Here is a 144,179-nt window from a genome sequence, read left to right on the forward strand (position 1 = left end):
CATTTCTAATCAATCAAAAAATTAAATACATAGGTATAAATCTAACAAAATAGGTACAGTATTTATGTACTAAAAATTACAAAACACTGATGAAAGGAAACAGAGGAGATCTAAATAAATGAAGCGACATAACCATTTCCATGATTTGGAAAACTCAGTGTAGTAAGGTTGTTGATTCTCTCCTAATCTATAGGCTTAATGCAATTCCTATCAAAATCCCATAGTGTGTTTTGTAGATATTAAAACTTTTATTCTCAAAATTATAAGGAAATGCAAGGGAACTAGAATGGCTAGAACAATTTTGAAAAATATGAATAAAATGGGATGGATTTCTTCCCCATTTTAAACCTTACTCTTTGGCTACAGCAATCAGACCGTGTGGTACTGACAGAAGAATAGATACATAGATCAAAGGGACTGAATAGAGGAGACAGAGATAGGCTCGAAAAAATACAGCCAACTGATTTTTAAACAAGACACAAAAGCTGTTCCATAGAGAAAGTATAGTCTTTTCAACAAATTGCTGGAGAAATTAGGTAAACATAGGCAAGGAAAAAAAAGTCAATCTAGACCTCACATCTAACACAAACGCTAACTCTAAATAGATCAAAGATTTAAATGCAGACTATAAAACTATAAAACTTATAGAAATATAGGAGAAAATTTCAGGACTTAGGGTTAGGTGAAGAATTCTTAAACATGAAAAGAAAAGCACGATAAAAGAAAAAATGATGTTTTACTTAATCAAAATTAAAAGACCCTGTTAAGCTGGTAAAAAGGCAATCTACAAGAGAGAAAATACTTTCAAACCACATATTTGAAAAAGAATTCATATTTAGTAAGTGTACAGGATTCTCAAAACGCAGCAGTAAACACATAAACACACACACCCTCATACACACAATCCAATTAGAAATTGAGCAAAAGACATTGAACAAAAGACATTCTTCTTCATTTCTCTGAAGAGAATATACAGATGGGAAATAAGTACACAAGCACATGAAAAGATATTCAATATCATTAACCTTTAGGGAAGCACAAATTAAAACCACAATGAGATATTACTACACCAATATCAGATGAGTTAAAAAAAATGACAATATCAAATCTAGTGAGGATGTGGGGAAATTGCCTCATTCAGAATTTGCTTCTAGGAATTTAAGTGTAAATGATACAGCCACTCTGGAAAATAGTTCGGGAATTTCTTATAAAAAAGTATTCTTTATTTTTTTTACAACCCAACTATCTCACTCCTGGTCATTTATCCCATGAAAATGAAAACTTATGTCCCACAAAAATGTACCATGGAGGTTCACAGCAGTTTTATTTGCAATAACCCAAAAATGTCCTTCAAAAAAACTGTGACCCATCCATGTGGAATGTAGTATGCCATGGAATACTACTCAGTAATAAAAACGAATGAACTATTGATAAACACAAAAACTTGGACAAATCTCAAGAGAATTATGTAGAGTGAAAAAAGCCAATCTCAAAAGGTTGCATACTGTATGATTCTACTTACACAATATTCTTGAAATCATAAAACTGTAGTGGTGCAAAACAGATTAGTGATTGCCTGGGGCTAAGAACATGGGAGAGGGAGCTGGGAAGGATGGCTGTCATTAATGAAGGGGTAGCTTGAGGGAAATTTTTGTGGTGATGGAATAGTTCTGAGACTTGATTATGGCAGCGATTATACAAATGCACATACGCGATAAATTTGTATAGAAGTATACACACAAAAAATGAGTGCATATAAAACTGGTGAAATTTGAATAAGATCTGGGATTGTACCAATGTCAGTTTCCTGGTTTTGATACTGTATTACAGCTATGTTTGATGTTACCATTGGGGGAAACTGGGTGAAGGGAACATGGGACCTTTCTACTATTTTGGTAACTTCCGGGGAATTTATAATTATTTTTAAATAAAAAGTTAAAAACAATAAGTAAGAATAAAAACAACAACAAACAAAATGAATAAATTTAAGATAGAAGAATATACATGCAAAATTCATGCCAGGGAATGTAGGCCAGCTAGATGTGCATAGGAAATGTGGCTGTAGGATATTTTGATACTAGTACAAAGAGAATAACGTAACAGATATAATGTTTACAGTACCATAAGGCTGAAGAAACTATGAATCAAAATAACAATTCTGAGGTTAGCAGAGGTTTGTTTCCCTTGGAAAAGAAATACCATGAGCACATCAGGTCTGCACTGTACATTTAAGAATCGATTTAGTATCGACAGTGAAGATAACAAACTTCAGATAATTATTTTATTTGAAGGAATATTATTGTTCCTAATAATGATATTTACAATATGAAAATCATATATATAGTCTCCTTTAGCTGCTTTTATAGTTCTCAGTGGGTTTACCAATAAATTGCGTCTTTTTAATCCTATCAAAATTTTGCAAGATGCCTTTAGTACACACACTGAAGTATAAATTCGAATTCACACATTTATTAAATGGAAAAATTAAAACCGAGATTTTCTGGCTGTAGTTTCAGGATTGCCTTATTGCTAAACAAGTGTGTCATCTGAAGGCAACATATAGATTGTTTTTATTTACAATAAACAAAATTTTATAATTTCATTACATTGAAATAAAGATAAAATTTTTTACAGTGAATTATTTGCAATTATTACAATGAGTATTTCTATATTTACACATTTTTGGGTTTGATTTGTAAAGTTTAGTTTTCAAAAATATAAGTGCATAAAAAAGCATAATCTTTAACGGAACTTGAGGTGAATGACTTTGTATCCAATGAACGCTCACATTTGAGAACAGCTAAAGCCTTGTACATCTGCAGTTGCTGTTTGGGATCCTAAAGTCAGGGAATACAGCATAACACTTTATTTTACACAATAAGTAATACAATTCATAAAGCATAAAAGTGGGCAACTTATGTTGTTCCACTTGAGTAAAATCATCGTGAAGGAGCCACAGGCATGATGATGGCCAGCCTCTCCAAAGAAAATAAAAGAAATAAGTGAATGATTTACAAAAAAATTGTCAATTCTAAAATTATTCTTATCGAGTGTTATACCAAATTGAAGATGGAGAACAGAATAGATTATTATATGAAGGCAATGACTCACTAAAAGATGGAATAAAATAAAGTGATGAGATGTATTTTTACAAAGAAAACAAACAAAAAAGTTACAACGACCAAGAAAATGCTCCTCCTCAGATGAGTCACTTCCCCTTGGCTGCTCCAATTCAGTTCCCACATAAGATTTGGCCTTTTTTTATCTTGACACATTACAGTCTTAAACCTATGACCTTCCAGAGAATTTAGCAGAGTCAGAATTTATTGCTACGAAGATAAGGGGATAATTCAGTTTTTCAAAAAAAGGTTTGGATAAATTTCAAGGCAACCTATCATGGACCTAAAACTCAAATGGAGAACATCTTCAAAAAGTTCCTCTTCCATGATATAAAAAGGAATACCAGCTGTGATCGATATGAAATGAGTAAAAGAATTTTTTTGTCTGAGGTTTTTTTTTTAATTTCTAAATTCCTCAATGTGAATTTAATTTGGATGTAAAGATCCAATGACTCTTAACATTTCAGAATTCATTAAGCCCAGAGAATTGTAAATTCATCACTGGGTGAATTTTTTATTTGTTTGTTTGCTCCCCAGTCTCTTCTACTGCTCTCCAAATGACAAATTAATGGAAGCCAGCAAAAGAAAGTGCATTTACATTTGTTTCTGTAATAACAAATAGCTAGCTAATGAACAACAGAACCAAGAACTAAATTTGGTTCTAAAATTTAAAATAAATAATGATGGAGGTTAGTAAGTAGAGCTAATAAATTAAGATTACTTGCTGAGGTTCAGGTCACAGGGGTTAAAGTCGCTCTTACATTCTTTCATTTAAGACGAGCAGGATTAGTTGCTTAAGAACAGGGGCTTCGGGAAAAGAAATATCTGGGTTTGAGCTGTTGTATCTCTGCCATTCACATGCCTTGAATATGGATAATTCATCTTATATCTCCAAGTCTGTTTCCTGAGCTGTAACAGTGCATAATAAATAAGATCCTTTCATAGAGATGTTGTCACATTTAAGTGGCTTAATCGATTACAGTGTTTTATAAAATACCTAGCATAAAATAAGTATTCAATAAGTCTTAGCTATTTTGAGTCCTGCATACTCCCCAGGAGGATGGAAAAATGTAAGATTCCCGAAAGACAATGAAGACTCTCTGGTTAGTCCTTTTCTATTGACTGAGACATAATCCAATGGCTTTTGGGAAAAAATAATTGAAGAGAAAAATTACGGATAATTTTATTAAGAAATTAATCTGTTCATACACAAACCTGGGTTCATTCTTTTCAAAAATGTTTGTTCACAGTTATAGCTATGACATTAATGGTTTTTCTGTAAGCAAGTTGTAGTGGAACAGAACATAGTATAAGGGGTTAATGTTGATAATAAAAATTATTATCAATAAAATGAAAACAAAAATTATTATAGGCCTAAACATATGAAAATTAGCACGTTTTTGTGCAAAACTTAAAGTGCAGAAGGAGAAAACTGGATTCATTTACTTTAGTCTATAGCCTGCCTGAGTTTTTTGAAAGTTTATTTTTTCATGAACGTTTTCCTGTGTCATTAAATTGTCAACCAAATCCTCTTTTTTAATGGCTGTGTAATGAATCCAATGAATTTTGAAAACTATCTCCAAGTTGCTTAGCCTCTTTGACTCTTAGTTTCCTTGTCTGCAGCATAGTGACAACAATAGCCACCCCAAAGGTTTATTATGAGGACTAACCAAGGCAACGCTTGTGAAAAAGCGCGAACAGTAAGCTAGAACACACTCCACAAATGTTCATGATTATTAGCTCTGTTAAGCCAATAAGAAGAAAGAGGGAAAAATGTGATGTGGTGGATATTGGCAGAAAAAAAAAGCTTTGACTGTTATTTTATAGAGCTTTCCTACTTCAAGAGGAGGAATGGGTTCCATAATAATTTTTTTAATTTAGGAGTTAACATTGCTACCGTATAATTAGGATAACCCTCCAAAAAAGATAGAAGGTAGAAGAAAAGTCAAAGTCTACAAATAGGCAGAGAATAAGGAGTACAATTTACATCAAATAGTAGCCCCTCATTTAAAGTTTAAATATTAAATCAAATTCATTCAAAAACTGAAAAATATTCATACTGATAATTTAATTTCTTGAGTTTTTTGAGACATATTTTGCTTTAGAGAGCATCAAAAAAGCAACGACCATCCTTCATCCAAACTTTACTCCTGCATTTCATTGTTTTTACTAAATTTAGTGTTCAAAAATATTCATTTGGGGGAAATATTTTAATTTTATAAATATGGGTGAATGTTCTAAAAAACAGTTTGTTACTCTCAAAAATCTCTTGATAGTGTTCCTATCATAGTAAAAGATAGAAAAACACCAGGATGGTTTTTGGCTTAGCACTTCTTGGGAGGTTATGCTTCAAAATGTTGAATTATGTCAGAGCGCCACACACCTAGTTTTATTGCTGTATACAACTACCTGCTTTACCCTACCTAGTAAAGTTCAATGTGACTAAAAACAATTCTTATCTACCAAAAGCAAACCATATGTGTGCATTTGGCTGAAGGATGGAAGATCTGAATTCAACCAACTCTGCTAGTTCTGCTACCAATTTGGGCAATGACCAAGAGCAAGCCATTTAATCTTCTGGGCCTCAGTTTCTATTTTTGTAAAATAAATTATATGATAGTTATTTAACCCTAAAATTTTTATCTAATTGTACAATCCTTATTGTACATCCTAATCACAAGTACGTGAATACTTATTTTACATCATTTAAGGATAGCAGGCATTTGCTTATAATGCAAGTCAAATTCTATCCCATGTGAATGAAGCTGTTTTGCAGTCCTCTGCCATTTAAAACAATTTATTGCAGCCTTCCTTTCTGTCTTTCTCCACCTCAAGCATACATCATAGTTTTTTCTGATTTATGTGGTCCCCATTGAACTTTTCTAAATCTTCCCCATGTTTCTTTCATCATAACCATCCTTTCTTCTTTCAAACCTTCTGTCTTCTTTCAAAAGGGATATAGAAAAGTGTTACAAGTGTAAGCTGAAATTGACTTCATTTCCTGAAACTACAACTTGGCTCTCATGAAGGCTACTTATCTTAACTCAACATATCTCTTCAACTTGTGTAGAAAAATCATGATGAAAGATAAAAAGGATGATTTTTTTCTCCTTTTCTAAATATTTTAGAAGAGAAAATTAAGGAATGACATATGAGCAGAGAAAACAGTGTTGCTCTGAACATCACATTGTTTACATTCCATCTGGGGAAATATGACTTATAGAGCGCAATTAGCAAACAGTAAAACCTCACACATAGTTGATGAGTCAACAAGTATTTATAGAGAAGATAATAAGCAGGTAATCAACTGCTCAGCTGTGTGGTCTGAGATGAAGACTCCAGGAGTTTAGAGCAGAGAGTACCTATGTGATCTACCATGCTTCCAAAGATTTTTGTTTTAAACGTTATGAGCTCCTATGAAGAATGTTTGGTATGTTGTCCAGGAATCAAATCTGTCAACAGCTTTGAAGAGAGTTAGGCTTCCAAAATGGACTCTGTAATAAAGGCAGAGAACCCAGGATGGAGCAAAAAGAGAGATAATTAATCTCATTAAATGAGACCTCAATCATTGTCTGAACGAGTACTTGCACCTGAAGAATGCTCCAAAGCAGAAAAAGATGAGCCTGCTTAATTTAGAAAAGCCTCTGAGAAAGAGTAGCATTTGAGCTCTGCTTCAACAACTTCATGCTCTTCAGAGCTACACACTGCTACACTAATTTGGTGGGCTTTACCACATTCTTTTTATCCTTTCCTAATGATATTTGAGTCATATGTTTATTTCATGAATTGAAATTAATTTTGTTGTGCTTATTTTTGGATCCTGACAGCCCTAAAATGTTCTGTGAGAGTGGAGAGTTGGTTCATTCACCACTTTATTTCCAACTCCTGACACTTTGTGAGCACTAAATAAACCAATTTTGGGGTAATATAGAATTAATTAATCTTGGGGTGCTTTAGAACCCGTTAGCAATAACTGATTTGTTAAGTTTTGTTGCGCAGGCAATCACTGATGTTCTCTTTCAAAAGAAGAATTGCTCCCACAGTTCTTCTTCCCTATTCTTCAAGGTCACATGTACTCTGTGAAAAGCAGTGGTAGCCACATTTATAGAGACCAAGAGAATCCTTAGGGTCCATTCTTTACCCTCTGGCTTAAAGCCCCCTTTTCCTACCTGGATTTTCTTGTTTCTATCCAAAGTCCTTATGCATGGATTTTTCTCTTTCTTTGCCTTGAAATTAATACATAACTTGGACATGCTACTCAAATTTTAGTTTGGTTTTAGTTTTACTTCAGAATAGTGCCCCCTTGGATCACCTATTTTGATGACCTGCACTGTGACACGCATCCATAGCCCACGGAAGGACAGCTCAGGACAAGACCTTGTCTGGAATTAGAAAATCTGACAGGTTTGTTCCAGGACTGTGATTCACCTGGGAATGCCCCAGGAAGCTTGAGGGGACAAAGAAAGAATTATTACTTCCTCCTGTTCCTAAGATCTAACAGTTGTCTGTAGTCCCTAAAGTTTTCCTAAGTAATCATGTGGCAGCATGTCCCAATGAGGATTTATATATGTGAAAAATAATCTCTGTAAAAGACTTGCAATTTTGATTAACTACAGTTTTATTTTCATCTCTGCATTACCTCACAGTAAAATATTTGTTGCTTGCTTGCTTGCTTGCTTTCTGTGTTGTTTCTGAACCATAGCTTTGCTTGCCTCTTGATTTCTGACAAAACACCTCCATAAAGCAGAATATCTATTAATACCCTGCTCCGGGTTTGTTTTCTTTATAAGAAAAATACAGATAGCATTAATTTGAATTTATAGGTTAGGTATTTTCTCTTAGCTCCAAAATTCACCAAATAAATGTTTTTCATTCCTTTTACAATAAAAAAATGAGGTTTTTAAAATAATCGTGGTTATATTTATTGATAGGTTTTTCATACTCATATTCTGGAATGTTGAAAACACACTTCATTTTCTGATATCCTTTTATTATAATTTTAGATTATTATCAGGGAAAGGAGAGAAATTCTAAATAATATTATTGCTATCTTAGAAAAGCTACATGGAATATTAGTTGAAAATCACTGACCCACACACTCTCTCCTGAGTTCCACAAAATATATTTCCAACAGCCTATTGAAATGTAAAACTTAATATATCCCAGATTGAACTCATTATCTTTTACCTCCAAGCATCCCTTTGCTCAAGTTAGTCCTCATTCTATAATCCTCATCTTGTTAATAGTGTACCCCATCTATGTGTACTCTAGCCCTGACTCACCGTCAACTCCCATCATATGTTTTTGTATTCTCCAACATCAAATCAATTACTAAAATCTATCAATTCATTCCCAGAATTGTTTCTTGAATCTGGCTTTTTCTATCAATCTGTACTAGTGCCACATTATTCAAAAATAACTACCTCTCATTTACGTTATTATAATCATGCTTTAGTCACCACAATTTCCTTCAACCTTCCATCTGCTATGAAGCTACTCAATTTATCTTCTTGTGAAGTAAATGTTCATTCCATTATTCAGTCAGTTGGTCACTCTTTTATTCAACAAATAGTTAAACAATACCATCTTTGAGCTTAAGTTTGATTTTCATTTCCTTTTTAGGTTGCCCATTAGTAAGTTTGAGCCAGATTTTTAGCTCACCCACTGCAAATGTGTAAATTCATTAGTGAATGCATTGATGCACTGGTTTAGTTGCTTATTCCATTTTATACAATCACCTCTCGTTTACTTTTTCTATTTGGTTTTATCATTGTCTTATATTATGTATAACTTCATAACCATGATTAAGTTATGCCACAAGAAGAAGCATATAGAAAGTTATCCATCTCATTTCCAAAATTAATCTTGCTGGCTTCAAAAATCAATCTGGGCTCCCCATCACTTGTAAAATAAAGTATAAACACCTTAGCATGGCTGCATTGTCTGGCCCCTACAATTCTTCAGCATCTAGTCCCACAGTCCTGTGTTCAGAAACACAGATCTTCCAAGGATTCATAGAATAAGTCCTTGCTTTTCAACTTGCCATGTCTTTATATTTCTGTTGTGCTCTGAAGAGCACAATTATCTCACAACATGCAAACAAGAAATCCTTTATAAAAGTTATACTAAGTGACTTTGAAAAGCAGTATATACCACATTCTTCTTATAAAGATCCTGACTGCATGATTGCTTAAATAGTAGCACTTTTTCAAAAGGGAGTATTTTGTTAAAAGTCATGGGTTCTGAAGCCTATTTAAAGGAAGATACTGAATCATATATTTGAAGGAGAAGAACATTTCTTAGTCATCAATATGTATTGAATTACTGATACACAGACATACTTTATATGATGAATGCATACAAATGAATAAATTCATGAATGATTCCATGAATGAATGGTAAAATATCTTCAAGCCTTCTAGAATAATTATGGATCAATCAGCACAATATAATCAGAATCAGTGTTAAAATCAAGTTCCAATTTTGTTCTTTATACCAGTCTAACCGATTACTAAGGCATATGTTACTGTAAATTAATCTTCACATGTAATCTTAGAAAAACCCTATTCCCAAGTTTGTGAACTACCACCATTCACCATCTTAAATTTCCCTTCTAAACTTTTCTTCTTTGATCATATCTTTCCTGGACTGCTTTATCACTGGAAGACAGCAGAGGACTCAATACTTTCTCCCATTTTCATCTTGAGCATTTACTGCATTCCTCTTGAGCTAAAAGCTTAAATATACTTTTAGGATTTATAACAGAGAAGGAACAATTCTACAAAATATTTGCTTAGGCAGATATCTTATATGAGGTACAGAAAAGCTGACTTCAATATAGGATTGCTCTAATAGTTTTTTTTTTTTTTTTTCAAGATTGGCACCTAAGCTAACAACTGTTGCCAATCTTTTTTTTTTGGCTTTTTCTCCCCAAATCCCCCAAGTACATAGTTGTATATTTTAGTTGTGGGTTATTTTAGTTGTGGCACGTGGGATGCTGCCTCAGCATGGCCTGACAAGCAGTGCCATGTCCGAGCCCAGGATCCGAACTAGTGAAACCCTGGGCTACCAAAGCGGAGTGCGCCAACTTAACCACTCAGCCACTGAGCTGGCCCCTCTAATATTTTCTTAAGGATTGCATTGTGGACTTAAAATATGCGCCCAGTACTTTAAAAAATTTTAATCTTTGGTTTGATTGTTTCAATATTTTTATATAAATATTTACTGAATACCTCTTAGCACAAATGAAGAAAAAGTCTATAAAGAACACTAATTGAAAGTTTGTGCAGATTCCTAGCAAGAGACAACTACAATGTGTATTGAAATCAAACGTTTATTCTTGTGGGGTCTATTTTGGTGTTATGATTTCCACATAATTACCCAAAACAATACGAAGTATGATTTTCTCTTTTCTAGTCTGCAGACATGCACTTTAACATCCTATTGTTAATTTCTCAACTTAAAAAATATTTTTAGAATAAAATGCATTTTGGTCAGTGAATGTAGCCAACTGTGCTGGTGTTCATAAAAATTCTATTTAAGTTTAGAGATTAAAAAAACATCCAGGATTTGTTTTGAGAAATCAATAATTAACTCTACCGCATGTATTTTTAAAAATGCCACTTTACCCTTTAAGGCAGTGTGCGCATATAATACATGAACTAATAACTTACTAAAGCAGATTACTGTTCTCTAAGTTACTAGATCATCTGCTTTTGAGTGAAAAGACAGACTTACCTGTTTTTCACCTGCAGAATTCCCACAACAGAGCTTTACATATAGAAAGCAGTAAACCTCTGTTGATTTAGTTATCTGTCAACTTCATTTAACTACTTACTAAGTCAATTATATGAAACACACGGAACTCAACAAAAGAGCTATCCTGATCTATGATGAAGAAAATAAATGGTGAGATGAAAGATTTAAAAGGTAAAAAAAAGAAAGGAAAGGAATTAAGAAGCTAAATGTAAAAGGTCCTTTGTGAATAACAGAGACCTGTGGATTATTTCCTAATCGCCAAAAGGATTCTTCTGACTAGCAATTTATTGCACTGATTCAGACAAAAATGTGACTTATTTGTATGTCTTTAATAGTACTGCATTTCTTATAAGCCACTTATGAACAGTGGTAGCCAACACATGCACAAAGAAGCCACAGACAAGGAGAGAGAAAAGCCACATTCTGTTATACAAATGCATGTCCCCTTGGCTTGGTTCCTAGAGTGATGTGGGTGTGCACTGAAAGAAGCGAGCAGAGGTTTTCCAGCCCTATTTTTACTGGTACTGGTAACCACCTGCAGATGGTTGTAGCATTATGGGAAGTCACTGGTGGTATTTCTATCAGCATGCTTTAGGTCGCTCAGTGTCTCGTTCCAGCTCCCATTCTTCTATTATCCATGACAGGTGTGGTCCGTTTCCTTTGGTCTTGATTCTTTGGTTTATATTCTTGGAAAACTCCCTGGTGTTTTCCCCAAGAAAGGACAGTAATTTGATTCAATTTTAGCCATTTAATTTGTTGTTAAATTAACTGGCATGCTATGTCACAGGGAATTATATTACTGGGTTCTGAAACTTCCTATTTCCCTTTCTTTTTTTCAGATTGCTTTATTTTAACCTTGCATTTTGTGGAATAAAATAGTTACGTCTTTTACAGTAATACTTGTACCTACTTGTACAAATACATTTTACATGGTCTATTAGGCACATTATAAATTGGCTCTTTAGAAATTCTAAGAAAAGTTTCTTGATGTTTACTATTTAAGAACACTTCTCATAAATTAAATCTGTTACTTTGAGTTTAATCTCACTTTTGAATGAGTTTTAAAACCAATACCTGGAGATTTACTAATTTCTGCAAAATTTGTATTAATGGTAGTTGGAAATTTAAGGTGTTTTTCTTTTCACTGACAATGATTTTGTGCTTCTAAGTCTTTATACTCTGCCTCCATGTTTTCCTATGGTCTTTGTTAATACTCTAAATGCGTCACCTAATTTGAAACAGACTTGCTGCTGTTTTCAACTATATTCAGTTTGTGGGTTAAATATATGAGATAGAAATAACTGTACAAAATGTGAATTTCTGAGGCTAGACATTCCAACTGGGCCTTTGCAGCCAAGAATGTGAGTTAGTCTGGGCAGGAATGATAAACTTGGGTTATTTAAAAGTAATAGGCAATGGGTGTGAATCTTGAATTTAGAAGTTTATTTAATTTCTATGAAAGGTTGTTTTTGAAGAAGACTGGAGTTGAAGGCTTTTGTATTCAATGCACCAAGCACAGATACATTCAGTGTGCGACATTAGAACAACACAGCAAAAGTAAGTGATGCAGAAGGAAATGTGCTTCAACGTCCTCCGTCCTTGTCCAGCTGTCAGTCTCTGGTATCAGCCTCTTTATTTTAGTTGGGAAGGAAATAGGAAATTAGAGCGAGTGAGCACACATGTTTGTTCAAATAAGACTCTGAAACAGGATGTACATGCTGTGGTTAATAACAGCAAAACACCCCTACGTTTACAATTCCTGCCTAGACTAACTCACATTCCTATCTGAACAGCCTAGTTGGAATGTCTCATACCAGTAACCCTGTAGGCAGAAGTGATGGGCATTGACAAGCATGGCTCCCACATGCTTTCAATATGGTGGAGGTTTCAGATGACAGACTGATTCGATTGGCCACCCTCATGATTTGGGTGGAGCACCAAAGGAGATATACTCTTACAGGTTTCCCTTTTAGAGAAAAAAGGTCAAATAACAAAACTGAAATGGTGTGGTAACAATAAATCAATGGAGCACATTTAAGAGCATACGTGAAAAACCAATCAGTAGTAAAGGCAAGGATACATGATTGAAACAAACAAATGAGCTACAGTGTAAAGTAGAAGTCGTTATCTAAAGAGGAGAGTTTGAAAATCCAGTGGGTATGTCACAGCAGTGTCTTAATATATATCCAGTTCCTTATGAAGTGATCCATATTATACTTTTAATTACATTATTCTTATTCTATGAAATAATGTCCACATGATTTGTATAACTGCGAAATTATATTTGGAATAATGCTCTGACCCTTACTCCATTTTAGCTGAATTATATGTTAGCAAATAAAGCAGTCAACTTATCAATATATTGTTTTAAAAATTATATATGTGTATATGTAAATATATAATCAAGACTATCTCTAAATACCTATCTGTATTTATTCTTAAATAGATCACTGTTAATGGATTCTAAAAATGAATTTTCAAGCATTTTTGTTCTATACTTCCAAGTTCTCCTTCTTAGTGTGGCAGAAACCTGAATATTGTGAATATTACTGGAATGTATACCCTGTAATATTACCTGGTATTCTCCTCAATTGTCTTTCCATTATTTGAAGTATTACATATTTGAGGATACATGTCAGCTCAAGAGTGTGGGCCAGTGGCTCTGCAATGAAAGAGGGAGGTAGTGGCGATTTGGATTCTATTCCCATCTCAGTCAATAACTTGCCCACAGTCTTGGGTAATGCTTGATTCTGGCCCACATTTATTCAATAAGTGAGAGCTGAAAGCAAAGCACTGTGCTAGGCACTATAAAAGTCTGAGAGCTGTGGCATTCTCATTTAAGCAGCTGGCAGTACAACAGGGGAGGTTAGCACAAAAATAACACAAACTATATATTAAGTGTAACAAAAGCTATACAAGTTAAATGCCATGAGATCCTTTTACAGGGGCTATGACTTTCAGCAGCGGATACCAGGAAAGGCATGTTAGAGTACGAAATAGGAAGACTTCTCTTCGTTGCTGAAACACATCAGTGAACCTTTTTTAAAAGGTGATAAAGGTTTAGGTGGTGCTACAGAAAGTAGAATACAATTGTTATTTTTAACTGCAATAACTATGAAATTGTAGGCATCTCCATACAAGGTATTCTTGTTCTTTGAGCTTTTAGGAAGTGCTGAACAATGAATGTCAGAAATCATTAGACAGTGTAGATTTCATATGCATTCAAATATGTTCTCTCCAATATACCTTAGTATTTCATATTTAACAGCCTATAATTTTTGACCTAAGTGTATATTTTCAAATTATAGCTTGTAAAATAACTCTTCAGTTATTTAAGGCCAAATTATGATACTCCAACTAGCTATATCCTAAACCAAAGTTTCGGCCATTTTTGCCACTTGAGAATAAGGCAGCTACCTTTTCAGTCCTGAAAGAATACTTTCTTTTAAAGTCATAAAGCTGTATTAATAGAATCCCAAACATTCCATAGTGGTGGCTCAACATGCTAAAATGCGAGTTCAGAAAGTCCATTTTGATCTGAACTGTTTACTCTGATTTTCAGCAGGGGACACTGAACAAGGGTCCACAGTTCAGCTCTTGAAAATGTGGTCTAGGTAGGGTACCGCTGGGAGGCTGACTGGCAACTCTCAGAAGGCCAGGGAGACAGGGCAAAGGGCTGTTCCTGACATTTTTCAAATGGCTTTCTGAACAGAACTCTTCTATTACAGTTTTTGAAAGGGGGTTTCAGTAGTTACAGAGCAAGATTCAGAGGTGGGAAAGTTGCTATTAAAATAATGAAGAACTGCATTTAGTGGGAGGGATCAAGAACAAAAAGGAAAGAGGGGAAAAGGAGATGGGGAGAAAAGAAAGGCATAGGGTAGTGGAAAAAATGACAAACGGCATTTTTAATGAAGTGTTTACTTGATAGTTATAGGAAAATCCCAAAACACATTAATACAGTGGGTTTTCTAAGATAGAAAAGGAAAAATACATCATTAACCCAAATATTGAATTTTACCTATGAAACTGGGACAAGGTAGCCACATTTGACAAAATGGTAGAGAGGAACATTTGGCTGGCATAACAACAGTCCCCGGAAAAGCCATCCTATTAATTATCCCTCAGTAGTACTTCCTTTCCACAGATTAGCAAGTGGTCTTGAGTTGCAAATTTTGTAAGAAACTAACTGTATTTTCAGGGGAAGTTTGGATTGAATGACTTTCTCACAGAAGTTACTGATTCTTTGAGAAGCAACAGGCGCTCATGCAGAAGTAAGTTCCACCTCCTTCACAGAAATGATCTCACCCACTATAAGGGACATTCCTTTAGAGAAGACCCTGTACTTTATCTACTCTTGATTCCCTGACATTTACCACAACATCCAGCATATAGTAAGAACTCATTAAGTTGGACAAGTGGAATGGAAATATCCAAACTGGAGCAGAAACTACTCCCATTCAACAGCCACCACCAATCACAGCCATGAGACACAACTCCTTGTCTGAAAGGCAGAAGAATTGTAGCTTATATATAGCCCTTTGGGGAGGCTTTCTGAACAATGTCTTTCTTCACAGTCATATTACAAGTCGTGAAGTTCAGCTGGAGAAAAATCACAAATGATGATTCAACCCTGCTAATTCGACCACGGAAATTCAAACATGGCAATTGAGTTTTGGAAAGCAGAGGTTCTTTCATCCACTTGACTGACACAGCATTGTCAGTGGACAGACTCATTACCACATGGTTATCAACTTACTCAAGCAAATGAAAATTTCCTGAATGCCCAGCAGTTGTGGCAGATGTTAACAGAGTTTGGCAGAGACATTTGACACATATTATGTACAGGTTTCCCATTTCTCATTACAAACTGTTTTCCCTTTACTGATATGAACTGCAAAATTGTCATGGTTTTTTCCCTTTGTTGTTTAGATCAATATTCACTGCAAAATAATTCATTGCTTTCAGTCCTTGCCAATTTTGATAAGGTGCAAATGTTTATTTGGCATAAGTGAAATGGAGCAGAATGACTATTTTATACTATTTCTGTCTAGAAATGTAATTACTAAAACAGGCCAAAAACGAATTTAGAATAATATCATAAAGGTGTTCTATACTGATAATAATAGAAAACTTATATTTGAGATCTCTACTATAAGGAAGAAGTGGATATTATTTTTGTCATTGTAAAGTATATGTTTAGTTAAATCTAATCAAAACAAGAAATTGTATTGTTTTATACATTATTTTTCCTTTTTTCTCTTGATTTTTCATATTTTGCACCATCTTTGTTTGAAACAGACAAGGGTGACGGGTTGAGGATGGAAAAAAAGAACCAGAGTTTGAATACATTTCAACATTGATGCAGAAAATACTTCTGAGCATCTAATGTGGGTCAGGCACGAGCGACATAGCTTTGAATAAAAATTGACCTCATTGTTTACAGTTTAAAATGAATAAGACAAATACCTTTCAAATTTCTTACCTTCAGATTCTCATATTATCTCTCATAGACCAGTGCAACTAAGATAATCTGTTTTCATATGGATATAACATTTCTACAATTGATAGTTTTTAGTGACTAGCAGTCCTATAAAATAGAAGGGCTTCACAAACTAAAACTCAGGCTGTAATATAGGGTCCTTGAATCTGATAGTAATTATATTTAAAAGAGAAGACATTATCTTTTACAAAAAACTGAGATTTAAGTTAAATTTCTAGGAGCATTTATTTCCATTCAATGAATGGAAACCAAACCAAAGAATTACATTATTGTTTTTACAAGAACTGGCAATCAAGTAGTCCTAAATGAAGCTCTGCTATAATTGCTATTTATGGAATTTTTATATGTTCACTTCTAATTTTATAGACATTTATTATGTAATTAGGGGCAAACGATAATAAGCTTTTTTATGTTTCCTAAATTAATGAGGTCTTTATATTTTCCCCCACTGTGGCAAGCAGAACAAATGATAAATGTCTCCCCCGACTACCCGCCATGATCTTTACCTTCTGGTGTTCACACCTTTGTGCCATGCTGTGTCCCCTTTAGTGTGGGCAGGACCTGTGACTGCTTCTAACCATTGAAACAGCAAAGTTGATGGAATGTCACTCCTGTGATTATATGACAATATATAAGCCTCTGTCTTGAAAGCAGACACTCTAGAGACTCTCCTTGCTTCCTTGGTGAGGTAAGGACTGTGCTGGGAATGCTCATATGGGAAAGAACTATAGGTGGCCTCCAGGAACTGCAAGAGGCCTCTAGTTGCTGAGGAGGCTAGCTGACAACCAGGAAAAAGCCAGAGTCAGTCCTATAACCAAGGGAAATGAATTATAAAAGCAACCTGGCTGAACTTGGAAGTGAGTTCTTCCCATGAAGCTTCCACATGAAACTTATGATCAGTCTTGTGAAATGCTAAGTGGAGGCCTCAGTGAAGCTGTACCCGGACTACTGACTCACAGAAATTTTGAGATAATCACTGTGTGTTGTTTTAGCAGCTAAGTGTGTGGCAATTTGATATGCAGCCATAGATAACTAATACACCAACTATTCTACAACTCTTGAAGTCTGAGTTAATGTAGTAATTTCTATAGATAAGGCAGTAATTCATTTTTGCATTCAACAAATATTTGTTTAGTGCCAGATGCTCTTCTAGTTACTAGGGGTATAGTAATAAACATAAAGACACAATTCATATGTTCTAATGGAGGACATTTTAATGACTTTTAAAAGTTATCATAGAGTAATTGCATAATGACAATTGTGTTAAGTGAATAACAAGTAATCACACATAGTCACAAGAATTAGGTAAAACTCCCTCAGTGGTGTGCTAATAGATTTTTAACAATAGGCTCTTGGTAGGAAGGGGAGTGAGTCCTGATTGTAGCATTTGCCTATTTCTGTGCTATAAATACCCGTACCACAGTCAATTTTAAGAAATCAGTGTCATGTCATCAAATATGGAGTTGAGAAGAAATTAACATAATCAATTTCTGCAACCTGGTACAGGCAAGCCCCCACACACCACTGGAGTTCCCTAAAAAAGTGACAGTTAAACTGAGTGCTGAAGAATGAGTCTGACTTAACCAACAAAGATGTGAATAAGGAACATTCTGGAAGGCCAGTCAGCTTATCAAAAGGCCTGAACCTAGAAGAGTTTCCTTGTTTGAAGTACTGAAAGAAGAATGACTGGAGCTTAAAGGCTAAGGGAACGAAAATTCAAAAGGGGAGAATGAAGAATCAGGAAGGGGTCAGACTGTTCAGAGTGCCAGATATTTTTCTAGGCTCTGGGGATACAAGAGTAAACAGGAGACACAAAGTCTCTATCTCAGGGTGCACAGGGCCCTTTATGCAATGTTAAGAATTTCAGAGTTTGGCCTAAAGCAAAAGGAAATCATGGAATTATTATTGGCAAGAAAATAGCAATTTGCATTTTTAAAAGCTAACTATTCTTTGGATAAGTTCATTTTAGAAAGCTTACGAGGGGCCAGCCCCATGGCTGAGTGGTTAAATAAATTTCTGTGTGCTTTGGCAGCCCAGGGTTCGTGGATTCGCTTCCCAGATGTGGACCTACTCTACTCATCAGCCATGCTGTGGAGGCATCCCATATACAAAGAAGAGGTAGATTGGCACAGATGTTAGCTCAGGGCCAACCCTCCTCAAGCTAAAAAAAAAGAGTAGGATTGGTAGTGAATGTTAGCTCAGGGTGAATCTTCCTCACACACACAAAAAAAAATTAAAAGAAAGTGAAGCTCAGCACTGCTTCTCAATTAAAAAACAGCATATGAATGTGTGGAGAAACCAGTTCAAACAGTATTACACACTGGTGTCTCAATTCCTTATTCTATGAAATAAAAATAATAACAGTACCTTCATCATGGTTGTTTTGAGATTAATTTTATACGTATAAATTGTATATAAAGTTGATCAGCACGTGGTAAGCACTCAAAATATTTTAAGAACTTTTTTCTCCTGTTTTTCTTCTTTTTCTTTTATTTTTTCTTATTGTATAAAATACAGGAAGAGGTCTGTGAAGGAGATGCAGATTTGGAAGTGGTCATCATAGAAATAGTGTTTGAAGTCACAGGAGAAGACAATATTGCAAGAAAGACAATTGTGAATGCAAAGAGAAAGAGGGCCTAAGTCAAAGCCAGGTAGAGCTCCAAAATTAAAGATTGACTACAAGCAAAAAGAACCTTCTTCCATTGGCAGAAAACATGTCATAAAGTATGGAAATGACAGGTGCTGTCTGCAGAACTATTTTGAACTCACACCTGGATTACGGGACTCATTTCTAAGGTCATCATTATTAGAAGTATGTAGAAAAACTAGATGAAGTTCAGAGAAGGGAATGAAAATGATTAAAGACTTGAGGTTGATGGATTTATGATGAAAGTTTAAAAAACAGAATGTGCTTCAATAAAGACTATGGGGGGATGAGTATAATTAATAACCTAGAGCTTTTTTTTTTCCTTTTTTTTGGTGAGCAAGATTGGCCCTGAGCTAACATCTGTGCCAAGCCTCCTCACTTTGTATGTGGGACGCTGCCACAGCATGCCTTGATGAGCAGTGTATTAGTCCGTGCCGGGGATCTGAACCTGCAAACTCATGGTCACTCTGCCACAGGGCCAGCCCATCCTAGAGTATAAAAGAGGAAGAAGTACATGGAGGAAAAAATAATTATTTTCCTCAGATTGAGAAAGGAACAAGAAAACAATTAGTCCACTAGCCCAAATATTAGAAGAGGAAAACCTGACATTGAGAACATCCATTTTGTGGAAATATTTTTCAAGGAAACTGATGAGAATTACATTCTGAAACATTAAAAAACAAAATTGGAAAAATAAAATTTTAAATTGAGCTCTGTAGAACATTTCTGTGTAGGTAAAACGAACACATATATAATGAAAAAAACCTCTGTTGTCTTTACTTCCAGATAAAATAGAATCTCCATGAGGGCAGAGATTTCGGTCTTTTCAACTCATGTGTCGCCAGTATCTGGACCAGTGCTTGACATTGAGAAGCTTAATTCGTGCTTAATGTATAGGTGCATTTTTTTTAAAATATCGGCACCTGAGCTAACAACTGTTGCCAATCATCTTTCTTTTTTTTTTTTCTGCTTTATCTCCCCAAATCTCCCCTGGTACATAGTTGTATATCTTAGTTGCAGGTCCTTCTAGTTGTGGCATGTGGGACGCTGCCTCAATGTGGCCTGACGAGCAGTGCCATATCCGAAGCCAGGATCTGAACCAGTGAAACCCTGGGCCGCTGCAGTGGAGTTCGCGAACTTAACCACTCGGCCACAGGGCCGGCCCCTGTAGGTGCATTTTTTTTTTAAAAGAAGTATCCTCAAGGTTTAAACCTCAAAGTTGTATAATAGAGTTAGGAATGAATCAATGCTTGATCTATGGATAATAAATACAACCAAATTGAGACGGAATTCAACTGTGGGTCATAATGCTCCCAAACTTCAACCCATTTATTTTTAGCAGGTTTGCTGTAAAGAACAAATTAGATTATATTTTGAACAGTTTTAAATTCATATCTTAATAGGAATCTACTGTTTTCTAATATTAATTTCCCCATTAATAAAATATTATCAAAATATCTCACAGAAATTTAGTCATAATAAAGAGAAAAGTGCAATAAATATTACAAAGCAATTTGTAATTTTAATATATCAACCACACAAAATAGTATGATTTTAGGATGTATTGTAACTCTTCATTATCCCAAGATATGATTACACAGAAATGTCAAGAAGATTAAAATGCACAATCAAATGTTTTCTGTTTATTTTGATGGTTCTAAAATCAATAACCATTATTTGCCAAAATGAACCTAGATCCAGACTTTCCAAGCTCTCAAAATTTGATGTGACTGATAGGTCTATGATTGCAACTTAACCGGGACACGGCAACGATTGGACTAGATGGTTGTTTTTGATGACAGAAACTATTAATAAAAAACAAGAACATTTTTTAAATGTCATTTCCATGAAATAAAATGCCTGTAAAATTAACAAAGTTTTCAAAGCTATTATAGGATAAATATACTTAAAACCAATTTTAGGGAATGGATTTCATTGGATTGCAGTTTATCTTATAATAATGAAAATTATACAGAAAGTAAAGATCTTCTGACAATTTTAGTAACAAAAGCAGTAAATAAAATACTAAACTCATACTCATAGTAATGATATTAGTGAAGATTCTGTAGGAACAGACAGATTATTCTGTGCCAAGTTTCTTCCTGATAACCAGAAATAACTAAGATCGCATCTTTTGTGAATTCCTTACTAAAAATGCCTTATATATTTGAAAGTATGAATCATCTTCTATATATGCACTGAATTATGTACTAATCTCAAAGATGCCAGAAGCAGAATTAGTAAGGCAATGGTAAAGTAGAAGGACCAGTAACTCCGACTTGAGGAAAATTCTGTCACTAATTGTATGTGCCACTTTGCACTAACTTGCAGAGCAAAGCATCAGAGAAGAAAGGAATCAGCAGAACAATGGCCCCAGAAGTCTGCATTGAGATTCACCATGGATGTATGATCCAGGGCAGGATTGCCCACGCACAGGGCGAGGGTATTTGCTTAACAGAGATCTGATACAGGGCTAAGAATTAAGTGGTGTTGCGAGAGATCCTGCAGTGCTGCGAGATGTTGAAGATCTTGTCCTGCCAGAATACAGACATGTTGCTGAGCACTATGGGCATTCAGTCAAGAGCTTAGAAATACTTTTTATCGTTAGGACTAAGCACACACCCTAGAGTAAGGTCTCCATTCTAAAACTAAAGTTCAAGATCGAAATAACAGCGGCCTAATAAAGACTAAAATAAAGTTTGAGACAGCCAGAATAATCCACAGCAATTTAACTGTCAACCAGGATAAAAATCAATACCCATTAGAAAAAGCAACATGATCCTGATGTCCTTCAATGTATCATCTACAATGGTCAGCCTACAACAAAAAAATGAGTATATATGCAAAGAAGCATGAAAATATAAATCATAACAAGGTAAAAGAAAAAAGCAAAAAAAAGCAGACAGAAATATGCTAGATGTTAGAAATAGCAGGCAATAAATATGTATTCCATATATAAATATGTAGATGAACAAAATAAAATTGATAGAATTGGAAAGTACAATATTTAAAGTAAAATTAAAAAATACTGGAAGAGCTCAAAAACAGATTGGAAACTATAGAATGAAGAGTTAGTGGTACAGTTGAAAACAATGATCAAAGGTAGGTAATATGGAGAAAACAAAATATTGAAAAAAGAAAAGAGACTCAGTGACCTCTGGGACAATGTCAAGCGATCTAATATACGTGCTATTAAAGTCTCAGAAGGAAAGATAAGAGAGAATGGGGTATTTTTTAAATTTCTCTCAGTGGTGTTTTGTAGTTGTTGTTATGAGTTTGTAGATTTTCTTGTTACTGATTTTATTCTTAAGTACAATAAGCTAAGGTAAATGGATTTTTTTAATTTCTTTTTTCAATTGTTTGCTCCTATTATATAAAATAAAATTAATTTTTCTATTGTTCTTTTTTCCTATTGATGAAATCAATTATTAGTTCAATTAATCAATTGATATTTTTATAGATACCATTTGCTTTCTACATAAACAGTCATGTCATCCATAAAAGAGAAATCTCTCTTTCTTTCCAATCTTTATGCTTTTTATTCCTTTTCTTTTCTTTACTGCATTCACTAAGTGTTCTATTAAAATGGTGAGAAGTTGTAAGTACAGAAACCATTGACTTTTACCCATTTTTAAAGGAAAAGAGTTAAATATTTCACAATGAAGTATGATGTTTCTGTAGATTTTTCATAGATGAACATTATTTGAATGATAAAATTCTCTATGTTGTGTTTTCTGATATTTTAAGTTTTAAATCAGTGTTCAATTTTGTTAAATACATTTACTGCGATTATTGAGGTGCTCATATAATTTTGTTTCCCTTTATGCTGTTACAAGGAGAAATTAAATTGGTGAAGTTTGAAATGTTAAATGAATTTTGTATTTGTAGAATAATGCTCACTTGATCAAAATGCATTGTTTTTATGTATTACTGAATTTAATTTGCCAATAATTTGTAGAAGATTTTTTGTGTTTATAAGCAATATTTATCTTTAATTTTCTCTCCTTATTATTTTTTCAGATTTTGTTACCAGAATTATCCTGGCCTCATAAAATCACTTGGAAAGCATTCTCACTTCTTTTATTTTCTGAAAAAGTGTAAGAATGGTATAATTTATTCCTTAAGTATTTGATAGAATTCACAAGAGAAACTATGTGGTCCTAAAATTTTATAAATGGGAATACTTTTGATTATAAATTTAATTTAATAAATAGAGTTTTCAGACTTTCAATTTCTAACTATGCAGTTTTGTAAGCTGTGTTTTTCCAAAAAAATATATGCATTTCATCTATTTTTAGAAATATACACATACATTTTTTTTGCAGATTTTAATGACTGAATTGATATCACTTTTTAAATTTCTGATATTTTTGCTTTAAATACCTGGTTATCTTAAAAGGAAACTAAGAAAAAAAGAAAGTGTTGCCTTTTTTTTATTTACCTAAACATTTACAATTTCTAGTGCTTGCCATTCTTTTGTGTAGACCCAAATTTATATGAAGGGCATCATTTTCCTTCATCACGAAGAATTTCTTTAGTATTTCTTACATTTAGATCTGTGAAGACAAATTCTCTGAGATTTTCTTTACCAGAAAATGGGATACCAATACACACACAGCAGTTTGGCTAAAATTGAAGAAAAATAAAGAAACAACTGAGAAGACTAAATGCTGGTGATAATGTAAGTCTGAAACTCTTACATATTGCTGCAAGACTACAAGTTTTACACCTCGAAAACCCGTTGACAGTTTCTTATGAACTTAAACGTGCACACATATTGTAAAACCTAGCAACTCTATACTTAGGTATTTATCAAAGAGTAATGGAAACATAAATCTACAAAAGACTTGCACAAGGGTCAGGTAGCAATGTAATTCCTAATGGTAAAAAATCAGAAACAACTCACACCCTCACCAATAAGAAAATGTATAAACAGATTGTTATATGTTCACACAATAAAATACTACTCAACAATAAAATGAAATAGCCTAAGATAACACACAGCAAAGTGAATGTGCCTTAGAAACATATTACGTGAAAGAGAATAGACGCAAAGGAGTATTTACTCTATGATTCTATTTTATGAAATTTAAAAAACAGACAAAACTAAACTTGTTATAAAAATCACCAAAGTGTTTTTTTGTTTCTTTTGTTTTTTTAATAGAGGTTGGGAATTGACTGAAAGGGGACATGAGAGAACTTTTTATGGTGATGGAAATATTCTCAATCTTGTCTGGGGTATTGAGAAAAATGTCACAGTGGCATGCTGGGATTTTCTCATGTTGGCTTGTGAGAACTGATTATTAAATATTAAGAAATTTAGTGGACTGTTTGTTAAATCATTGGTAACAAAATCAGACCTGGTGGCAATTCGCACCTGAAAACTGGTAAACACTGCAAGTCAAAGTTTTGTTTGTTTTGTTTCTTTTCTTCCAGAGAACAGATTTACCAGAACACCACTGCATGAGTTTATACATTTATAAAAACCTCATTGTGCACTTAAGATCTGTGTGTTTCTTTCTATGTAGATTTTACAGTTGAGAGTTTGAGGTGCATACTCTACTTTTATATGAAAAAATATATATACACACAAATATTTTGGTTCAGTTTATGTTTTGTTGTTTTTTGTAAGTGTTGTTTTAACAAAAATAGATTCTATTATCTGGTGGTATTTTAAACATGTGCTCTGAAATCACACTATCTGGTTTTGAATTTCAGCATCATACCTTCCCACCCTTAGTATCTGCTTTAGACTGACTGTTTATGTCCCCCAAATTCATGTGTTAAATCCTAATGCCCAGTGTGATGGTTAGTTAGGAGGTGGGGCTCTTTGGGAGGCGACTAGGTCATAAGGGTGGAGCCTTCATGAGTGGAATTAGTGCCCTTGTAAAAGAGACTCTAGAGAGTTCCCTCGCCTCTTCTGCCACGTGAGGCCCAGTAAGAAGACAGCCATCCACAAGCCAGACACCAAAACTGCTGGTGCCTTGACCTTGGATTTCCCAGCCTCCAAAAATGTGAGAAATAAATGTCTGTTGTTTATAATTCCCACAGTCTAGGGTAGTCTGTTAGAGCCACCCAAACAGACTAGACACTAGGTTAAATCATTTGCTTTACCTCTCTAAGTCTCAGTGCTCTATTCTATAACATATAGATTAAAATACCATCTGCTTCATAAGTTTGCTATGGAAACTAAACAGCATAATACATGTAAAGTGGTTAAATTATGTTCCATAACATGTTTATCGTCCCAAAAATGTTAGTCGAAGTTAATGTATCATCTGAAATCTTGCTTTCTACAATTATTAATATATTGTAGACATTAGTCATATTGTTACATACATTCTGTGTGTCCAGAACAAAGCCTAAAATTAGATTTCAATAAGTATTTATGAAATAAATTAATAAATTATTAGTAAAAATAATAGCTACTTAGAATTCCACCAAAGCCTGTGTTTTAATTATATAGACTCATTTATCCATAGGTCCTTAGTTTGATTCTCCCTATTATACCTAAGTTTGCAGTGATCCTATTAAACATTAAAAATAATTCACACCCTACGTTATATATGTACACTATAAATGCTAAGCAGAAAAGAGTAATTATTTATGTTTTTCTGTAGGTTTCTAAAAAATATCAGGACAATAATCCCCATATGCATGTGGCACATAATGCAGTTAAAATAGCCTAACCCCAAGTGATATAGCTTGTCTCACAAGACAATAGTTTCTTTATTAATAAAAAAAGAGACCAGAGAGTTCTAAATTAGAAAATTGTTCATTTATTTCCAAAAATCAAATGTTTTATAAAATCTCTTTCACCCTTACACTACAAAAAAGGTACAGGTCTATCTGCAGATAACAAAGTTGGTAGAACCTAAGTCAAAGGAAAGCTGCGCCATAATTATTTTCTCCCTGTGGATTGTTTCTTTACCTACAGATCACGTGTTATAGCAGTACAAGGAGACATGGCTAGAGTTTAGAAATACAATTAATGAAGAGACAATCTTTAGAATCTTTATTAATTGCTCTGCTAGATATTTTAAATCTGCTCCTCCAGATCCGCACCCCACCTTTTTCTGCCCTGCTCTGTGCCTTGGGAGGCCGTTTATGGACTATATGGATGGGTTTCCTTGCCTCCTGGCTACTGGCTGAACTAGACCATGGGGTGGCCTAACACGGAGTGGATGGAATAAGGAGAGTGCTGGGTCCTTGTGGGTCAGCTGTACGTCTATGAAGATTATAGTCCTTTAAGTCATCTGTTTCTTATAGCTACAGCTGCTGCCTCCCCTGCCCCTTCCTGCCTAGGGATGGCAACAGCTCCCATTGTCACTAGCCCAGGGTGCTTTAATTTCCTTGTTGATATCCCTTAACACTGGTACACATCTGTAAATGGTCCCCTAATTAGACTCTCTTGAGTTACTTCTTCTAAGAATGCTATTTCTTTTCTGACAAGGCCCTAACTGATTAAATTGCAGACAGGGGGACTTCGAGTTCACTGCAGTTTACTCATCATCCTTGTTGTATGTAAATAAACACTGCGAATCAGACAGAAACACATGTAGGCATTGTTAGTAGAAGCCAATCTAATAACAGACAAATAAAATAATAGTAAAATTATGATACACACTATAGCTGGTACAGACAAATCTCACATGGTCTTAATAAGAAAGTTTTGGTAAATAATATTAGATTTACACTGTAATTATATCAATATTTTTTATAAAGAGTATCAAATCATATTTGCACATGTAATGTCTGTACATTAGGTAAACAATTAATATAGAGCACACCATTCATGCTGTAATATATTTCCAGTTGTCTTCATTTTCTGGGAAGTTCTCTAAAATTTCAGTCTATTCTCAATAGAGCATCCAGAATGGTCCTTTTACAAGTCAGCCGGATGATTTCACTTCTCTATTCTAAACCCTGCAATGACCTCACATCTAATTAAAGTAAAAGTCAAAGTCCATATAATGGCTATATTGCCCTAATTTACGTGATTCTTGGTACCTCTCTTACTTCATCTCCAATCATCACCTTTCATCATTCTGCTCCATCCACCATTGACCAACATAGTGGCCAACACACCAGAAGTTCTCCAGCCACAGAATTTCTATTGTTTCCTCCTGGAATACTCTTTCTCCAGTATCTGTACAGCTTGCACCTCTACCTACTTCAAGTCTTAGGTCAAATGGTAACTTTTGGTTGAGGCTTCCCTGACTTAAATTTTCCCTACTTAAATTTTCCAATCTTCCCTTAGCCATAGGTATTTCTATCATCCTTTTTCCCAAAGCACTTGTCATCATTGAATCCACTATGTATTTTAATTATAAAGTTGTTTCTTCTTACTTTTCCCATACCATAACATGGACTCTGTGAGGGAAAATATTTTTATTTGTTTGGTTTACTGGTGCATCTTTAGTACCTAGAATAATGCTTGTTACATTGTAGGCACTTAATAAATGTGTTGAATGAATGAATATTTGCATGGATCAACTGATATTTCAGGTCAAAATTGTGGGTGGGGCCACTGTGGTGGTGCAATGGTTAAGTTGGCATGCTCTGCTTCAGTGTCCCTAGGGTTCATGGGTTCAGATCTCGGGTGCGGACCTACACATTGCTCATCAAGCCATGCTGTGGCGGTGTCCCATATACAAATTAGAGGAAGATTGCCACAGATGTTAGCTCAGCAACAATCTTCCTCAAGTAAAATGAGGAAGATTGGCAACAGGTGTTAGCTCAGGGCAAATCTTCCTCACCAAAAAAAATAAATAAATAAAATAATTGTGGTACTAGCTATAGACTGGCTCCTAAATGGAACCCTTTTCTATTTGAAAGTGCCACTAATAATAAAGTATCTAACTATTTTCAATAACTTGATCTTTGGATTCTTATTTATTATGCAAATAATCATGTTTCAGATATTAACATTAAGATATGCTTGTAGAAAATTTGGAAAATATCTGGAAGTATGAGGACAAAATGGTATTACACATAATATACATCATTAATATTTTGGTGTATTTTATTCTAATGTCATCCAATTACTTTACATGGTAATGTAGCCTGCTTTTTACACTTCTATTTATGCTATGGGTATTACCACGTTTTAAAAATTTTAATAAATACTTGAATATTGTAAATATATTTTTAATGGCTTCAAAATATCCAATCTAATAAATGCACGTTTTTAATTATTTCCTAATGCTGTACCTGTTTCCACTTTTTCATTATTATGATAAAAAATTCAGTTTATTTAAATTAAAATAAGATTGTGTTAAAAAGTCCTGTAATTATGTTGCCATGGAATGAAAGAATGGAATGATTTTTATGACACCTCAAAATCATATATTGACATAGAAAGTTTGTTTTTCTAAACTGACATGGAATACCACATACACACAAATGGCCCTTTATTGTGCCAAAGCACATTGTGTGGTCGCTATATTTTTAAAACCATGAAACAGTTCAGAAAAGATTCAGACAGGTCAGCCCAATAGTAGTTTAGAAAATAGACACTGAACTTAAGAGGGATTGAATTTGAAATGGGGAAACTAGATGCCTAGGATGTTAAAAATATGAGAAACATTAAGAAAGCCTTAACTGACACAAGAGAAAACAATCAAGAAGCAAATAACTTTACAAGTCTATAACTGAGTAGTGTGAGAAACCAACACGTTAGTTACAAAAAAGATGGGACATAAACAAGAGCATTCTGCTATGTAATACTGCATTTTCTCTTTGCAAATGATTTTTCAGAAGAGTACCATATTCACTCACTGCTGAATCCCCAGCACCTAGGAGATTCTTGGCATATCGGGGATCATCAACAACTGATTTTGGACTGATGATTCTATGTATGTGATAAATCTGCAAACACAGGTCTATATATAATTTATATTAATGACATACTCAACTCCCAGATAAAACATCTGTAAGCTTTGCCAGATGGAGAAATATGAGATATTAGAGAAAAAGTAAGATGATTTTATTTTCTTGCTATTGAACTCTATAAACAAGACACCAAATTTCCACATAAAAGCAGGCAAGGAAACATCAAGAATCAAATTGTTGATCTATACAGTTTGAATTAAGGAGAGACTTGCTCCACTTTCATTTTATTTGTTTGTGTAGATGTAGTCACAGACTTTTAATGGGAGAATTTTAAATTGCTTTGGGAAAGAAGTAAGGAATTGCTTCAAATTTGGTTTTGGATTTGGCCTCTGCCACCAGTTACCATCAATAACATTTATTGTTAGTGAGGCTTACATAGCAGTTGAGTGCCATTTACGCAGTTGACACTCAAATAGCAGTTAAGTGCCTTATATTGTTTTTTAAAAAAGTCTTAATAAATTGAGATATATTTCTCACATTAAACAATGCCTAAAGCTTACATGATGATTGCAGATTCACTGCCATTCATTTATTGGTTCAAGAAGGTTTTTTTTTTCTCCTAGACCATTATAGTTAAAATATTTCTTATATATCTTATGTCTTTTTATAAAATGCTTTAAATATTTTGTAACAAATTGAATGAAAAAATCAATATTCATTTAACTAACTTTATTTAGCACTTGCTCAGTACAAGACAGGAGGTTGATTTTAGAAAATTCAACAAATCATAAAATGAATTGTTATTAATTTCTTTATAAAGCAAGCTAGAATAACTTCAAGCCACCCAACAATTATAAAATTGATACTCATACATTATCATCCTTCTGACATTAATTTATATTACTCTGGATGGCATTGCTTTAATTCAGACCTCAATGATTTACATAAAGAGTATAAGGCGATTTATAATCAAGATACTCATATTCAAACCATTGAAAGATAAATTTTTTTTTAAGATTTTATTCTTTTCCTTTTTCTCCCAAAGCCCCCCGTTACATAGCTGTATATTCTTGGTTGTGGGTCCTTCTAGTTGTGGCATGTGGGACGCTGCCTCAGTGTGGCTGGATGAGCAGCGCCATGTCCATGCCCAGGATCTGAACCAACGAAACACTGGGCCGCCTGCAGCGGAGCGCGCAAACTTAACCACTCGGCCACGGGGCCAGCCCCATGAAAGATAATTTTTTAAAAGAGACCAACCAAGAAAGGTTTAAATCTATAGTTAATGTAGTTAATACAACTGAGCATGAAATTTGGATTTCCTCTTTTACCATTTATGGGAAAAGTGTTAAAAGGTAAAGATGTGAATTACCAAAGAAAGGAAAATGAGTCTAGATGATTACGGTAGGATCAACGTTTAATGACAAATTTATTTTTAGATAGAATTTTTAAATTGTTTTAACCCACACTATCCTGTTTATTATTCATATTATTACTCCCATTTTATATGAGGAGACCGAGGCTCAGAGAAGTACAGTGCTCACAACCTCACTCAATTGTGAGTAGCATGATTGAGATTGAAAGATAAAATTATTTTTACACTTCAAGCCCAGTTCTCTTTTCTCTATTCTACCAGGTAGGGTCTGAATCTTTTGTTTCAAATAAATATTACTCAAAACAGTCACAGCCTAGTTACTGTCTATGGGCTTTCCCAGTGAGGCTTTCTTATTTCCATAACTATCTTACCTAGGCACAGAACAGACATGACAAAGGAGAAACCAAAACATGACTCTCGTGTCTTAGAGCTATTGCCTTTAGACTCAAATAAGGGTCATTCCCAGAAGCCAAGGCACTGGTCAGCTGGTAACATCTTCCTAGTCCCTCCCTGCAAATTTGCCAAAAGAGAGAACCCCAATTTCCCCCCAACCTTAAAGCACTTCAATGTCTGGCAAGGCTGATTTGCTCTGGAAAGAGGCTCTCATGCCTGAGATTGTAGCTCTAAGATGGTCCCTTGTAATTTCCAATACCTATTCTTAAAACAAAGCTGTTGCATCAGTTTCACAGAAGATAGAGGACGGAACAGTCATTTAGGACTGCTAGATAGGACTTTCTACTAAGGACTTTCTACTGATGTCCCTTAAAGATTATTTTGGCTTAGGAACTGTGTAAGTGGTTTGCTATATGGGTAGGTAAGTGAAGAGAAGTGGAACGTATGCTCTCCCTTTCTAAAAAAAAAAAAAATATATATATATATATATATAATACGTATTTTTTTAGAAAGGAGAAAGCACAGATTTAGCTTCAACAGATCTGTTCGTTTATATATATTTGGCATCCTTGAATTTTCCTGCCTTTCCCTCTGAGATGACAAGGCAGCAATGAAGTGCCCCTCTTATCAACGTTTTCACTGTGGTCCAAGGGAGAACCTAGAGTGCGGCTGTCTCCTTGGGGGTGTGAACCTTTAGTGTTAGTCAGTGCTAAAGCCCTATCATAGATGCTTCAAAAGGGAAACTATTTAAAGATAATTCCCTGAGTAAGCAAAAACTGATCCCACTATAAATAGCAAAATTTAGAGTTGACCTGACTCCTATTATTAGCTGGGATTAGTAGGCCCAGCTGCAGCTAGGCAGCTGGCTGACCACAAATACAGGAGCCAGAGCGGAGCAACCAGTTTAGACTGAACACACAGAGTTGAACTGAAACACATTTCTGCTTACCTTGGCTGGGCCGTATGAAAACCCGAAAGAAAGCTTTCTGCTCTGACAAGCCTTCGTCCGTGCCTATACCATGGGACTCGGCAGGATGCTTCTGGAACCGTGGAAGTTAGCTGGTAGGCCTGAGAGAAGGCCACCTGTAAAAACTAAAGCAAAATCATGCCATTCGATTCTGTTCTTTAGATTGTTGTAGTAGGACCTTTACATTGAACTTAAAATCTCCATTTTAAATTCTACCCATTAAAGCTATTTGGCATCATACTGAATTTTGTAATTATTTAAATAACTAACAAATGCCAAAAAACTTTAAAGGCTAATTTCTAAATCAAGTGGACATTTAACTTCCAATAGCTGATCAACTTTTTAAAAAATTTATGATTATTCAACAGCAAGTTTATATTTCTGTTTCCTTAGACATTTTGGCATCTCTCAGAAAACAAACTATGGTTTTCTGAGACCATTGTAGAAATCAACATAATTTTATAAGATGATTTCATTTTCCTACTGCAAGTAAGATGAGATAATGGCAGAGATATTAACGACAGTGTGAATTTTCTCCAAATTTAATATAATTATAGTATAATAAAAAGAAGTTATCTTTTATATATTTACTACATGAAATGCTAATTAATTTAGAAATCAATGCATTTTATTTAAGTCTAGCTTTATAGACTGTAATATGTGGACCTTACCATGATATTTCTGAGATTTTAATTAGTCCATTTTTAATGGTTGCTTTTTACATTAATGGCAATTATCAGTCAACTGAGTAAACAGAAATGATTTAGAAAACTGTTTTGAAAAGCTAAGTGGTTCATAAACATTGATATTTAATTTAAATAATATTGGATTACTTAGCAAAAATAGTTTTTAAAAACGTGATGAATTATTCTCCCTAACAATTTAAATAAGCATGTTATTTTAGTCTATTAAAAATCACAAAGGAAAATTAAAGTTTCACTTTGTCATACATTTTTCTCTGATTAATTCTTTCACATACCATAAAATTTACCATTTTAAAGTGTATAATTTAGTGGTTTAGTATATTCACGAGATTGTGTAACCATCACCATTATTTAATTCCAGCATATTTTCATCACTCCAAAAAGAAACCTCATACCCATTAGCAGTCACTCCCCATTCCTCCCACCCCCGACCTCTGCCAACAACTAATCTACTTTCTGTCTCTGTGGATTTGCCTATTCTGGACATTTCATATACATGAAATCATAAAATATGTGGACTTTTGTCTCTGGCTTCTTTCACTTAGTATAAAGTATTATTGCTTAATTCCTTTTTATGGCTGAATAATAGCTCATTTTATGGATACGCCACATTTTGTATCTATTCATCAGTTGATGGATATTTGGATTGTTTCCACTTTTTTGCGCTATTATGAATAATGCTCCTATGAATATCCATGTACAAGTTTTTGTTTGGACATATGTTTCAATTCTCTTGGTCACATACCTAAGAGTGTAAGTCCTGGGTCATAAGGAAACTCTATATTTAACTTTTCAAGGAACAGGCAATTTTTTTCTAAAGGGGCTGAAGCATGTTACATTCTGACCAACAATGCATGAGGGCTCCATTTCTCCAGATCCCTGTCAACACTTACTATTTTCCATTGTTTGATTATAGACATCCTATTAAATTTTGGCTTTATGACTTCCAAAGAACTGATAAAACTTGTATATGGGAGGATGGGAGAAGTCAAAGATGACTGTAGCTGCAAGTGACTGGGAGTTTAGGCTGACAATAGTGTTGAACTGAAACACATTTTGCTTACCTTGCTTGAGTGAATGAATGAATGGTGGTATCATTACCGGAAGCGGGGCGGCAAGGAGAGATGATTTTTGGAAAGAGACTAAATCATGAGACTGTGGAAGGCATTTCATCATTTGTAATAGCAGGATGACAGATTAGAAATGAAACAGAGCTTATGAGTAATTTTCAAACTTCATAGAATTAAAGCGTACACTCTGAAGCCACACGATCTGGATTTGGGACATTTACTACTCACATGACCTCCAGCGTATAACTTTACTTCTTTGTTCTTCACCTTCTCCATTTGCAAAATTCAGTACTATAATAATTGCATGTGTCTCAATTGTTGTTGTAATGGTTAAATAAGTTAACATTTTATGTGTAAAGTACTTGGTAATGTGTCTCTCACATAACAAACGTTAGCTGTTATTAAAGTGACCACATAATTTATTGTCTAAAGAAAAACACTTTTTCTCAAGAGTGTCCTGGTTTGGACAATAAATGATCACACTGGGACCACAGGCATAAATGGGCATTGTCTCAGCCAAACTGGGATGTATACTCTCCCTATTTATTACTATTGTGAAATTTTGGGGTTTCCATTAGGTCTCTAAACACCTTGCACAATGCCAAGAAGGGGTGACCAGGGAATACTGTGCTGCTCCTCCTGCGCTAGCCAAAACTGTGAATCAGTTAAAGAAAATTAAGACTGAAATGGTGGCATTTTGCTTATTTAGCAGGCTATTAATCAACAATATTATTATAACAGAAACAACCACATTTAGAAATTTTTTGTCTTTGAATCTTAATTCTATAATTTACTGTGTCTACATTTTGGTAAATTTGCCCCTAGGCTTAGTTTCTTTATCTATAAAATGTGATGATATATACATCCTTAACTATTGTAAGGATTAAATGAAATAGCATATGCAAAAGAGCTTTTACAATTTAAAAGTCCTATAGAAAATGTAGGTAGTTATTATAATTAACTGTATGTCATTTTTCGTTGTTGTTAAGGAAGATTTGCCCTGAGCTAACATCAGTGCCAATCTTCCTCTATTTTTAGTATGTGAGCTTCCAGCACAGCAGGGCTGCTAACACAACAGTGTAGATCCATACCCGGGAACTGAACCCGGGCCACCAAAGTGGAGTGTGCTGAAGTTAACCCCTAGGCCGCCAGGACTGGCCCTGGATGTCATTTTTACTAACAAAAAACTCTAATGTTCTAAAACTATCAAAAACATTACTTTGTTTTCTAATCTATAATTAATGAATAACTTCTAGAAGTATAAAAGTAAGTTTATAAAAAAAACAGTGAGCAAGTAGGATGACTACTATCAAAAAAAACAGAAAATAGCAAGTGTTTATGAGGATGTGGAGAAATTGGAACACTTGTGAACTGTTGGTGGGAGCATAAGATGGTGCAGCTGCTTGGAAAATAGTATGGCAGTTCCTCAAAAACTTAAAAATAAAATTACCATACGATCCAGCAATTCCACATCTGGGATATATCCAAAAGAATCGAAAGCAGGATCTCAAAGAGATATTTGCATTTCATTGCAGCATTACTCACATTAGCTAAAAGGTGGAAGCCACCCAAGTGTCCATTGACAGATACAAGGATAAGCAAAATGTGGTATACACATACAAAGGAATGCTATTCAGCCTTAAAAAGGAAGGAAATTCTGATATATACTACAACATAGAATAACCTTGAGGACATTCTGCTAAATGAAATAAGCCAGTCACAAAAAAACAAATATTGTATGATTCCACCTATATGAGGTACCTAGAATAGTTGAATTCATAGAGAAGGAAATGGAATGGTGGTTGCCAGGGGCAAGAGGAAGAGCAGAATGATTGGTTAGTGTTTCTGGGTATGGAGTTTCACTTTTACAAGATGAAAAAACTTCTGAAGATGGGTGGTGGTGAAGGTTGCACAATATGAATATGAATGTATGTAATACCACTGAACTATACACTTAATAATGCTTCAAGTGGTAAATTTTATGTTAGGGGTATTTTATCACAATAAAAAAATTGGAGGGAAAAAGCAGTGAGCAAGTAATTAAAAGCTTTGATACTTCTTTCAACTCTTTAACTTTTCTGCTCAATTATAGCACACACACCAGAAAAATGTTAGTTTAATTCTCTGAAAAGTTGAGCAATTGCTAGATAGTGCACATCAGGAAGGACTGAGACTGGGAACTGATCCAGACTAGATAGGCAGGACAGTGGTAGCAGAATAAGGTAGTATAAAGTATAAGGTAGCAGGCCAAGTCACAGACAAAAACCAATTTGTATGGAAAAGACACATGTAGTTGTCAACACTGTGAGAGCAAAGAAAAAAAAGTCACTATGAAACATTAGGTAGGACTAGGTGGTAGTATGAAGGGCCATGTTACAAGTAGATGAAGAGGAGTCCGTGTCCAGGTGTCCAATCCAGGGATCAATATTCAAGTCAAAGGAGCGACAGTTCAGGATAAGTAAGTTTGGGCATTGGTTTTATATCCCAGCTCTTCCATCCACTACTTGTGGGACCCTAAGCATGTCACTTAACCATTCTGTGTCCCCATTTCCTAAAATATAAAAATACAGGTAATAATATTATCTACCCAAAGAGTTGTTGCAAGTTTTAAATGAGATAATATGTATAGAATACTTAGATACCTTAAATATAGTAAGTGCTCAAAATATGTTAACTAAGTTATTAATATCAGCTATAATTTTTGGTGGCCCAACCATAACTCTAAATTATCATTAATGATTAAAATAATCATTGACAATATCCATAATTATCCATTAATGATAAGGAGATAGATAGCAAACAAAGTTCAGATTGAGAGGTGAAAGAAAATATATCAAGATCCAGATTAGAAAGTGAAATCTACATTGATTTTTTTTTTCCTGAGGAAGATTCACCCTGAGCTAACATCTTGCCATCTTCCTCTATTTTGTACGTGCGTCGCCACCACAGAATGGCCACCAACTAGTACTGTGGGTCGGCTCCTGGGAACTGAACCCAGGCCGCTGAAGCAGAGTGCACTGAGCTTAACCACTAGGCCATGGGCCTGGCCCCCTACATTGATTTTAATTAATCTTCCTTTCATTTATAAAGAAAGCAAAAATGGGAGTTCTGTGGTGTGGGAATCAGTGATTTTTGGAGTATAGTTACTTTAGAAAGGTTGGGGCTGGATAGACCACTGAGAGAAAGAGGTGGCTTTGGAAGCTGAAAGGCCATCTTAGAGGATCTGTACACCTGTGCCTGGGCATGAAAGGAGAGATGGGAGCAGATGGGGACAACAGCAGTTGTATAAACAGCCCCTGAGAAGGTAGAAAGTGGAAAGCACCTGGGAAAAACTTCACTCACGTTGCCATTTTGCCCAGAATGCTAGTGAGGACCTAGAAAGGACCTTGCTAGATACTTAGGGTGCTGAAGCTGCCATCTATATGAACAAACCCTCTGTGTCCCACCTCAAATATTATAGTGTCACAAAGTTTGTAGTTCTAGCACAAATTCACTGTGATAATTGTACTGAAGGCCATGTGAGTTGAGATGATGATGGCATAGATGAGCCTATTTTATTTCTGGATTCTTTTGAAAGGAAAATGGCAAGTACAGAAGGCAGAAAATGGGTGATCTGTAACCATGAATTTTCTTTTTGGAAGTATAATAGTAAAAATTTCTTTCTTTTTGTGTTATTGGTATATTAGTTACAGTAATAGAGATGAGTTCTATCATATTTTTAAAGTTTCTACATCTCTGGTATACAGTAGCTTTTCAGCTAATAATTGACATATGTTCGTGAAAAGCTTGCCCCAAAGATGAGCTGTAGACTAAACAGAGAATCAGGTTGGAATCACTGGTTTTGCTTAAGTGAACTGATGACTTAGGTTTTTGGAAAATCATTCACAAGAATAACAAAATGGTATAAAATCTACTGTCACGCATGCTGGTTCCTAATTTTCATTGGAGTTGGGGAGAACATCAGACTGGCAGTTTAGAACTTTTTGGAAAGAAAGAATTTGTATCACTAGAAATATATAGCAAAGGCTGTACTCCCTGCATTGAGAGATTTGAGCGTGAAGGTTTTTTAGGTCTGGATCCAAGCAAAATAGTGAATTGAAAGTTTTTCTTTCATGATCTCAATCCTCCCTTTTTGCTTCCTCTACATGAGTTCTTCCCCGCCTGTATCCCTCAGGTCAAGGAGAAATTGCATATAATTGAAACTTGCTATATTTGTTCCACCATGTTTCCTTTTTCTTCTGCAGGTTATATTTATATATTTTGTTACAAAAGGACGCATGAAGAATAAACTAAAGGTAATCATGCCTGACTAGTTGTACCCAGCACAATATTTCCTGCTCTGGGAGCTCTGAATAGGTATTATTAAAATATAAATTTTTTCCATTCATTTTATTATTTCATTATACATACAATTAAACAATGCTTTTTCTCAAATACAACACTTATTGAGTTCATTGACCAAGCTCCTGAGAAATCAATGTGTTTACCAATGTTTAATGTTTAATCAATGAAACAGATTTTGCCTAAGTCTGTCCCTGTAACAGATTCAAAGCAAAGAAAATTATTTTAGAGATATTAGGCTTTGTGTTAAACACAAAATCGGTGACACATGTGAACATTTCTCACAGTAAGAATTCTAAAAACTTTTTAATATAATTTTTTAACAGATTTTAACCTTAATGAAAAGGAGTAACATATGCTCAGAAATTCATACAAATCTTATAAATAAGATTTATAAATAAAATTATTACCTATTAGCATTAGCATTTGGCCTTCATGTGCTTACTGATTGTTGTCATAGTTTATTGACTATAATGATCATTTAAAAATCATTCTCAGTCAGCTAAACCTTGGAGAAAAGCATCGTTGCGTATGGAGAAAAAATGGAAGATGGAGCTCTGGGGTTCCCAAGAAATGTTAACAACCTTCCTCTCCATCATCTTCCTCAGGAAGGTGGTGTTGACAGGGGTCTCCTGAGATTGAAATTATGAAAGGGAGGAAGTAAGGGGCCTGGTAAGCTCTGTGTCTCCAGTGAGTACACCTAGAGTGACTGGGTTTTTTTGAGTTTCTTTTGCACATTATAGGCCCAGGGAAAGTGCTCCTCCTCATACGTGTTTATACATCTTAGAAAATTCTATGTTGCTTATATAATAACTGTCTTTACTGAAAGATTGAGATTTAGACTAATAAGTCAACCCTGATACAGGTAGCAACCAGTTTGAATCAGTGAAGACTGGGTATACACTGTTATAAGGCCAATCTGTGAGCATAACAGCACAATGACCAAAAAACAAAAATAAACCAACCAAAAAAAACCAAGACATATACTAGACCCTGTATAGCGACATCTCTCTTAGCTGATCGAAACCAAGTGTTTCACCAGATTCTTAGTAAAGTCATAGGTGTCCTTTAGGATGTGAACCTGCTGAGCATTTCGCTCTTACTTGGCCTCAATTACACACCACCTGCAATGCAGTGCTCTCATTTGGCCCTTCCTCCACCACCCTTACATATCACATACTTCATCCCTCTCTGTCTTCTGAATCCTCCCTCCTCAGAGCATTTCATTCCTTCTCAAAGATTTTAATCTGAGCCTACATTCCTTCTTTAATCTAGCATCTACTAACTTGACTTTGAAGTTGCACTTTTTTCATTTAGGCTTTGGCACTTTGAAGGAAATATGTGGCCACATTCAACTATTTATTTCTTTTCAATACAGCAATGCTTTATTATGTTATAATAAAATGATTTTAGATGTTTTTAAAATTAATGTCCTTTATTATAGGAAGTGAAGATATCAAGAGACATTATATTTTAGTGGCATTATTCCCATCCTATTTAAGTAGAGACATGTCAGCAGAAATTAGCATTAATTATATGGTAGAATACATTTCCTGATACATTTGTGTATGTGTAACACACCCAAACAGGAATAAAGCTTATTAAAGCAGCATTTGGTGTTGCTTGTCTATTCTACCCACACTGATACCAGAACTTTAAGTGGTTTTTAATGTTCCTATCTATAAGAACGTCTAAAAGGATTCTTTATTTTGTATTTCTCTAAAAAGAAAATGATTAAAAATGCATTATGAAATAAACTCTATACATACTGCTGAACTGTTAATTATAATTCTCAGTTTCTTTGACTACAATTTAAACAAAAGTCTTTATCAGATTCATTTATATATTCTATGATCTGTGAGACTGTAACTTGTATATAAATGTAGGAAATGCAAATACCAGAAGAGAGTCTCTTTCTTCCCGTTCGCACTATGTGCAATGTGCTGACATTATTATTCTCTGTTCCTCCAAAACATACTCATTTTTACATCTCTCCAGCATATGTCTCTCTCTCTTTCTCTCTCTTTTTGGAATGTTAAGAAGGAATTTGATATTCTCGACCTTTTAGAGGGAAAAGAACAACTACCAAGTTAACACATATTCAAGAAACTCCCTGTTTGTGTGAAATCATTCATTGTAATTTGTGTGTGTGTGTGTGTTCTAAATATCAAACATTCTGGTTGATTGCAAAACCCCATGTTTTATCTTTTTTCCTGTTTAATGCTGTTATTCTCACTATGTTGAGGCTACGTTGAAGTTATTTTTCTGCTGTGGCATCATAAGAACGTTAACTTATCATTTAACTATTAACTATATAACTGAGACAAAGTGAGGGTAGTAACATCTGGAATGAAAACAAAGGGAGGAGTACATGAAATACTGGGAAGAAATGGGAAATAAAAAACATAAATCCTTCATTGGAACTAAAAATGAACAGTAAGGAATCAAGGATACTCGCAAAGTTTTTACTCTAAACAACAGGAAGCATGGAGACACTAGTCACAGACATGTGGGCACTAGAAACAGAAGAAAAGTAGTGAGGGATGATGAGGCATTCTCTTATTTGAGGTTGACATATTGGTAGCATAATCAAGCAAAGTCTAGCAGAAAGTTGGAAATGTGATTCCGGTTTTAGGAGAGCTTAAAATCCAGACAAGTATCCGGGTGTCATTATAGATCCAATTCAACTGGGTAGAAAGGACAGAGAAGATAGATGTCCAGAGAGGGTTGGAGCAGAGTTTTCACGGTTATTTTGTGCCGCGGGGCACCTCGGCTTTTCTAGGGAAGTCTGTGGACTCCTTAGAATAATGGTTTTTACATACATAAAATGAAATATATGGAATTAAAATGAATACCAATTAGTTTGAAACAGAGATATCAAAATAAGTAGAATGTGATATAGTAATATAAGTGCTTGCTTATTAATGCATTAGATAATACGATTCAGTGGTGGGTCTAATAAATGCCATAATTTAAAAATAATGATGTTTCTAAACAATATTTAAGGAGATCTGAAAAACTGTAATGTGTTATAAACTGCTTTCCAGTGGTGCCAAAGGCAGCATATTTTTTCAAATCATAGACTCCAGGACAGAATGCAAGTCACAAGACTATTTGTACAACCTTAAACAAGTCACTTAACCTCTTTGTACCTCACTCTTTCTATTTTTTAATCATCATAGGGTTATTGTGAGGATTAAATGTGTTAATGGTTGGAGTATCGCCTGGTGCGTATTAAGCGTTATATGAAAAGTATTTATCAAATAAATAAATATGGTCAAGCAAACCCCCTTGTAGACTGAGTCATGCAATTACCTACAGTTTGCCTCTATCTTAAAGGTTTTCTGAGCCAGTGAAAGAGATAAATATTGAGTAGACACACAGAGAGACTAAAAACCTAGGAGACAGCAAGTCATAACGAAATAAGTTTCAAAAGGAGATAATTCAGAGGAACAGATACTATTTGGAGTTCAAGGACTGGGATTGGTAACCAGTAGATTATTGTTGTTCTTCTGGAAAGGGTCTAATAGTTGGATAGAAGCAAATGCCAGACACTAAGCCATTTTCTAAATAGATTGATAGAGAACAAACAAAGGCACTGAATTAAAAGAAAGTGATAAATTAAAGGCAGTGAATTAAAGGAAAGGAAAGTAAGAAACAAAGGAAACAAAAGAAAGTAATCCTTAAAAGTCAGCCCATGAAAGAAAGGAGATTGAATGTTCATCAGATTTAATAGAAATAACTTGACCACAGTGGATGGTGTCAAGAGAAATGTAAGATAAAGAGTAGGTGACTGATAGAACCAAGTCGGATTAACGAAGGAAAGAATAAAACTTATGTAGAAAGTTTCACCCTGGACTAAAAAAAAAGAGGTCAAATTCTTTTGAAACTGGGGGCCATAAGGAGAAACAAATGAAGATAGTAAGTGTGGTGATCAAATTAAAAAGAAGACTTAGAAGGCCTTGGCTGGAGGATCTCCTTCACCCAGAACTATGGCAGGAGATATCTTCACAAAGAATAGGGGGTGAGGAGAAAGTTGGAAAGCTTAGGGTGAGAGAGGAGCACTTTTGACTAATTGCTGTAGGAAATGCTACAAGCATCTAATTACAGATGAATACAAATACAAGTAGCTATGGGGGCCTAGAAAAGTTGAGATAACGAAGATAGTTAGATTTAATCCTAAATGTCACTTTTCTGGGTAAATCCTTACTGATGAAGTTCCTAGAATATGTCTGATTATCCCTACTGTGTGCTCTCATTGTGCCCTGAATTTATATAATTATTTTTGTTGCATGTGTGACTTCTTTGGTAGAGTATCATCTTTTTAAGGCCTCCTTTTTGTTCATTTGTATTCACATATTCAAGATCTGGCACATAAAGGATATTGAACAATTTTTTCACTTTTAGTAAATGCTTTTTATGTTCTGGAAGTATCATGTGCTTGAGAAGAGTCTACCCTAAGCTTGTGGCTTTAATTCAAGTTGAAGTCTCCATTCTAACTCTAGCAAAGTCAGTTTTGTTATGAGGAAATTAATGAACCCTCTTCCCTCATTCTGTCTTACATTTCCTCACATGTCCCACCATCATCTATCCTGCTCTTTACATCTCATTTGTTGCTTGTTTGTGGACTACAATTATCCTTCCAACTTGACAACTACAGCACTTCTTCTTTACTAATCCTTTGCAATTATCCTTGAGTACAGTTCTGTTCGTGATGGGCATCCTGTTCTGCTTCTTTTCCTGCCCTATGTGATTCTAAGCCTCCTCAGGAGCTCGGCCCAAGGTAAGGCAACCTACTTAGCTCTTCTCATGGACGAGCACTGGGTCTGGCAACAAAGATGAAAAATGAACAGGGAAGAAGAAATAAGTGATGTGGCTTATTAAGGGTCAGGAATTACCTACTCTGGTGCAATTGAGAAAGTCTAGAAGATAAAGGCGTCAAGAGGTATATAAAGTTGGATAGGAGGTTGAGAGATGTCAAAAAGATATGTGATCTTCTATAAGAATATATGTAGGTGGAAGTCGTAATTGTCACTTCCTTTCAACATTTATTGAATAACCACTATAATTCATGGCTGCCATGAGGAGAAAAAAGAATAGGTTCAATAAGGAAATCAAATTTCAGTTCAATGCAGAAGCTTCGAGTCTAGATTTCAACTTTTAAAACTAGTTTTACAAAATTAGTTCAGTTCAACCTACATTTATTGAACAGAAAATAAAATTATGTTTGCTATTTTTTGCATGATAGATAACCTACTCTGTCAAGTATTGCGTTTGTGTCTTCCTACTATCATTCTTGATTACGTGCACAAGAATATATGCTGCCTGCTTCTTCAGTGATAACAGAGATCACTCAGTGATCTATTTTATTTAACAAACTCTTGTCTAGTACTTGCTATATGTCAAGCACTCTTTTTTTTGCTGAGGAAGTTTTGCCCTGAGCTAACATCCACTGCCAATCTTCCTCTTTTTGTATGTGAGCTGCTGCCACAGCCTGGCCACTGACAGACAAGTGGTGTAGGTCCACACCTGGGAACTGAACCCTGGTGCTGAAGTGTGCTGCACTTAACCACTAGGCCACTGGGGCTGGCCCTGTCAAGCATTCTTTTAAGTCCTTTATCAATGTTTGTTTATTAAATCTTATTACTTAGCATTTAAATTTATTTTTCCTAACTTATGTGAAGATCCTAAACAGTGTCTCTCCTGAAACATGTCTGTTAATAATTTGATTTAAACCAAACATACTAAGAATAAATACATTTAAGGAGTAATCAAATACTACCTTGGTGGACATATCGATATTTATCTATATTAGTAGTCTCTTTGAATCTCTCTTGGCACAAAAAGGATATGCATGAGTAGATTGACCTATTCATTTATTCATGCACACCTTCAGTTATTCAATAAACTTTTACTGAGCATTTGCTATGTAAAAGCAACGTGTTCAGTGATTTTTAAAGGGGAGATATGAATAGGATAACTTCATCTTCAAGAAGTTTATTAACTGGGGAGGTATGTTAGGGCAGAGAATTCAGATAAGAAATCAAAGAATGACACATAGTACATGGAAGCTTGCAAAAAAAAATTTATTGTATTATTATACAATAAATATAAAAACAATGCCCAGGATGGATTGTGAAAGACTACAGAGAAAGCAGCATTTAAGCTGAATATGTGCCATTTTGGTGATGGAAGTCCTTACTATCAACCAGGCCAAGAGAGTGCAGAAATATGGATGGACTTCAGCTGGATCAAGATTTCCCTGGACTTAAGTGATGTGTTAACAATTGCTAGGGGAAAATCATTTGCTAAACTATCGAGAAAACGTAGCCTCTCCAGTAAAAGGAAATTTTGTCCACTAGTTTCCAGCGGCAAAATAATCTACCAGCGCTACATTTTTTCATTTGTTTTACTGTTTCTGAACTTTGATGGCTGTAAGAACTAGAAATATCTTTCATCTCCAGCTGGCAATAAAGCTCTAGTCCGTTTTCCAAGTTGAATTGCAATAATCTTCCTTAATGACTCTACCATCACTCACTCTCCAGAGCCTCCAACTGGATCAGAAAATAATCCTCAGCCAAAGGAGCAGCAGAGCTCCATGGCCTCTTCATCCTGATGCAACGTTTTTTTTAATAGTTACTACTTAATTTCTGTTCCAAGTAAGAGGTGTTTTGAAAAAAGAAATAAAAGATGAGCCTTGAAAACCCATGAACCTTGCTTTTTTTCTCTCTACCATAATAAAAACACTAACTCTGTTCTCAGGGGGTGGGGAGTGGGGAGGAAACAGTAGAAGTTCCCACAATTTTGGCCTGGTATAATCAGAAAACAGAAATCATATTTTTACAGATGACATCATATAATATCTTCTCAGACTGCAGCAATATTTGTTGGTCTGAAATATTAAAACTACTAATAAATGAATTTTTGAATGAGGAAGTCGTAAATGATTAGCTGGGTTGCAAGTTCTGAAATTTTGTAACATCTGCTGCTCTTATAACAATAACATATGAATGAAAAGTTTCTTTTATGCTTTCAGGAATGTCGTTAATCTTGCATTCCACACAACTAGATCTGGTATTAAACACATTCCAAAATACGCTGAAAATGTCATCTGAATAAACGTTTCATGAAAAGCTAGTTAAAACAGATAACTAAAACCTCATTTTAAGAACATCATAAGTGTTTGGATTTGCTTATATTTACCATAATTGAGTGAATATGTTCCATGTAGTTAATGACCGTAGAAGAAATGAACTCACACACTCCTCATATATAATTGTACTTCTTTTCCTTATTCAGACACCCAGTGTATAAGGCTGTTGTCAAATTATGCCATTTGTAGCACATGTGGCAGTTAAATGGGTACAGAGATAGGAGGTCATAAATATAGACAAAAGCTGGACATTGATACAGACATAGCAACTTGTCTTGGAGTAATACAATGAGTGGCTTCTGATTTTTCAAGAATTTTCTATGCATTTTTCTTCCATATGAAAACCAAAATTATGTAGAAACTATGGGTGTTTGCAGCATTTTGAAATAATAAAGAAGCAAGTTATAAAGGGAATGTTTTTACATTTTTTTGTGCATTAGACCAAAAGCAGAAGACAAAATATTGCAAAGCTCACCTCAACAATATTACAGACTCCTGCAACCTGATTCTTTAAAGCAAGCCTGGCAAAGCTCAAGTTATCTACTAAAAAACAAAACAAAACAAAATGCAAATAAACCTGAATTTCATAGGAAATTCACAGGGCTAATGTGACACTAATGAAAACTTGAAGTGATCCATGAATTGTTAATTGGCAAGGAGATTTGCAGTGAACACACTGCAATTTTAGTTCACAACCTTCATAGCTTTTGAAACTTCAAATTTATACAGATACAGTGTGTTAGCTGCAGCCACACTGAATAAACACATCCTGAGAATTTTAAAACAATATTTAAAACAATTTCCAATTTTTTGTCATGAGGAATGAAAATTTCCCTATGCATATAGCTAAAAAAATTTCTCCTAGGCGGTTTTATTTTATATTTGTTAAATCTAAGCAGCCCATCTTCTTCAGGTTTATTACCAGCAATTAATAGCCAATCAAATATAAAAGATTCATGCCAAGTGAAGTTTTCAAGGTTATATAACTACTAATCGATAGAACAAAATATTAGGCCTTATTCTCATACCCACTGGGGAAATGGTGAAAAACAAGAATTCAAAAATAAATACAGAGAGAGAGACAAACAGACAAAAAGAAAGAGTGTGCCAGAGTTCCAAGATCTTTATGAGCAGGTGTCAAATGAATCCGTGGATGGAAAGGAGTTCTAGTAATGATTTGCCAGGGCCCATGTATGTGGTAAAGCAGTAAACCAGGGGCGGAATTGAGATTCAGGAGAGATGACACATTTTTTTTATTAGATATTTGCAATATTTTGGTAATCCTTTACTTTTTAAGTCTTAGTAGGAATCAAAGATCATCTCTTTAGAAATGCTAAACATTCTGGCTTTCCCAGATAGGGTGCAGCCATCTGACCCAGCTTCATAAACCACCCAATTTGGCTTAAATTTGGACTATGCATCTCCCTCTCTATTCTCTCTCTCTCCTCTCTCTCTCTCTCTCTCTCTTCAGTGGCTGCAGTAGCAATTTCTACAAGGCCAAGTTCCCTGTGCAGAAGGTTTTGTGATTTATTTTTTAGTTTAGAGCACACATTCCTCGGATCTTTGTGGGAATAGTTTGAGGCCCGGGTAAAGGATGTGTTCCTCTGAGAGGTTACAACACAGACTGTTTTCACAGGCACAACCTTGGTCATAATACTCTGGGAACTGCCGAGAAATCAGTTTGACCAGTCTGTTAAACAGTGCCTTAAATAGGCTTGTATTTAAAGAGCCATTAGCATGGCTTTTTGGCACGTGCGGTGCTGGTCAGCGATCCTTACTAAAGGTCTAGCATTAGGCTTGTTTAATTCTATTCAGAGGTGAGAATAAAAAATATTAGGCAAGGGGGAACTACAGTTGCCAACAGGCACTTCCTGAATTTTAATGGCATTGGATGTTTAACTGAAGCCTCTTCTATATTTGTTACTTAATAGGATTTTTTCCTTCAGTAAGACTTCAAATTAAATCAAATGTAAACTCTGATTGAAGATGTTTGCACACAGATTGTGTATCAGAAACCACAAATTCATGTTTCATCTCTTTTTTTTGTGGGGGGGAGATTAGCCCTGACCTAACTGCTGCCAGTCCTCCTCTTTTTGCTGAGGAAGCCCAGCCCTGAGCTAACATCGGTGCCCATCTTCGTCTACTTTATATGTGGGACACCTGCCACAGCATGGCGTGCCAAGTGGTGCGATGTCCACACCCGGGATCCGAACCGCCCAACCCCGGACCACCGAGAAGCGGAACGTGCGAACTCAATCGCTGTGCCACCGGGCCAGCCCCTCATCCTCTTTTGAGAAACACATTTTTGGTACTCATCTTTTGGTGAACATATGTAAAAATTTATTTTGGGTATTTGTTTATGAATGGAATTGCTGGGTCATAGGATGTCTTCATTCCAAAGGTTTCCAAAATGATTGTATCAATTTACACCCCAAGTAGTTTGTGATACCCCAGTCGCACCACATCTTTATCGACATTTAGACTTGTCAGTCTTTGTCATTTTAGCCATTCTGATGAGTAGTGTCTCACTGTGACTGTAATTTTCACTTTCCTGATGACTTATGAGGTTGAGCACCCTTAATATGTTTATTGGCCTTTTGGATAACTTCACTTGTAAAGTGCTTATTTATTTCTTTTGCCTATTTTTCACTGGGCTATCAGTATTTTTTACTGATTTCGGATAAGCTCTTTATGTATATTGGATACACGTTTCCTGTTATATGTACTATGTAAAATTTCCACTATTTTGTGGCTTGATTTTGATTAACAAAATTTTTTATTTTATTTTAGTAAATTGTTTGACACATCTTTCAAGAGTAGATGTTTTTACGTTCTTATTTAAGACATCTTTGTCTACCCCTGAAATCTTAAAGATACTTTCTCACAACCTACCATTTAATTTTGTATAGGGCATATGGGAGAGGCAAAGATTTTTTTTATCTATATATACATCCAGTTGACCTAGGATCATTTTTTGAATAAATACAACATGTCTACTCTGCTCTTCAGTGCTACCTTTATCTGAAACCAAATGTCATTTTATGTCCTTTCTGTTCTGTTCTATTAGTATTTTTGTACCAATACCACAATGTCCTAATTTTTGGAGTATTGTAATAAATCTTCTATCTGTAACTGTAAATCCTCCAATTTTGTTCCATAAGATTGTTTTTGCATTTATATATACATTTTAGAAACATCTTTTCAATTTTTGTCAAAACAATCTGTGGGAATTTTGAGGGGGATTCTATTGAATTTGTAGATCAATTTTGGTAGAATTCACATGTATATAATATTGAGTCTTCCAATCATTAGCATGTTGAATCTTGATTTATTTGAGCCTGATTTTTTTTTTAATTTTATTTTTTTCCTTTTTCTCCCCAAAGCCCCCCGGTACATAGTTGTATATTCTTCGTTGTGCTATGTGAGATGCTGCCTCAGCGTGGTGTGATGAGCAGTGCCATGTCTGCGCCCAGGATTCGAACCAACGAAACACTGGGCCGCCTGCAGCGGAGCGCGCGAACTGAACCACTCGGCCACGGGGCCAGCTCCTATTTGAGCCTTTTTAATTGATCTCATTAGTGTTACATAGTTCTTAGTATAAAAGTCTCACATCTTTTGTTAGAGTCGTTGCTGTATATTTGTTGCTTTCCGAAGTTATTGTAAACTAAATATATTTTCAAAATTTTATTTTCTAAATGGTTGCTGTCAGTGTATAGAAATACAGCTGAGGGGCCAGTCTGGTGGCATAGTGGTTAAGTTTGCACATTCCACTTCGGCGGCCTGGGGTTCACAGGTTCGGATCCTGGATGCAGACCTATGCACTGCTTGTCAAGCCATGCTGTGGCAGGCGTCGCACATATAAAGTAGAGGAAGATGGGCATGGATGTTAGCTCAGGGCCAATCTTCCTCAGTAAAAAGAGGAGGATTGGCGGCAGATGTTAGTTTAGGACTATTTTGCCTCAAAAAAAAAAAAAAAAGAAATACAATTGATTTTTTGTATAAAGTTTGTACAGTGATCTTAGATTCAGATATTAATTGTAATAGTTTTTCTGTAAATTTCCTTGAATTTCCTATAAATATAATCAGGTCATCTGCTAAAAACAATGACTAGGAGCCTTATTTTTTTCCTATTCCTATATATTTTATTTCATTTCCTTGCCTAATCGCGCTAGTTAGGACCATCAATACAAAGTTGAATGAAAGTGGTGATAACCAATATCCCTATCTAGTTTCTGATTTCAGAGATATGAGTCAATAACTAAACATTAAATATGTTATTTGTGTGGCATTTTTGTTGATGCTCTTTTTCAGACTGTGGAAATTCCCTCTATGTTTAGATTGCTAAGAACTTTTATTATGAAGTGTTGAATTACATCAAATGATTTTTCTGCTTCTATTAAGATAATCATTTTTTTATTCATTAATATGGTAAACAGATTTTTACAATGTTAAATCAATATTGCACCATGAGAATAAACTGTACATTTTTATAAAATATTATCGTTTTCTATAGTGCTGGATTTAGTTTGCAACATTTTGTTTAGGATTTTTATGCCTACGTTCATGAGAGAGATGAACTACCCACCTTTGAGATCTTTCAAGTTTCGATGGCACGGTAATGCTGACTTGCTAAAATGAGTTGGGAAGTGTTTCTTCTCCTTCCCCTTCATCTTCTTCTGCGTTCTTCCTAGGAGATTTGGGTAAATTGTATTGTGTGTTATCTCAGTGTTTGAAACATTTCACCAGTGAAGACATCTGGTCCTGGAGTTCTTTGTTGGAAAGACTTTTAATGAAATCTTCTGTTGCTTTAATGAATTTAATAGATACTCTATTTTTCTCGTGTCAGTTATGGTAAATCCTGTATGGTCTAGACATTTTCAACTTCACATAAATTTTCAAAATCACTGGCTTAAAGACATTTATAAAATCCTCTTATTATCTATGTAATGCCAATAGAATTTGCAATGATGTCACTTTTTCATTCATTATATTGATTATTTATGCCTTTGTCTTGCTAGAGGTTTATAAAATGTATTATTCATAGCTTAATTGAGCACTTGATAAAGAATATACTCTGTATGATTTTAGTGTTTTGACATTGATTGCTACTTAATTTCTGGTACAGAATAGCATCAGATTTAATATATATGTCCCATGTATACTAAGAATATATAATCTTCAATGTGTGGAAGAAATGCTATATGTGTGTGTGTATATATATATATATATAGAATATGCTATATATAAAACATTTGACTATATATAGAAAATTTATTTAAATATTCAATATCCTTATTGATTTTGTGCCCACTTTACATCAGTTACAGAAAGATGTTTTAAATTCTCTAACTTTAATTGTATATTTCTCTATTGCTCCTTTCAGTTTTATTTTTTTGTATCCACTAAATTATGATTAAGTGCATACATATTTAGATTGTTATATCATTATATAAAATAGATTTCATCATTATGAATTGTCCTGTTATTGCTAATAAGCATATTGAGTTTTCTATAGAACTCTAACAACTTTCTTTTGTAGTGTGCATGAAGCATCTTTTATTTTCAATATTTTCAAGTTAGTTAGTATCTATTTTGTGAGCCCAGTTGAAGTAGAAATAGGCACCCAGGGATTCCTCTTACCTCCTTATTTTCCGGGATGAATTTGATACTTTTAAATAAACTGTCTCACTAAAAATAACTCAGTAATTACAAATACTGCAATTTTCAATTAAGAACAATAGCCCTGGGGCTGGCCAGCTGGCATAGTGATTGGGTTAGTGTTCTCCACTTTGGCGGCCTGGGGTTCATGGGTTTGGATCCTGGGCATGACACTGCTCATCAAGCCATTGCTGTGGTGGCATGCCACAGGTAAAGTAGAGGAGGAATGGCACAGATGTTAGCTCAGGGGCACTCTTCCTCAAGCAAAACGAGGAAGATTGGCAACAGATGTTAGCTCAGAGCCAATCTTCCTCATCAGGACAAAATAATGATGGCCCTAATAGAAGGAAGTAACCACACTTCTGTAGGTAATCATGACAAGGACATATGGGACACATAGAAGAGATTCTGAAGAAAAATCCAAGTGATGCAAGAAGAGAGGCAATTTCATTGCAATATATGGCAAAGAATTTTGATCAATTTCTTAGGTAGGAATATGGATGATGGGATATCAGGATCAGAACTTTACTATGTGTAGAATATTCATAATTATGCAATTGTTTTCCGCACAGCAGGCCATCTACAGATTCTAGTCTATAGTGTTGCTGCAGTCATTCACAATAATTTCACTACATTCATAAGTTAAAAATTAATGAACCAAGCCATATTGATGGGGAGGGGAGAAAATAACTAATGTAAGTTCGGAAAACATTATTTTGAGTGTATCCTGTAAGCTAAAGACTAAAAGAACTATACACAAACGTGATAACACCAACATGATGTGCACTAGCATTTATAGAATACAAAATGTACTCACCATATTTTTCACAGATGGAAAAAGCACAGCTTAGTTTTAAGATGTGAGAAACTAATTATAACTCTGGGCAAGAGAAGAAATTGTTCAGGAAAACTTAATTAGAAATTAAGTGATGAGGCTAAAAACAGACATCAACTGGATTTGACAAGGTCACTGATGATATTGGCTGAGTTGTTTCCATGAAGGAGTGGCGGAAAAGTGCACCTACAGCTGAGGAGGAGAAAATAGGAGGTGCAGAAGTTGAAACAATGAGATGAGTCAAAAGGCTCAAGAATCTTGACTATGAAATGAAAGAGAAAGATAGTGTAGAAGCTAGAGGGTGACACAGGGTCAAAGGAAAACTTTCTGTTTTCTTTTTAATTAGGAGGGCTCAATTATATATATTTATATATATATATATGTACGTTTATACACATATTGAGGAAAATAAGTCAATACGGTGGTTAAAGGGGGAAAAAGGCATAAAGTGATGAAGACTAATCACTAATCACTGAGAAGACAGAGGGGATAAGGCATAGCTATAGACAAAAGGAGAGAGAAGAGTAAATAACGATGGCCATGGGTACTGTTTCTAAATGTTGGGGACAAGTAAGGGGGTAAGCAGGAGGTAAGAAAGTTTTTACTGGATTACCTCTATTTTTTTGGTGAAATAAGGGAAAAAGTCATCCACTGAAAGCAAAAAAGAAAATAGAAATGAAAAAGCCCTAAGGATGGTAACAAAAGTTTGAAACACATGTTGAGAAAATAGAAGATTAAGCTGAATAAGCATGAAGACAAGAATTGCCAGGCCATATTGGAGGTCCAAGTGAGGTTGACATCTAAAATTCTAAAGAAAGCAGCAGTCTTCAAGATCATGTAATTTCTCCCCTAGCTATAGAGGATGCAAGAGTAGAAAAAGAGTAGAAGTTACATAAAATGAATGTAGAGGAAAAAGAACTGTAGTATATGGGTAACTATTTCTCAAGTTGCCCAATTAGAATTTGTTTACTTAGTGGTTTATAAGTAACATCTCAATATAGAAGGAAAGAAAAGAGTGAAGGAACCATTTTGGGTTCGTGGCAGTCTGGATTGAGTGAATACCATCGACTATTGAGGTCAGGATTCTTATACTCCCAGTAGAGTTTGTGAACATTCATATTTCACCTGAAATCCTCACAAACACATAGAGGGAGTTAAAAATGGACTAAAATTTCTTGTGCTTCTGGATGGTAAAAGTCTTAGTGGAGAATTTGCTGCAAAACAAATGGCAATTTCAGCAGTTTCATAGATGTTTTAGTATTACAAAAATACAAAGGAATTCTCAAATGTAGAAATGTTTCATTTATTTATTAATTCATTCTACTCATTATAAAATGGAAAAGGAGGTATGGAAGCATTATAAGATTTAAGAAAATAGTTTTAGAGTCAGTAACGTGCAGGGCCTACTTTTGATCATAATAACAGTAGTTTATAGATCTGGTCATATCAAATAACCACAATAAACACCTATAAAATGATGCCTGATATTGCACGACTAGAACATGTATTACATTGTCTTACATATATTATTTCATTGAGTTGTCTCAATAAAATTAGGTTGATTCTTAGATTTTTATCTTATAGTCAAGAAACTAAGCCAAAATATAGCAGTGTCAGAATTCAAACCCAGATTTCTCTTTACCTAAAACTGATACATATTTCACTTTACCACATCTCCATACAACAAAGATTAGATTCTAAACTCAAGCACTTAAATTCTGATGTTTACTTGGGTTGCTTCTATATCTTGATTATTGTGAATAATTTTGCCATGAACATAAGGGCGCGTATATCTTTTTGAATTATTGATTTCATGTTCTTGGGATAGATACCCAGTAGTGGAATAACTGGATCATATAGTATTTCTATTTTTAATTTTTTGAGAAATCTCTATACTGTTTTCCATAGTGGCCGCACCAGTTTGCATTTCCACCAGCAGAGTGTGAGGGCCCCCTTTTCTCCTCATCCTCTCCAACACTTGTTATTTCTTATCTTGTTGATTATAGCTATTCTGATGGGTGTGAGGTGATATCTCATTGTAGTTTTCATTTGAATTTACTTGATAGTTAGTGATGCTGAACATCTTTTTATGTGCCTGTTGGACATCTGTATATCTTCTTTGGAAAAAATTTGGTTCATATCTGCCCATTTTTCAATCAGGTTGTTCATTTTTCTGTTGTTGAATTGTATGAATTATTTACATATTTTAGAAATTAACTCCTTGTCGGATATATGATTGGCAAATATTTTCTCCCAGTTGGTAGGTTCTTTTCATTTTGTTGATGGTTTCCTTTGCCTTGCAGAAGGTTTTTAGTCTGATGTAGTCCCATTTGTTTATTTTTTTCTTTTGTTTCCCTTGCCTGAGAGACATCACATTAGAAAAGATACTGCTAAGACTAATGTCAGAGTGTACTGTTTATATTTTCTTCTAGGTGTTTTATGGTTTCAGGTCTTACCTGCAAGTCTTTGATCCATTTTGAGTTAATTTTTCTGTATGGCGTAAGATAATGGTCTACTTTCATTCTTTTGCATGTGGCTGTCCAGTTTTCCTGACACCTTTTATTGAAGAGACTCTCCTTTCTCCATTGTATGTTCTTTGCTCCTTTGTTGAAGATTAGCTTTCCACAGATGTGAACAGATTAGAGTCCACAGTTTTATTTCTAGGCTTTCAATTCTGTTCCACTGATCTGTGTGTCTGTTTTTCTGCCAGGACCATGCTGTTTTGATTACTGTAGCTTTGTATTACATTTTGAAGTCAGGGATTGTGATGCCTCCAGCTTTGTTGTTTTTTCTCAGGATTGCTTTGGCTATTCAAGGTCTTTTGCTGTTCCATGCAAATTTTAGGATTCTTTGCTCTATTTCTGTGAAGAATGTCATTGAGATTCTGATTGGGATTGTGCTGAATCAGTAGATTGCTTTAGGTAACATGGACGTTTTAACTGTGTTTATTCTTCCAATCCATCAGCAAGGAATATCTTTCCATTTCTTTATGTTTTCTTCTGCTTCCTTCAATAATGTCTTATAGTTTTCAGTGTATAGGTCTTTCACCTCTTTGGTTAAATTTATTCCTAGGTATTTTACTTTTGTTGTGATTTTCAATGGGATTGTATTCTTGATTTCTCTTTCTGCTATTTCATTGTTAGTGTATAGGAATGCAATTGATTTTTATATGTTGATTTTGTACCCTGCAACTTTACTGTATTAACTGATTATTTCTAATAGTGTTTTGGTAGATTCTTGAGGGTTTTTTATATCAATGGACGAATGGATAAAGAAGATGTGAGATATATATATATATATGTATATGTACAATGGAATACTGCTCAGCCATAAAAAAAGACAAAATCGTGCCATTTGCGACAACGTGGATAGACCTTGAGGGTATTATGCTGAGCAAAATAAGTCAGACAGAGAAAGACAAATACTACGTGATTTCATTCATATGTGAAAGATAAGCAAACAAACACCTAGATAAGGAGAACAGATTATTGGTTATCACAGAAGAAGGGGATGGAGGGAGGGTGAAAAGGGTAAAGGGGCGCATATGCATGATGACAGACAAAACCTAGACTGTTGGTGGTGAACGTGATGCAGTCTATACAGAAACTGCAGTATAGTGATGCACACCTGAAATTTACACACTGTTGCAAGCCAATATGACCTCAATAAAATAATTTTTTAAAAACTATAAAAAAATTCTAATGTTTAAAAGGGACCTCAAAGCATGCGCTACTTAAAATATTTCTCTGCTTTTGATATATAAAACTAGTATTTCCCTATTAGTTCATTGCCATGAGTCACTGCCTGAATATGCTGACTTTTTTCTGCTATAACATATTCAACCCCTACCAGAATACTTAAACAAGCAAGGATATGTTTTAAATTTTCAGTCAATGTGATCATTGTGATGTAGTTAACCAAAAACCGGAGACCTAGTCATTGACGGCTCAATACTCTGACAATAGTGCAGACTCTGCCACAAAATTGAAATTAGGGCAATAGAACACAGGATATGATGCACAGACACATGAAATGCCTTCGACGAGACTTAAAAAAAATTCATGAGAAGTAGCTATAGAAGGAACATCCCAGGAATTTCTTTGGAAGTTTCTGTTGTTATCAAGTAAGCCATCGAAATTGTACTCTACAGTTAGAATAGCAAATCTCACTAACAGGTTTCTCATTCACTGGGGCTTATAAGGAAAAAATATCTATTTTTGGAAAAGCTTTTCATTGTATCTAATACAAATCAGAGACTATGCTTCCCTTTCATAAGAATATATTATTTAGAGTAAAATACTAAAATAAAGAAAGGAATATTCTAAGGCACTTAATGCTTTAAGATACCTTAAATGGTCGCATAAAACAGATAACTTAATCAATGATCGATTTTAATAAACAGCCCTAAAAGGAAAATGCATATGTACTATACAATGTGTGGGTCTATTTTTATCGTTCATTAATAGATTAAGTACCATATATTTTATTTTTTCTCTAAAATATCTTAAGTATTTTTTCATTCACGTATATAATTTAACAACATCCATTTATAGAAGCAAAATTACTAATATTTTATTTCACTAAAAATGGAATACATTATTATATTGCAAAAATATATAGTCAAACCATAACTTCTACCTTCCTTTTTGAAAGCAATATCAAATATCTACCTACTTGGTTATTTTATTAGCTTTAAACTTCAATTATTCTATAGTCTTCCATAGAGCTAGCAGTGTACAACTCTAGATTGCAGAAATGTTAATGGAATAATTCATCATCGTTCTTTGACTAACTTACCTTTTTGTTTACTGAATCTATTTTCAAACTTTTGCTAAATTTCAAGCTAGGTCCATAAATTATTTGTACCTAGTTGCTGAACCAACTGAGATCTTGATTATTGATAAAGAATAACACTTGGTCAGCTATATGTCTGAGTCAGCTGTGGATAGTCATGGTAATTTTGTGCAGGGAAAATACAAATTAGCAAAGAATACACTGTACTAGAATTAGGAAGCCTTCTGTGAGACAGGAAAAGTGTGAAAATCTACCACTGAGCCAAACAGGAGCCTGTATTTCGAAACTACAGGTAGTATAGTCTATACAAGTAAACATAAGAGAAAACAAAAAATAAAACAAACCAAAGGAGAATCAAAAGAAAAGCTAAATAAAGACCCTGTGTTGAACTAGAGTAACCAAACTTGCTAGCAAATTAGCATCTACAATAATAGAAACAGAACTTTTATTTTCTTTTTCCTGAGGAAGATTAGCCCTGAGCTAACATCTGTGCCAATCTTCCTCCACTTTACATGTGAGTCACCACCACAGCATGGCCAATGAGTGGTGTAGGTCTGTACCCAGGATCTGAACCCACAAACCCAGGCTGCCAAAGTGAGGCATGCTGAACTTAACCACTGCAGGCTGGAGCTGGCCCTGGAAGAGAACTTTTTGATGAAAGAATTTAGGGGACTATCTATAGGATTAAGCTCTTTTGAGACAGAGTCCACCTTTCACACCTATCTTACTGACAAATCACTGATGAAAAGCCTTATGCTGAAACCGGAAGCATAAGCCTCAGACAGGAAACAGTATATTTTTCATATCTGTTAAAATAAAAGACCATAGAATTAAAAACAGGAAACAGACATGCACAGCTTGCTCTCCAGTCTTAGTACAAGGCTCTAAGACACCTCCAGTAAGCCTTCCCAGACCAGAGGCTGAGCAACCCTTGTAGACCAGCTAGCACAGAGTTGCTTCTGATGCCTTAGGGCCCTGCCTTCTTTCAGAGGGCGCACCTCCTACCTCATCTGCCAACAACAGCCATAGGTTGGCTTGCTGTTTACAGGAGACAAAAAGCCCTGGAATAACAAGACTGAGAATAAAGATAATTTCTCTTGCACTGCTGGCAGGTGGAGAAGAAAAAGATTAGTAACAATATAAAAGTTTGACAATCACGTCAAGCTTGAAGGTATCTGCTTTTCTGTTCTTAATTGAGTACAAGACTTCAGTCAACAAATATTTGTTGGGTGGGGAACTTGTGCTAGGCACAGTATTTAGGTGCTGAGAATTCTGCAGTGAGCAAAAGGGACACAGATCCCTGCATTCATGATGCATACGTTCTGTTGAACTTGTCTTGCTTTAGGTCTGTTTTATACAAGATTGAAGCTCTCTATTTTGTTTTTTTTTAATGCTTTACTCAGATATATTTCAAATGCTATACAATTCACCCATGTAAAATGGGCAATTCAGGGGTGGCCCAGTGGTGTAGTGGTTAAGATTGCACATTCCACTTCAGTGGCCCCATGTTCATGGGTTCAGATCCAAGGTGCTGACCTACACACAGCTCATCAAGCCATGCTGAGGTGGCGTCCCTCATACAAAATGGCGGAAGACTGGCACAGATGTTAGCTCAGTGACAATCTTCCTCAAGCAAAAAGAAGAAGATTGGCAACAGATGTTAGCTCAGGGCCAATCTTCCTCACCAAAAAAAAAAAAAATAATAATAATAATAAATAAAAAGTAAAATGGGCAATTCAATACTTTTCAGTATATTTACTGACTTGTGCAACCATCAGCACAATCTTAGAGCATTTCCCTCATCCCGTCCCTCCAAAGAAACCTCATACTGGTAAGCAGATACTTTCCGTCCCTCCCCATCCCCCAACTCAAGGCAATGAGTAATATATTTTAAGTCCAAACATACAGATTTACCAACCATGGATGTTTTATATAAATGAAATCATATGACATATGGTCATTTGTGACTGGCTTCTTAGACTTAATGTTTTCAAGGCTCATGCATATTTGCATGTATCAGTACTTTGTTCCTTCATCTTTTTGGTGAGGAAGAATTGCTGAATTAACATCTCTTGCCGATGGGCCAGCCCCACTTCATTCCTTTTTGAAGCTATCCACTTTCCCAGTTATTAATTTAAAATGAGACTTGTCCTAGATTATGGCCTTTTAAGACCTTCCCATACTCCATAGAAAATTTCAGCTCTAATTGAACACAAAGTTTTGAATGGGATGGTTTAATTTTAGAACTAGAAAACATTTGGAGAGCATCCAGTCAATTTACAGATGAATATACAGAGAGCTACAAAAAGAAGTGGTTTGCCGAAGGCCTCATAGCAAGATAGGACTGGAACCTGTCTCCTCACACTTCTGGCCTGACTCTTTACCACAGGGCTTACTTGGTATAGATTTTAATAGTTTCTTATTTATCTGTAGGATTTGCAACCTCTTTAAATTGAAGAAAATAATTTTGATTCCTTCCGGTTTATAGACTATTAGATTTTCCTATAAGACCAGACTTTTCATTTCTGTTCTACAATATAAGGAAAGAAACTAAATAAATCAAGCAAATAAGATTTTCTATGATCACAAACTAAGGCCCCATTTTACATTAGTCTTACAAAAAGTATTGCAAAAGAATTACTCACCCATAAAATTGTACACCCTATAATTTTCACTAGCACTTTCTCTATCTCTCAATTTAGTTGGCCTCTCATTGCATAAATTTTAAAAAGGACACAGCCAGTAAAATAATATCTCTTTATTTATCATCTATCCATCTATTTTTCTAAACTGCATGAAATCATTCAGAATATATCTTATAAAAATCATAATGATCAGTTCTTGAGATTGTAATGTTTGGCAAACAAGATTAAAATTTTTCAATCTTTTCAGATCCATAACCAAGCTCATTAGCTTTCAGATGAACTGAATGTAGCAGAGTGTATGTAACCGAACTAGCACTCACCAGCCTCCACTTAAGCCCACATTCCAGAGTCAAAGATCTATTTGAACAAGTATATATCAAATTTGTCAGAAGTCTCTAAACAAATACCTTCAAAAAAATTTTTTTTCTGAGGAAGATTGTCCCTGAGCTAACATCTGTGCCAATTTTCCTCTATTTTGTGTGTGGGTCGCTGCCATAGCATGGCTAACAAGTTGTGTAGGTCCACACCTAGGATCTGAACCTGTGAACCTGGGCCACTGAAGTGGAGCACACTGAATTTAACCACTATGCCACAGGGATGGCCCCCTAAATTTTTTGAACTTCATTTACTCTTATCCTGAAGCTTTGCTATGGTCCTCAAATTTATTTTATATTTTATTTCGTGTATGGCTTCTGGTGTTGCCGCATTTTACTTTCATCTGATTTCTTCCATCTGAAACCCCTATTCTTTCCCCAACAACAATCATTAGGATCCTCAGTGTAGTAGCTATTATGTTTAGATTTTCCTCTCTCTGATTACTACAATATAGTACAGGTAGTACACTCAGAGTTTGTGTTTCAAAACTATACCGATCTCTCCAGAAGGCTGTCAGGTGCCTGCCTCCGCATGTACTCAGAATTATTTATGTGGTGCTCATTTTAACTGACTCCCTATTTCACTACCGAAGGCAGAACTTGAGAAGTTATATGAATTCCATCTAAACACTTGGAACATTTCTTATACCAATATAAGAAATTGACTGTAGCTATTATTCAAGTTTGTTATTTTTCTATATTTAATATACTCTTAAATTCTAACTTATATCTTAAGATCTCTTTTCATCAGTCCTTAAGTTATATATTAAAGTATATATAAAGTACAAGGAAATTTGATATGATTGAAAGAAGTAAATAGTAAAATATTATCTGAGAGAGAGACCTGAGAAAAATGTCTGAGAGACCTGAATGCACATTTCAAAAGAGCTAACTTTCTCTTGAATGAAGCAAGGGTTGCCCATCTCCAGTGACCTCATCTTCACTTTCCTCTAGCCTCTCTAGCAAGGCCTCAAGATCTTGCACAACTTCTCAGCCGTAAGGCATAATGGAGAAGGAACCAAAATGCCTGGGCCAACTGAGCTGCCAGGTTGGGATGCGGGGAAAGCTTGGAAGGGCTTTGATTCATAGAAAATGTTTATTTTATAACACAAACCTTTTCATGTGGACTCCAGCAAAAAGCAGCACATAACAATAAAATCTGTTTTGGTTGGCAAGCTGGGGATAAATCAAGGCTTATTTGCCTGGATTCTAGTCATCTTTTCTGCTTTCCTGGAGGGTCTCTTCCTTGCTGTCTCCAACTGTGCAAAGTGAATTCTTGGCCCCTACCTTCATTTTCTCAGTTTAGCAATGTTCCAAGTGCTCTCTCTCCATTGTTCCCAAACCTGAGTCCTTCCTCAGCTTCTTTAGAAGCTCCTGGAAAGATTTCTGCAACCTAGAAACTAGAGATCATAATTTTATAAATAAATGGATTGGATTTTCATGGTTTTTTGGTTTTCTTTTTTCAATCACGGCACAATAATTATATTATTTTATTTAGGTTTCTTTAAGGAATTTTTGTATTAATATTTTACATACCCTACACTTTACAGTAATATGTGTAGGAACTCATTTTCATGAATATATGGAAATGGGAAATACGGAACTAAGAGGGACAATCCCAAAACACCAGATCCTAAATGATACAGGGACCTCTGTAGGCAAAAGTCTCACCTGCTATTTTTCTGGTCATCAATTTTAACGTGTTGGGGGTTTTCCCCATACCACTAAGCAACTTCCAAACACCAGCTGTCCAACAATTCAACGCAATTCTGACACTATCTGCCCAGAGATAGCATCAGATTCCACAGGTTAAGGGTGCAGTCCTACAAGACAACCCCCCACCTTCCATCTCAATACCAGTTGCAAGTCCAGGTTGTCACCTGTGCTTCTGACCAACAAGCTATAGATTGGAGGTTCCAATGACCCTTTCCTTGGATTCAATTAATTTACTAGAGCGGTTCACAGAAGTCAAAGAAACATTTTACTTACTAGATTTCTAGTTTATCATACAAAGATATAACTCAGGAGCAGCCAGACAGAAGAAACGCATAGTGCAAGGCATGGGGAAATGGCAAAGAGCTTCCCTGCCCTCTCTAGGGTGCCACTCTCCCAGCGCCTCCACATGTTCACCAGCCCAGAAGCCCTCCAAACCCATCATTTTGGGTTTGTATGGAGGCTTCATTACATCCGCATGATTGATTAAACCATTGGCCATTGGAGATTGATTCAGCCTCCAGCCCCTCTTCCTTCCAGGAAATAAGAGGTGGGACTGGAAGTTCCAACCCTCTACTCATGGTTAGTTCTCCTGGCTACCAGCCCCCATCCTTAGGTGCTTTTCCAAAGTCACTTCATTAATGTAACAAAATGTTATGAAACATGTCCTAAATGATGAAAGCACCTTTGTGGCTCTCATCACTTAAGAAATTCCAAAGGTTTTAGGAGCTCTGCACCAGAAAGGAGATGAAGATCAAATATATATTTCTTATTATAAATCACAATATCACACCTGCAAATCATTGATTCCATTAACCTATTAGATTTTTGAAAACAAGTCAGATCATGTAAATCCTCTCTTCTTAAACCCCCAGTGTCTTCCAATCCCCCTCAGTATAAAATCTAAAGTTCTTCCCATTGCCTGTAAAGTTCTATATCAGGAATTGGCAAACGTTTTCTGTAAAAGGCTGGGCATTAAATGCTTTCCGTAGCAACTATCAAACTTCGCTGTTGTAGCACAAGAACAGTCATAGATAATGCACAAATAAAAGAGTGTGGCTGTGTTCCAAGAAAACTTTATTTATGGGCACTGAAATTTGAATTTCATACAATTTCAAAGTGTCATAAAATATTGTTTTACTTTTGATATTTTATTTCAAACATTTAAAATAGCAAAAACCCTTACAATGATTTGCAAACCATATAGAAACAGCTGGTGGGTCATATTTGGGCTCCAACCCCTGCTCTATAAGATCTACACTTTGCCCCACAAATTTCATTCACTCTACCATATTCTCTCTCTTCATGGGCCTCCAGTTACTCTGGCCTTCTTGCTGTTCTTTGCATACACCAAACATGTTGTCTTCTCAGTGCCTTTGTATAAGCTGTATCCTTTACCTGGAATACATTCTCCTAATCTTTGAATAGTTGGTTTCCTTCACTTCTTAAGACTGATTAGTCTCTTGCCATCTAAGCCAAGGCATCCTTTCCTACACTATTACTCTGCACTCTCATGCAGCACTTTCTTTTTCCTTTAGCACTTATCACCAACTGAACCTCATTTTGTTTTGTTTGTTTATTTTCTGTCTCATCTCACTAGAATGCAAGCTTCATAAGAAGAGACTTTGTTTTCCTTCACTGTTTCATCCAGAACAGTACCTGGCACAAAACATGTATTCCAGTGAACGTTTTTCTGTAAATGGATTATTGTTATTTATAATTTCCAAAATTCCTCTTTCTTGTGGCCTTATCTCAACTATTATTTTGAGGTTCTACATATTTGGAGGATGGTTTCAATCTGTCAATTCTCATCATTGGAGAGCTTCTTTAACCTCTAATATTTTTTATATTGTTCTGCAACATGATTGTTGCATTGTCTCTGCTAATGGTGATCTTTAATCTGGCTGATCTACTGTCATTATAATTTTAACCATTAATAAACTGCTGTAATTTGGTAGCTAGGGAATCCTTATCTAATCTTTCTATTTCTCATGGCTTATAGAGGGCCAGCTCCCCTGCCCAGCTCCCCATACCGGATCTGCTGTCTTAGCTCACAGCTACCCTTCATTTCCAGAAAATTGCCATCAGCTGATGGGAACCATCTTGGTAAGGAAGTTATGCCTCAGGGAGTGGCCCACAGCTAATAACAAGTGACTAAAAGGAATAACCACAAAAAGAATAGATCTTTGCCTCCAGAGGAAATCATTTTAAAGTGCAGTTCATGCTCCAGAGTCTTCTCCCTGTGGTTCAGGCCAGGGTAAACAAGGTAAGACTTTTCCTAAGACCACATTCTTGCTCATACCTTTTTCCTTCCTATCCTGCTTCACTCCCTCCCTTCGCAATTTTTCCTATGAACATCCCCTTAGTAAATCATGTGCACTCGAACCTTCATTTTTGGTTCTGCTTCTAGAATAATGTTCCTGCTTTAATAAACCCATCAACTCTTCTACAATGCAAAGTAAGTGGGCCACCAAAATTGATCCTTAACAAACTCAAAACCATAGCATTATGAAAGAATTGGATGTAGATATCTCCCTTTACAGCACAAAGTAAGACACCTTCTAATTACAGTACTGATAACCCTTAACTAGAATGTGGCAGCATCAAAGGTTGATTAAATTATCATATGCAATTTATGAAATATGTTTTATTTACCAATATGCAATCTAAACTCCCATTAATTGATTTTGCTACCAAGAGAATAACATGCTTAAAATCAAATTTAATAATATAGATACAGATGTATACATACAAAATTATCTACAGATATGCATATATACATGGGTTAGCATACACACGTTTATTTCCTTGTTCTGTTAGCTAAGAGATCATGGAAGCAATGACACCCCAGTAGCAACAATCACACCTAGTCTCCAGATCTTAGTTTCTAATATTATTCTCCAGTAAAAGGAATCAGGACTTCTTGAAGAAGTGGCTGATTCCAGGACCGAGGCAAAGGTGAGCCTGGAGCATTTTGTAGTGCAAAAGCAAAACAACAACAAAACAATGATAAGTTACATCAAAGCAGCAAGTAAGCCAACTGAAAAAGTGCCGAATGGCCCAAACTGGAATGATCTAAACAAGAAAATAAATTGGTTTTGGATTATAACCCAAAGTATAAAATAAATATAGTCTATGCATCCATACTGATATAAAGAATAAAATAAACAAATAAAAGGAGAGAATAGACAAATTTCCCCTACAGAAGAATTTCAGATATTTTGTGTAGACCCTCTATCTCAAGGAGATAGGGGATAACTCTCAGCTCTTAAATGTGGGCTAGACATATGACTTCTTTCCAAAGACTGGTGTATGGAAAGAGAGTATAAAAGAAGCTTATGGTGAAGAAACCTGGCAAACACTGTCTCAGCTGGATGACAAGGTTAACATCAGCATGGATACCAGTTGATAGTATCTATGCTTAATGTGCTGGGAGAAGAATGGCACTCTCTGTGGTCTTCCTCCGCAAAAGCCCATAACTCCAGTTAATGAGGAAAACATCAAACAAATTTTGATTAACATTCCACAAAACAATGGACTCCTCGAAGCTGTTAAAGTCATAAAAAATGAGGACAGTCCGAGAAACTCTCACAGCCAAGAGGAGCCTAAGAAGACATAATAACTTAAATGTAATGTGTTGTCTTGATGGGATCCTGGAATATTGAGCAAATGGCTATTAGGTAAAAGCTAAGGAAATATCAATAAAGTACGGACTTTAGTTGATGATAATGCATCAACATTGATTCATTAATTGTGACATATGGACCATACAGACCATTTGGACATATGGACCATGTGGACCAGTAAGATGTTAATTGTAGGGGAAACCGGAAATGGGGTATATGGGAACTTTCTGTACTCTCTTTGCCACCATTATATAAATCTAAAATTATATTAGATGAAAAGTTTATTTAAAAATTTTTTTAAATTAAATTTAGAATTGCAATCTTATAAGTATACTGTTCAAGGACTTTTAATTCAAGAGAATGCCTAATTCACAATAGGATGTCTTAGATGCCATTCTGATTATTAGTAGAGGAAACCACTTTGAAGCTTCTAATAGAATCTTAATGTTATATACCCAAAGAATTTAAAGCTAAAATATTTTTGGCATTAATAATGTTTAAAAAGTTTTTATCAAAGAGAAATTAGTAGTGTTTTCAGCAATGCTTTGGCATTATCTTTCACATTATCTACAATGTTTAAAGTATCAAAATATTTATTATAATGTTGCAGCAAATTTATAGCATTCAATGATTGTGGAAGCTTTTAATTAATTTTTAACTTACCTTATCTAAATATTATATATTTTCCATAGGGAATAGAATTTGGTGGGATGAAACTGCCGTTTCTTGAGCATTTATGTTTTCCACACATAAACTACTCCAAGGCCTCATATCTGTTATCCAGTTCGCTCCTCACCACACCTTGAGAGACCAATAGTTTAGCACATTTAGAGGGGCAGATAGACCCAGTGACTATAAGGCAGTCCCACTGAAACATGTTACTGAGTAAAGGCAGATTCTTCATCTATAATGCTCACTAATCTATCCTTAGAAACTAGAACAGTGATGGAAAAACAGAGGACCCTCATGAAATATGTTTTAAATAAATGAATGAGAATAAGTGATCTTATCCAAAGTGGTACAGTAAGAGATTAACAACAATAACTAATAATAAAATACAAAAATTATAACAATATACTGTAATAAAAGTTACCAGAGATCTTAGCAACCTCAGCATTTAATTTTTCTTTCCTTATTGAGAACTTTCACCTTTTCACTTAAAGGAGGCACTTTACAGCTTATCTTTGGCATATCCAAATTGCCAGCATCACTACTTTTCTGCTTTGGCTCCATTATTAAGTAAAATAAGAGTTACTTGAACGCAAGCACTGCAATACCGCAACAGTTGATCTAACAGCCAAGATGGCTGCTAAATGATTAATGGGTAGGTGGTGTGTGCAGCGTGGATATGCTGGACAAAGTGATGAGTCTCGCTCCAGGCAGGACCGTGAGGGAGAGGAGTACAAGATTTCATCATGCTACTCAGAACCATGCACAATTTAACACATGAATTATTTATTTCTGGAATTTTCCATTTAATATTTTTGGACCATGGTTGACCCCGGTAACTGAAAACTGCAGAAAGCCAAACCTAGGATAAGTAAGGACTACTCTATTGAAGGTTGTACCATCATAAGATAACATCATCATGGGCAGACTGTTAAAGGACAACATCCACAGTAATCACCCTTGACTTTCTAGAACCGTTGCTACTCAAATTCTGTACCATGAGCCAGCAGGCTTAGTATCACCTAGGAGCTTATTAGAAATTCAGAATCTCAGCCCATCCCAGACTTCCTGAATCAAGACTGAAACATAAACATGTTCAACATTGAGAATCATTGGTCTAAAGGAGCTATCAATGCTTCCGCTCTGAGGACCATGCTTTAAGTAGGAAGAAAGGAGACAGCCTGAGGAAGCCCTTCTGTTTGGTTTTTTGCCCCCATTCACATTTTTCCTGGGAATGTATTGAGATGATGGTTCATACTCATAGAGTGATATCTTTTCTACTAAAATAGTGTCCAAAACTGACACTTATAAGTAGCCTAGTTATAGAGAAGATTTTCGTGTTGACTTCTGAGGAAGATGTTTTCAGGATTAACGCAAATCACCTACATGGCAGATTAAATATATTTTCATTCCACTTTGAAAGTAAAGTTATAATTGGCTGTTCACATCTGAAGTAAAAATTGTTCATTTCCATCGAATTTCAAAGGGTTTTAATTGTAAACCAATTGTTTCAGAGTATTTTATGCTTGGATAACCAATCATTAAAGATCCATAGAGATTGTGTGACTACATCTAAGGGGCAGATGTTGGCTCAAAATGTGCTGAATACAAACCTTACAGAGTATAATATATAATTTTCCTACATCTATTTTCACTTCTGGTTGCCTCCCTCCTCCAAAGATATTCATGCTTTGGATAAAAAATCCTGTGATGTCATTTGAGGGAAAATTACGGTATGAGTTTTGTTTATAACAATGTAGTGGTCAGAAGAACCCACTCCACCTTGGCACTAAATTACAGTTCAGAAAACGTTTCATGTTCATTTGTCATGTGTCCAGAGGACATTGAAAGAGAGAGATTGGAAGTTGGAAAGCGTTCATACGAATCAAAGTGAATGTTTCCTAAAATAAAATACAATATGATATGATCTGAAATAACATATAACAACACAATATAACAAGGCTCTTGCAGAAAAAGGCTGAAACCAAAAGATAAAATAAGGGAAATAAAAAAGTGGTAAATAGAGAGAAGTTTACTCTTCCTCACCTTTCTATTTACTCTTCTAAATAGGGGATATGAAGTCACAAAACTGTAGTAAACAAGGCTCATTCACCTAATGCACAAATGGTCAATGCTTCCAGTCTGCATAACACTCTATTAGATGCTGTGCTGATAACTCAAAAAAGGGAAGAAAGTAATAGTTTGTAGAATATTATAAAATACTGATTGAACTGCAGGAATTATAGAGTAGTAAGGAAAAATTATGTAAAAATTATAATGTAAATTATAAGTGAATTCTAAAAGTTTGAAATGGTGGGAAGGGAAGAAGAAAGTGAAAATACAGAGATTAAAGAATTTAATAGGAGAAGGATAAGAATGGAAGATTAAAGGGCGTAGAGAAGCCATTGAAACACAGAAGGAGAAAGAGAAACATAGACAAGTTACCAATATTTACTAGTACTGAAGGAGACACAGGAATATGGGAACCTGAAATTTTCAGGGATTGGTAGAGGATTGTTAACAGGGTCCCTTAAAAGTGAGGTGCTCACTTCAGGTCTGTTCTTATTAGTCCATGCAATACAGATTAACAACAATAAAAATACCTAATATTTATTTATTGCTTATATAACTAGGCAATGTTCTAAGTACTTTACATGTATTAACTCATTCAATGTTCATTTGAACATTTATAGATGAGAAAACTGAGCCAGAGAATGGTTGAATATTCAATTTTTAAAATGTTAAATATTCTATGGTCAAATATTGAATTGGCCCAAAGTTACACAGCCAATTAGTGGCAGATTTAGAATTTAACTCAAAGTGTCTGACTCCAGAATTTTTGTTATCAGTCACTACATTGTTAAAGATCATAGTGTGTAATTGTCCTGCCCCTTCTAAATATTATATTTTTAGAAATGAAACTTATAATGTTTTTCTTTCTTTTTTTTTTGGTGACGAAGATTTCCTCTGAGCTAACATCCATTGCCAACCTCCCCTTTTTTTCTTGAGGAAGATTAGCCCCAAGCTAACATCTATGCCAGTCTTCCTCTATTTTGTATGTGGGTCGTCGCCACAGCATGGCTTGACAAGTTGTGTACGTTCACACCTAGAATCAGAACCTTTGAACCCAGGCCACTGAGTTGGAGCATGCTGGACTCAACCTCGACACCGTGGGGCTGGCCCCTGTTTTCCTTTTTTATGAAAATGTTGGTTTCTCACCTCAAACTGTTAGCTAGTTTTGAATGGCAGTGTAAGAAAGTTAAAAGGCCAGGATTTTTGACTAAGGCAGACCAAGACTTAAACCCTGGCTCCTCCGCTTAGACTTTCCACATCTGTGATAAATTATTTAATCTTTGTTCACCTTGTTGTCGCATGTGTAAATCTCTCTCTCCAATGTTTGATGTGAGATCAATAAGATTCAAAATATGATAGAGTGCTTGACATGGGGTCGACACTGAAAAATAATAACTATTATTATTGTTTCTGAGATTACTGTTCTCATTCTTACCGTAATTCTCAAGTACTGCAGACCAGCTGTTGTTAGCCCATCGCCTACATTTCTGCACTAGAACAGGAGCTCTATAAGAGCATGGAGTCTGAGGTGTCTCCAGCTGAATGCACAGCATCTGGCACAGAGTAGCTGCTAATACGTGCATAAATGGATAGCTGCCAGAAAAAAAATAAAAAGAACGTCACTGCTATTGACAGTAAATTAGCTTAGTATTTTCAAGGCAAGGAATTTTATACTTATGAACTCGTTTAAAATGACTTTCAAACATAGACTTAAAAATGATGGAAAATTTGTAAAAATTACTAACTTTTAATGTTATAGAACTTTTTCCTATGACTTTTTGTTAAGTAGGCAAGTGCTAAAGCAGTGATTTCACAGTAATGAAGATTCCATGTATTGTAGCACTCGTATCTTGGCTCTATATTTGCAATCGACTGTCTTCCCTCGCCCCAAATATAGTGCATAATAAAATGGAATTTCCAGACATAACTTAGTTTTTTACTGCTTGATGTATATCAGAGAAGTTTCTCCTCTTTGCATTCATTGGTAATTATGTAGTATTGCTTGAAAATGTGTCTGCATTTGGGTTTCTATTTTTATGTTTTCCTTTAAACTGTTTGTGGGTGAAGTTACTCTATAGTATAGCGCTTTCTTTTTTTTCTTGTGCTACAGTTAGCGTAAAAACTTTGCAATCTCGTAAGTAGGAAAAACGTGCAATGAATGGATCTAATGAGCTTCTGAAAAATGGGAGTTTGAATATATCATAAATTTAAGAGTTTTAAGAGGAGTTTGAGTATATTATAAAATCAGCACTTTCATTTTATGTAATGAAAGAGCAGAGTAATTTGTTCATAAGTGTAAAATCTAAGAAAATCTAATCTCTTTTTCCCAATTTGTCTAAATTTCTCTTTTGTTTGCAGCCCATTATTGAGCTCATTGGAGATTCGATGATTAGATACCCACTATGTTCTGGCCACTGCACTGGCCAGCTGTGGACTCCTACACATACAGTAGTCTCCCCCTTATCCGTGGTTTTGGTTACCTGCAGTCAACCATGGTCTAAGAATGTTAAATGGAAAATTCCAGAAATAAAGAATTCATAAGTTTTAAATTGTGCACCTTACTGATCAGCTAATAAAATCTTGTGCAGTTCTGCTCCATCCTGTCTGGGATGTGAAACATCCCTTTGTCTAGTGTGTCCACGCTGTATATGCTACCCGCCCTTTAGTCACTTAGTAGCCACCTCGTTTATCACGTTATTGGATCAACTGTCAAGGCATTGCAGTGGTTGTGTTCAGGTAACCTTTTCTTTACTCAATAATGGCCCCAAAGCACAAGAGTAGTGATGTTGGCAATTTGGATATGCCACAGAGAAGCCATAAAGTGCTGCCTTTAAGTGAAAAGGTGAAAGTTCTTGACTTAACAGAGAAAGAAAGAAGTTGTGTACTGAAATTTCTAAGATCTATGGTAACTTTTATTAAGTATATCGTTGTAATTTTTCCATTTTATTATTATTTATTGTTGTTAATCTCTTACTGTGCCTACTTTATAAATTAAACTTTATCATAGTTATCTATATATAGGAAAAAACAGTCTTTACAAGGTTTGGTACTATCAGAGGTTTCAAGCATCTACTGGAAGACTTGAACGTATCCCTCATGAGTAAGGGCAGACTAACATGTGTATATTTGTGAAGTAATTTGGAAATAGCAAATATTTAGAAGCATGAAAATCACCATTGAAAAAAGTCAGAAGAATTTCATCAGACTACTGAAAAAGAAAATGTATGTATTCACCAAAAAGTGGCACATATTATGTTGAGGCTGTGATTTAACTCAACTTTTCCCTTGATAGCCACATCCTGCTGGTGAGTAAAAGATTTTCATGATTTCTTGGAGAGTTTGAAAAGAGGCACTCTTTTTTTGTGTGTGTGAGGAAGATTGGCCCTAAGCGAACATTTGTTGCCAATCTTCCTCTTTTCTTTATTTTCCTCCCCAAAGCCCAAGTGCATAGTTGTAATATCATAGTTGTAGGTCCTTCTAGTTCTACTATGTGCGATGCTGCCACAGTGTGGTTTGGTGAGCAGTGTGTAGGTCCACACCCAGGATCCGAACCTGTGAACACTGGACTGCCAAAGCAGAGCATGCAAACTTAAACACTATACCACTGGACCAGCCCTGAAGTACTCATTTTTAATTGTGTATGAACAGTCTATTCTTTTTCATAAGGGAAAAATAGTAAACTCAGGATGTTTTACAATTACTAAAACTGTCAAAAATTTTGAAATCTCTACCTTAGTATGCTAAGATAGTGCAATTGTTTTTGACAATCCCCTATTATGAATGAAATAGTTGTTTTTACTACCTGATTGGTTTAATTCCTGATAGACATGGCACATTCTGCTTGGGCAGCATTTTTAAAAATGGGATACTGTTGTGTAAATAAAATATTTGTTATGAATGCATATGTCAGAAAGTTTTACAGCTTTTAGAGCTGCAAGCGTCCTGGGAAATCATCTGATATAATTCTTTTGTTTTAAAAAGGAAAAATCAAAGGTCCAGTGAACCTGGGTGATTTATCCAAGGTCCCATGCAGCTAGTTATTGGCTGAACCAGGACAAGGGCTCAAAGCTCCTGATGTCTAAGAGGTTTTTTCCCCATAATAATTCGAATTTTTGGCTTGCTTTTCTGAATTTAGCTTTTCAAAAGTCCAGAGAATAATGATGATGATGATGATGATAAATGTGTGTAGCATAAAAAGAGCCCACCCCTATTATTTGTTTGCTAAATTTTTGTTGTTTCTGTTTAAATGAGATTAAAATATTTATTAACATATACATTGACTGTGAAGAGAAACAATTTTGATGGCAAGTTATCAAATAAGGACTAATGTATCTGTTGGAAGAAACTTACCTTTAAAATTAGAGGGTGTGGGGTTTAAACTGAAAAACAAAATCAGAAATTCAATGCACACATTTGAAATATGGATAATACTTTTCTTGTTTTGAGTACAAAATATTGTCATAATTAAAATAATTTCCCATTATGACGACTCTGGATCCTCATCTGCCCCTCACAGCAGGAAATCCAGCCTTTCCCCAAGATCCCAAACTCTTCCTAAGGACCGCAGACTTGCTTGCCCTTGCTTGTTGAATTCCTCCTTCCTGCTGGCCTGGCTAGCAAAGCTGGAGACTGAGAACTCAGGTGTACCTCATTAAGCCAAATTTATGCAAGGGTTGGCCTTCTCACAGCCTCTCTTTGTGGTTAAAAGTTCTCCAGTACCAATTGCTCTCCTGGCTAAAGTTCAGAGCAATTCGGCTACCTGGTGCAAGGCCATAAGCAATAGAAATTGCCACAGAGCTGAAGCTCTGTCTTGGGCAGAAATGCGAAAACCCAGAAGTCAATTTGTCTCTGAGGTGAGGCCTTTTTCAATGCAGCTGCTCATTCTTTGGGAAAGGATTCCTCCCAGTGTTACATCTGTTAAAGAGGTCACACAGCAGAAAGAATTACCTCGACCCTTAATTATGACAGTTTTTAAAATTATTTAGCACATTTTTTTTTACGGAAGTTTAAGATGTGCAGTAAAATTTAAGGGAAAGTACAGACATATATCCCTTGCTCACCCCCAATTCCCCCACCATGCATAGCTTCTCCCACTATCAACATCACTCATCAGAGTGGTACATCTGTTACATTTGAGGAACCTTCACTGACACAGTATTACAACCCAAAGTCCATAGTTTACTTTAGGGTTCACTCTTGGTGTTGCATGTTCTATGGGTTTGGATAAATGTATAAGTGTCATGTATGCATCATTATGGTATTATAGAGAGGATTTTCAATGCCCTAAAAATCCTCTGGTCTCTGCCCATTTATCTCCCTCACCCCCAACTCCTGGCAACAGTGATCTTTTTACTGTCTCCATAGTTTTGCTTTTTCCAGAATGTCATGTAATTTGAATCATACAAGATGTGGCCTTTTCAGATTGACTTCTTTGTCTTTCCATGGTTTGATATTTCATATCTTTTTAGTGCTGAATAATATCCCATCATCTGGATGTACCAGTTTATTTGTCCATTCACCTACTGAAGGATATCTTGGTTGCTTCTAAGTTTTGGTAACTATGAATAAAATTGCTATAATCTTGTGTGCAGGTTTCTGCGTGGACATAAATTTTCAACTCCTTTGGGTAAATAACAAGGAGTATGATTGCTGGATCCTGTGTTAAGAGTGTGTTTAGTTTTGTAAGAAACTGCCAAACTGTCTTCCAAAGGGGCTGTGCCATTTGCATTCCACCAGTAACAAATGAGACTTTCAGTTGCTCCACCTCGTCACCAGCATTAGTGTTGTCAGTGTTCTGGATTTTGGCCGTTCTATTAAGTGCATAGTGGTATCTCATTGTTTTAATTTGCATCTCCCTGACGATATATAAAGTAGAGCATCTTTCCATATGCTTATTTGCCATCTGTATATCCTCTCTGGCAAGGTGTCTGTTAAGGTTTTAGCCCATTTTGTAACTGAGTTGTTTGTTTTCTTATTGTTGACTTTTAAGGGTTCTTTGTAGATTTTGGATAACAGTCCTTTAGCAGATGTGTCTTTTGCAAATATATTTTCCCAGCATGTGGTTTGTCTTCTCACACTCTTGATATTGTCTTTCACAGAGCAGAAGTTTTTAATTTTAACGAAGTCCAGCTTATTAATTATTTCTTTCATGGATCATGCCTTTGATGTTTTATCTAAATAGTCATTGCCATATCCATGGTCATCTAGGTTTTCTCCTAGGTTATCTCCCAGAAGTTTTATAGTTTTGTGTTTTACATTTGAGTCTATGATCTATTTTGAGTTAATTTTTGTGAAGGGTATAAGGTCTGTGTCTAGATTCATGTTTTTTCATGTGAATGTCCAGTTGTTATAGCACCAGCACCATCCGTGGAAGAGGCAATCTACTTCATTGTACTGCTTTTGCCCCTTTGTCAAAGATCAGTTGACTAACTGTGACATCTCTTAAAGAACAGATTTTTCAGTTTTCTTGCTTTCCATTTTTTCAAGCATGTCCACAATCATAGGTCTGAGTAGACTCCAGCATAAACTATACACTGTTTTCAAATGCAACCCTCCCTAAGACAATGTCAAGTGCAAGTCACCACTCCAGAACTCTCTTCCATACTGAAGATTGTCCTTTGCATGTGGGACATACCTACTGACCTTCTCTTATAGCAAACTTCAATGCCCATCACCCTGGAATTTAAGATATTTTGATAATTCTCAATCTCACGGAGAAAGAGTATGGTTAACTTTCTTTTTAATTGGAAATCTCCTTGGCTCTTAGGTAAAATTTTGGCTGCAAATACTCTTGACAGAGAGGTACTGCCTAAATCTACACAGCACCAGCGTGTTAACCCTGGGGTCTTGACATGCCCAAGTATTCCAATATACTCCTTTCAGAAAATAATAGACATATATTTTCCTCACATCTTTCTACATAACTGAAGTGGAAGGAGGAATCTGTTTCAAAGGTGATAATTCACACATTTGAACAAAGCATATTATTACTAACTTTTAAATATCAGCCCCAAATCTGGAGAAAATCATTTAATGCCCCATACCCACTTGAGATGGACACAGACCAGGATATAGCTATAGATAGTTCTTTAGTACACTGAAAATAACTAATTTTGAACAATTAATACCAAAGGAAACCCAATATAGAGGAAAGATGAATATATGACTATTATAAAATAGATAATTTTTTTGTCCCTTAGTTAATGATTGACAATTCTCACATTCAAAAAAAGTTTATTGATTATCTGCACTATAATAGGAAATACAGTTTTTTCTTTGTTTCAAATTCTCTATGTGCATACATTTAACTATTTATAACTATCTCTTTAAGTTGTTATATATATTTTAAATTCTCATCATTATCCTTATGCAATTTAGGAAAGCAATGTTTATTGACTCTCTGTAATAAACTAGAGAATGCAATATTGTACCTTTGAATGAAAAACATGTTAAAACCTCCAAATATTTCCATATTTTTTGATAGTTACTTATATGAAAAAAATAAATTTGGCATCTGGCTAATAACACCTTTCACCCAAGACTTTAGACCCTAGATAACTGGCCTGTTATTCACGATCTCATTCATGCAGTAAGTATTTCTTGAGTTTCAACTATTGCCGTGCACTAATCTGAGTACAGAGATACAACAGCGAATAAAACATATGCAAATATTTAAGATTCAGATACTCAGAGACTGCTCCAGTCCTCACTGATCTCAATGCCCTAAAGGACTTAGAGTCTGTTATGCAATTTAAAAATTAATCATAATTATTCAGTAATTTTGCATGGTTATTTTGTTATTGTTTTTTTTTTCCTCTGGCAACATCATTCTAGCAATTATGGCAAGAGCACCACAATTAAGTAGGCAAATAATGAGAGATAATTTAAGAAATATTTTGAAACTGATTTGGGGACCTAAAACATCAGTTTGATAAGTTTGGCCTTTATCCTCTAGCAAATGAGGAAACTTACTCCTTTAGTTGGGTTAAGCAAATGGCCTTACTATACTCACGATGGCTAAGAGGAGGCTCCAGTTAGAGTCAGAGAAAATTGTTAGAAGTTTATAACATACAAGATGAATGATAATTAGGGCCTGACGAGTAATAATGGAAGAGATAAATAGAAAGTAACAGATGTGAAATATCTGCTTGTCTCGATCCCCATTTCTTTTGCTCCTCTGCTCAGCTCTATAAAGCAGAAGACTGACCTTTAAAGGCTCCATTTCCCAGGCTCTTCTGTCATTGGACTTCTAGCTGGATTAAGCCAACAGAAGACTAACACCTTTGCTTTTTCACTGGTGTCTCCAATTGGAACTGCTTATTTTCTGTGGTTCCAGCATCCCTAGACAGGCTGATGAGATGCCAGCTTCTGCCTGAGGACCTAGTCCTGAGCTGCAGTAACTCTTCCTTCTCTTTTTGTGCCCCCAGACTATGAGTGAAAGCAACTTCCTGCCGCTCCTAATCTCTAAATTCTCTCACTTTTCCCTGGTTGGCTTCTCAACTTCTTCCATTAGCTATGTAATCAATATCCTGCATTGAATACCCGTTATTTTTAAAACTCTGAATGATTTCTTTGTTCATCTGTTTGTTTCCTGAATGGACCTTGACTGATACACATATGCAGTGTGTTCAGTGTTCTTGCATTAATATGTTCATGTATTAATGAAGTATCCATTCGAGTCAAGGCCATAGTTCCTTTCTGTCAAAAGCAGCTGCAAATGGATTTTTCTAGTTTGTACATCAAATTTTCTTGATTAAAGCTCTTTTGACTAAGCAACAGAAACTGACTCCTATTAGCTTAATCCAAAAAGTTTGTGGGTGGCAGGGTGGGGGTTATTTAATAGAAAAACCCAAAGGCAGGAAATAAAGCTAACAACTTCAAACTGGAACATCCTGTCTTAGTTTCCTAGGTCTACCGTAACAAAGTACCACAAAATGGATGGCTTGAACAACAGGAATTTATTTTGTCACATTATGGATGCTAGAAGCTTGAAATTAAGGTTTCAGCAAGTCCATGCTTCCTCTGAAGGCTTTGAGGGGAAATCTGTTCCATTCCTCTCTCCTTGCTTCTCATGTTTGATGGCATTCCTTGATGTCTCTTGCCATTCCCTGACTTGCAGACTTATCACTCCAATCTCTGTCTCAGTCTTCACATAGCATTCTCCTTTCTGTGTATCTCAGTATCCAAATTTCCCTCTTCTTATAAGGATACCAGTCATTGGATTAGGGGCCACTCTAATCCAGTATGATCAAATTTTAACCTGATAACATCCGCAAAGACCCTATTTACAAATAAGGTCATATTCTGGATTCCAGCTGGACACGAAATTTGGGGGAACACTATTTAACTCACTACACACTGAGAACCAAAGTTACATTTGTATCACATAAATCCCAGTCATTGAAGGTAATCTGGGAAGGTCTTTTCCATGGAACTTTAATTTAACAAATAAAATTTTAAAGACGTATACTTAGTTAATCAGTGGGTAGTCATTTATTGAACATTCCAATAATGTAATGTGTCTACTGAGTATATAAAATATATTTTGTATATTAAACACAATCCCTGTATTTTATTTTAATTAATTAATTGTTTTTTAATTTTTTATTGTGATAACATTTAATATGAGATCTACCCTCTTAAATAATTTTTTTTGTAGGGGCAAGGTGAGGAAGATTGGCCCTGAGCCAATATCTGTCTCCAATCTTCCTCTTTTTGCTTGAAGAAGATTATTGCTGAGCTAACATCTGTGCTGATATTCCTCTATTTTATGGGGGATGCCACCACAGCATGGCTTGAAGAGCAGTGCTTGGTCCACACCTGGGATCTGAAACCTGTAAACCCCAGGCTGCCAAAGCAGAGCATGCAAAATTAACCACTATGCCTCTGGGCTAGCCCCTACCATCTTAAATAATTTTAAGTGCACAATGCAGTATTGTTAACTATAGGTACAATGTGGTACAGCAGATCTCTAGAATTTATTCATCTTTCACAACTGAAACTTTATACCCGTTGATTGCAAATTCCCATTTTCCCCTTTAGATACAAGGTATCTAAAATAGTCAAACTCATGGAAACAGGGAGTAGAATGGTTGTCCCTATATTTAAAAGAAAGAAAAAACGTACGGTGAATGAGACTGGATGAAACTTTTGGAGAACAAAGTGTGTTTATCTTAGATATAAGATTTATCTTAAATAAAGATACATTTATCTTACATTTATCTATTGTGAAGCTTGGAGTTAAAAATATTAAACGGAATTTAAAAATTCCTGATTAACCAACTACCAAATTCCTTATACCAACTAGCCTATAAGTGCATCTGAAAAAAAAATTCTCTTATTTTTTTCTGAAGTTTTCTATTATTACTTGAAAATGATACTAATTTCTTTTCAAAATTGATTTCAGTTTTCAAAATGGTTTAGGTGATTCTGCTAAATATCATCAGTTTGTTTAGTCTCCTAACCCCTAAACAATACTTCACTGTTGATGTTGTTTTAAAAAGAATGAAGAAAATATTTTAAAATATTTTTAAGGAATTTAGAACTAAATTTGCATAAATTAATATTTTAAAATAACAAAGCTAAGAAAAGCGTGCAGCTTCTAAGTTATTTTTCCTGTTCAAATTTTTCTTTTAACATAAGAATCTTACTTTATAAATAATTGCAAATGTTCATGACATCATTGATCTTTTCTTACATGAGAGTTGTAAAAAATGCAATAGTAAACCTGCACTTATCAGTTCTCAACCTGTGTTATTTTATTTACCACTTTTTATAAGTATCCCAATAATTAGTTTGAAAAAGCACATTACAGTGGAGATATATATGTGTATGTATATATATATATACACATATATATCTCCAGAAAGAAAAATGATTTTTCCTGAGCACTTGTGTTTTAGAAACCTCAGGGCTACTATTAAATTACATGGCCTTCCTGTAAGCTGCCTTTCAGGAGTTTCGCATTGGTAAATGTGCCTTCTTCTGATTGGCTTTTGTTATTTTGTGTGAAAGTTCCCATGAATATAAAAGTTGCCATCATGATAATGATTCCCCAGTTTTGACTGTTACGTGTCTTGGTTCACATTATTAAGCAGCGTTACTGAGATACACTAATACAGAAATATCTAAGAACTCTAAAACACCTGTGCTGGCTAGGTTTGGTACATTCTAATGGTCATGGGAATTAACAACCATAACTTCAAAAAATGTTAGAGTAGTTAAATACTGGCTACCTAGTCATAGCATCATCACTGTATTAACATAAACAGACCAATATAATGCATTTGTTCAATTATTCCGTATTCATTCATTTAGCAAGTGATGCTTATCGTATGCAGTGAACCATGCCAGATGCTGAAGATAAAGACATAAAAGTACCTGGCCTGAAGGAACATACAATTTAATAAAAGAATTTTATACAAAATTGAGACGGTATTAGACCTCAGGTCAAAATTAAGTAACACATACAGAATTTACCCTTCTGCTTAAAACAAAACACCAAAAAAAAAAGTGAAATAATAGGTTTCATATATTGGAATCAGACAGCACAAGAAAGTGATCGCTGAAAAAGGTGAGGCAGAGGAGGAGAGCTTGGAAAGTCTAGAGAGTTTCCAGGCTGGAGCACGGGGAGGAACATAGGTAGATACTTCATCTCCATGACCGAAGAAGAAAGATTTGTAATCTGGGGAAGTCAATGCATCTAGATGTCATAGGACAGAGTACCAAAGAGGAGAGATGCATGGAGAAAGAGCTCCACAATCTGTGGAGGGGCCTGATTAAGGGCATCTATGGAAAACCTACAGCTAATGTCACACTTAATGGTAAAAGGCTGACAATTTTTCCCCCAAGATCAATAACAAAGAAAGGTGTCTCCTCTCATACTTTCATTTGACATCACACTAGAGGTGCTAACCAGTGCAAAAAAGCAAGAGAAAGGGTGGGGTGGGGAAAAACATTAAAATTATAAATGAGGAAGTAAAACTGTCAGTAATTAAAGACGACATTATTATCTATGCAGAAAATCTTGAGGGAGGTATAAAAAATCTACTAAACCGAATAAATGAGTTTATTTATGTTGAATGATACTAGATCAATATAAACTAATCAATTGCTTTTCCATATACTAGCAAAAACTCATTCAAAATAGAGATTTAAAATAATTCATATAAAATAGCATCAAAAATATGAAATAAGGATGAATCTGACAAAATATATGCAATATCTATATAGTGAAAACAAAAAATCATCACTGAGAAATTAAACACCCAAATAAATGAAGTGACATACTGTGTTTATATCTTGGAAGACTCAATATTGTCAAGATACTAATTCTCCCCTAATTGCGCTATAGATTTAATGCAATCTCAATTGAAATCCCAGCAGGCATTTTTGTAAGAATTGAAAAGTAAATTCTAATGTTTATATGGAATTACAAGGGGCATAGAATTAACAAAACAACTTTTATAAAGAACAAAGTCACAGAATTTATTACTTAATTTTAAGACATTATAAAATTAGAATAATCAACAGTGTGGTTTTAGCATAAAAATTTTAAAAAATAGATCAACAGCAGAACAGAGTCTAAAATTAAACCTATACATATATTCAATTTACTTTTTGATAAAGTTACCAAGAGGAAATTATCAATTTTTAATTACCAATGAGAAAAGAATAATATTTTCTACAAATAGTGCTAGAACAATTGGCTACCTATATACAAAATAAACAAAAATGAGCCTCTATTCTTACTTCATACTGTACAAAAATTAACTTAAAATGATTCATAGACCTAAATCTGGAAAACTTCTAGAAGATCATAGGAGAAAAATCTCATTGATCTTGAATTTGATATATATTTTTTAAACACAACACAAAAAGGACAAACTATAAAAGAAATAAATCACCAAGTTGGACTTTATCAAAATTGAAAATTTTGCTCTTCAAAGGACACTGGTGTAAAAATGAAAAGGCAAGCCCTTCCAGGAGAATATATTTGCAAAATGTATCTGTGCAGTAAAAGAGCAAACTTGTCCAGAGAAATGTTAGACCCTGTACTGAGTTGAGTAGTGTCCCCCGCAAAAATTCAAACCTACTCAGAACTTATAAGTAGACCTTATTTGGAAATAGGGTTTTTGCAGATGTACTCTAGTTAAGATGAGACCATATTTGATTAAAGCGGGCCCTACATCTAATATGAATAGTGTTCTTATAAGAAGAGGGAAATTTGGACACAGAAACAAATACACAGGAGAGAAAGCTATATGAAGACAGAGGCAGAGAATGCAGTGATCCATCTACAAGTCAAGAAATGCCCAAAATGCCGAGAAATGCTAGAATCTAGAAGACACAAAAGAGGATTCTTCCCTACAACCTCCGGAGGGAACATGACTCTGACAGCACCTTAACTTTAGGCTTCTAGCCTCCAGAACTGTGAGAGAATCAATTTCTGTTGTTTTAAGCCAACCAGCTTGTGGTGCTTTGTTACAGCAGCCCTAGAAACTAATACACACAGGAGAAATAAAAGTGTGTGTCCACACAAATACTTGTACACAAATGTGCCGAGCAGCTTTATTTATAATAGCGCCACACTGGAAACGACACAAATGTCTATCAACAGGTGAATGGATAAACCAATCTTGATATAACCACACAATGGAATACTACTCAGAGATAAAAATGAGTAAGCTGGTGATACATACAACAACATTGATGAATCTTGAAATAATTATGCTGAGTGAAAAAAGCCAGAAATAAAAGAATACATATTGTATTGTTCCATTTATATAAAATTCTAGGCAATCCAAACTAATCTATCATGATAGAAAGCAGATCAGTGGCAGCCTGGGGATGCGCAGGGAGGGTGGATAGGGATAGGAGGAAATACAAAGGGACATGAAGAAACTTTTGTGGGTGATGGAAAAAGTTCATTATCTTGATTTGTGGAGATGGTTTCATGGCTGTATACATATGTCAAAGCTCATTAAATTATACACTTTAAAATGTGCAGTTTATTGTATATCAATTAAACTTCAATAAAGCTAAAAAAATGAATTCACTGGGATGAATGCCATGAGAAAGAAAAACCCTGAGATATTTGGGGATGTGCTGGGAAGGCACTTAATCAGGCTAATGCTCAGAGGCACAAAAATACTACCTAGAGAAGAAGACATCTTGATTTAACAGTGAAGGAGGAATGAAACTTATCCGGGAAAGCGGAATTTGATGAGGAGAGCTTTCTAGCATGAGGAAGCAAAGTGGACAAAGACACAGAGGCAGATGACTTTGAAGGTCTTCCAAAATCTGAAGGCTGAAGTACAGCATGTAAGGGGAGAAATGGGGAAGATGAAGTTAAAGAGGGAAGCAGAAAGGATATATGGGACCTACAGTCCATTTTAATGAGCTTGGATTTTTTCCTCAAAGTTATGGGCAGTTTTGAGGGCTTTTAAACATGACATCCTCTATTCTATGCTACTTCTTCAAAACAGTCTTGAGTAGAGAAAGAAGAAAAATAAATAGCTTGTTAGTCACTGGTAATATAGGCATTTCTGAGGAAAAAAATTTAAAAAATCCTGTCATCAAGTATATTTCAATTTTGTTTATTCTTACCACAGTTCTTTGAAATCACTGTGCTTGTTTACAGTAGATTCCACTGCAATCTTGGAGTTGTCCTTTCAGTAACATAAACGTTAGCTGGTATTACATTACAATGAACAAAATTTGTATTTAGAATGGTTTTCTGGAGTCTGGTTTTTAGATTAGGCATTGTTCTATTTCATTTTCAATCTTAAGTGCCTCTTCCAAAATTACAAACCTCATACCTCTCAACCTCAATTAAAAAAAAATACTACAATAACATAGAAGAATGATTATTTTAAACCCACTGTATTCACACTTCTGCTAAACTCTCCCTTCTATTAGTCTCACCATAGGTTAGTTAATGTTAATACCTGTTATATATCCTTCTTCACTTTCAAATATATACAAATAGACATGCATCTTAAGGATTTTGGTACTGTTTCCATTTATAAAAATTGTATTATACATATATATGTAACTTGCTGTTCTCACTTAGTATGTCACAGGCATCCTTCTGCGATGTGCATTTCTACTTTTATAATAAAATAATACAAAATATGTACCTCCTGTTTTACATAAGAATTACATACAGTCTTGACTTCAAATGGCTTAAAGATTACATTTCTCCCCAGACTTGGCACTTATCAATCACATGCAATCCCAGCCAACTCCTAAGAAAGTTCAAAGGCAATCTCTATCTTGGATGTTGTGTGGACAATTTCACTTCCATCTTGCAATACTTATTGTGTTGAAAATGATGAGTTTCCATAAACCTGATGAAAATATTTTTGTTGAGCTCTTGAGCTCTTCCAGACCATCCCTTCCAAAACTCAAGGAGGAAAACTCCTTTAGCTTATATTGTTATAAACTGCAGGCCCTAAGTTTTCTCTCTATTAGCTTGAGTTCTCTATAAAGCGACAGAGAATTTCATATAGAAGGCTTACTGGGGTGCTCTATTAGGATATACAATATAAATAAGTGATGACGGGGCCTGGGCAGAGGGAGAAGCTGACCTGCAATGCAATTGCATCTCAGGCCTCAGTGAATCCTATCGGGAACTCTGGAGCTGAGATGAGCCATTAAAGTTGTTCTAACTTTAGGCAAGGTAGCTACGCCTTTGTCGCCCTTCATCAGCTAGTCATTGGCCATAGGCTGCCCCTAACCATCTTTGGGAAGGCAGTTCCTTTTACAGCAGAGGACAATTCCTATTGAGGGACTGATCTATGTGTAGTCAGCAGCTATTAATGCCAATAGCTAGGGGATGGTCTTGAGGAAGGAGTCTAGGAAAATTCTCATAGTATCCACTGCAATAACCAATTGTGGAATGATAAATCATAAATTTAGGTTTATTTTGGTCTTTAGCCAATCAAGTTATATTGTCCAGAGAAAAATCTGCTGTTTGGCCACAAATATACACATGATGAGTGAGCACATGCATGTGTGTAAATGTGTGTTATAATCCATCTACTAAAATATCCTTCTAATAGGCAGGTCATCCAAGCCAGTCCAGACTTAGAGAACCATTTAGTATATTCAAAACCAAACTGCCAGAGCTATGAGTAATGCCAACGGAACATCACTGCTGAATTGGAATAAACAGAATTCCCACAATAATAAATCTTTTATTTTATATGACATTTTTGCTTTGAGATCTTTTTCTTCGTGAATCTGAAAAATAACAGAAATAGTTTCCAAATGACAAAAGATTTGACCACACTTATTTCCTCACTGGGGCTAGGAATCTATGTTAGCTAGGCTCTTTTGGTTCCGAGGAACAGTGAAGCACTTTGGGTAACTCAAGTAATGAGAGTTCTATTATAAGGAAAGATGCTGAAATATGAAAAACAAATATTTCAGCCATAAGTTGAGGCTTCACAGAACCCAGGAAAAGGTCAACAATTATGCCTCTTGAGGAAAATAACTATAGTATAGTTACCATATGTAGTAACTACAATCAGGTCCACAAAAAGGAAAATGGGAAATGGTTCAGGTTCAAGATTCATTACAGTCTTAGTGAGTACAGCCTGTTGAGATACCTTCAAAATGTGAGCTGGTTTTATACTTGTGGTATTCTGCCATTTTGGTGACACAACTTCTCTCTCCCTACTTCTCATTTTTTAAAATGTATATTTCTACTCTGCTCTCATGATCAGTTTCATGACTCTTCCTCACCCCACCCTGGGTCTTCATTTTTAATTCCCATGATTGAGCGCTCATCAGAGTTTTTGCTTGGCCGCTGCCTTGGAATTGTGTGTTCTCACGTAGTAGTGGACAGATTTGATTCTGTTGTATCCTGTAGCTCTGCCTGTTCCAAACAGCTAAGATAAGGGTTATGAGAGCATGGTTCAGAGCATGGCCACATATGCCAACAGAACAATCTGGAGATTTTCCATCAGTAGAGGCATATGGTAAAAGCAATTTCTATTAGAAGAGGCAAGAGATAGCAGAAACCTAGTGTTATGTGGATAGAGGAACACAATTACATTTACAGATTTGAAAATATTTCTATATATAAGCCGTTGCTTAAATGCATGGATCTGCTCAAATACACACACACACACACATATACATGCATGGACACTAAAACACCAATGAATAGACTTTAAAATTTTTTCACCACCTTCGGTTGTTTTGGTTTCACGATAAGAGAACTATAGGGAATGGCTAATGAGTACTGAAGAAAAATAATTGGTGTATTATTGAATGGAAATTAGCAGGATATTTTAATGACAATAAATCAATTATTAACAATGACATATTCTCAGAGGAGAGCTAGATACATTGCCAAGACATAAGATTCTAGTTTGAACTTCAGGAAAATTTAGTTTTAAGCACCAATTTTAGCAAAGATGAACCGTATGTCAACCAGTGACAGAGACACTTCCTATTACAGGGAAATTTAAAAGCTTATAAAATAATTATCTATAGCACATTTGTTTATTATGTGACCCTTTTTTGGAAGTTTATAAAATCAACTTTTAAGAAAACCATTTTTTGTGTACTTAATCAATGCAATCACAGCGAATAAAAATTAAATTTTGGGGGCCGGCCGCATGGCCGAGTGGTTAAGTTTGCACACTCCACTTCAGTGGCCCAGGGTTTCGCTGGTTCGGATCCCGGGCGCAGACATGGCATCGCTCACCAGGCCATGCTGAGACGGCATCCCACATGTCACAACTAGAAGGACCTGCAACTAAAATATACAACTATGTACTGGGGAGATTTGGGGAGAAAAAGCAGAAATAAAAAAAAAAGAAAGATTGGCAACAGTTATTACCTCAGGTGCCAATCTTTAAAAAATGAAATATAGTAAAATTTTGTATTGATGTGGAACTAAAGTTTGTAGAGCTCCTTCAGTGGATCTTCACGAAAACACTGAAAGGAAGGCAAGGCAGAGCAAGGGATCTCTGTGTTTCATCTTTAAATCCACTGTTTTTGGCAGTAAGAAATGCTCAATAAATGTTTGGTAAATTGATGATAAGCAAAGGAGTCTGGGAAAAGGAGAAAGAGCTCAACAAAGTCACATGAATGGTGAAGCCAGAAATGAAGCTTATATTTTCAAATGTGTGCTTTCTACTCTATCACTATCCCCTATGTTGAAGACTAATAATAATCTACAATTACAGTTCATAATGGATTTTAAAATGCAATATTATGGTAGAGTTCAAGCAGATTTTATATTGTAGTACTAGAAAACCAGAGAGATTTTACATAAATCTCTTTATGATTATGATATTTGAATTTGAACCTAAATAACCTATTTCAATTGAAGCTCCCTATAAGTAGTGAAGTGTCACGTAGGAACAAAATGACAGATACAGACACTAGCTAGATTTTTTCAATGTGCCAAAATCCCATTCCATTTTACATGAGGCTCCAGTTCTAACAGTAGCTCTCCAGAAGAAAAAATGATTTCATTAGAGGAAGGCTTAAGGGTACAACAGCAGTGTAGGTTCAAAAACCAACCTTTTTCAAGTAACAGAAACATTCAAAATATTATCATATCACATATTTCTAAAGGTAAAAAATACATTTTCAATACAAATGAAGGAAAGGTTTATTTACATTTTTCACTTTCATATTTATATTATTAAAAAAACCAACAACAGAGGATGATATATTATTGTTCCAGGATTAAAAATTGTAAAGACCTCATAAAAAATCCATAGGTGGTTTAGGTCTGAATCCCAAGGCAGTGTTTCTTAAAGTATAGCCTGGATGCCTCCTACACCAGAATCACATCAAGACCTGGCTAGGGTGAATATTCCTGGGCCCCAACACAGACCTGTTAGTTTAGAATCTCTGAGGATGGGGTGCAGAAATATGTATTTTTAACAAATGATGCAATTGATTCTTACAGACTGAGAGTTATTGACCTGAGGGACTCCTGCTTTATCTTCCCCACACGTTGATTTGAATACAGTTGCTGTGCTAAAGCCAGACATTTGGAGGAGAAAATCAATGAGACTAGAGAGAGTCTTACACGTTACCTGAACACTCTGCTTATATGCTACCACAGAAATCACTACCGACTGTCCTGACCGACGTGTTTTGAGCATACAATGGTTCCCTATTGCTACCAACTGGGAATTTCTTAGCATTTAATAAGCTATTTTGGGAGAAAATATTTTTAGAACAGCCAACATCTTTCTTTTTTTTGTTTTTAGGGTATCTAAGAGATATTTTGAACATATTAGACATGTTTTAAAACAGTGTCTCATTGAATTATTCATTACATGTAAGTCTATATCAGAAAAAGTAAACAAATTGGTATTGATTCTAAAAAGACAAAACCGAATTGCGTTTATGCATATCGTAAAACAACTTTGAAGTCAACAATATAGGTATTAATAAAGCAATTTAAAGAACACATGCTTACAGTGAACGTGTGTGTCTGTACATATATAAGGGGGATTGACTATATATGTGTAAGTAGGAAGGCACCAAAGGGCAAGATACGAAGCCAGTAATGTAATCAGGGCCTAGAAAATGAAGGACCTTGAATCTGTACTCTTGTATTTGGATTCTGTTCTAAGTACAAAAAGAATGAATGAAGAGGTTTAATAAAAAGTTAAAAAAATCATAATCAGATATTTGTTTTTAAAGAGTCGTGCAAGTCTGTGTAAAAATTGACTGGAGGGGACAAAACAGAGAGAAATGAGACTAGTTAGGAAACTGTTAGAGTATGCAGATGAGAGGTGGCAGTGGCTGTGATTAACAGCAGCAGTGAAAATGAAGAATGAGAATGGCAGGACTTACTAATTATTTGGATTTGAGGATGAAAGAAAATGAGCAGTCAAAATTATGTCTTTATTTGTGGCTTTGGAAACTGAGTAGATGTTAATGTTATTTGGGGAGGTGGAGAACATAGAAGAAAGAGTCATTTGGTGGGTGGAGGAGTGAGGGGAAGGTGGAAAGTTCAGAGTGGAACATGTTAAGCTGAGCTGCTTACGAGACATTCCAGTGAAAATGGCTAGAAGGCGTTTGGATGCAAGTGTCTTGGTTAGAGTACGGATATGGGAGGCACCATGACTTCAGATGGTGATCGAAACCATGTAAACTGATTTAATCTGCCAGGAAAGTACACAGGGGAGATGGAGAGGGGGGCCCAAGTTACAACTGTGAGATGCCTCAAAACAAACTCAAAGGAAATTTAAAGGAAACTGAGACAGCAACCATAGAGATAGGAGATAAATTAGACAAGCCTGCTGAAGCAGAATAAATTAATTGGTTTAAGAAAGAAATGGTTAAATTGTTAAATACTGTTATAAAGTGAATAAAAATAAGGAACTAAAAGATTCCTTGGTTTTAGCAACAGCAAAGTCATTACTTACCTTAATGAGAGCAATTGCATTCACATGATAGGAAGGGAAACTGATTGTCCTAGATCAAGGAAAGAGTGGAAAGTGAGGATGGGAAAAGAAAGTGTAAATTATACTTTTTAAAATGTATGGTTGTGAAGAAAACAACTATAAAGCATCAAAGTGTATGTGCGTGTGCGTATGCGTGTGTGTGTGTGTGTGTGTCTGCTATTTTTTTAAATGGGAGGTTCTTCAGCTGTTTGAATGCCTAGGGAGTGAACTGAAGCATAAAGGTAGACTTTAAAATATAGAAATGAGAAAGAATAGCTAAATTAGACATTATTTGCCTGAAATGTAGAAATACAGTGATTGCAATTTAGCTTAGGAAAAGTAATTCTTATTATAAAATATATAAGATGAGGTTAAATTCAGAGTGATAGTTTTTGTACATTCAAAGGGGGGAAAATTCCCTGGTGTCAGAATTAATATGTGTGAAATACTAGTTATATCTATCACAGCAGCCCTGAAAGGTGGGAGAGGGTAAGTAGGTGATTAATCTAGGGAACCAAAATAAAAATAAAGCACCCCTCCAAAAGAGCTCATCTATCCATCATTCAGACGAAAGATTGATATAGGGAAATAGTAAAGATCGCATAATAATTTCCATAAGTTTTAAGATCCCTTTTCCCCACTTTTTTGCTACTCATTGTATCTACATGTAATCTTAGAGCAAAATATGTATCCTAAACCTCACTTCATTCCTCTTCTCCTGATAAAACCTCTTGGCTAAAGTCCCATAGAATTTTTCAAACTTTCCTTTAGGCTTGTTTATACTGTGGTTTTGCTAATAAATAGTGCATTCACCAGCTACAACACAGCAGCCAATTCAAAATAGTTTGGATTTCTTCTTGAATGTACAAAATATATGCATATGGAACTTTCTATATGAGGTGAGCAACAAAAATAACTAGGCAAGCCAGTTATTTCTAAAACTGTGATTGTAAATATGAAAAACAAACTTTAATCAACCGTAATCCTTGGAATTTTCATTTGGCTTATTAATTAATATGCATACTTGAGTAATTGTATCTGTCAAGGTGTGTTTATGTGATTGTAAGAAGATAAAAACAGCAAAGATTTTATCATTGTATCAGTGAACAAGAAGTAGTTAGACTAAGACTAATTAATATACTTTTTTTTTCCTACAGTAGTCTCAACCTCTTCAACCAGACCCGGAGAAAGGAAGCAAGCGAGGAAACATCATCTTAAACAAACTTCCCCCAACCTGCTGCAGGAGGCTAAAATAAATAAAAATAATTAATCCTTTTGGGGCTTCGAGTCATATTTTCCAGAAGTAATCTCTTTTGAAAGCAATGGACATATTAAAACTACAAAAATAGTGCCAAGGAGTTAAATTTTTTCTATGTATTTCTTTTTAATTACATAATTTATTTTGTTTTTTCCCAGAGCTTCTTTAAAAACGTTTTCATAAAATGTATAAACCTCTTCTTTAGCTAAAGACAAGCCTTAGAGCTAGAAAAGAGATGCTTTCAGTGATTTCTTCTCTCCTCTTTAACAATACTCTGTGAGAGAGTAAAATAGAAGAGCAGTAATTTTATTTTTGGATAGAATTGATCTTCAATTATGTGAAATAAATTACTGCTGTGGGTAAAATTTTGGTAAAACTCCTAAAATCTCAGCTTAAAGTGGGCAGGTGTCTTTGGGGCCACTCTTTTAGTTTCATTAATTAATCCTCATAAAAATAACTATAGACCTAGCTTTAATTTTATGAATTAAAAAAATTAACGGTCAGGGTAAATAAGTTTGAAAAGATTCTGAGTTAGTAAGTGGCTCAGTTGATACTCAAACCCAGTCTTCTGAAATGAACTTGTGACCTGTGACCTTGTAAAATAGGCATTTTAGCTACTATGGCATAATCTACATATATTATCTCATTTCAACTCTGGTAATACTCTGTGAGGTAAGTTTTATATCATTTTTAAAGATGAGAAAATTAATACTCAGAGATGACAGATCTCAGTAAGGGGTCGACTTGGGACCCAAACCCAGCTCTATAAAGTCAAAAAGCTCTAATTTGGGAGGCGTCTTGAATGATTTGGTCATTTTGTTTCAAGGGCAAAAAAATCTGGTTATAGGAAGCAACTATCCTATTTACCGTATATTTTGCTAGGTTGATAAATCATATTTTACTATCTAATGATTATTTATAGTCTATCAGGTCCAGCTTGTGACTGACTTTATTTTTGGGTTGAAGGCTCTTAACTTCTAGCGATGTAATAAAAGAGAAATATACTGATTTTTGACTTAATTCTCTATGGTATTTCTTATCCTTTTTTTTGAATTATGAAAATAGCATTGAACTAAAAGAAAGCAGAGAACAGACATTTTGTTGTTCATTGCTGTAAGAATTGTGTGGCTGACTTCACAGCTGTTAGCTCCTGACCTCTTAAATTTTGATGTTTTTTCAGCTTTATTTTCTCCCAGGAGAAAAAAATATGGGGCAGAAAAGAGACTTTCAAAGAGAGCTTATCTTAGAACATATCAACTGAACAGCCTACTTTTGAGCAGAAGCCCAAAAATTAGGTGAATGCTACATTACTCATCTCCCACCCACAAGGGTCAAGCCCTTTATAGCCCATCCCTAGGAGGTAGGTTGGTGTGGGGGTGGACCTGAAAAGCAGCTCATTCTCTACTGTTCTTTTCTCCAAAAGAAGACCCTAGCATGTGGGTATTCCTTTGTCCAGGGCAATCATTGGAATCTGAACAGCGCTGTTGACACCATCTCTTACCATGCTCTCTACTCTGACTTCCTCGATGACTACAGCATTACAATAGAGAGGAAAGCTTTACCAAAACAACAAAGGCAACTTCAATAATTGAGCTCACTGAACTTAATGTTGAACTGTTAAAACTTACAGGATTAATTAGATCATTAAGGGAAGAAAAATAACATGTTTCAACCTTGGGTGGATGAGACAAAATGCATTTTCCCCTCCCCTTGCTAGAATGGCTTGTACATTTGATTACGTTTATGTCTACAGAGAAGTTTCCTAGGCTTTTTGGATAGAATTTATAAAAAGCTTTGGGAGGTCTTTGTGCCCCTGAAATGTACATATTGGGTTTTGGGATTTTCAGGGAGAGGTGGAATTGTGAGGATACTTAAGGGTTTTGAGTACTGCTCACTTTTAGTCTTCTTCTGGCTTAATGTTGCCTTTTTTTTTCCTTAATAGAAGTTGCAGTTTCTTTTTAGAAGTTAACTTGAATTTTTTCTGGAGTGTGTGTCTTGGTAACCTAATACAGGAAGAATTTGGAAAGCTAATATAGGAAATAGAGAAACCTCAATAATTCTATTAATTCAGTACTCTGAAATAGTTTCTGAGTATCCATAGGAGAAATTATGTTAAAATGTAAGCTCTTAAAAGTCTTCTGATTTAAATATTGTTATTTCAAGACCAAGATGGTAGACTGGGCATACCTATTTTCCCCTCCCCCACAAAGCCCTTTAAAATGCTAAGAAATCTATATCGAAACAACAATTATCAGGGGATTGTTTATCATATTTAATTATTATTTCTCAAAGCATTACCAGAAGGGAGCAATTCCTGGTGGAGGCCCAGAGAGGTGTGCACAGAGCTAGCTGGTGTGGGTAAAAGAAAGGAGAGTTGGATCATATATTTAGGGTAAGTAACTGAAGGATTGTTTATATAACAAATGGGACAACCTCTTTCCCTATTTCATGAGTATCAGTAAGCTAGTTGCAGCATCTGCTCCCAGCACAGCTTGGGAATTAGTTTCTAACCACACGGAGAGATTTTCCTGATTTGTTGGGGAGGGACAGATTTAAGGAGAAAAGGGTTTTGAGGTAATTCTGGACCACCACAAAAGGAGCAGAAAGGAAGAAATGGATAGAAAAGCTCTAACCATGCCTCCTCACTTTCACAATAAATGAGAGCCTGAGCCAGTCTGTCCTCTCCTCATCAAAGGCCTGGAAAGAAAAGCTTACCTCTGGACAAGAGTCACGTACTTATAGAGCCCAGAGTTCAGTTTTCTCATTCAGTGTGTGCGTGTGTGTGTGTGTGAGTGTGTGTTGGGGGTGGGGGGCATGTATTTATAACACATTCAATGAATAAGTATTTGCTACGTACCTAGTACGTATCAGACCGTTCTCAACACTGGGAATATGGCAGTGAACAATGCAAAGTTCCTGGCCTCATGGACCTTACAATTTACATTCTAGTAAGGAACATGCATTAAATAAATAAACCTAATTGATATACTCTAATTACATATTCTAAGTAAGAGAAAAGAAATATAAAGTAGAAAAGGAACCCTACCAATGAAATGATACTGTGGTGTTACAGAGTGTGCTGAGGAAAGACCTCATAAGGAGGTGATAGTGGACAGGAACCTAAAAGAATTGAAGACGAGAGGCATTCAGATGAAGAACATTCTAGTCAAAGGAAAACTGTTAGTGCAAAAGCTCTGAAGCAACAGTGGAATCAGTGTGTACAAGGATTAGCAAGAAAGCCAGTGTGCAGGCGGTGAGTGACATGCACCACTATACTGGAAACTCAAAAGAACTTCCTATTTTGATCATCATCATTCCTTATATATAAATTTGAATAATTAACCAAGGATCAAGGGACCCTTGACAAAACCAAAATGATGAAATAGAAAGGCCAAGATGAAGGAACATCTAAATCCTGATGGATAAAAGGGTTGTGGGAGGAGTAGAGGGGAAAATGAATTCTTAAAGCTTTAAATTTTAATTCAGATGCTAAGATAGCCATAAAAGAATAATAGGAAACTAGAAAAAAAAAGACCAAGATAGAGACCTTAGAAATGAAATTGCTGAAATATTGTTTTTATGCATATAAACTTAAAATCTATAAAACTATAAATATCATTTGTAATGAAGTAAAACTAGTGAAAGATTCCCAGAAGCTAAACAGAGTGGACTGATCTAAGCCAAAAACATAGGGAATGGGTTTCAAAGGGAGAAGATCAGAGCATCAGGCATTGTTTTTTCTTTCCGTTGAGTTGATAGGTTTTTCAGGCACACACGGATCATATACTCACTCAATTAGGACCATGATTAAGAATTAGTTTTCCATATTTAAAAGCCAAGTCAAAGTTCTTAGTTTTATTCCAATGAAGCAAATACTGTATTTGGAAACTAAAGAGACTGTTCAAGTATAAGTATTCAGACTCACTTGGAGCACTGAGCAGATTTTAACAAAGATATTCTCCTTTTTGTCTGAAAACTAATGACCATTGACAGCGGGGGGTGGGGGAGATTCTAGGGCAAATAAAAGATATTGCTAAAATTAGTATTTCTTATTAAAATTATTCTTTTTTTTTGGAGGAAGATTAGCCCTGAGCTAACTACTGCCAGTCCTCCTCTTTTTGCTGAGGAAGACTGGCCCTGAGCTAACATCCATGCCCATCTTACTCTGCTTTACATGTGGGATGCCTACCACAGCGTGGCTTGCCAAGTGGTGCCATGTCCGCACCCGGGATCCGAACTGGGGAACCCCGGGCCGCTGAGAAGCAGAACATGTGAACTTAACTGCTGCGCCACTGGGCCGGCCCCTAAAATTATTCTTGAAGACCATTCCAGATCTGTCTTGCTCATTCCTTCTTGGGTGCCTTTGCCTTCCTCTATTTTTCTTTGTTTAGCCATGTTTTACTCCACCTTCAAAAACTAGGGCAAAGTTTATGTCTTGCAAGAAGCTCCCTTAGACCACTCAGATTTTTTTTCTTTATTCATGTCAAGGTTTATGTGTAAGGTCACGAATTCATCTATTTTGTAATATTCCATCAAATTAGAACTTACACATATGTGTGGTAGACAGGAACTACTTATTAGTCACAAATGATAGGCCACACTGCTGAAGTTCTGCCAATAGAAATGTATTGCATTGGGGTAACATTACTTCCTCCAGCCAGTTCAGTTAAAATGCAATCCTACAAAATGGTATAATATGTTAAGTCTTTCACAGCCTCTCGCCACTGTCCAATCAGATTGCTTTCTTCAATGACAGTAAAAACAATGAAAGAACCCACACAATTTTAAGGTATTTCTTAGCCTGGGAATATTTAACAATGAAGAATAGAAAGGAAAAACTTTGAACTAGTGGATAGAAACACAGAAAGGGATTTATGTATACCTGTGGCAGACCACCCACATCGAAATTTTCCAAGTGCTAATTTTAGTTTCTTACACTGGTCTATAATTTTATCTTCTGTATGTCTTTTTCACCTTACAAAACTGCAACTTTCTTTAAGGGAAAATCTACTGTGAGCCAAATATTGCTGCTACAATAGTGTTTAGGCACACAGGAATTCAGAAGAAATGCTTGTTATTTTAAAAACGCTTTTGCTTATTTTTACTTTTCTACAATATGGCTAATAAAATATTGTAAACAATAGGGTATATAATTACTTATAATCAGTATTGCTATGAATTTTATAATGATTTGTCATTATCATGTGCCATAGTCCGCTCAGGCTGCCATAATAAAATAGCACAGACTGGGGGCCTTAAACAACAGAAATTTATTTCTCACAGTTCTGGAGGCTGGGATGTCCAGGATCATGGTGCCGACCCATCCAGTTCCTGGTGAGAGCTGTCTTCCTGGCTTGCAGACAGCTGCCTTCTTCACACGGCCTGAAAGCATGAGTGAGCTCTCATGCATATTTTCTTAAAAAGATTTTAATCCTATCGGATCAGGGCCCCAAACTTATGACCTCATTTAACCTTAATTACTTCCATAAAGGCCCTATTTCCAAATGCAGTCACTTGGCAGGTTAGGGCTTAATTTGCGGGGGACAAAAACATTCAGGCCATAACACCGGGCAAGATGCTGGGATATGTTAATGTTCATTGAATTATAGGTATTGAACATTGTATCCTGAAGTTCAATAAATAAAGATATCGCTAAAATTAACATTTCTTTTTAAAATTATTAACATTCAACAGATGTTTAATGTTGCCAAATCTCTTAGCATCTCTTACAGTTATGGAGAAAAGTGAAGAAGAGAATATTTTATTGTTACATCTCTCATAATTATTAGCACTTTAATTGATGTTTTAGAGAATACAATGACTATTCCTAAAGTAATGAATCCCAAAAGAGATACTACACTAAATGTACACTCAATAGGCTAAGTCTAGTGACTTTTATCTTAATCTATTTTGGCTACATATCCAGTGACTTTTACTATCCTTAAGTTATGTTTCTAATGGAAAATTAAAAATTCTTTGTAAGAATGAGAATGGAGGCCTTCCAAACCCTAGTTCCCCAGTGATTGTGCAATGTAATATAGGAGCAATCCAGGACTCTCCACAAACCATACTGTAAAACATAGGGATATATGAGAGTTGAAAAGAAGTTGGGCCATCATGGTACTTCTATGTGAAGGATGAGGTGACCTTGTCATAGAAACTGCTGAGTGCCAAATTGAGAATGCAGCTGAGTAGAGAACATCCCAAAGGTAAGGCCCAGTTAATTGGTAAGAAGGAGGGATCTATGGGACCCCACCCAGCATAAGAGCACAGATCATAAATGTCACCAACTTCAGATCAGATGATTAAATGAGTTAATCCTATCCCTTTTAACTAGACATCAGATTAAATTAACTCATTTTATCATCACAAGAATTCTAGGGAGTAATTACCGTTATCATTCCCAAATCAAGATGGGGAAATAGAAATTCAGAGAGATTAATTAACTTGGTCATAGTCATACAGCAAATAAGTGTTAAAAGATTCTAGCTTGTTCAAAAATAGTACTGAATTTTCTTATTTTATTTCCATTTTTGCTCCACCTTCAAGATGAGACTGTTAGTATATAGTCCTAGTTTATGACATTTTTATCTTAATTCAAATCTAGAAATTAAGACCATGTTTAATTATTCACCAAGAAGTCAAAAAAGCATTTTCAGAGGCAGTATATTCAAGGTAACTCTTAAAGAATAAGTATTTAAGGCGTGCATGAGAAGTAAAATGTTCTAAGAAGCAGGAAAATGTTGTGCTATTTAAAGTCCCTCCACTGGACAATTATGATTTAATTTAAAAAACCAGTTTTAAAACTTTTCTTAATACTCCAGATAAAAGCCTAGAAAAATAATCTTAGTATACCCAACATTTTTAAAGTTGTCTCTTTTTTTGTTCTTTAAAGAGAGAATGTGATTCTTTTTGCAATAGATAATTTATTCAACATTACTTATATTCCAACCTCGATTTATTAAATTAATTTTATTCATTAGTGATGCTATCACACATTTTGGCAAAATGGCTTTGGATGAATTCCTTTTACATGAAGGGTAATACAAATTCATCAGTTTCATAGACTCCCTGCTGAAATGTCAATGGGATTTTAAAATTTAAATAAACTATCTTATTTTCTTGCTGAAGAAAAATATAGTTAAGCTGTTTTTCATGAATTTTATTCAATGGCTATTGAGTTACTAATTTCCTCAAAGCATATATAAATCTAAATGTCTCCATTTACTATTAATGCTTCAATTAAGCGTTGCTGACCACTGCGGAATTTTACACAGGCCCCATTAGGTTAGCATCCTAAGTAGCTGAATGTTCTTGTGCAAATATAGTTGCTTTTTTGCTGCATTTGCTTTCTTTATGGTTCAGACTTGCAGCACTTACGGTCAAGTCAAGAAGATGAATTTTCAAAAATATTTAGAGTAAAACATGAAGCCAATCAAAAACCCTTGAAGATAAGCTCTTATAGCTACACAAAGGTCTTTGAGAAATTGGAAAAGATTTGTTTGGAATGCGGGCAGGAACGCAGAACTCTGAGAACAGTAATCACATTTTCTTTTTCCAAGTATTAAATAATATAATTAAGCATCTGTGCAAAGAAGAGTATGGGATATGGGCTAATTAATGATGGTAAATGGAAATATCTGATCATATTTGTATACAAATTAAGAAATTTGGGTAAAAATTAACAGAACCAAAAGGTAAAGCTTGAGCAAAATACAATGAAAAGCAAAACTTTACAAATAGAATCAACTTCAAAGAAAAGAAAAATAGTTTCTTTTCCTATTTTGGTTTAGCAGAGATTGATTGGTAGCATGACTTCTTCTATTTCAGATTAATGGTTGACTTGTCTTGACCAATGATCCATCATATACACATGAGATATTACAGTTGAAATGTACTTTTTTTTAACATATTAGCAAATTGAAGTCTAGACTGATTAATGTATCAATGGATATCCAAAACATCAGGTCTTGGACTTGCAGACTGAATGTTTTCATTCAGCAACCTTCTATTGGAATTTGTTCTTTTAGAATCTATCTTCTAACTAGGGCAACAGACACCAACCAATTACGACAATGACAAATGTTTTGATAGAAGTGTTCCAGACATGTTATTTAGCTGAGTCTTAACAGATAAAAAGATATTTATCAGCTTTGAAAAGGTGGGTGAGTGTATAGCATAGCGTTAATAAAAATATAGAACTGTGAAAAATGTCTTTTTGGAGAATCACCAGAGTGTAAGGTGCATTGGGGGAAGACTAGTTTGCTCTTTTTACCTTTGTTGTACCAATGGACAACAAAATTGGAGAGTTTTGATATTGTAAATCTGATAGTGATATGGATCAAGGTTGCCCCAGGGAGAGAAGCCCAAGGCGCCCTGGCCTACATGCTGATCTATATGACCTGATTCACATCTAAAGTTATAAGACCACCCGATAACCAAACCCCACCTACACTGATACCATTTAATGACTTTTTACATCACCTTTCCTTTGTCTAGTAAAAATAAGTCACATACCCCTGTCTTATAAACTTAGCCCTAACCCTCAACACATTGCAGCTCTTCATTGCCCGTGGGTCCTGTCCCCATGCTATTCTCTGAATAAAAGAGCACTACTACCAGACCTTGAGAGCCCAAGAAATCTTTCTTACAACTCCTTGGCTTGCCGAGCCCGAATCATTTCTTTTGGTGGCCCGTACAGGGAGCTTGCTTCATCGGCTTATGAGCTTAAGATCTGGTAAGTGCCCTTTTCTTCCTTGTGCCTTCCTCTTTTTCAAGGTGGACATAAATTCACTTATTCATCGGGAACCTTCTCAGACAGCTGTATCAATCCATGTTTGCTGCCCATGCTAACCTATGGGGCAAATCTTGGCATTCAGCCTGAAAAGAATCAGTACCTTCAGCCCGAGGATGACGAAGAATGAATTAATCCATTCCTCCCTAGTCCTATCTCTAATATACAAATTTTACATGGGCACTGGTGGACCACTTAAATCATTAGGACGGTCGCCAGTCTCCAAGACTCCTGTGACAGGTTTCTTTTCCTAAGGCTGGATTGGGATCCCATCGTATGGCTCCTGACCACACTCTGAACTGCGGGAAAGTCCCAATCAGAACTCCAGTTCAAGGGAAGTACCAAACTCTAACCTTTGCTTGAGTATGGGAACCCCTTCTTGGGAGAATGGCTCCAGGATGCAATTGGGTAGAATGTCCCCCAGATTGGTGGAAAACTCTTCACTGTTTTTCTCTATTCTTTTATCTCTGGGACCATTCACCAGGCACCTATTACTGCCAGGCATAATAGGGAAATTATACAAGGGATGTAATGCCGGGGGTGGGGGGCGCACCCATCATCCCTTGCTATAGGAACCCCACAGGAGGAACAATGGGTAGGACACTGCCCTAGGTTCAGGGGGATTTCAAAGTAACGGACCTTTTTCTTTTGTCTCGCTTAGAGTTACAGTGGCCATTTTAGTCTCTTTTTTTCTGAGGAAGACTAACCCTGAGCTAACATCTACTGCCAATCCTCCTCTTTTTGCTGAGGAAGACTGGCCCTGAGGTAACATCTGTGCCCATCTTCTTCTACTTTATACCTGGGACACCTGCCACAGCATGGCTTGTCAAATGGTGCCATGTCTGTACTGGGGATCCAAACTGGAGAACCCCAGGCCGCCAAAGTGGAATGTGTGAACTTAACCTCTGCGCCACTGGGCCGACCCTTAGTCTCCTTTTGAGCTTTGCCACCAAGAAAGAAAGAAATCTTTAGAGTCAATTGCTCCACTCCTAGGAGCCCCCACTCTGGTTTCAGGGCCTGATCACCCCGGCAACCCCAAGTGGAGTGCCCTCTCTTGGCTGTTGAGTCGAGTACTTTAGGCACCTACTGAGTTGGTTATGCAGATAGGAGACCTGTGATTTATTCTGTGAACTGTCCTGCCAATGCTGTGTGCTCCAGCACGAGAACTATTGTGTGACCCTTATCTTGATAACCCTCAGGAAGAGGCCATGAGGGTGAGGCCTGATCTCTTCTTGTCCTTTCTTTGTCTGTTTCGTTCGTCATCTCCTCTGTTGTCACCAAGTTGAGGTGAAGTTCAAGCTGGACCTGGGCAGAACTTGGACCTTCTGTAAAATCGAAAGTGTGATACCCTTTCGCCAGGGACTTAACTCTCAGCTCCAGCTTTAGGATCCTGCCCCGGCCAGCTCCAGGCCTTTGCTTCTTGCCTCTTTGGCTCTTGTGCTGGCTCAGGGAGTAAGTGCCCGGGCTGAATGGGACTTGACTAAATCTAATAACTATATGGATGCCTGCAGTCTGGCTCTGCACCCTTCTCTGGCCTACTGTCAGTCAGATGCTGATGGTGCTTTACCACCATGGAGAATGTCAAAGCATCCCTGGAGACTCACCCCTCGGGTCCATTCTAACTAATTGGAAACACTTTCAATTGGATGGGTTATGCCCTAGAAACTCCATCATGGAGAAAACTTGAGGAGTCTCTCTGTCTCTCTATGATGTTGTTGGACATGTAGATCAATCTATGATGTCATTTGAGTTACAACCCAGTTTCTGGGAAATCAAGAGCAACTGTCCTTAGAAAATCCTTGCAAGACTGGAAAAGCAGTTCTAGAGGCAGTTCAGATTCCACCCAGTTCCTTTATCTTAAAAAGTATTATCATCTTTTCTCTCCAGGAACTGTTATGTAGCCCATCACTAATTCCTAAGACTGAAGAAAAAGAAAAGGAAAAAGGAAAGAACAGCCATAGAGTGCCCTTGCCAAAAAATCTAGCATCTTAAATGTCTTCTCCACAAATATTGGCAAAAAGGCTCAAAAAAAATATGGATTCATTACTGGTGAGCTTTGTATTACTATACCTGACTCATGGCAGTAATTTTTTTTTTTAAAGATCGGCACCTGAGCTAACAACTGTTGCCAAACTTCTTTTTCTTTACTGCTTTTTTTCCCCCCAAAACCCCCCAGAACATAGCTGTATATTTTAGTTGTCGGTCCTTCTAGTTGTGGCATGTGGGATGCCACCTCAGCATAGTCTGATAAGAGGTGCCATGTCTGTGCCCAGGATCTGAACCGGTGAAACCCTGGGCCACCCAAGCGGAGCATGGGAACTTAACCACTTGGCCATGGGGCCAGCCCCTATGACAGTAATTTTTAAAACAATAGCTGTGGAGACTCTGTATGTGTGTCTATAGAAAGCCAGTCAATTTTGACAAACTCTGAGAGATAACTCAGAGAACGGATGAAAACTCGGCCCTTTTTCAAAGATTAGCTGAAGCCATTCGAAAAGACACTAATCTAGACCTTACTTCTCCGGAAGGGATGACTATTCTAAACATGAATTTCATTAGTCAATCTGCCTCAGACATACACCCAAAATTGGCTAAACTGGCCTTGGGTCCTCAAATACCTGTACAGAGACTTTTGGGGCTGCTACTCACGTATTTAATGATCGGGACTTGACTCTTAAACAGGATAAGGACAGAAGGGCAAAATTGCAGGGTAAGGTATAGGCTCACATTTCAGCAGCCACTGTTGCAGATATGTGACAGAAACAGGCTAACGAGGGGCCCAAGTGTCAAACTACCAATGCCAGAGGCCTAGGTAAGTCCTCTTGTTACTGTTGCCATCAACTTGGATGCTGGAGCAAACAGTGCCCAAGAAAGGATCTTCCTTCTGAGCCTTGTCCTCTCTGCAAGTGAGAGGACATTGGAAGTGTGATTGTCCTCACCTCCAGAGTGAGGAGGGGCCAAGAACACACTTCCCTGCCCGGAGATGCAATCCTGGGGACTGCGCCTGAAAGGGCCCAGAGGCCAGTCTGGCTCCCATCACCATCGAACAGACTGAGCCTGATGTTACTCTGGATGTGGAAGGTAAGCAAATCAATTTTCTTATTGATATGGGAGCCACTTAGTCTGTACTTGTTTGCCACTCTGGCCCAACTTGTTAAGTCCCATCAAAAATTGTTGGAATAGAGGGTGACTGTTTTGTTATCCAACTCTTCATTTATCTTACCAATATTGGACTCTGGTGTTTTTCCATACTTTTCTAGTCCTACCTGCTTGTCCTACTCCATTATTAGAGTGAGACTTAATGAAAAAATTAGGAAGCTAATTTATTCTAACATGTGAGGAAGATGGCTTGTTTGCCGGTCTCTCTCCAAGATCTGTTGTTTCCCAGATTCCCTCTAATATTCTACCTCATATATGGGAAGCAATTGATCCCAAGGTCTGGGACTGCTCCCTTCCAGGAAGAGTGATAACAGCACAACCAGTCTCTATTACCCTGCAGGACTCTTCTCTTGTACCCCATAAGAAGCAATACCCTTTAAAACCAGAGGCAATTGAAAGATTACAAGCCATGTTACAAACTAAGGGACATCATTGGATGACTGGAGGACATCTAACTAAATATCAGGCCATCCTCCTAGACATTCCTGAGGTCATCCTTAAGGTTTGTCAAACAATTAATCCAGGAGAACTTATGCCTGGTTCTGACTACCTGGTCCAGGATTTGGAACATACATGTTCTGAAGTCATAGAACAAGTGTACTCTAGCAGGCCTGATCTGCTAGATTCCCCTATAGGTAATGCAGATGGCACCTGGTTATAGATGGCAGTAGCTTCATAGAACGGGGGATACACAAGGCAGGCAATGCTATAGTAAACCCCTCGCACATCATCATCGAGGTACAAGCCCTTTCAGCCAATATGTCTGCCCAAATGGCTAACCTCTGTTCTTCTTCCAAAGCAAGTGGCTTTGGTCCATTGCCATGGACATCAGAAGGATTTACCCCTTGAGAGCAAAGGTAATAACTTCACTGACCAGGAAGCTAAACAGGGAGCTAAAATAATCTTTTAAACTTACTCCCTATTCCCCCCACTTTAGGCCTTATTAGTCCTATTTATACAAATCAAGATATAACCCTGGCTATAGCAGATTTGGGATGAATATATTTGGCTCACTCCTACTAAAGTTCAACTCAGTCAAAAGGCCTTTCTATGTTGGGAACAAACCAATCACACTTGTGATACGTGGCCTAATAGGGCCTGACCTATGGGACAAATTTCCCCTGATGTGTTCTCATATCATAGCCTTAAAAAAATACTAATTGGTTTGGGACTGACTGGAATAGATGGCCCAGCACACGTTGGTTAGCCCCTAACAGCACTCAGTGGTTATGTGGCTCCAACTTACGGCCTTGGCTGCCGCCTGGATGAATTGGACGATGCACCCTAGGCTTCATCTAGATACAGGGTAGAACTACATTTACTATATCTCTTCCTGCTAACCTACCCAACCTACAATGACGCTGGACCAGTTCTGTCTTCCACCGGTATGATCACCTTGCCTCAATTTTCCTTCCCCAATCAGGAATCGAAAGTGTCATCTGACATATGGAAGCCCTAAATAAATTTCCTATCCAATATGAGTCATGAAATTAAATCCATGTCTGACCCTACCCTGTCCCTAAATGACTGGTTGGACTCCTGGTCAGGTCCAGGTCTCTGGACTACTATCAAAGTTTTATTCATTGGGTTAATTACATTGCTTATGTTTCTTATTATATTTTGTTGTCTATTTCATTGTTTGTCTTCCACAAGTCAACAAAGTTTCACCTCCTGGACCACTTCTCGTCAAATGATTCTCTTGTCTCCACAGGACCTGTATACCTTGTCTGCCTTGGACTCCAAGGGCGCAACCTTCCAGTCCACTGAACTTCCAGCCTGTACCCTTATGGCCCCATTTAGGGACAGCTCTATGACCTTGTACAGCCAGAAGTAGTTATAGAAGATTGACCATCATCCATATCCCCAAAGGATTTTGGGGCCAAATGGATTCAAGGAGGATTTTATGACATGGATCAAGGCTGCCCAAGGGAGAGAAACCCAAGGCATCCTGGCCTACATGCCGATCTGTATGACCCGATGGATTTTATGGTGTGCATCAGGGCTGCCCCAGGGAGAGAAGACCAAGGCATCCTGGCCTACATGCTGATCTGTATGACCTGATTCATATCTAAAGTTATACGACCACCCGATAACCAGACTCCACCTACACTGACACCATTTAATGACTTTTTTTTTTTTTGAGGAAGATTAGCCCTGAGCTGACTACTGCCAGTCCTCCTCTTTTTGCTGAGAAGCCTGGCCCTGAGCTAACATCTGTGCCCATCTTCCTCTACTTTATATGTGGGACGCCTACCACAGCATGGAGTGCCAAGTGGTGCCATGTCAGTACCCAGGATCCGAACCAGGAACCCCGGGCCACCAAGAAGCAGAACATGCGAACTTAACCACTGCGCCACTGGGCCGGCCCCTTAATGACTTTTTACATCATCTTTCCTTTGTCTAGTAAAAATGTCACATACCTATGCCTTATAAATTTAGTCCTAACTCTCAACGCATTGCAGCTCTTCATTGTCCATGGGTCCTGTCACCATGCTATTCTGTGAATAAAAGAGCACTACCACCAGACCTTGAGAGCCGACTTTTTGTCTTACCAAGCCCGCATCAATAGGACATGTCAGCACATTTTTCATAGCACCATTGAGACAGTTCCACTAAATAAATTAACACTTTTGGTTTGATTGACTTATGTGACAAGAATATTTACATCTCAACACAAGGACTGAATAACTGATAATACACAAAATATCCTTATCTATATTTTGTCCATCTCAACCCTTGGAGGTGGCCCAACTCCAAGCATCAAGAAACTAGAATCAAAAGCTCCAAGTCTCTAGTTAATCTAGACCCAAAGTACACTCCTTCGACTGCATGACAGAATTGTGGTAGTGATCCTCAGATTCTCTATTTAAACGACATTTCTAATAGTCATTTGAATAGTCTATTTAAATGACACTTCTGCTTACTTTAAGTTCCTTTACTCATATAAGGCTCTATATTTGCAACATTGTTATATTTAGCCATTACAGCATATACCCTCTGGGCAACACTAAGAGAGATATAAGTCAAAAGCCCAGAAGCTGAATGTCTGAAATGGATTATTGGAACAGGGACTGATTTTTTCCATACAGAGACAACATATATTTATGTAATGCCTTTGTATGAGGAATTGTTCAAGGTTCTATACAGACATTCTTGCTCTCATGGAGCTTATGTTTTACTAGTAGATGTTAAAATTGATAAAATGCCTGGTTAGATAGCCTAACAGGATCATCAGTGGAATCCGGAGCTATAGAGTAGATGAGTAACCGTTCAACCTTACTTCTCCAACATAACTCTCCTTTTGAAGGACCTTCTCAAAAGTTTTGACTGAATATTGCCCATTGTGGTAAATTTCCAAGAACACAGGAGCCTCTTCCTGTCTTACAGTGACCTGGCCTATTCTCAGATCACAGAAAAAGTAGGGTTTGTCACTAGGGTAAAATCTGTCCTGTAACAAGTGGACTCCAAGATGCAGACCTCAGCCCTGGTGCAAACATCTCTATAAAGGTGGCTCTAGTGGTGCAGGAGTCTGAGCTTCTGGGCATCATTAATGCCTTAGCCCACTATCATATCGACCTTTCAAAATTTTAGATGAATTGTCTGTTTATTTTTCAGTCTTCTTCGTGTGTTATATTCTTCTTAAGGTAGGGATTATTCTTAACACTTCTGGGCTTAGCACAAAATAGCTGTTCATTAAATATTGGTTTAGCTAATTTGAGGCAACCATTATAAATAATGTGCCACTGTTATAAAATATCATCAATAATACTTATGATGGAGAAATATTATAAGCAATCTAAATGCTCACTAAGCAGACTATCACATAGCCACTAAAAAGACATGTGTATTATATATCTATTTTATATATATAATACTTTCATATAATTTTTACTGAAATATCATGATATAAATTACATATAAAGTATTATACCAAAGATTTTAACTTTTTAAAGCTTAGTTATAAAGTTAAAGGCTGAAATGTTGCATTATTGTTAGTTGTCTTTGAGTAGTGACAAGATGAAAGATATAGTTTTATTTTTTCATTATCTTATCCTATATTTTGCAATTTTTAAAATATCTATAACTTTTATAAAACAAATACAGAAAGAAATAATTTTAAAACTATTTTTTTAATGCCAACCTGTATCACACAAGTTTTTATTCACTTATTTATTTTGCAGCCTGGTGTCACTGACTTATTAATGACAATTTATTTAACATTCCAGTAACTTAGGTTAAAAAAACAGAAATACAAAGGGAAGGGAAAAAAAATAGAAACGGTAGGAAAGGCATTTACAGTGTATAAGTACTAGCTCCTCACTTACAACAAAACCAGATACTTTTCAAATATTCAGCCAATTAGCAAATTTGAATAGTGTTCTCAGGAACATAAACATACAGAAAAGAAATATTTAATTTCTTGCAAAATATACTCTGTATCATGTTTTATGATATTACTTCCTTACACTCAAACTGTTCAAAATGTTTTCACTTTCTCTCATTGCTTTTGTAAATTTGGTATTATGCCAAAAGGAACATCTTCCAGCTGAACAAATAGATTTCTTCTTAGTGCACTGGAGCATTGAAATGTACACTGAAAATAATGTGAAAATAATTTACAGTTTTGGCCTAAACACTAAATAAGATGTTTTTTTGAACACTTTCCAGTTCCTCTCTACCTGGCTAATCACTTTTTGAAAAATATGCAACTTCATTAATGATTTCCTGTTGCTTTTAGAACATATAAATTAGGGAAAGATTAATTTGATTTTTGAATTTTGGGGGCATATATGTAAAGAAACTAAGCTCTGGGTGGGGTTCATTATTATTCTTGCACTCCATGTCATTCTGGAATGGGAAGTCACTTAAATATATAATCACTGGTATCTTTTATTTCAAACTTCAGCCTGAAAAATGGTTCTATTCTGTAATATATAATCATTTGCATGGTTTAAGGAACAGGTCTAGCTAAATAAAAAATAAAGAGTTTGCCAAAAGTACATCTGGAAACGATGTTAAAGGCATGGATTTCTATGTGCAGAATCTTATAAGAGAGGTATATTTCTAAATAAAAAAGCACATCATCAATCTACTGCTCCATTTAAGAATCAATTCTAACTTTTCAATGTTCAGTGATGGTTTAATATCAACCATAACTCTAAAGGAGGCATATATTGCCATTGAATATTCAAGTTAATTACAGTGATGGATCTTGGATTTCATTTCTTGGTATCATCCAGTTAAGAAAGAACTAAATGCAGAATGTCAGTTTATGGAAATCGTGTACATAACAGACTGAGGTTTCTCGGTATGTTCCTGCTGTAGCCAGTTGAAATGCTTCCATTCCTCCCTTGAGTGTAATGAGAGAATGCTTTTTGGGCTTTGAGGTTGCAAATGCAAACCTCTTCAGCTGTATCTTTAAAAACAACTATCAAATAACTCTTTGGTATGCTCCATTTTTTCTCTTCTACTTAGAATTTGTCTTTTTCTTATATCTTTTTATTTAGTTTGGACTTCAGCCCAATATCTGTCTCCTCAGCTGGTACCAATTTGACTCCTAGGTTCTCCAGAACAGTATGTGCCCCGATATGCCAGCAGACCATAAGAAATCTGATTTTGACAATATACTGACACAATCAGCTGCTGCTGTCTCATTCCACACACGAAGGCTCTCCCTCACCTGGGCATTTACATATTGATGATACTCTATTCTTTCTGGAGGGCATTCTCTTCTGATGATTGAAAGAGAGAAATCCCTAATAATTGCAATTAGTGATGATCTAAAACATAAAAGTGTTCTGGTTGCTGAACAAATAAAAGCAATAAACAAAGAGTTATGAAGGAAGCTGAATAAAAGCAATGAAATTTACCTATCTATTAAACCCTACGTTCACCCACCTGCACCACCTTGCCTGCTTCAGAAAGAGGTCTCTTTCCTCCAAAGCCTTCTGCTATTCAATTAACTCCATATGTTGTACTCTCTTGCCTTAAATTTCTCTCTCAATTGTAATTTTCTCTGTAGTGTTAATATTTAGATATTCTTAAATCTCTCTCATTAAAAAAGAGAAAGACAGCTTTTCCCTGATGCCACATCTCCATCTAAATAATAGCATCCCACTCCTCTTAATCACAATTCAGCCTTTTAAAGAGTTGCCTATACTCACTCTACTGAATTATCTTCAAATCACCTCTCAATCCTCAGATGGAATGCTTTCAGCTACAGATAACAAAAAAGAAAAGTTGCTCAAACAAGTGTTTTTATTACCACATCTAAAATAAGCCCAAAGTTGGATGGTTCTAGAATTGGTAAATCCAGTAGCTTAGTAATATCAGGGCTCTGGTTCCACTTTGTGATTTTCCTTGCTTTTGCCTCTTGGTCAAAAGAACCTTTCTGCAGTTTCAAGCATCAAGTTCCTATAAATCAATCAGACAGGAAAGAAGAGGCAAGACTTCTCCATAGGGATTTTTCTTTTATCAAGGAAGGAATCTTTCCACCCCAAACCAATCACCCAAAAGGAGAATAAGATAACCCCAATCTTTCCAGTAAAGCTAATTCCTTATCTGACAATTTCACTTGATGTCCCAAAAGCCCTTCAAATTTAACATATGCAGAGATTGAACTCATCTTCCACTTTAATCTCTCTAAATGTTCCCTATCTCAATGAGTGATGCCTGCATATATTCATTTCCTGAGAGAAAAGTTTGTACCTCACCACCAACATTCAATTAGACACAAAATTGTAAAGATTCTATGTTCTTAATACTTCTTCAGTTCATCCACTTCTTTCCATCCTAACGTCATTAATTTGGTTTGAGCAAGTATCATGTCTTGGTTGGATTACTACCCCTTGCTAGACTGATCTGCTTAACCTCTTGCCCCTTCTTAAATATTATCCTCATCCCCAGGGGAATTCTTTTAAAAAGCAAAGTAGTCTACATCATCTCCACCTACATAAAATCATTCAATGAATACTGGCAGCCTTAAAATTAAGTTCAAACCTTAACAAATACATGAGGTCCTTCATAATTTGGCCACTGCAGATGTCTACAAACCTCATCATTCCCCTGATGTGGCTCCAATTACACTAAATTATCTGCAATTCTCCAATGCCCCATATTCTTTCTTGACATGGTCCTTCACAAATTGCAGCTTCTTTGTAGGCAATGATTTCTCAGATCCCAAGCGCAACCCCACCAAACCTTGCTAATTTCTCCTTCAAGACTCAGCTCAGAAGCCTTTTTAAGCTCTCTCAACTTTTTCCAAATGTTGTTTAGGGGCCCATTCTCTGTGCCTTCACCATCATAACACTTCACATTTTGCATTGTCATTATCTACTTCATTTTTGCTTATTGACTGTAAGCTTCTTGAGGCAGGGGCTGTATATCCTCTGAACCAAGACAGTGCCCAGAGCATAAACGGTACTAAAAACAGGTTTTGACTACATTGTGTACATATATCAAATTTTTAATGCAAAATTAAGATATATAGTCCAATAAAGAAAATTTTTCTGCATATATTGATTTTTGTAAGACATCTCACAAAAACAGAAAAGTTAAATTGCACTTAATTATACACTATATTGAAAATAATATAATCGGTACTTTCAGGAAAGTCTGGAATATGCAAATGACATAGCTATACTATAACAAATCATATCAGAATTACTTCTACCATATTTCTAACCTTTCCATTCTGAAATTAAATTCAGTCTGCTAAATTTAATTAATATATTTTTAGCTTCATTTCATTTTAAATGTTTCATTCCTTTTACCGTTACTTCCACTTTTTGCTGCTGTGGTTCAGCCTTGCTCTTATTTATCAAATACCTTCATCGAAATTTTGTAATTCTGCTTAGTATAGTTATTTAGGCCTAGGCCCAAGGCTGGGACCACTATAAATAATAATTCAACAGACTGAAAAGTAGTACCAGGAGAATAAGTATAAAAGGGCCCTAGAAAAACAGACAGGTAACACTCTACATCATGGTAAAACTCTACCAGCAAAAATCATGCATTAAGGGCATCTTTTATACACAAATTTATTGAGTATTCTAAGTGGGCATTTACACTGAACAAATAATTACTTTGATTAGATTTATGTTCCAAATATGATTCTGTTTTGATGGCTGCAAGAGAAGAAGATTTTCATTAATTAATTAACTCATACATAGGTATAATCAACCAACATAATTAGTAGTCTACAATGATCCAAGGAATATGTCAAACATTGATGGTGCAAAGATAGTCTAGCTGGGAGACAAATAAATATAGGCAAATATTTACAATGCAATAGAATAGTGATACTAGCGCTGGAATCACAAGTTGCTACCAATGCATGGATAGAAAATCTTAGCTTCATTAATAATCTATTACAGGTCTGTTGTTTTTAAAAACGTTATTTACCATCAGTACTATCTCTTGGGAAAATGAATTCCACAAGTTTACTATTCTTATATAAATTATTACAATTTAAATTATCCTAAACTTTGTTTTTCTGGGGCTTTGAACTACCTATACTAATAATATTTGTTGCCTTATCATCTCAAGTATGTACCAGGCATTGTCCTTGATCCTTCAACTTCTGTGGTCTAATTTAATCCTTAAAATCATCCTAGAAGAATGTTATTTTCATTCCTATGTTACATATGAGAAACTAAAGATCTATGAGACTAAATTTAACAGTTAAGGACATTTTGAATTACAGGTGTCAGAAGCCCCAAATGTAAATGAATAAAACTAAAAGGCTTCCCAGTTTATCTTCAGTCTCTGGCTTTATTGAGCAGCATGATGCTCTGTTAGCTCTGGAATTTACATCTTCTCTTTTCAAGCTCAATGGGCAATTTGAAAGCCCAGGTAGACAAAACCCTATATAATCTTCTCCTTTCTGCTGCGACTCTGCAGAAGCAATTGTCCCCTTGTGATGCAGGAAGTACATGACATGAGGTTCTTGATTATTACCTGCCGCCTTGCCTCTGATTGTTAGTTTAGGTAGCATTTCCATCATGCAAAGCCTCAGATTTCTAGTCCCTCAAACATCATAGATAGCAAGCTCTAAGCAAAATTGGCTCTGTAGAAAAATTATATTTTCTTTGTTCCCTGCTTCCAGATAGGCCAGTTTTAACCAAGCTTTTTGGTCCTTATGGGTCCTTGCTAAGTACAGAATGTAACCAACATACTCTAGCATTCTAACTTTGTCTACCAAACCCTTTATTCTGCAGCATTAATAGGCTTGTTGTCTAAATTCCAACAGGTAACATTCTCATTAGCTGTTTCACTACCAAGAATAAGAATTGCCAGTCTCCCAGCCTCGGATACAGAGGACCTCACCACTGCATCCACTGTTTCTACTTATCCAGGTTCAAAATTCTGGAAGCTATTACTTCTAACATTCCCACATTCTGATGTCAAAATCTGAGTCAGTGAGAATTATTTAGTACAAGTACTAGTATAAGTACAAGTATAAAAACCAACCCTAAATGGTTTAAGCAAAAGAGGAATTTATTTTTATATAACTGAGATTTCTAGAAATAGGGCCTACCTCTGGCACAGGTGAACACAGGGCACAAACAATGTCATTGGGACTCACTTTCACGCCTTTTCTCAGCAGCGCCTTCTTTGAGTGGACTTCAGTTTCAGGCCACAGGTGGCAATGAGATAGCTGCTACAGTGCCTAGCCTGGCATCTCTCAAGTAAAGCCTCGTGATGGAACACCACTTTCTTCTGGCAATGCCAAGAGACACCTCACTGCCTCTTACTTGCCCTGAATGTGTCTCATGCCCACGCCTGAGCCGAGAACTGGGATCTCAAGGAATGTGATGTACCAGTTAACTTTGGACAAGGTCACTTACCCTTACTGTGAATCAAGGATGGGGCCCAATCCAAACATTTGGGAAGAAAGTGGAGGAGAGATAAAACACCAAAGTAAAGTTAGGAGCTTTGACAGGAAAAGAGAGGAGATGAGGTGAAATCCACTTAACAGAGGACCACTCCACTAAGACCAGATTGCTAGCACGCGACTAGAAAAGAATATGAAACTGCCTATGTTTCTAAGCATACATCATCCCATATCCTTAAATCCAGTATCAAGAGCTTCCATAACTAAATCAATTATCTAATTCCATATATCATTTATGTTTTATAGACTTTCTATTTTCCAGAAAAATGTCTTAAAACCTGTTATTTTGCACATAATTTTTATCATTGGCACTTTTGTGTGGTAATTAACAACAAAATTAAGTATGTTTTCAGTTCATCCTTGTACTTGTCAACTTCAAGAAGTGGGACCTTCTTATCTGTTACCATGCCTTAATCTATGGAGGACAATCAAAAGAGAGGGCAAGTAAATGTCATATCACACAATTGCAAATAACTAAATTTCGGAAAATAGAAAAGTGTCTTCATCTTGGCATAAAGTTCCACTAGTTGGACCAAGAAGTGGGCAGTAAAAAGGATGCAGCAAACTAGTGGTAATAGTCTGAACAGAGAGTGGAAGCAATATGACTTATGCCACAAAATGAGCACAGATAGGAAAATTGTCCAAATGTGCAGTAGCATTTAGAGTTTTGGAGAATTTAGGCCTAAGGCCTGCACTCAAATTTAGTGGAACAGAAATAATGAGGAACTTCTTCAAAGGAGAAACAGAAACGAGGAAAAACAAAGTGAAAATTCGATGAGCACTTAACGTTCGACTATTTCAGTGATTCTCAAAGGCAGGACTGGTGGCATGTAAGAAGCTTGGGGGTGGCATGCTGGCATCACCACAATTTGAAAAGTATATGAAGTATACCTATTTCATCAACACACATAAAAATCCTTTGGGGGAAAAAAAGCCTTTAATTTGAAACATTTTTCTATTAGGATGAGAAAATATCTTAAAATTAAACTAAACCTGAAATGATTTTGGATACACTCACTGCTAAGATGGAGAGTTTTGGAAAAGTCTGAAACTCTACAAATTGGGTAAAGTGTCCTGAATCTGTTTAAGCTCTATCAAAAGCTCCTTTATTCATGGGGCACAAGAATTAACTAAATAAGCTACACTCCCACCTAGAGGGACAAACATTCTCTAAATCCCTGAGCAGAAGAAGAACTAATATTTGTATAAGCATGTGCAGTTTTCAGGGCATCTTCAAGATCCTAAAATGGTAAATACTATCTACTATTGTGTTGAAATTTTCTAATTTATGATATTTCTACTTTTCCAAGCACTTTGTACTTATATTCTAAATCTATTAGCTTTGTATGAAAGAAATGTAATTTTCTGAGATTCATTTTAGGATCGACTTCATAATTTTCCCTGGCATCTGAAAAACCTCATATATTTCTCTTTAATGTAGTTAAATAATTTAAAATTATTTTAGTGAACACCACTTTAACAATAGACAGCATTTGATAAAGATAGTTATAAATTACTTTAAAACAGGTTGCTTTGCTCTCTAGCTTTGTGTTCCCCACCAGACTGCCCGTCCAACACTTAGCACAGAGCTCTACACATGGTGAGTGCTAAGTTCATTTTTGTTAGATATAATTTAGTAATTTAACACAAATGGAAAAATCATATATTACATACCTCCAGATTCGCCTTCATTGTTTGAAGTCATAACCTAGGCCATGGTATTTAGTACAGATAACATAGATATATTATATCTTTATATGCAGTAATAAGTACACAAAGTGATATATTAAGTTTAATTCATTCAACAAATACCCATTGTGCTTCTGTCATGTGTCAAACAGTATGCTGAGAGCTGAGAATATATTAGTAAACAAAGCAAAGACTGTGCACTCAGGATGTGATGGAATAAGAGACGAGCCAACTCTTAATACAGCGTGTTCAATGTTAAATTGTAACAAGTGTTTGTCTAATTTCTTGTTAAATTTGGGTGTTTTAATAAGAAGAGAAACCCAGTATAGATTTCTACTGTTTTCCTCAATGGGTCAATTTAGAATAGGCTTCCATTTGTCTGAATTAGTAACCTTAAGCACCCAATGTTTCTCTTCATCTAAAGAAAAGTTTCCATATATTTGTTATAGTAATACTTGCGATATTGTTTCACCAAAAGAACAGTTTGCAAAATCATAATAATCACTCCTTCGTTTAAATAATAGATATTAGTATTGTTGATGCATTAAAATCACTTTTCCCGTATATCTTTTAATACTGCTATTGTTACTTTAGGAGACCAATATCACTTTTTTGAGATCTGGGTAAAATTCTGAAATTTATATATTATAATGTCTTACAAATTTAATTTGGAAATCAGCCTGGAGCAGAATATTGTCTTATATTTTTCTAAAGCTAATCCAAGAAATGTGAAGCAAATATGATTGTAGTTTACTGAAAAGAGCCCTGGACTGGAAGTCAGAAATTCTGTTTAAGACTCGCCTAGACCACTCCCTTCAAGCTTGCACAGTCACTGAAAACCTCTGAATCCTGCTGTCTCGTCTCTAAAATGGAGAAAACATATCTGCACTGCTAGTCTGAGTTATTTAGAGCATCAGTTAGAAATCATATTTGTATGTACATACTTTGTAAAAGACATCTTAAATTCGATGTAAATGATGCTATTATTTACGGATTTTTTTAATAGATTGCATTATTGAAGTTTTACATTGACTCTATAACATATATGTTTAGTTGCTTATTTGCATAGTGACTTTCTATGAAAAAGAAACTAATTTTTTACAACATAAAATATAAGTAGTAGCAATGATTTTTTAACTACCAAGAAGATTATGAAAAGGAATAAAAATCGAGTAGGTTACATCTTGAAAAGTTACTGTGCCACATTTTTTACTGAACACAGTGTGCTCCATGGACAGAAAAAGAAAAGAAAACACACATTTTTTAGTGTGTGCTTCCTTCTGAGGTATATTACTAATATTCTCAGGGAGGAGACAAGTCCAACACTGAGAAGCTGATGTTTTAGAACCCACTGTCCCAACCTGACTTTCTTTTCTCCTGGGAATGTTATGGTTTGTGGGGGAAAGACTAACTATTTGGAACTTTCTACACATAGGTTATTTATTCATTCATTCCACAAATATTTGTTGAGCATCTTCTATATGCCCACATTCTAACCAGGGAATACAAGGATGAATAAACCACGGTTCCTGCCATCAAGTAGCTCACAGTCTAACAGAAAAAAAAATTGTAAGACTACTATTTTTTGAAATGTTTGTTCCTGGTTATTGTCTAGAATACCCTTTTGAGCAGAGTGTTGCTCCTAGGACTGTCAGGACAGAGAAGCAAATCTACTAGAACTAGGCACATGGAAATTCTATGAAGAGAACAGGTAGAGTTAGCAATACACAAACACGTACACACAGAGGCACACCAACCTGAGCCTACATTTGGCATGAACATAGAAGAAGAAGATGGTAAATAGGAACCACTCTGAAGAGGCAGAAGCTCATGCTGGGGAAACGTTTTATTTAAGGCATCTGAATGGCTTAGATCTGTTCTATAAAATATGTGAATTGTGGAAAATAAAATAAAATATACCAGTATAATTAAATAGCGATGAATAAATATTTCTCTTCCCAACAAATTTTGAAAATATGTTAGAAAATTTTGGATGAGGGCTTAGAAATATTTTGAAAATAAAATAGATCACCAAAATGCCTAAATAATTGAATCAAAGGCTACTTTCTTTAACTGCATTTTGCTGGTTTAGATCTCAGAATTCTCGTAACTTTTACATCAGGGAATTATCCATATTTTTACTCTTCATTCACTTGAATAAGGCTCCAATGGTCAGCTCAAGTAGATATTGGTTGGTGAATGCAGAAAAGGTTTTTGTCTGTGTATTTGTTTTCGGGAGAAGAGGTTGAACACTTCTCAGGGAATTAGCAAATCAGTTGCTTGGTCATTTTAATCCTGAATTTTGGAAATGATCACAACTTTTTTATAATGCTTTCAGTAAAGATTTCTTCCTAAGATTCTGGCCAAGAATACCCTCCAGTCAGGTATGTTGGACATTACTGTGAATACTGGGACATAAACCAAGAAGAATAAATTAGAACCTTAAGTTGTAAGCCAAAATACACACTAGTGTAAAATACTGCTCTGTAATGTTTGGCTCATGTAAAGAAGGTATACCTTTCCAATTCGCTGGAAATAGAGCTGAACCATATTTTTAGGTCATTTTCTGATTAATTCTCATTTCCAGGTGAGGAATAACACAATTATAATGGTTTATCTTATCCCTACTTTTTCATGTCCATCTCCCAAACACTTCTTTTCCACTACCTTTGATATCTCACATCTAGGTTCTTAACCTGAGGCCTCTTAATCTTAATCCTTGAACTCCTGTGTTGCCCTGCTTAGTTTAGAATAAGGTAGTCCATTGTCTTAGTTTGGGTTCCCTAGAAGCACACTAAGAGGATTCCATGGGGCGGGGGGTGGGGAGGACCTGCTAGAGGAATGGGAAAGGAAGGAGGCCATGTAAATGTTCAATATCAAGCAAATCCTATGGAAGGTATCTTTGGCTCAATCCTTCAGGGAAACTCTGGAAACAGCATAGATCAAATATACTTCAGAGGTCTCCTTACCAGAGGATGGAGAATTAAAATCTTCTACTTGCCAGTCTTTTTAAGTGCTGCCCCCAGGTGCAGTGGTAATTCTCAGGAACTTGTAGTTCTCAGGGATCATAGGCTGAGCTGGTTCTAACAGGCTGAGATCAGTTCTCCAAAAAAGAGACACTCTTGCTGGCTGATAAGAGGGAAAGCCCACTGGGTTTGCACATAAAAGTAGTAAAGGGATCCAAGGGAATTTGAGTGGAGTATTGATAGTCTTTAGCTAGCCCTGGTGGTCTAGTGGTTAAGATTCCACACGCTCATCACTGTCGCCAGGGTTCGTTTCCCAGTCAGGGAAACGCATCACCCATTTGTTGGTTGTCATACTGTGGTGGCTGCATGTTGTTGTGATGCTGAAAGCTATGCCACCAGTATTTCAAATACTAGTAAGGTCAACCACAGTGCTTCAGCAGAACTTCCAGACTAGGAAGAAGGACATGGCCACCCTCTTTTGAAATTGGCCATGAAAACCCTATGAATAGAAGTGGAGCATATGTCTGATGCAGCACAGGAAGGAGAAAGGATGGTGCAAAAATGGTTCCACTCTGCTGTACACAGGTCTCTAGGAGTCAGAATCCACTCAATGGCACTAACAACAAATTGATACAGTTTACCTCATACAAATAATCTCTGTCAAGTATATTAAAAGCACTTTAGACTATCAGAAAATTAGGATCTATTCCAGCATTTGTCACTAACTAATCTTGGACATTGGATTTATATTCTCAGCTGTATTAGAACTCTTCTGACTTAAGCCAACAAGATAGAAAGTGATCATGAAACAGATTAGCCAAATAGAGGGTAATTTATCGGTTTATATAGTTAAACTACTGTAATAGCTGAGGATAGAGTTTTGCCTTATAAACCAGAGGAAGCAGCTCTGATATTAGTCAGTACCACTTTTCTCTCTCATATCTAATTTTCTTTGTGTGTTAAATTCTTCTTCTTCCATACAGTAGGCAGTATTGCCTAGGTCAACTTTTGACTTCACCCCTCACGATTTCACCCTCCTTTTCTCACAGTTCCAATTTTAAGTTTCAGCAAAAGAAGGACTCTAATTGGCCAGGTTTGATAAAGGAATTGACTGTCTCTAGAATTATAGTGGCTAGAGAGTGAGGTATTACATTTGTCCAGCATGGGACATAAAGCCGTCTTGGAGAGATCTTTGTGGCCAGCAACATGATGTCATGTAATATTATGGCAGATCTGATTTGGACAGCAAGTTAGAGAGGGGAAAGAATAATTCCCCAGAAGTAAAAGGATCAGGTCCCAGAAAAAATAAACTCAGCAAAGCAAAAAATACATTTCTCGGCCATCTGAGCTTTAGTTTCTTTATCAATAAAATACAATTCAAAATATTTATTACATTTATTTTACAAAATTACTTAAAGATTTCAATATGATCACACCAGCAAAAATAGCACTTCACAAATTATGAAGTTTAGCTAGTGAGCGTTACATGCCAGTCACATAGAATACTGAATCTTCTTTTATACCTACTCATCTAAAATGTGTTTTTATATTACCAGTACATACAAGAAGGTGAACTAAGAATCAGGCAAGACCCTAGAGTCTCTCATGCTAGATTTTAGTAAGTAAAACCGAGGTTTAGTTTCCCTGACAAATTAAGAACCACAACTCTTGGTAGCATCCAGCCTTCTTTTTAAGACAGGTGAACCTTCAATGTGGGAATAAGACGGAGCAGCTAGCCTCCTTACGATTATTTTTACAAAATGTGTTAGGCATATTATCCTAACAGTTCAAAAATCATCAGAGCATCAACTCACAAGCTGACATAGTGGCTTCCTTGACAAAAACAACCTCCAGAAAGTCAAAGAGGCAATTATTTTCTTCAGAAAAAAGAAGAAAGAAAGAAAGGAAGTCAGGAGGGAAGGAAGGAAGGAAAGGATAAGGGAAGGAAGAAAGGAAAGGAGGGAGGGAGGGGAAGGGAAGTGGAGGGAAGGGAAGGGAAAGGAAGAGAAGAGAAGAGAAAGGAGAAATATTTTGGACTCAGTTTCTATACTTCTCCAAATTACTCAGAATAAAACCTCGCCCATACCATCAGTCACAAAATTTTGTTCAACAACATTCGTAGGCTTTACTAAATATTTGCTATGACCTGGCTACTGGTTGCTATTCAATCAAGAGGGAAAGTTGAAGACACAATCCTAAGCCTTAAGGGCCTCATAGTTAAATCAAGAGGAAAATATAAAGTTCTCCCTTTCAATCTGCCTTCCTTTTTATTTCTGTGCCCCACTCCCGTTGCTCCAGACCTTATCACATCATGCTTAAATTATGACAGTAGCCTTCCAATTGGTCTTTCGGCCTACAATGTTTCCTTCAACTAACACCCAGTCAGACTAACTTTTATAAAAGAATTTTTGCACTGTATCATTTTTCTTAAGGAAAAAAGTACTCTATGGCTCCAAAATTGTAACAGGATAATGTTTATTTACTGATAGAGCTTTTGGGAAGCTTAAAGACTTTGCACTGAATTCAACTTAATTTTGGATAACTTTTCCTTACAAATAAGACTAACAAGTAATAGGCAGGAGATGGATAAAAATTAAAATTCCTGGATGCTAGATAGAAATTGTGGGAAGGTTAATGGTCTTTATGTTATAGCACTGAGGAATAAAATAAAAATTTTGAGCAATTGTAGAAAGACAAATGAGAAACAAAATGAAATAAAATTTGGTACAAATGATTGAAAAAATGGGAAATTGAAGGCTGTAAGATCAATTAGGAGGGTAAGGCAGTTATCTAGGCAAGAATGAATAATAGCCCAAATTTGAATGGTGGCAATGAAAATGGAAAGAAAAGTGCAGATGCAAAAGACATTATAAAAGATAAATTTACAGAACTTGATGACTGAGCCAAGGGAGAGGGATATGTAAAAACTATTTTGAGGTTTTGGTTCTGGGAGACTAATGATATGTGTTATAATGAGAATAAGAAAATCAAAAAGAGAAATAAGTTTGTTGAAGTTTCTTGAGAAAGAATGATGTGTTCCATTTCTAAGACGTTAAAGATTCCCGGACTGGGCGTTTGTTCTTTTGTTAACATTCACTATTTACATGATAACAATATATACATTTTTCTTTGGCAAACTACAGCTCCTTCATCCTCAGCTGACTCCTCCTCCAGCTACAGGATGGGCCACCAGTCTTTCAGTGAAAGCATTATATTTCCTTGGACCCAGTGATTAATTCAAGGGCACACATGACCCGGTTGGAGGCAATATTACAAAATGAGATTTAGTTATCACAGTTGGAAGAGAAACAAGTGCTTTTTTCACTGGCTTCCCAGCAGTCAGCATGGTGTGGCTGGTGAGAATGAAGCAAGCCAGCAAAAGGCAATGCTAAAAGTGGAGTGAGCCTCTTTCCTGTTGATATCCTTTGAACCCTTAATTCAAATCTCCTGCATTTTCAGTACGTGAGACAACAAATTCTCTTTGGCATTACAAAAGTTGGGTAGAAGCTCTTGTTTGACAATTTAAAAAGCCACAATAATTGCTCTATAAAATCAATACACAAAAATAGGGCTCCTTACCTTAAAAAAGAAAATCAAGTGGCCAGCCCTGTGATATAGTGGTTAGGCCACTTGCAAGGTCCACTTTGGTGGCCCGGGGCTCCCAGGTTTGGATGCCAGGTGCAGATCTACACATGGCTCATCAAGCCATGCTGTGCTGGTGTCCCACGTACAAAAAAATAGAGGAAGATTGGTACAAATGTTAGCTCAGGGCCAATCTTCCTCAAACACACACAAAAAAATCAGGAAGAAAGAGAGAGGGGAAAAAAAGAAAGAAAATAAGAGCTTCCCAGAAATCTAAAATCTTATCTATGATGAGAAGTACAAATACATATTTGCCCATTTTTTAAAGGTGAACATCTGTTGAGATGTTTTTCAATCTTTTTCTCATCTCTCTAAGTGCATGTCACAGTTCTGTGGGCATGTGTTACACTATATCATTACATTTATTTTATATTGTAATCTCCCTCCAAATCCATAAGCAAGTCCTTCTTTTGACATGTGTTCTCTCATAAATCCACAAATTACTACTGGAAGAGTAATAGTATATTCCCTCTTTGGAGTTTCGGCATCTCGAAAGAGTGTTATGTCTTTATTTGTGTCCTGCCTTTTCCATTAGAATTCCAGGGAATGAAACCCCAGAATCATGAGTAGAATGATGAATGCTTGAGTAGCTGGGCATATGTTATGCTTCATTTGATACTTTCTTTGAAAAGGAAAACCAAAGCATACATTTTTTTACTAAAATGACTGGTTCTTGTTCTTTGCAGGGGCTGATCTGCTCTTTTACTTTTATAAACTACTGGTATTCTTTTAATTAATTAATTAATTAATTATTCTTGCTTAAATAAATTATTTGCTTGAGATCAAATATCTATATATATGTCTCCCAGAATGAATTAATGAAGAAAAACCTGTGTTAAGGAAATATTCTGCATATATATATATATATATATATATATATATATATGGTCTGCCATCAATATATACTTTATACTGAAACAGATTTTCTTGTTTATCGAATTATACTTAGCAAATAAAAGAATGACAATGGGTACAGTTTGATTGCTTGTTAATACAATTATCTTTCTTTTCTTGTTTTTAATGCAAAATAGCACTAAATACTTAGAAAAAAAGTACTTATTAAGCCCCAGTTGTTCAGTATTACAAGATATTCGGAATAAATATATCATAAAGCCCCTTTATTACAGAATTCAAACTCTAGTTAGTGATAGAGAATAAATGGCAGAATTAAGGAGGAAAAGTTAAGCTGAAGGAAAGGCATCGGAAATACATAAGCTGTAACAGGCAAGATCAAGACTGGCAACTTTTTAACCCTTCCTACTGGCATCTCAGACTCTGCATGGGAAAAACAGAATTCCTGGTCTTCCCTCTGGTGCCCCCTCCCAACAAAATCTGCCTTCACTGCCACCTTTGCTATGTCAACTACTCATCAGTCCATTTTCTCAGACTAAAATTCCCAGTGCCATCTCATCTACAAATGCATTCTTTCTCTCATATCCACAACTAATCTGAAAGGAAAACCTGTTGGATCTGCCTTCAAATTATCTCCAGATTTTGATCACTTTTCTTCACTCTTTTGCTCCCACCATGGTCTGAGCCACCATATGTCTCATATGTGTTACTGAAGTCACCTCCTAAGTGGTCATTTTGCTTCTGCCCTTGTTCCTTCATATTCTGTTCTCAATGCAGTAGCCAGTTATCCTTATAAAACACATTAGATAATTTGACTTCTCTGCACAATAAAAATCAAAGTCCTCATGAGGGCTTATAATGCTCTACAGGACCTGCCATGGTTCTGACCTTGCCTGCTCTTTACTCTCCCCCTGACCACAGTGGTCTCTTTGCTATTGCTCAAATATATCAGGTAACAATACACCTAGGAATTTTGTGCAAAGCTTCTCACTTTCTGGAAAGCTCCCCATCCCTGTCATATTCTTCAAGTCATTTTTCAATGGTGATCTGTCTAGTTAAAACTGCACCTCCGGATATTCAATCCACCTTCCCCTATCTTTTATTTTCCCATAATGCTTATCATCTTCTTTAAAAATGCTATATAAACTACCTGTTTATTTTGTTTATTGACTGTCTCTCCCTGCTCTAATGTAAGCTCCACAAGGGCAAGAGTCCTTGCCTGTTTTATTCACTGACTTATTTCCAGAACCTAGAACTGATGCCCAATAAATATTTTTTTGAATTAATTGAATGAATATTGTGTAATGTCTTAGAGACTAAAGCATAGATTTTGAGCCAAATTATCTTGCCTCTCAATTAAATCTGACATTTTTTAACATTTTACAAAGTTTTACATATTTAGTCATTACAGCAGCAATATATGGTGGATAATATTATCAATCCTTTTACACATGAGAAAACTAAGACACAACAAGTAACTAAAACAAATTTAGCAAGATCACATAATTGATAAGTGATAAACTCGGAATTTGAACTCATGTTATTTGAGGCCAGAGCCAGGAGTTTTTAACACTCTGCCATGCTACCCTTACTGAGTACCTTTGGGCAAGTCATTTATACTCCACAAGCTTCTTTTCTCTCATCGGTTAAATGGGGATACCAATGGCTTCCAAGCATTATTCTGATAAGAAGCAGAGATAATATTTGTATTATTTGCCTGGCAAATAACTGTAATATTACAAATATTTGTAATATTTTACTGGCAAATGATAGGCAGTCATTAAATGAAATAATATTCTAGTCCTTCTCTCCCATATGACAGTTGCAGTAAGAGACATCTCAAGCAAGCTCAATCCTTATGGAATGTCTCTCTGCCCTTAAAAGACATGTGGGAATAAGTTTGGGGCTCAATGTAAAGGGTCAAGAAACTTGTTTATTCAATTTTAGTTTAGAACTTAGCCAGAAAGTCAAAATTGTTTCCCAAAGAGCAGAGCTAGGCCCTAGATGATAATAAATGATCCTTTTTCCAAAGTATTCTTTATGCATATTTCCTTAGCCATGCAGCCAGGGTCACAGGGACCTTGGGACAATTCAATGATTCATACACCTCTATCAGAAACTCTGATGGAGAGCCACAGGCTGCAAGTCTCCATTTCACTTTGTCACTTACCCACCAAGTACCCTTGAGTACATCACCTCTCTGTGCATTACAGACTATAAATGAAACTCGCAGAGCTAATGCTCTCATAGCGCTGAACTCTGTGCCAGACACTCTCCTTGTATGTTAGCATCTTTGATCCTCCAAACAACTTTCCAATTAGGAAAAAGACACATCATTGAGGGTTGGGCTCACCAGAAATTAGGACAAAGAAGAGCTGATTTCTGAAGGACAGAAAATTTTGATAAGCAGAGAGGCAAGATGAAAGCATTCCCAAAGGAATGACAGCACTGACTCTGAGTTAATAAATGTGCATAGAGTACTGGGTAGCGGGCACCAGCTAATGCTACGTGCATTCCAAATATGTATGTAAGGCATGATTCTTAATGGAAAGGAATTTATAGTTTTATAGCTTAGATGGAAAGAAAGATGAGGAGACATTTAATCATCCTCTAGGGCCAACTGTGGCAAATATTATAAAAGAAACTCAACAAAATACTTGGAAGCAAACAGAAAGGAAAGAGTCATTTTTTAGTGGGACATAGAATATTTTACAAAGTAGGTGATATATGAATCTGAAAGACAATCAGGATTTTGATTAATAGGGAAAAATGTATGGACATTCCAAGGAGAGAAACAATCTAAGTGTGGGCATGGTTCTGTGAAAGAGCAAATGGCTCAGAAGCAGAAATGCATGGAGAGTACATGGTAAAAACGAATGTGTACAAAAATATAGAGTTTTAATAGTGTTATTGTATGTCCAGTTAATTTACTGAGAAATCTCAGTTTAATGAGAAAAATAAATGGTGGGCAAAGAAAAGTCCTTCTAACAGTTCAGGCAATTAATCCTACTTCCAAATGCCTTTTGTGTGTGTGTGTGTGTGTGTGTGTGTGTGTGTGTGTGTGTGTGTGTGATATACAGACTTAGTAGTCATTGTACACATGGAAGTATTCCTGAAGGAAACCCAAGAGCTTGTTCACATTTTCTCTCTCTAAATTGCCACATCATGAGTACTTCACTTTTCAAGGAAACACAGTTAGACTCATTGATCCCACAGTAAAGCAAATTTATTCTTAAAGGACCAAAGTAAATATCATGGCTTTAATCAGCTCTAAGAAAACATGCCCAGCACTCCCCTCCTCCCCCTGCCTCAAGTGCATTTGAGGCAGTGCAAGGTCTCAGTTTGAGCAGATGCATTTCAGTGCAAGTAATTACAAGCTGCAACATAATTTCCTTAAAACGACACACATACTAGACAAATACTTATTTGTGGTTATAGAGTGGGTAAAGTTACTATAAAAATAGTAGCACACCTTATAATAGTGCTGTATGCCATAATTTACCTTTGCTATATCTGAAGTGTCATATCTTGTTCCAGACTTAGTATTTAGTAACTAACAATTTAATGTACAAATCTCCAGCCTAAGAAGTAAAATAATTATAAGAGGCAAGCCCCCCCGTTTTACATGGAAAAAATATAGTAGATCATGCAAAATGTTTGAGGATTATGTAAAAGAGAACAGTGATTTTTACTCATAAAGAAATGTGCAGCAATTTTCAAATAACTCATAAAACATGCAGTAAACTCAATGCAGACATGCAGAAGGATAACAATGGATCATAAATGACAACAGATTTCTCTTAATGAAAGTAAATGTCATGAACGCACCCTTAGTTTGATGTACACATGTCCTCTAGGAATAGAAATTAAAAACTATTATTGTAAAAAAATGCAGTCAAATCCATCACAAGTTTCATCCATTACAAGTGAATGTGATGACAGAATATGGTCAGTCTTTTCTGATTTACACTTTGGAGAAACATGAGCAGTGGGGCCATTGTCCTTCTGTTTTCTTATCACCCAAAATAAGTCTCTCACTAAACAACAACAAAAATAATAATCATAACAAAAATATCAACAACAACAAATACATTTCCTATGCTATAGAAACTTTGGAGCTGATAGGGTTGATTAAATGATGGGTGATTAAACCAGAGTCCCGCCAAGGATTCAGCTGTTTTTTGTAACTTATTGGGAATATTCCATCTCATTTGAGTAGCTTCTTTTAACTCTCTGGACACCAGCTTACCACAGAGCAAAAGCTAAGAGTTCAGAATTCAGCTCACTTCAAAATGTCAGCGCTCATAAGACTTTCCCAGGGCAAAAGCTATTTCTGGAAGTATATATCATATATATCAGTTAAGGCATCAAAGGTGGCTTTCTGTGCACTTTTTTCAAACTAAAACATGACCTATAAATGTGTTTGGAGCTCATAAATGAGCTCCATAATCTAGACAATAGAAATCAAGTACGCACACAATGTAGTCCCAATAGTCCCTTACTTTCCATTGTTTCAGCTTTTATCAATCTGGTCAAAAATTGAAACAGAAATGCAGAAGCTTAGCTTCTATCACAGGGACTAGCACACTAAATTCAGGAGGGAGGGATGAAGGGAAGGGAATGAAAAGAAGGAGAGAAGGAGGGAGGGAGGGACAAAAGACAAAATAAAAATTTCTACCTAGGGCCAGCCCAGTGGTGCAGCAGTTAAGTGCTCACATTCTGCTTCAGAGGCCCGGGGTTCGCCGGTGTGGATCCCGGGTGTGGACAAGGCACCGCTTGGCAAGCCATGCTGTGGTAGGGGTCCCACATATAAAGTAGAGGAGGATGGGCACGGATGTTAGCTCAGGGCCAGTCTTCCTCAGCAAAAAGAGGAGGACTGACAGCAGTTATCTCAGGGCTAATTTTCCTCAAAAAAAAAAAAAAAATTTCTACCTAGCCAGAGAAATATTTGGTGTGGTCACAACAGAGATGAATTTGAGGCGTCCCTCTAAGAACTACAAAACAAGAAAAGGAAGATTTCCCTATGAAAGTTAAATGTTAAAATTGTCCTATAATCCCTAAGAGCAGAGATAAGCAAAATCACTTTTAACAGACAGAATGTTCACCCACATAAAGTCTATTAACATATCTAAAGTTTTATTAACTATTTGAAGAAAGAACTAATTAATCAGAAGAGCGTTTGTAGTCAAAGAATCAATGAAAAGGAGAGCTGAGAAGTAAATTTTGTCAATGGTAAAGACTGTGTGGGAATAGTTTTCCATGGATTTTGATCATCTTCTATTGAGGAGATGGACCCATCAGGCTATCTTTGCCCTATGCCCTCAAACTAACTAACTAACTAAGTAACTGACTGACTAAGGCTTTTTGCTCTGTTTCATTTAATTATATTAAATAAAGTTTTGATTAAAATGTGCAATCCCAATGGAGAACAGCCCATAGAATAAAATGTGAGCGTACAGTGGAAGCAACACAAGGAGAGACTCTTTAAAAAGGAGAGACTCGAAGTATTAAATGCATCAAAGACATTATGGATGGAAAAGAAAATGTTGAAAATTGTATCATTTTGGGCCATGAGTAACCTGAACACAAACTTTCAGATCTAGTAGAGAAGAAAACCTGATTGCCATGAATTGCAGAATGAGAGTTGAGGGGCCAGAACCAGCAAATGTAAACAAATTTTCAGTAAGTATGACTGCGAAGGAAGAACAATAGATTAGTAGCTAGACCTGGGAAGACAGGGGATCAAGATGGGAATTAGTCATTTTTCAAATCTGAAGGGAAAAGAGAGGATTTAGTACCAATATACATAACCTTTAGGCACGGAGGCAATTACTTGACAAAGTTTATGCCTAATATCATCTCTTTCCTCTGTGAACTAGAAGATCATCTGTTATAAGTAAGAGGGGTTTTCAGTTAAACATGGTGAATGGAACATAGGAGTTTAATTGCTCTTGCTTACAAAAACCCACTAAAATTCCTTTATAGGAATAAATGTTTGTTTTTAATGAAAGAGTAAATAGAATGAAAAAGTAAACAACAGCAGTAAAGTGATCAAGGAACCAGAACTTCATCATGGGAGACTGGTAGATAAGATTCTTAGAATGATGATGAAAGGAAATCCCAGGACATTAGTGAACAGTTTTAGAGAGCAAGCAATCTTAGTACAATAAGGAGGGTTGGAATCTCCAGGAGCATTGGTATTGTAGATTAAAGAAAAATAGATGATAGATAGATAGATAGCAAGAAAGACATATAGGTGATAGATACATAGACAGATGCACTGATAGATTCTTTGATGCGTTTGACCATTTAGTGACGTTTCGTGATTCTTTCAGATTTAGAGGAAGATTACTAGTTAGTACATTGAACCTAAGCAAATTCAATAATGAAGTAATTAAAAATTCTAGGAAAAATAAAACCTATTCAAGGAAAGAAATGTCACTACGAGGTGCAGCTTAAACAATGTTTATACATTCATAGGCATATAAACACTGAACACATATTTAAACAAAAATTTTGATAAATTCTATTGAGTCGACAGGAAGTGTGTGCACGTGTATGTGTAGACGTGAGACAGAGAGAAGGAGAGAGAGAGTGGGAGACAGAGTTTTTTGGGTAGATTATTAGTATGTGTTGGCGAGCTAAATTCTCATCTTCACAATAGGAAATCAGCAGATATAGTCAAAAATTTAAAAATTGAAAAATAGCAGTAAAATGTATTTATTTTACATCAGGAGGTCTAGTCTCAATGACTAAAAGTTAAAAGTTGTTTTGTGTAGTGGGCCTTGGGGTTGGGCAGTGGATAGAGCAGGGACTACTATTTTCACTATAAGCCCTTAAATCCAATATGACTCATTAAACTATGCAACTATATTACTTTAATTAAAATAAAATTTTAATTAAAAAGAGTGAAGGAACAATTTCAAAGATTTTGGGGAGCATAGTTAAGAGTTCTAGCATTTTAAAGGATGAGAAGGAAAAGAAATGCCTATAAAATTGAGAACAAATTCTTTATCCTGATGTTAGACTTTAAAAACAATCTCAGCTTGGGGCTGGCCCCGTGGCCGAGCGGTTAAGTTCACGCGCTCCGCTGCAGGCGGCCCAGTGTTTCATTGGTTCGAATCCTGGGCGCGGACATGGCACTGCTCATCAGACCACGCTGAGGCAGCGTCCCACATGCCACAACTAGAAGAACCCACAACGAAGAATACACAACTATGTACCGGGGGGCGTTGGGGAGAAAAGGAAAAAATAAAATCTTTAAAAAAAAAAAAAATCTCAGCTTACCTTTCCAACCAAATCTACCACAGCTTCAAAAATGTACCCTAATATTCAAGCACATGAGATTATTTGCTGTACCCAAAGATGCCCTCAATCACTTCCATAAAATCATTCCTTCTTCATCTGTCAAAATTCTAGCAATCCTTCAAATCCTGTCTCAATGCTGCTTCATTTTTCTCCCTCAACCATATAGAAGCTTTTCTTCTCGTGAACCCCAGCAAACTCTTACTGCACTTACTTTATCTCATCTCATATTCTTTTGTATATTCTCCTCATTCTAAACTGCTCAAATATTGAGGTTGTGTTACTTATTTTGCATCCCTTGCACTAACTAACAAAGCACTGAAATATATATTAGCCACTTCATGGCTATGTTGAATTCAATCGAAATTTGACAGGCAATTCTTCTCTATTTTTAAGACATTGCTCTCATTGTTTTAAATTACTTATACTAGTACTACATGTAACTTGGTTAAGAAAGATGAAATAAAATTGAGGATTTAGTGTTTTTGTTTGAAGATTTCATCTGAAAGTTCTTTTAATCAGAACTATGGAGGGAAATACTCTTCTTTTAAAGCTGTACGTATAAGTACAAAATAGCCATGAAGAAGGCATGTAGTAAACCAGGAATTTGATCACATAGCACTAGTTATAGGTTCATATTTGTTGGAATCTCTTTGGAAAACCATAAAGAGCAATCTTTACTCATTGTTAAAATTGAAGAATATTGTCTATGGAAATAATAAAAATCATCTAAAGTAAAATAATTGATGATTTGTTTTAATCAGTAATAACAATAATTTCTCCTCAATAAATTATTAGATATATTTACTTCTATTTTTTAAAATGACTATTAATTATTAGGTACTTGAATATTCCAGGCATTGTCTATCATATTTATATTTATTATCTTATACAAATCTCATAGAAATAGCAGTAGACAAAAAATAATAGTAATACACATACACTATATGATAAATCTTCTAGGATTTCTTTACGCATACTAAGGCTTTAAGCTTCACAATTCTATAAAATATGTATATCATTATTACTTTCAATTTACAGTTGAGAAAACCATAGCACAGACAGGTTAAGTAACTTCCCTATGGTTTCACAGCTCAAAAGTATAATACCAGGGTTGGAATCCAGCATACAGAATCCAAGCTCTAACTTATTAGATATTAGATATTAAATAGGCATCCCCATTATTATTATTATCCTCATTCTTTAGAAGAACAATCTGAAGCTTAGAGATGGTATGTAGGTTGTAGAACCAGAATTTGAACTCAAATCTGTTTTATTTAATAAGCTTTATGCCACAGACTTAACATTCAAAGGAAACATAATTATTTAAAATATTGGATTAAGAAAGTTAGCAAAACAAAAGCTCATCTTCTATTTCTAAATTCTGTGGTTACATTTTATAATAATTTGTGTGATTTACCCCATGTTCACATTTCTGTATCCATCATCATCAGATTTAAGGAATTTAAATCCATTGTACCTTTTGTAGTTCTTATATGCAAGTTAGAGGCAACATATTCTCAAACACTGATTTGCTTATTCTTAAACTAATATTTTTGTATTTGGATAAAGTATACTTTTATGAAAACACCCACAATTCCCTTTTAAAGTAATCTGTGATTTTTTTAACCGAATTTTATTTACTATTCTGTTCTGTGCTACGTGGTTTGCTGCCTAAGTAGACAGTTGCCATGTGCAACTTCAATGGATTCTTTCTGATGTCCCAAAATAAATCAAATTATACAGCAAGCAGGGATATCACTACAGTTTATGTAAATAAAGATATATAAAAAATTAAATATAACCTGTCATTTGCCTTGTGACTATTGAAAGTAAAACCATTCATGTTGCTCCAAATAAAACTCTTGAGGGTCCCAATTTTTTCTAAGAGGGCGGTAACTAAGAATGAACACTTTTTAACAGGGAGAGAAAAGATCTTTTGAAGACCCGGTCAGGCCTATTCCCCATGATTCCTCTTTGCTTTACTACATCCCAAACCTGCTCAGAAAGATTACAGGACTTTCTTTCATCAACCCGTACACCACTGAGAATAACTTCAAAGTGAATTGTCACAACTGTGTGCAGTAGTCTATAAGTACATAAAGGATACTATGGAAGCTGCTCAGTGTGTGGTTTACAAAAAGTTTTCAAATAGAGAATGTCAAAGGCATAGCATCTCAAAGCCTTTTTGTTCTTTATTTGTTACTAATCATAGTATGATTTCTCAAGGAACCAGTTTCTAGAATTTTGGAGTCTTCCTTCCATGACTTGATCTTCATCTCCCCGAGCTTCCAGTCGACTATCAAAGTCCCTGGTAAATCCTTTCTTCCATAACACCTTAGGATTTGTTCAATATCTTAATGACTCTTCCTGCCTCAAGTTTTCTTTCTCTTCAGTACAACCTATACAACACTAATGAATTAATACTCTGAAATCTGCAATTTATATAGTGTAGAGTCCTTGCTCAAAAAACTTCAATTGTTCCCTAACGTGCAGAGAATAAATCCAAATTCAGCATCCTATGAGGAGAACTCTTCCTGCTCACCTAAAACAATCCCTCATTCTAGTCAAATTGGTCAATACACCATCTCACCCCACCCAAACAAAATTCCAAAAACCTTAATAAGTTATTCACTGATTTAAATCCCATCACTTCACTTCAAGTGTCAGCTCATCCTGAAGTCTTCCCTGAGAGTGCCAGTCACCATGAATTTTTTCATCCTCTGACTTTCTTTCGAAGATTATTCCATTACTCACTTATTTAGCACCTAACAAATGTTGCTTTCTATAATTTTATTTTTACATTTATGTTTTGTATATCTGAATAGCTTTAAAATCCTTTCATAGTATGGCCCATGTCTTACCTGTTGTTATATTCCCAGCACAACACTCCAAAATGCAGTTACTAAATGGTAATTTAATAATGTTAATGATAATAATTGGCCTTGATTTAATCTGTTTCCTGTATTTATAAAATTATTTACACCAATGGTGAAAAAGATGTTAGGAAGGTTTTAGAGTAAACGCACCATTATGTAGGAAATTGACTAGATGACATCTAACATTTGTACTCTATCTAATATCCCATAATATATATTTGATAAATCCAGATACCTTAAAAGGGCTAAAAGTGATGAATCTAACCTTCATTCATGTTATATAACTTATATTATACAATCCATACAGTTAAAACAAGATGTTAACCACTTCTATATTTAAACCCAGCATGATAGAAAAAGTGTTAAGCCCAAGTCCCTAAGAAATTTATAGTTTTATTGGAGACATAAGCTATACGTCCCCAAAAACCCTAGATTTACGCAAAAAACATTATATGCTAAGTAGTTTAATATGAGGAAGAGATAAAAAGAGTCTTAGCGATTCCTTGAAATTTCATAATTCATTGGAACATTGAATCTTCATGGAAATTTTGTTCCTATCTGAATTTTCTTTTATTTTTTATGACTGATATCTAATTATCTGTGAGCTTAATTCACTAGATCCTCCAGTCTCACTGAGATTTGTAACATTCATCCTTATATCCCCTGTGTGAGTCATTATATCTCAATACCTTAAATACTGTGTCCACACAAATATTTGTTGACTCAACATAAAATCTTTAATTTTTCTCTCATCTTCAAAGATAAAACATGACATTGTCATAGTTTTTATTACTTTTAAATCGGCGACATTAATTCTACTAATGTATTATTATTGTCCAAAATAATGAAAATAAATCCTTACGTCACTAGATTAATATATAAAATATACATGAGTCCATGTTTTTTATTTGGTGGTTATATTTCAAATGTCTTTCTTTTATGCTATGCAGCCTAAAATGGCCTGCTTTCTTGTGTATTTACAGTCATATTTAGATGATGCTTATAAATGCAACATAATATTGAGATCAACTGCCTTCGTTGTTGCATGCAACTGATTTAAAATGTTTTGTTTTGTTTTACATGATTTGGTAAACAGCCATTTAAAATGTAAAATAACTTAGTTATGTTCAAAAATAAAATTTACATAAAAATAGTATACATTCTCAAGCTACTAGCAATATTGATTTAATTTCCATTTTAGAGACCAAAAACTGAGGCTCAAAAGGAAAAGGAGCACATTCGTGTTAATGATTATATCCCCTACACTTAGGAGGTGCTGAATAAATATTTATCAAATGAAACAAAAGAAGAAAAAGGAGAGAATCAAGGAAAGGGAGAAAAGGAAAAAAAGGAAGGAAGGAATGAGAGAAGAAAGGAAGGAAGAAGGAAAGATATTAACTGATTAGGGTAATGGTAGCTGCTAAAACAGATATACTTCAAAATCTTACTGGCTTACACAAGAAAAGTTTGTTTTTCTCTCATATAAAGTTCCAAATGGATGCTTTTTATTAGCAAAAGGCTTTGGCCCTAGAGGTACTTCAAGAATCCAGACATTTTCCATCTTCCCCCTGCCATCTTTAGCAAGTGGTTTCTGTGGAGAACTGCATGAGAAAAGTTTCTATGATGCAATCCTGGAAGTGATACACATCACTTTTGACCACATCCCAAAAGGTTGAGTGAACTGCTATCCAGGATCTGCCATAGGAAGGATGGAAGAAAAGAAGTGAAAGGAAGGAAAAGGAAAGAAAGAAGTTAATTTATGCAGAGACACATAGCTGGTACGTAACAGGTAATATTTGAACCCATAGCTCTTGGATTCCCATCCTAACCCACAGATTAGCTCCAGTGTAGCTTGCTTCTTTTGAAAGCATCCAACCAGTATGGAAACAGACTGCCTAAAAAAATAATTGTTAACCATCAAATAACTGATTTTCATCATTTTTGTGTATATGTGTGTGAGGAAGATTGGCCCTGAGCTAACATCTGTTGTCACTCTTTCTCTTTTTTGCTCGAGAAAGATTGTCCCTGAGCTAACATCTGTGCTAATCCTCTTCTGTTTTATGTGGGATGCCACCACAGCGTTGCTTGACAAGGGGTGCTAGGTCTGCGCCTGGGATCTGAACCTGTGAAGTCCAGGCTACTGAAGCGGAGCATGCAAACTTAACCACTACGCCACCAGTCTGGCACCCAAATTTTGATCTTTTTATTAAGCTAGTTAACATTAGATATTACATCCAAAATTTAACAGAAATTAATAAATGTGTATTAAAATTTTCAAACATACAGCTAACTCCAAAGTAATCCAAAGAGCACTGACTGGCATTCCTTTGTTCTACATTCGCTAACTCACAGTCAGATAGGTAGTCAGCATACTTCTGACAGTACTTTTTTCATCACAGAATATAGGTTACATAAGATATAAATAAATGAATTTACTTGAACTGAAATGTAACATCAAAAATAAAAGCAGAGTGATTAGAAAAATGATGATTGGTAATCAAACCAAGGAATGTAGAGTTAGGAGCCAGTTTTATGTTTAAGATAATGAGTTTCTTACTTTGTATGTTGCTTTGTAATGGTAGAAATTATGCTGCCTTTTGCACTTGGGCCAAATGTAACCAGAAGAGCTACTGAGGCTGAAATTGAAAATACTTTTTCTTAATGATAAAGTGAAACAGAGGTAACTCAAGACTCTCACAACTAAATTTGTATAAATAAAGATTCCCCTAGCGATATACTTCAAGATAATTTTCAAGATTTTTCTTTTTTTTAGACCAATGTTGAGGACATCAACAATGACATTTTTACCTCAGTAAACATATTGCCTAAAATTTTTATGGAACCACAAAAGGCCCTGAAAATTCAAAGAAATCTTGAGGAACAAGAACAAAGCCAGAGACATCAAGTTTCTGTATTTCAATTTTTTTACAAAATTCTATTTAATAGTAATCAAAATTACATGGTATTGGCATAAAGACAGACACATAGATCAATGAATAGAAAGCCCAAAAATAAATGCACACATATATAGTCAATTAATTTATGACAAAGGAGCCAAGAATATATAATTGAGAAAGGATAGTCTCTTCAATAAATGATGTTGAGAAAACCAGATATCCACAAGCAGAAGAATAAAACTGGACCACTGTCATACACCATGCACAGAAATTAACTCAAAATGGATTAAAAACTTGAATTAAGACCTGAAACCATAAAACTCCTACAGGAATATAGAGAGAGGAACCACCTTGACATTGGTGTTGGCAATGATTTTTTGGATTGGACACCAAAAACAAAGGCAGAAAAAAGACAAAATATATGAGTGAACTACATCAAACTAAAAAGCTTCTGCACAACAAAGGAAACCATCAACAAAATGAAAAGGCTACCTATGGAATGGGAGAAAATATTTGCAAATCACATTTCTGATAAGCAGTTAATACCCAAAATATATAATTAACCCATATAACTCAATTGCAAAAAAATGAATAATCTGATTAAAAAATGATCAGAGTAACAGAATAGACTTTTTTCAAAGAAGACATAGAAATAGTCAACAGGTACATGAAAAGGTGCTGAACATCCCTAATTATCAGGGAAATGCAAATCAAAACCACAATGAGTATCACCTGACACCTATTAGAATAGCTGTTATCAAAAAGACAACAAATAACTAGTGTTGGTAAGGAAGTGGAGAAAAGGGAACCCTTGTGCATTGTTGGTGGGAATGTACACTGGTGCAGCCACTACGGAAAACAGCATGGGTGCTCCTCAAAAAATTAAAAATAAAACTACCACATGATCCAGCAATCCCACTTCAGGGTATTTATCAGAAGGAAATGAAATCATTATCTTGAAGAGATATCTGCACCCTGATGATCATAGCAGCATTATATATAATCACCAAAATATGCAAACAACCTCAGTGTCCATCAACAGATGGATAGGTTAAAAAAATGGTGTATATATATATGTATACACACACACACACACACACACACACTGGAGTATTATTCAGCCATAAAAAGGAAGGAAATACTGCCATTTGCAACAACATAGATGGATCTTGAAGGCATTGTGCTAAGTGAAATAAACAGAGAGAGAAAGACAAATACTGTAAAGAAAAGGAAAATGAACCCATAGATACAGAGAACATATTAGTAGTTGGCAGAAGCTAGACGTGGGGTGTGGGTGAAATGGGTGAAGGTGGTCAAAAGGTACAAACCTGCAGTATAAGATAAATAAATCATGATTATAATTAATACTACTGTATTGTATACTTGAAAATTGCCAAGTGAGTCAAACACAAAAGTTCTCACCTTAAGAAAAAAGTTTGTAAGAAAAATCCCTATTAAATTAGTACAGCTCCTTATACAACATTAAAAAGATTTTTACTAAATTTCGTCATATATCATGGAAAAATTTGAAAGTTAAATTTTTATTCATTTTTTAATATAGATAACAACAGTAAGATTGCCGCTGTAATTTTTTGGGACTTATACAATTACACGATTGTATTGTCTCATGTGTTATACTGTGGAAATTAATGCCCTATACCGTGATAATACATGTTGAAATTTCTCATACTTAATTAATGTCATTTTAACATGAATGGATATTTTAAGCAGAAAAAAAGAATAGCGGTTAACAACTAAAACAGTCATGTCAGCCTTCCTTCCTTCCTCCCTCCTTTCCTTCCTTCCTTCTTTCTGTTTTATTCTGATCAAATTGTTCACTATTCTTTTAATCTGTCTTTCCTACCAGCAAAAGTATTGCATTCGCATACACACACACACACATACGTGTAAGCCATGATCCTGCAGCTAATCATTTCATATGCCTCTGAAATATTGACTAAAAAATTAAGATTAATCCATACCATAATAGAGAAAAAGAGTCTAACGGAAATTATATTAGTGTCAGATAAGAAAGTTAGTTATGGCTGTAACTAAACCAAGTTAAAAGGGTTAAAGAAGATGAAAACATTGCAACAATTAAAAATAATGACTGTGGCATAGGAAAAAGAAAAGATTGATGTATCACTTACCATAATCAGATGGCAGAATAGGTTTTCATCATATAATAAACACCATTTTTTAGTATCACTGAACTTCAAAAGATCATGAGGGCATGAAGATCATAAAGTTTGGTTGGGTAATTAAATGTGCTAAAGAGGGCTGGTTTCACTTTAACTTATTTGGAATGTTTAAGTTAATCCTCTCAGGAATGTCCTAAGAGAATCTAATGACACCAGTTATTTTCTTGAAATGTACAATTAGCTGCCTAACTAATGTGTAAATATGCTGTCCATGTGTATGGTGATGGATGGTAACTAGTCTTTGGGTGGTGAATATGATGTAAACTACACAAAAATCGAAATATGATGTACACCTGAAATTTATATATTATAAACCTATGCTACCTCAATAAAAAAAATTATGCTGCCTAAATCATGTTATACATATTGTCGCATGCATAAAAACTGTCCAATAATATTTCTTTCATTGTGTCTATTTTCCTTGTTTTGAAGATGATCATCTTTTATAAGCAATCATCCTGGTGGAAGCTTTTGGTCTAGCAATCTAGTTGGAGATATATATTCACACATACATACACACATTCATATATACATATAGACACAGATGGGGGTGCAGGAAGAAAGAGACTAAGCTATAAGAACAGAATGACAGACTTGTAAAAATGTATATATTGTTATTTTAACAATTCAATAATCAATTTAATGAGACAAATTTTTCAACTTTATTGAACTATAATTAACAAAATTGTAAGATGTTTAAAGTATACAATGTGATGATTTGATATATGTATAGATTGTGAAAGGATTCCTTTGATTGAGTTAATTAACGCATCCATCATCTCATATATTTACTCTTTTTTTTTGGTGAGAATATTTAAGTTCTAATCTCCTACAAATTTCAATTATTCAATACAGCATTAGAGACTAAATTTTTAATAGACATACAGGTAAGATCATCTACATAATGTTTGGAGCCCAGTTCAAAATAAAATGCAGGGCTCCTTGTTCAAAAATTATTAATAAGATAGCAGAATAATAAACCAAGCATGAGGCCTTGCTGAGCTTGGGCTTTATGCAACTGCACAGGTCACATATCCATGAAGCCAGCCATGCATACAGGACAAACGTTTGTTCATAATCCTGCATGTTTTTATGGGTCAGATTAAAGTAATTATTCATCCAGATCTCATTCTCCTTCTGGATCCACAGAGTGACACACTACGTATCCCAGTGGATCAGTCTCTGAGCGTTTATGGCCAACTACCGACAAGCTATACCTAAACAATTTGGGCAGGAAAAGCAATAGTAAAGATTTAATAGAGGAATCTCAGGTCTATTGGTGTGAGTGGTTCTTTTTAATACTATACACATAAACATATAGTTTTAAAAATAAAAGAGTTACAAAGTATTCTTTTAGCAAATTACTATATTAGAAATTTTTTACCACAAAATAATTGTTTGAACAGTACCATTTCAAATTTTGAATGGCTGTTTAATTTATAATCTCTTTACTTTTATTTGTCTCATTCCAAAAATATATTTATTTCTATAACATGTATTATTTTAAAAAAGAAATCAACAATTTAAGCCAAGCTTCAATCCCACATTTGCCAGGTAGACTTCTCACATCACTGAAATTAGAGGTGCTCTTTCTCCCCTCTGTACTCCAAAAGTACTTGTTGCCTGTCCCACCCAACACGTTCTGCCTCTTATCTCAATTATTTTCTTTTCTAGATGGTAAATTCCTGGAGACCACAAAACATGCCTTAAACATCCTCATAAGAATCATGACACCTAACAAATTGTCTTACACGTAGAAAGCTTGATCATATAAAGAAGAATATTGTGGAAATAAGGAGCCAGGTTTCTCACTGTTGGAGACAGAAATTATAAATAAGAAAGCGAAGACAACTATAAAAGACCCCATGCTGCTATTGGATTTGAATTAGAGATATTGCTATGAACTCCTGGTTTTAATGCATATAGACAGTTGTAGAAATATAGATGTAGATGTGATATATACATATATGTAGGAAATTCATATGCGTGTATGTATGTGTATACATTCATATATTTCCCTAATAGTGAGAAAGCTGGTGAACATCAACACCACAACAATAATGGGCACATCTAGTAACTATGTCTTGGGTTTTAAATACCATTCTCCAATAAATGAACCAGGACTCTTTGGAGAAATGGCTGATTCCAGAGCTTTGGCAGATAAAGTACAACATGAGCCTGGAAAATCTTGTTAGGCAATATAAAGAATCACTCATATAATGACGATGCATGTCAAAAGGATATAATTGCCTGCTTCAAAGGGCTTCCATTGACCAAATCTGGGACAATTTGAGTATCCATATAAATCATGATGGTAACAGGTTATCTATGTATGCACATCTATGGCTGTACAAATGTATATACGTTATTTAGGTTGTTGCTAAATTAACAGTTTATGAATTTATTCATCACAAAATTCAAGGGCAATGCAAATGTCTGACAACTAAGCATCTGTCTTGTTTGGTCATGAAGAAGATGAATAACTAAAATGTATCTAATTTTACAGTCATCTTTATTCTTTAATTAGATCAGTCATATAGTAATCAATTAAGTAGCTGTGCTGACTGCCAGAGCAAACTAAAACTATGAATCAACCACCAAAACTTCTAGCTTTTGATAATATCTGAGAATCTTTTTACATTTAATTCATTACACATTTATTTAACAGCTACTACATTCTTGACCTTTTCCTAGAAACTAAGAAGGTTAAAATGGACATGGTAAGTGCTTTCAAGGAGGCTATAATTCCATAATTTTGATTCTATAATTTAGTATGTTTTGGCATTTTTACATAACTGTTGCTAAGGTGCATGAGGGATCAAATTCCAAGAGGGTTTTGAGAGTTGCCTAAGGAATAGAAGGATGGATTTCATCTGTTTCTTTGGAATTTTTATTTTGCTCTAAATTTTGAATGCTTGGTGAGAAAGGGGAAACAAGTGGACAATATGAGTTTGTCTAAACTTCCAATCCCACAATATACCCATGTACTCTTGTCTGGGCCATATGGAGACAAAAGCTGCAAAGAGATTCTAAATTTGCTAATCTTATGTGGTTCTGTGGTCAAGGGGGCACAAACAAGAAGCATAGATGGAAATGTAACACAACATGGGAGAGAGGGGTAATCTTCCCCAAAATTTATGTTGAAAACAGCTAGGCTATGATGCATCAAGAATTCCTGCTTTAACAGAGATTGGGGGGCCGGCTCCGTGCCCGAGTGGTTAAGTTCGCGCGCTCCGCTGAGGTGGCTCAGGGTTGGGATCCTGGGCGAGGACACGGCACTGCTCATCAGGCCACGTTGAGGTGGTGTCCCACATCCCACAACTAGAAGGACATGCAACTAAGATATACAACTGTGTACAGGGAGGGGTTTGGGAGATAAAGCAGAAAAAAAAAAAGATTGGCAACAGTTGTTAGCCCAGGTGCCAATCTTTAAAAAAAAAACAAAACAACAGAGATTGGATTTGTGGTTACCATCAGGGAAGGGGGGAGTGAGAGGGCAAAAGGGGTGATTAGGCTCACATGTGAGGGGATGGACTATAATTAGTTTTTGGGTGGTAAACATGATGTAATCTACACAGAATTAGAAATATATTACAATGTACATATGAAAGCTATATAATGTTATAATCCAAAGTTACTGCAATAAAAAAAGATCTCATGAAAATATAGCAAAAGTAATCTGAAAAAAAATTAAAAGAAAAAGAATTCCTGCTTTGGCAGGAATTTTTGCTTTTGGCTTTGGCAATTGTTTGCCCTTTTCAAGTCTCAAGAGGCAGCACTCTTGGCTTGGGCAGTGATGTTGTAACTGCATGTCAATAGCCACATTGATAAGGTGCCACGTTCAAGTGGTTTTGAGAGCAGTAGACATCAGTTGTGGACCAGAATGAAAGAAAATGAGGGACTAAGTTGTGATTATTTATTCACCCAGAAGATTGACAAAGAGAATTAAAATTTGGATGCGATCAGGAAATCCTGCTTTTTGCAATGGGCATTGAGTAAGTGACAGTTAAATTTTGATTATTGCCATTAGTATGATTTCATTTTTACCAGACAGTTAAGGCTTAGAGAAGCACAGCTTATGCATATGAAATGTAAAAGTTTGGGAAATCATTGAAAACTTAAAATTATGAGTTATTAATCTCTTTTTCAGCTTTGTTGAGGTACAATTGATGCCTCAATAAATAGGAATTGTATATATTTAAGCTATAAACTTGATGACTGGATATATGTATACATTGTGAAATGATAACCACAATCAAGCTAATTAACATATCCATGACAGTAGAATATTATGCCATCATTAATTGTATATATGTGTGTGTATATTAAATAATTGAAAATAGTCTATAATTGAGACATGCTTCCTGCCATAAGCTACATCTGAAGATAAGCTACATACTTTCTGTGCACATTTGTGTTTTCTACAATACTATTTGTAAAGTCTATAAATCTTGCTTCAGTTGAACTATGTTGGCATGTCCAGATTTCTTTTTTTTTTTTTTTTAAAGATTTTATTTTTTCCTTTTTCTCCCCAAAGCCCCCAGGTACATCGTTGTGTATTCTTCGTTGTGGGTTCTTCTAGTTGTGGCATGTGGGACGCTGCCTCAGCGTGGTCTGATGAGCAGTGCCATGTCCGCGCCCAGGATTCGAACTAACGAAACACTGGGCTGCCTGCAGCGGAGCGCGCGAACTTAACCACTCGGCCACGGGGCCAGCCCCTGGCATGTCCAGATTTCTATTATGCAATTACTGATAAATAAACACTGTTGCTACAGCTTGTTCAATCTCACGTGAATGGACACAGCCAACTCTATTGTACAAGCTGATTATATCCTTTGCTAATTAAATCCCCTACAACAACTTTAGCTACTATAAAAAAAAATTTTAAGAAAACACATCTCCTTTATATTTCAGGAGACTATTTTGAAGAATATCATTGACAGTTGGAAATAGTGAATAATGCATCATAACTACAAATATTAAATCACTCAATACAAAAAATTGTTTTAATGTTCTACTTACTGGGAACAAAATTTTTCTGATTTATCAAGAAAAAGCATCGAGTCAAGTGATTACAGTAAACATAAAACAATAATTGATCTCGTAAAGGACAAACTATTATCATTAGCAGTGTGCACATGGCTTCTATAGTTGGCATTTGACAACATTTCCGTAACAAGCATATGCCAAATTAAGAGCTTTCTAGCCTTTTACTCGAACCCTGATTGAAAGAAACAATAAGATTTTGTTTTGTTAGCTAGATCTGTCATTTGTGCTTCACATATTAAAAAAATATATATGGGCCTTGGAGACCATCGTCAAAATCACCACTGAGCATCACGGAGAGAAAGGGTCCATCAAGAGTACTCATCTCATTTACTGCAAAATCATATTACTCTTTTGAGCAATAATTACTTAATATCTGCGGATTCTTTGAAAAAAAATTACAAGGGGCCAGCCTGGTGGCACAGCAGTTAAGTTCACACATTCCACTTCGGTGGCCCGGGGTTCACCAGTTCAGATCCCGGGTGTGGACATACACACCGTGTGTCAAGCCATCCTGTGGCAGGCGTCCCACATATAAAGTAGAGGAAGATGGGCACAGATGTTAGCTCAGGGCCAATCTTCCTCAGCAAAAAGAGGAGGATTGGTGGCAGATGTTAGCTCAGGGCTAATCTTCCTCAAAAAAAAAAAAATACAAAAAATAGGTAATGAAGATTCTGCTAAGTTTTATAAATCCTATATGTTGAATTTTTATCTCTTTTTATCACACAGTAAGTTCATATGACACTGAAAAGTCTAATAGCCCATAATTGATCTACTACTTTTTAATGTGATAAAAGTGTTCTTTCAAGATTCTGTAACAAGTCCCAAGAAACTGTAACGTCCTTGAAACATCACAGCTGTTTTTCAGCTCAAGGGAATTAAAAAAGTTACACTGCCCTGTGAAAAACCATTTAAAAATATTCCAATCACGTATTTGCACAAAGCACGGCTTCTTTTGTACAGGATGCATCACAGAGCCCTGTCCCCTCTAGCCTCCTCTCTCCACTCATGGAGGCACACTTCACACCTGAACAACAACTGTTTCTCATCCCCTGATTTTCTTCAGCTGAATTTCTTTTTTTTTCCGTAAACATCTCCTGTTTATCCTTTAAGTACCACCTAGCTCATGAGGCCTTTTTGTCATAAATCCTTCCCTGACCCCCCCCACCCCATGCCCTCTCCCACCAGAGAGATCCATCTTTACCTGCTTGCTGCATTGCATGGCACCATCTCCCTGTCCAAATGTAAGTGGACCTCTGTCATTGAATTCATCCCACTGTATTGAATTTACCATGCTATTCTGTATTTCCCTTTAGTCTGTTCACTACTTGAAGTGAGGGCTTATATATGACTCATTTTTGTATCCCTCACACAATGAGCAATAGAGTTTCAGTCATGTAGTAGGTTTTCCCTAAAAGTTCATTGAATTTAAACTACCTCTGGAAGATTATTTGGTTTTATAAGTAATTGAGGAATTATTTTGTAAACTATATCAAAAACCAGTAAACCAAGTGTCAGTAAGATTATGTTTTGAAGTATGACAAACAATATTTCTCTAAAAAGAGTATGCGTTTCTATGTGAAATTTACTACGTCAGGTATTAATCTTGCCAGTTGCTCTTGAAGGACAGCTCTCATTCTATTCCAGTCTATGTGGTTCAGGTGATCTGACCTGATCTCCTGGCTCAAGGGTTGAGCACAAGATGCAGATTTTTCCAATCAGGGTACTCCATGCCCACCCCCACTCCAGCCTCAATTGCTCATTGATTCAGGAATGGGCAGTGACTCAAGGTTGCTCAGTCAAACTCTCCCTGAGATTTCAGCAGGCAGGATGAGAAAAAAGACTTTCTTTCATTAGTGCTGGTAGCTGTGAGTTCTTTGGGGCTATAAGGATCATATAAACTCAGAGTTTTCAGGGAATATTTCTGCTGCCACATGCATGCCATAGAATGTAACTGACATAGAGGGAATCATAACGAAGGGTAGAGACAGAATATTCTATATAACACAGACCACATAACTCCCTGAATTCTGATCATTAGACAAGGATGAGCATCTGTCCTAAACAGGCTCAGTCTTGAGATGGCCTGAAATGGAGAGGTTTTGGCCAAACAGCTTAGCCAGTAATAGTCTTTTTAGGAATTTAAATCACAAAATATAAATAAATATACATAAATCACTATAGGAACTGGTGCTACAAGGATGCATGCAAGAGTTCAGGTGGCAAGAGGGGTTATGGCAGGCCAGGGGAAAAATTATGATTGAACAGAAACTAAAGAGTAAATAGAAGGTACTCAGAAGACATACGAAGAGGGGCCATTTACTATGGAGAGCAAAAGAGAGAATAATCATAATTGCTAATAATTAGAAAGTATTTATGCTATGTTCCAGGCACTCTTCTATGCATTTTAAGTGCATTATCTCATTTAATGCGGTAACCTGATTGCAAACGTTCTTCCATACCTCCTGCATTCAGGAGCTCCTACCATATACCAGACACTGCTATGGGCTTTGAGAGTATAGAATAACTGAAGAAAAGCAAGAACTTTGATATCTTGGAGTTTATGCCATATCACCTTTTATTCCTAAAGTCTAACACACAACCTGGTAGAGTAAATTATTATTAACTATTGTAGGATAGTGAATGAAGTAACAAAGGAAAAAATAAATGCTTATTAAAAATTCGACTGTGCACCAGAGAGTGTGCTGGTCTCCTTGACATAGCGTTTCTTCTTCAAGTCATGTAGCTATGCTATGAAATAGGAATGAGCTAAGACATATACTCAGATTTTCCAGCATACCTTCTAATTCTAATTTGGATTAGAAGATAACTACAATTGCTTTATTTTTTATTTTTTGGTAAAATTAGCCAATGATAGATTGGGCAAAAATGAAATGGGAGTTGAAAAGATTACTTCCATCACTGTACATTTTTGGGAAACTGAGATCTTTGAGGAAAGCCTTAGTATTGCCTTTACAATAGATATAGAAATGACCTTAATAAACTGAAAAAAACAGATTCATATAGTTAGTTATTTGATGTGAAAATAATTTTCTATCGCTTATCTTGCTTGAAATTAAGCTTTTTAATGCACTTTAATACTCCAATTTTCTGAAAATGGCCTTAGAATTTTAATTAGTTCATAAAATCCACAAATGATTCATTTCATTTTCAGTAATTTAGATGTCTATTTACAATCTAATTCTGATAGGCTAAAATTTTATTGTGATACATATGTCACTATTAAGAAGCAGATTCAGCAATTCCACATTTACTGATAGCTGTGGATATTTGTATGCTCAGAGTGTTAGCTATGCAAATTAATTTGCAGGTGGTAAACTAAAAAGTATCATATTCACTTAAATAATTATTTAAAGTTGATTAGCTTTTATTCAATTATTTTATATTCATTCAGTATAAAAAAATACATAAAGAGTAATTTTGTACTGTATATTGAAAAATCTCAACAAAAAAGAGTAGAGTAGTATATATTCTTGATTTTGCTATGAGCACCGTATAATTTTGGATGAGTTCTTATCTAGGCCTCAGCTTTTCATCTACAAAATGAAAATTCAGTCCTGCAAAAGGCAAATATAAGAATAACTATTTTATTTAAATAATGAAAAGAGTAAGTGATATGTAAATGCTGGATTCTATCGTAAGTTGAGTAGCTTTCCATATTTTAAAAATGTGCATTATTTCAGGAATTACAGTGCTTTGATTCATCATTGCTCCAATAAAATTCTTCCTGTACTGTAAGCATACTGTAGGAAATATCAAAGTGTTTTTATTACTTTTAGACTTGCTGAACTTTTTAAAAGTATATTTTCTTTGAAATATGAATATAATTTTATATTCAGTAGAGTAAAACTGAATGTTTTCTTTTAAGAAGAAATATTTAAATAACTTACCAAGGAAATTA

Source organism: Equus quagga, chromosome 18 (genome assembly GCF_021613505.1).
Source record: "Equus quagga isolate Etosha38 chromosome 18, UCLA_HA_Equagga_1.0, whole genome shotgun sequence".
Lineage (NCBI taxonomy): Eukaryota > Metazoa > Chordata > Mammalia > Perissodactyla > Equidae > Equus > Equus quagga.